The sequence below is a fragment of the Gymnogyps californianus genome, chromosome Z (genome assembly GCF_018139145.2).
Source record: "Gymnogyps californianus isolate 813 chromosome Z, ASM1813914v2, whole genome shotgun sequence".
Classification (NCBI taxonomy): Eukaryota; Metazoa; Chordata; class Aves; order Accipitriformes; family Cathartidae; genus Gymnogyps; species Gymnogyps californianus.
The window spans coordinates 42,021,521-42,165,699 of NC_059500.1; the positions used below are offsets into that span (position 1 = coordinate 42,021,521).

The 144,179-nt window shown below is 39.8% G+C and overlaps 1 protein-coding gene across 9 annotated transcripts; it reads left to right on the forward strand.

Moving 5' to 3' along the window:
• Positions 1 to 17,255: 17,255 nt before the first annotated feature.
• On the forward strand, positions 17,256 to 91,025 carry TLE1 (TLE family member 1, transcriptional corepressor). Of its 9 annotated transcripts, none has more exons than XM_050912696.1 (21): positions 17,256 to 17,321; positions 18,039 to 18,139; positions 19,797 to 19,860; positions 19,954 to 19,998; positions 39,070 to 39,132; positions 40,055 to 40,129; positions 59,477 to 59,688; positions 63,011 to 63,019; positions 68,597 to 68,711; positions 71,847 to 71,900; positions 73,415 to 73,567; positions 74,396 to 74,540; positions 75,255 to 75,456; positions 76,438 to 76,441; positions 76,855 to 76,931; positions 84,498 to 84,747; positions 86,517 to 86,764; positions 88,734 to 88,881; positions 89,275 to 89,425; positions 89,870 to 89,946; positions 90,106 to 91,025. In XM_050912696.1, exons 1-21 carry the CDS (start codon positions 17,298 to 17,300, stop codon positions 90,211 to 90,213), a joined length of 2,325 nt encoding a protein of 774 aa, XP_050768653.1. In that variant the 5' UTR covers positions 17,256 to 17,297; the 3' UTR covers positions 90,214 to 91,025. The 9 variants fall into 9 exon arrangements, with proteins under 9 accessions (XP_050768653.1, XP_050768654.1, XP_050768648.1 ...); XM_050912697.1 differs by having other exon boundaries at positions 74,396 to 74,495; XM_050912691.1 differs by lacking the exons at positions 63,011 to 63,019; positions 76,438 to 76,441 and adding an exon at positions 60,421 to 60,437 and having other exon boundaries at positions 40,055 to 40,159; positions 59,477 to 59,681; positions 68,595 to 68,711; positions 75,255 to 75,445.
• The last annotated feature ends 53,154 nt before the right edge of the window (positions 91,026 to 144,179 follow it).

Below are 144,179 nucleotides of genomic sequence, written 5' to 3' on the forward strand. Positions count from 1 at the left end.
TTTGTTGATCGATCTACTAATTCCAGTTGAGAGTACCATAAAAATGTAGGTCTCAGTCCTGAGGAAGTATCATCCATGATTGACAGAGAGGTATTTTTTCCCATTAGAAAGAGTCAGACTTCCTTGGGGACAGACTAGCTCTTTGCTTTTCCTCACTATGCTGGATTTCAGATGTGAGAATCTAAATGAAGAAGGACACCTGGTAGAGGTTTGAAACAGTGTGTTGGTAGATAGAGAATTGTCAAATTGAAAGACAATTGAGTGTGACTTCTACCACATAACAGCAACTCACAGCCATTAGGTTTCTTTCTTATTTAAGCAAGGCTTATCAATTCCCACTAAGCTTCATGCACAGGTTTGAGAAACCTGAGTCAATGCTTGTAAAATGGATAATATGAAAAAAAAATATTCCAGAAGTTCCCTTTGTTAAATAATGCAGGACTTGAACAACAGCATAAAGAGAATCATACTCACATTAAATGAGCTTTATTATTTCAAACATACATATAAACATGTAGGAATGCCTTTGACGCTGTTTATGAGAAAGTTCAAAATATATTTGATTTAAAATGTAGACTGATTGATTTTTTCATACCTTCCATAATTTTTGTCATTTAAGTATACTTAAAAGAGAGCTTTTTAGTATACGTAAACCCAATCATGCACTCTGTATAGAAATGTCTGCTTATATTCCCCAAATTGCTATGACTTCCCACAAAAGGTTGTTTTAAAGTTCTTTTTGGCTAAAGATTGGGAGAAACTCCACCAGAAAGAAAACACGGCTTAAGACTACACATTATCAATGTAGCATGGGGTTGCTAGCATGAAATCTGCATGTCTGCTGATGTGGCTCCTTCCCTTTGCAGTTACTGCAGCTTTATTAGATCTAGACATATGAGAGCACAAAGCTGTCATCCATGATGCCTAGAGTTCTTTCTTCTCATATTGGCTTTGTTGTTGTATCACTGGGTACATTGGCTGTCTTTTACTATTTCTTCAGTTGCATCTTTTTTCTATCTTGAATTTCTGTCTAAAATCTCAACGCAAATATTTGATGAAAACAAACAAACAAACAAAAACCAAAAGGAAAGAAGTGAGGTATCTTTGTGATCATATCTGACTATGCATCCAAACTTTTTCAAGAAGTAGAAGGAAATTGTGGCAGTACAGAAGGGCCTGCACAGGACCTTTCCACATCAGAAAGCACTGTTTCACAGCTATCAAGTCCCAGTATCTGATAATAGCACACTCTGTGACACAAGGAGAAGGGAACTACAGACAGTGTTCCTTGGAAAGGAACGTAGATGCTGCTGTTTTGAAACAGCAAGCTTCTCCTCTTGCTATTGTACCTACTGGCTATCCTGATATTCTGTGGAAAGGTAAGACAAGGTCCACGATGGCTGCTGTTGCTCCTCTCCCACGTTGGCACATTATCGTGTTATGCTGGTGTCATTCCAGTAGTTTGCATTGATCAGTAAACTAGGGTTGCTGTTCCTGTATGTCAGCAACTGTAAATGCCAAACAAAAAATTCAATGTTTTGACTGTTGTTTTTTCCAGTGGAGGCCTGAGTGTGGCCTTTGGAAATGATTTTAATATATAACATTAGCACCCAGTCACATTTCTTCAGTTCTTCAGAGTTGTTTTGTGGTTATTCCAGCTAGTTCCCCATTGCAATGGGTTGAACTACCTCACCCTTACTCCACAAGGTAAGTCAGCATACTGCAAAGCTGCATCCCATCAAAAAAGCTTTTTTCCTCGCAGAAAAGCTCCATGGACTAGTTTCCACCAAACTACCCAGCACATGGTTGATAACGAGCTCTAAATGAGGTAGCGTGGACATTGGAAGTGATCTAGCTGTGACCACTAATTGCAAAGCAGGTTCTGAACTGCACCTCTTTACTGTATTTTAGCATGCTTCCTGTTCCATTTCAAATCTTCTTTTCCACAGCTGCTATGAGCATAGACCTATATATTTTGAAGCAGAATCTTAAACAGGGTTTGTGAAGAACCGTTTGGTCACACGAATCTTTGTTTCTGCCCCTTAAAAGCTCACCTCTGATGACATGAAAGAAAAAATTGAACAAGCATTGCTTATTTTTTAGTGTTCTTAATCCTATCCTCAGTTCCTACAAAGACGGCACAATAATCAGATTGGTGAAGCTAAAACCTAGGCAATTTGCAAAATACTCCAAAGCAGTTATTAAAAAATACTTTAAAAGAAGTCCTTACTTTTTTAGCCAACATTTTTAATGTATTCTAGTTGTCAAAGATACAGCCCTAAATTTAAATTCTATGTGATTTCTTTTTGGTAAAAAGAAAAATCAAAAGGGATAAAACCCAATCTTGCTTATGTGATTGCTTCCCTTTAACACCTTCAACACCTACAGCTGTTCTAACTAGAACCCTGGTACTTGATTTCCAAACTACAGACTTCTTCCTTTTGAACTAAAAGGAGAGGTCTTTTAGCAGTGAGCTGTAGCTGGACATGTAAGTCCTTACTGTACTGAAAACAATCACTAGACACATAACCAGCCCTATCCTCAGCGACAGAAACCTCAGTCCTTCACATACCCATGGATAAAAGGCTAGGTTTACAAGAAGCAGCGAAATGACTGGGCCCAACCTACTTGCAACAAAATGATTAATAGCTCCACTTGACTAAATCATCTTTCTTAAATACCTCTGGCACATGAATATTCAACAGATTTAAGTAAAAGATAGGTTTCAAGTGGTAACACAACAACAGACTCTTTGATCTAGACTGACAAAACCAAAATTTTGAATTAGAATATTTCTAATATAATGAAAAAAATGATTTGACTAATTTTGTTCTTGTTTCACAGAAACATTCTCACTTCCCTTTAAAGTAAATGGGTTAGACACCAAGCCAAACATTTTTCCAATCTGGAATTACAAGACTGGATGGAACAGGGTTTCATAATTGCAGCTGTTTTTACCCTGAAACCTGGGGGTGTTACTTGGCATGTTAAAAAAAAAAAAAAAAAGCCACCTAGTGGTGCTTTTGTGGGACCAAACCAACACGACTACATACATGAAGTAGCGCAGGAATCTCTGAATTGACTGGCTTTAGTGTTCTTTCATAAAACCAGAGGAGTACACCACAGTGGAAGTTGCTGGATTCCCCTAACAAACCACTGACTCGTTCATTTTATTGTGCAGCAGCTGGAGAGCAAGACGTAACTTTTGAGCACGTCCCATTGTAATGCTCTGCAGCCTTGGAAGACACGTCTTTTCTCCCTCCCACCAGCAGGCAGCAGGAATAATGCAAACGGGAAATGAGGGAATGGTGTGTGGAACAGAAAAAGTGTCATCTCAGAAAAGGCATCATGTATTCTAAAAACAGTATCTGAGAGTTTTAAATTAACAGAGGAAATCTAGACATATCACCATCCCATATGAGCTCTAATATGCCATTCTTCACTATACTAAAATCTCAGTCTGGTACTGAGTACAGCAGACAGTCACTTCGCTCTTGCCTACCAGACCCAGTGTGAACCATACATAAGCTAGCTACATGGTCTCACAGTTTACCCTTTGTATGCAGACGAAAGGTACATCTATTCTCACGCTCTCCTTTAATCAGACTGAAGGATGAAGATAAGTTCACAGCTTGTTTGCTCTCTATCTGTAAATGTAAAATGTCAGCCTCCATCTAATAAGTTAAAGGACCAAGTATATATATCAGCCAGAATATCCTTTCCACCAGTACACAATCAAATACTTCTTATAATTTCTTCTATTCTGCATACATTGATCACAAATCCCAGTGGCTTTCCATCTCCACAATCACGAAACATCTTTTGATTAGCATTGTATTTGCTCGTGTGAATATATGAATGCGTGTGAGCGTGCACACGTGTGCATATGGAGGGAGAGAAAAAGTTGAACAACACATTCTCATATTTAAAAATGTGAATGTTAAATCCCATCTGAATAAAGCACATTGCCCCAGAAAAGGACAGACTGGCTTGAAAGGAAAGTGCAACAACAAAGCAAAACAGTCTAAAGCACAACTTCGAATCAGTCATATGGTGGAACTTTTACAGCTGAGTGTGCATTTAATAAAATCAGATTCTACTGAAAAGGGAGAAATATACTTTATCTTATTTTTGTATCAAACTTTGCGGAAAAAAAAAGAAACAGGAACTCTTACACTGCAAGAAGAATGTTTCACAATTTTTTATCATGTGATAAAAAGTTAAGGTCTTTTGGACTCTTAATTACAGAACTATCTTAAGGGTTTTTTTTTATTCTTAAGCTATCAACAGATATTTATGATTTCATTTAAATTATTCTCCAAGTATTGATTTGGTGGAAAAAGCTACATTAATATGTCTGTTTTCACAGATATACATATTTGAAAACAGATGATCTAAATGAAGGTGGTATTCCTTCAGGCAGGCTGTTTGCATTTATCAACATCACTCCAATACTTCCAGCGTGTTTTAACACTTTCTCAGGTGCCAGTTGCGGTTTGACATTTATACCGAGGAACAGAAGGTATAAAATGGTGAAAGCAGAAGACAACAGCATTCCCTGGCATCTGATGCTCTAAAAGGGACATTTTTAAGCATTCCGTATTCATTCTGAATAATCATTTGGAACAGGAATAGGGAAAAAAAAGTGAGGTTGCTTTGGTTAGACTTTCAATTAATCACGGCATGAACTGAAAGTTTTACACCTCTGGATCAGGTTCTGTCTTCCCAATCCTTCGGATTCACTGAATGCCCTGCCTGGGAATTGAACGGATCAGTTGCTACCTCAGGCTGTTGTATATGTATACATGTATGTGTACATGTATGTGTATTACCAATATATATGTATGTATGCATAAATAACTTCCTGATTTACTGAAGAACATCTCTCTTTTTTTTTTCAAAACAATCAAGAAACACCAAATTATACCCTGTCTCATGCAAACCTTTGTATCATATCCATCATTTAGTATATACCACATTTAGTGCCCTAAACAGTGCCTGTGAGTCTCCCTTTCTTCTTAGCTGATGTAAGCAAAAGATGGGAATAACATTTATACATTTTTGCTATATTTTATCTGTACAGGATGCTTATAAAATTGTGCTTGTCCAGAAAATTTGGGAAAGCATAACACTCACTTTTTCATTCAAGTAACACTTCAAAAGTGAAACATCTTATTCACGAGTGGGCAACTAATAGTCACATACTAGATAGAAAATGGAGTTCTATCAGAGGCTTAAGGTAATACAGTCTATCTTCTATAAAAGAATAATCTTTCTGGCTTGAACCAGATGCTAGTAGTCTAGCTTTTTTGTAATAGTCTTCCACTCATTAAGAAAATATCTAATTAGGCCCAAGACTTCACGTAATGGTTTCTCAAATGTTTTCAATGAAAAAAATAATAATCCAGCAAAGCAAATATCTAAAGTAGCAGTTAAAAATAAATTAAACTTTATTTTCCACTCTCTTATGCTTTTCAAATACTTATTATCCAGATAAATGTGTTCTTCGCTTTTACTGGAGATTTACTGCAGAGTTTCAACTTCTTGCAATGACACAACAATGTTCCAGGGGACTGCCAACATAATAAGCTGATTGATTTGAAGATTTCTATTTTTAAAGTTCCACTATATTCCCATTAGAAGTTAAAAATCCTGTGGAATAAAAAAAAAAAAAAAAAAAAAAAAGTGATAGAAGACTATCTAGAGAAAGACGTATATTGTTCTGAACTCAACAGCTGCTGACTAAATATTTTCTCGTACTGTATTCCAGATAAACTATATTCTAGCACTTCTCTGTGGAAGTAACAAGTCCCAGATGTCCTTTGCAGGCAAAAGAAGGCGGCATTCATGCACGGCAGCAAAATTATGAAAGACCTTAAAATAAGAAAGAGTGGACAAAGAGGGACAAATACTCCTTACAGTAAAATTCTGCAACCTACACCCAGCGACTTTTCTGCAGTTGCACAGGTTTCTTGAGAAGAAAGCTATGCTTGACAACTAGGTTAAGATAGGTGATTCCAGGTGGTTGCTTTTCTCTCTCCTTACATATCCCAAGCAGGAAAACACTCAGTATATTTTAGGACATTCAGTGTATTTTACTAGACATGTCAAGTACCTGGGATGAAATCCTACCCCAGCTGAAGTGAATGGGACCTGTTGAATGCATAGAGCAAGATACATACACAGTTGGTATTCCTATAGTTAGCCCTGTACCTCATACATTGAGAGTCTCTCACGCTTTATGACCCAGGGAACAGGGATGCACATCAGCTTGATTTATGATATTAAACAAGGTAGGGTGATGTGTGGGGCAGAGAAAAGGAGACCAGGTTCATGGCTGTGCTGCAACTGGCAGCCCACATTCAAGGGAAACCATTAGAAGACAACCAACCCGGTGCTATACCCCTTCTTCTGTACATGACCTGTTCCCCTCCTGGGGCCTTCTGCGAGGTGTCTCACAGCTTGAGATAGAAGTAAGTCGGGAAATATGCTTCCCGTTCCTATTGTTTTCAAACACAGGGGCAAAATATGCCAGGCTTTGTTGAGCAATTTGCTTGTGGGAGTTTTGCTCAACTGAGGATTCAGAAGTTGTCTTGTGGTTTGGCTGGCTAGTTCAGAGAGAACCAACCAATATTCAAAAATTATTTCAAAACATGTGTGACCTTGTCTGCACCATCTGTCCAGTTCAGCAGGAGCCCTGTGTGAACCACTTAAAGAAAACTGGTTTAGAACACAGCCTTTTCTCTTTCCGTAGTATATCAGCATAGGACAGACCTAAAGTTGAACAATGACCTGTGATTTGTTTTTTCTCCCCACATTTATTTGCTTTTTTTTCAGTGGTATGATAGTATAAGAAAAGAAACTGTACAATCCTCTAATTCAAACTAGAGTATGTGATTTCAAAATAAAAATATCTACTTACTTAAATGACAAATTGTGATAGATGTTCAGTTGTCTCTCTATGTTCAGACATACCACAATTTATAAGAAACACAGGCAAAATCAAGCTCCTAAGAAAAGGATGTAAATAAAAACAAAATGGACAAAGCTTTACCAGATTAATTAAATGAATGAAATATCTCCGCTCTTTTAGAGGAGTTGCATTGGCATTGAAGTAACTGCCCTTCACTGCAGGTAGTACATTTCTCTCAAAAATTAAATGCCATATTCTGAATTGTTCTGCAAGACTACAGAATTTGCCATGTAAAATGCATGTAGAGAATATCCCTAAATTCTTACCTACCTCTTCCTTTTGTTAGACAAATATTCTCCATCTTTGTTGAGCTAAAAGCAAAATCTGGAAAGAAAGAAGGAAAGGAAAGGGAAAAGGAAAGGGAAAGGGAGAAGGGAGAAGGGAGAAGGGAGAAGGGAGAAGGGAGAAGGGAAGGGAAGGGAAGGGAAGGGAAGGGAAGGGAAGGGAAGGGAAGGGAAGGGAAGGGAAGGGAAGGGAAGGGAAGGGAAGGGAAGGGAAGGGAAGGGAAGGGAAGGGAGAAGAGAAGAGAAGAGAAGAGAAGAGAAGAGAAGAGAAGAGAAGAGAAGAGAAGAGAAGAGAAGAGAAGAGAAGAGAAGAGAAGAAAGGAAAAGAAAGGAAAAGGAAAGGAAAAGGAAAAGGAAAGGAAAGGAAAAGGAAAGGAAAAAGGAAAGGAAAGGAAAGGAAAGGAAAGGAAAGGAAAGGAAAGGAAAGGAAAGGAAAGGAAAGGAAAGGAAAGGAAAGGAAAGGAAAGGAAAGGAAAGGAAAGGAAAGGAAAGGAAAGGAAAGGAAAAGGAAAGGAAAGGAAAGGAAAGGAAAGGAAAGGAAAGGAAAGGAAAGGAAAGGAAAGGAAAGGAAAGGAAAGGAAAGGAAAGGTATTGTTGGTATGTTATGATGCAATAGAGTGTTTTCAGAAAAAATGTCTGACTTCATGGGACCTCATCAATAATGGTCTACGCAACCAGTGGCTTTCTACAAATCCCCAAATACTGTTCTTGTCTTTCAAGGAAATCTCACTTGCAGACGTGAAGAGCACTGGTAGAAGTGCTCTTGTATTGAACCACGTTCAGAAGACTAATCATGTATCTCTTCCATTTAAGTGAAAGACCTTAATTCAAAAGCAAAATACTGACACTTAACTGTTATCTGTCCATATGGGCAATATGACTACATTTAATCCAATGTATAATTATGCTAAATGGTTTATGTGCACATCTGTATGCCTTGTGCTTCTTACTCCCTGCTTTCCATGGTTTGCATTGGTGAGATTTGCAAACTATTTTATTGCAAAATTAATGAAGATTTAATGATTTCACTTATGTGATCCAGTCTGTTCCCAAAGTACAACGTACTGCCAGTTCTAGGGCATAGACATTCTCCTGAGCTATGCTCTGGGGTCATGTATCATCGAGATTTTCTCCTGCATGGTTGCTACTTAACGCAGACAGCTGAGCACCTGAGTATGCATAAGCACACTAACAGACAGTAAAGCTACAGCAGAAAATGTGAGAGGCTGGATAGAAAGTATCTTACTACCAACTGTTGAAGTTATAGCGGTAAATTATGGATATGTGCATACTTTTCATTGCTTTTGAGCACAGGTGGATAGATGGCAAATCATTCTTGTGCAAACCACAAAAAAAAAAAAAAAAGAAAAAGAAAAAAAACCCCACGCAACCATCCCCTCCCTACCTAAGCGATTCAGCGTACAACACCCCATCTATACTGTACTCATTAGGCCTCTCTTTTCAAAAAAATGTCCTTTCAGTGACTTTGGCTGCTCTTTCCTCAACAACCAGTATTAATCTGAACTCTTCATCGTGCTTTCTAACTGCTAAATATTCAGATATTTGGATTTCTGGTGCATGGCTACTCTACTGTCTGTGTAATCATGTCATGTGGTTTTCTGCGGTAGAAGGTTTATTGGTATTTTAGAGGCAGTAATATGTAAGTGGAATTGCATGGGGTGGATCTATTTTTCCTCTTCTTTATATCAATTTTATACTGGGTGGTGCCACTGATTACAAGCATATCAGTGTATCAGAAAAGATCAACAGTTGCAAGGCATGTCTTTTTGATGGGATGCTTCATTTGAGCATTCACTTGAGGGCTGAGTAGATGATCCGTATTAGCGATAGCTCTACATCTATGTCAAACTATGGAATTTATCATTTCATATTTTTAAGGATGGATAAGCTCTATTAATAATTACAGTTGTCATTACATACTAGCCCTTCAGGATATAAACTCAGCCACCTGCATTGAAAGTAGTGGAAGGGCAGTAAGTTCAGAGCGAGAAGGAAAACAGAGAAGTGGACGGTGCTGGATGACCGAGACATTTCATTATTTTCTTTTTATACTGTGAGCAACTGTAACTATTTACAATCTTGTCTGAAGTTCAATGGTGTTTTTCTAAGGAAATTTCCACATTTGTTAAGAATTGCATCACGTTGGTACTGAAATGTTCCCTGCCCATATAATTCCTTTCCCTCTCCCTAGTTCTCCTTCCCATCACTATCCCTGTCCAGCAACTTCTTTCTCATAATCTCTCCACTTCCCATTGGATCCTAAAAGACATATTGGTAAACCCATTCCCTCAAGAATATGGGAGCCCAGAGCTTTTACAGCATGGGGAAAGTTGGAAACCGACCTAGTGCCTCTGTGCCACCAGTGCTGGAAGAGCATCTCCGCAGATGTTGCAGCCGTAGCATGCCAGCGCATTACAGCATCCGCATTATGAAGAGACAGCAGGACAGCACAATCTGCTCTCATCTAGACTCCACCAGACTGAAATCTGAGGTCTGGAGTAGAAGGTTGCTATGAGAGCAGCTCATATGGGGTTTATAACCTCAGTGTAGGCAGGAACTCAAATTCTGAAGAATTGAGAGGCAGAAGTATTAGAGAAACAGCTGCCAAACTCCAGCCATCTTCCAGCTGAACCTAATTCCTATTGGCTGACAGAGAGTCATGATTTTGCACACAATGTTTCTGTATCACATCTGTACTTAAAAGATTCCTCAAGGCTGTTGCTTTCACACACGGAGAACAGATACTAGGGTAAAGGACAGGGCTTCATGTACCTTTGCAGCAGCAAGCAGTTGTTGTTCCTAACCCTGACATGCCAGCACACTTGGAGCCATCTCTCCCTCTCAGATAATCCCTTTCTTTCTAAAATGAAACTTCCTTCACTCCTTTCAACAAATGTTGTGGAAGAAACATTTCCACAAGACCATTTGTCTCAATGCTATTTCCCCTGTGGTTTTAAGTCTAAGGATCTTTGGTGATCTGTAGACTCTTTCTAAGATGTTATTGACTGCTTAGGAAAAAAAAAAAATTAAAAGTTCTACTATTTGTGTCAAAAGACAATATATAGGGAACCAAAACAGGCTAGAAAAGATTTAGGATTTTGCAAGTCAAGGAAAAATAGTGTACCACGACTAGACCAGTGAAGTGAAATGGTTAACTGTACTTCTGTGACACCCTTCCCTTTTAGGTAACTCCCAAAAAAGGGGATAAACCCCAGACTTCTACACTTGTGTAGCCTCATTGGTAAAAACACATGTGTTTTGCATATGTACGTCACACACAACCTACTCATGGTGGCCCTGATCTGGTGAAGTCTGACACAGAGATACCCTTTTTCATGCAAGTATTGTCACTGACTTCAAAGGGACTATTTCCAGCAGTAAACTTAGTCATGTGTGCGACAACAGGATCAGGGAGCTGGTATGAGCATGTGTCCCCGTTTACTGTACAAAACAGACACACATTGCTCCTTTTGCTGTCGTCTCCTGTGGTGGAGATCTCATTCTGCAACAGACTGAAGTGTGATATACTGGCAGGTGGTCTTTATTAGAAAGGTCATTGACATTGTCAAGCATCTTTTGAAAGGTGGCATCGCACCTAGAAGGTTATCAGGCCAGAGCCATGAAGTCTACAACAATTTCTCTGACAATATTGTAAACAGGTAGTATCTCTGACCCCTTTTTAGACTTAACAAAACACAGGCGATTAAAGTTCTTCTGCGCCTCTTTCACCCCTCCGTCATCCATGTATACACTTCCCCTAAGCTTTGTCTTGAAGTACCCTGCAGAAGTAGTGAAGTTGTGAAAGAGCTACTTTAATTATAAGTACCACAGTAATGAATTCAAGTACACTCATTTATCATAAAGGGCTTCCCCATCTGTCTCTAAAGTATGCTCAAAAATGCTGTGTATTTGATAACATGAAGGTTGAGAATTTAACACATTTTGTTTTGAACACTCCATTTTGGTTAGCTTTTTGTAAGATTGTACAACTGAATTTTGACTGAACGAGCAGATTGGGAGGGGTGTGTGTGCACGCGCGCGTGTGTGTGTGTGGTCTCTTCCTAATTTATTTGCACTTCAACCCACTGGGATCAAGCTGCAATCCCTGTAGGCAAAAGAAGATTAGGGAAAGCGACTGACTGTTTTTTCCCAGACACAGAAGGGAAAGCAACTTCTCAAGTACCACAAGTTTTTCTGGCCACTGTACAAATTGTTCCTGAGTATGGAGAGTTTCCAAAAGACCTAATTAGCAACTCGCTACAAACATTTCTTTGCATTAGCTAATGATCCGGCTACACTTGTAAGCAAACAGTACCAACATATCTAATCAATGCAGAAAAACCAACAGAATGCCTATTAAACATCTGGATGTAATTTTCTAGTTAGACTTAGAACAAAACGAAAACAGATGCAGGTTTCTTTGATCTATGCCTCAACAAAGAAATTGTCGATAAAAAAACACACTGGCCAGTCAATGTGTCATTTTCATAAAGCCTGGTCATTTCTCTTCAAATGTTCCCAGTTTAATTTTGTTGGTTTCCTGCAATCTCTAATTTTACCATATTGTGTGAAACCACAAGAGATTCTTTGGATCTGATTTTATTTGAGGTTTTACTGCTGCACGATCTGCTACTGACTTCTTTTTTTTTAATTCAACTCGGGGAGTTTTTAAGGGTGAAAGAATGGGGGAAGGGAATACAGTCATGATGGTAAAATGACCTAGTGCAACTTTTTGAACATTCTTGCCTACAAGGAAAGCTACTAATTAAAAAGAAATCAAATTACAAAGAGAGTATGCAATGGCTATTAGCCAAAAGATAGCGAATAATTAGAAATGTAATTGCTTTACCCTGCTCACATCATTTGCACTTCATAAATAAAGAAATATTTTAAAAGTGATATTGTTTTGCATGCCCTCATAATAATTACTATTCTTGCAGCTGTATAGGTAGTCACTACTATACCACGTGCACTGTATGACTCAGACACTATTTTTTTCTCTATTCCACCTGTGCCTTCCTGCCATTAAAAAAAAAAATAGAACAACCCCCTCCTCCCATGCACATATACATGATTTTTAAACGCACTGTTTCTCTTTCAGTTGAAAATCCAATGAGCTCTCAATCTAAAACTTTGAAAGCATAAAATCTATTGAATTCTATAATTGCTTCCTCCACTGATTTGCTCTCACTACATAGGTAGTAGAACAGTGGGATAAATCACAAATTTGCTAAATTGTTTTCCGCCCACCTGCAGCAAACTCGTAGTGATTAACATCATCAACATTTTTATTATATGTGCCATTTTGTGGGAAGTTAAAAAATATTGCTTGTAAATAGTACTGTTAACAGTAAAGGAAAAAAATATAAACAGTATGGTAAACAGAACATCGTACGATACATCATTTCCCTAAAGAACGGATGCTACATCTGAAACTCCTTCAGTATACTCAAACTACATTTTGGACCCAATATTGCTTTTTTTGACTCAAAGCTCCAACTGCTTCCAGTGTGAGTTTTCAGTACGTAGTCAATGCAGGATTAGGCCCTTTGCTATACGAGGTAGGAACACCACATTAAAATGCTTACAGTGAAAAACAATTGATTTCAAACAGCAGAGTTGAATGGATGATTAAACAGAATGGTTTGGGGGGGTTAATACTGAAGGCAATCCTTTTATTGCATTTTTAAAACACAAAGGTTTAAACACAATTATTTTTCATCCAGTTTGAGAATTGTGTAGAGTATGTACAGTATTTTGGCATAACGATCTGGTATAAAATACTACCTTTAGTTGAATACAGCTCTTTACAACATGCTTAGCCATACTTTGGCCTGTCTTTCAGTGGTGTAAACAGTGACTATTGCCACGGAATGAGGATGTTCAGTTTTCTGGAATTAATCCAGATTTATACCCATCTAACAAAAAGGTCAATTTTTATGCTCTAATCAGCCAGTGATGATGCATTATAAATTAGTTAAATATCAGATCATGTGGCTGTCATTTGAAAAAATAAAAAATCATCACACTTGATTCTACTACTGCTTTTACACCTCTTCTATCTCAATTATAATGGAGAAGATTCAAAATGCCCTTAAGTGTCTGATTCCAGAATTTAAGTAGGTTAAAAGCACTTGTTAAAAAAAATCAGGAAAACAGAGCTTTTCTGTCTCTGTTAAAACATGCCTTGGACGTTTTCATGATGACAAATAAAGGTTACGAGATATTTCAACTTTCATGTAGGTGAGCAATTAAAAAAACCGCCTTTTGTTTATGTTTCAAAACATAGTGTTTTTTTAATGTCATATTTGTTAGTATCTCATTAACAACTTGTGCCAGCAGGTTAAGCAAAGTACAACCAAAGTTAGGTAAGTGTTACGTTATTACAGACTCCATAGCTACTAGGTACACACACAAAGTACATAATAATAGCTTGCATTTTTATAGCATCTTTCATCTGAAGATCTAAGTACTTTATAAGCATTAATTAATTAAGCTTTCCAATGCCATGAACAGAGGAGTGAGTTGGCTTGTCCAAGACTACAAGGGAAGAGCTGGGAACAGAATGCAAGATTTTTAGCTTTACTTATGCATGCGGAACACCAAACAAGTTTACATTCCTGTCTTGGGAACCACAATCTATCAAAGGTCACTATCAAGGGTATTTTGCCTCATCTCTTAAAAAACATTAAAAGGCCTCACATTTATTTATGTATTCACAAAGATGTATGCACATAAATATTATATATGTAAATACGAACACACATACATATGTATAGGTCCAGACACCTATAGGTACAGACACTATTACATGTACACATACACATGCACACAGACACATGCACAGAGATATACATGCATCTGTTTTCAGTGTCAAAACTCTGTAGTCCCAGAATGAAGTCCAAACTTCACTGCAGAAGACTGAGAGAGTTTCATTTTCTTTTCCTTTGGTCGTTTCTATGTAAAACTGGGAATAATGTAGTATGGAAATTACCACTCTGAAGGAGTAAAGCTGTATCTTGATATTGCAACATATCAAATTTCATCTCAGATTTTAAACATAGACTGCTCTTTCTTTAGGGTACAAGATGAAGCATAATACAATTCTAAATAAGTGTATCTAGAAAACATTAATGGGGAATTGTAAGAAAATGCAAATTATAAAATTACCCTTACTGTGTTTAAATGATGTGATACAATGTTTTAAGGCCTCTTTTTAGATAGTATACAGGTATACTAACAGCATAAATATGTCTTGAAGCATTGTTTTAAGTCTGAAGGTACCAGTATGTCACACTTTATCGCGTAATTCTGCTATGAATAAGGTGGTTGTTAATAGAGGATATGTTTTGAAGTTTACTTCCTTCTGCAAGCTGTGTCACCATGTCATCTCAGTAGTCACACACAGTCTGTGGAATTTGTTTGACCCTCATCTACCTCAAGTGGGCCTATAAACCATTTACAACAGCAAAGTTCTTGACAGCTTTCCTCTAGCAGACCCCTCTTATAAAAAAGCCAATTTTCCCCAAAGGACAACTTCCATCTGATCAGAGGGTCACTCTAACCAATATTTCAGTTGGTACATTGGAGCGATGCAAACAAGCGTGAGGTTTTACCCTTCTTTTAAGGTATCTTCTGTATAGCTGAGAGCATTGCCAGCAGGTGCTACAGCACACACCGGCATCGTTATACAAGTGAGACGGGGAAAGGTGCCGCATCTGCCCGACTTACAAAGCAGATTCTCGGGACAGGAAAGTTCAGCCTCTTCCCTGAGCGCTCTGGGCCAGGTTCCGCGTGGGCACCGGCCCGGGCGCGGGGCCGACTCCCTCACACGGCCGCAGCCGCGGCCGGGTTGCGCATCCGCGCAGTCAATCGCAAGAGATGGCGGACGCAGACCCGCGCGCGGTGAATACCCGTCAGCAGATGCACGCAACGCACAGAGAAGCTCCCCCGCGGCCTGGGAAGCCGCCCCTCTCCACGCAGCCCCCTTGAAAAGAAACCTCTCGCGGGCTGAAGGCGCAGAGCCCGGCCGCTCCGCTCCGCACCGCCGGCGCGGCCCGGTCTGGGGCAAGTTCTAACAACGCGCCGCGCGTCAGCAGCCGCGCTAGACAGCGAACGGGAAAAAAACACGGCGCGCGTGGGGAAGCGGACTGGGCTGCGGGGGCCGCCGGGCTGCGGGGCCGCCCCGCTCCGCTGCGGAGCCGCCGGCCCAGGCGGGAGGCGCGCGCAGGCTCCGCACGCAGGGCTCGCCGGCAGCCCCGCCGCCCCGCCCCACCCCGCCCCTCCCCTCCACTCCACGCCCGCCCGCGAGCCCCACGTTACTTTGATTGACAGCTCAGCCTCTCCACTCTCCTTCCCACCGACCTTCCCCTCCTCCCCGCGGCTCTGCGCGCTCCGCGCCCTCCTATTGGCCAGGCCGCAGCGCTCCTGCCGCTCCGCCAGAAACGGTTCCCAGCGAAAGGCTGAGAGGCGGCGGGACTCGCTCTCTCGCCATTGGTCCGCAGGGCCGGGGCGCATCACGGCCCCACGTTGGCGCCGGGGCCGGCGATTGGGCGGCGGCGGCGGCGGCCTCCCCCCCTCCGCCCCCCCCGCGCGGCGGCGTGGGCGGGGCCGGGCGGCTGGTTAGCTGGCGGAGTGTGAAACCGCGTGCTAATGTAAGCGGCGCGGGCGAGCACGGCGCGTCCCGCTCGGCCGCGGCCGCGCACCCGTCCCGCCGAGTGCCTCCCGCGGGGCCGCCCGAGCTTCCCCTTGCCCTCGGCCGGCGCGGCGCGGAGGGGAGGGGGGGAAAGGAGGCCGGTAGCGTTTCCGCCCGCTCGGGTCCGGATTTTTCAGCCGGGGAGAACTTTATCCCGGCTCGGCGAGGAGCGGTGGGGCAGCGCGGAGGAGGGGGAGGATGATGATGATGAGGATGCTGCTGCTGCTGCTGCTGGTGCCGCCGGTGCCGCCGCGATGTGCCGCGCTCGGGGGGCTCTGGTGAGACGCGCAGCTCCCCGATGCGCGCCCGCCCGGAGGAGGCTGCAGTGGTGCCGTTGCACGAAGGAGCTTCCCGTCTGATTTAGCCCCGATACGGACGCTTTTATCTTTTTTCCCCCCCCCCCTCTTCCCCCCCCCACCCCCCGCCTCCCCGACGGGGCGGGCGGCTTGGCCGGTCGGGCCAGTGGGCATTTTGAGGGGTTTTGTTTTTCTTTTGTCCGAGGGACCTCTCTGCAACTAACGGAAGAGTCTCCGCTGCGTGTGTGGTTCCCCCTCCTCTGCCCTCCTGCGTTTCGTGCATGTGCTACTGGAGCTGCTCCGATCGGGGCCGGCTGTGCAGAGCCCCCCCCGCCCCCTTCCTCCTCCTCCCGCCTTCCTCCCTTGTTCGTCGCTCCGTGTCTTGCCGATGACCTGGCCCCTCCGCCGACGCCCGGGAGCAGCGCGGCCCTCCCTGGAGACTTTCTCTCGCCCCCTCGGCTTGCGACGGTCCCGCCGCTGACACCGCGTCCCGCTTCCTCCGGCTGGATTTTCCCCTCTTGGCAAGAGGCAGAAGTGGGGAGAGGAGTCGCCTCCGCCCGGGGTTTCCGGCCTTACAATTGCATCGGCAACTTGCGAGCCCGGGAGGGGGATTATTCGCTCGAGCGGCGGGGCGGCCGCGAGCCCCCCCACCCCCTTACGCCCCCCGCCCCGTCGGGTCGGGTCCCGTCCCGCCGCGCCCGGGCGCCGTGGGCGCCGCCCGCCGGCCGGAGCGCCGCCGAAGGAGCGGGGAGCTGCGGTGACTGTCCCGAGCGCGGCCCGTCCGCCTCCCCCGGGCACCCCCAGCCCTCCCCGGAACGACAGCAACAAAGGACGCCGCGGCCGGAGGATGTCCCCGCGGCGCGGGCACTGAGCGGCGCCTCGCCCCGCTCCTGCCCGCGGCGGCGGAGGGAAGGCGGCCGGCGGGTGTCGCCGCTCCTGCCCCCTCCCTCGGCGCCCCGGCTGTGAAGCCGGGGCAGGGCGGGGGGCTCGCCGCGAGAACCGCGCTGCGAGAGAGCCCCGCCGCAGCCATGTTCCCCCAGAGCCGGCACCCCGTAAGTACGGCCCGGGCCGCCGCTCCGCGGGGGTGGGGCGCGGGGTCGGCCGGGGAGCGGGGCGGGGGCTGGGCGGCCCGGGCGGCGCCCCGCTGCCGGCGCTGCCCGGCGGGGCGCACCCCCGGTTCCCCGCCCGGCTGAGGGGGGGGGGGCGGGCGCCCTCCCAAGGTTGTTCCCTCCTGGGAGGAGAGGCGCATCCTGCCGGCGCGGCCGGGGAGGGGACGCGCCCCCTCCCTCCGCTCCGCTCTCCCGACCCCTTTTGTTTGGTGGGCAACTTATGTGCCTTGGGAGTGACGGCGGGGGGGGTCGCCGCCAGGCCGGGCAGCGTCCCCCTCCTCGCCGATCGCGGCGCCCGGGCCGGGGCCGGCCGTGCCCCCGCGGCGGGGGTCGGCGGGGAGGAGCCGGCACGCCCCGCTTTCGTGTAGACGGCGGCGGCAGGAGCGGGTGGGTCGGGGCCGGAGCGGCTGCGGGAGCGCGGTTAGCCTCGCCCCCCGCAGATGAGGGACGGGAAGGTGGGTAACAAGTGCGCAGCGCCCCGGGGCGGTGGCGGGCGGGGCGGCCCGGGCTCTCCCTCCTTCCCTGCGTCCCTCCATCCCTCCGGCCCGGCCGCGGCGGGCAGTGCCGCCCACCCCCCCCCCCCCACCCCCCCCTCCCGCGGGGCGGCCGCGCCGTGTCTGAACGTGCCTCTCTCTCCCGTGCCGGCCGCCGCCGCGCCAGACCCCGCACCAGGCTGCGGGCCAGCCTTTCAAATTCACCATCCCGGAGTCGCTGGACCGCATCAAGGAGGAGTTCCAGTTCCTCCAGGCGCAGTACCACAGGTGAGCGCCGGCGGGCCGCCTCGGGGCCGGGGGCCGTTGCCCCGTCCCCGGCCGGGCGCGGGGGACTGCACTGAACGGCCGCGTCCAGGCGGTGGCGTGCGGCGTCGCGGCTGAGCCCCGCCGCGGGAGCCGGCACCGCGGGCCTTCGCCGGGCGGTGTGGTGAGGGGCGGCGCGGGGAGCCCCGGTCCCCAGCGGTGGCGGGGGGTGCCCGGAGGACGGGGCGCTGAGGAGGAGGCAGCCCTGCCCTGCGCGGGTCCTCCTGCCGGTGTGCTGCCCGGGCAGCTGCGAAAGGGTGGCAAGGTCGAAGCTGGAGCGGTTCGGCGCTTGTATGCATTTTAAAAAAAAAAAAAAAAAAAAAAAAATTTTTAGGGATCCTTATGTGGAGGATTTTTTTAAGTATATCGAGAGAAGACCTGCGCTGATTCTGTGGCACAGAGCATTAAGGAGGCTAATTCTCATGTTTGCTCACTTGTGTGCGGTGTTAATGCAAAGATTAATAAAATGCCGACGTGCGGTGCCTAAAAAGCCAAGAAGGATTGTTAAAGCACACAAGGACTGGAGTACTAACACAAAGTTGATGTGAATCTACCGAAGCCGTGGCATGCGTTTCTGATTGCTGTGCTGTCCTTCAGACGTTCTTGCGTTCGTGCTTGCTGCTGAGGTCCCTACAGAGACGTAGCGTATGGGTTCTTGTGTACACAGGGCAATTGGTGTTAAGGGGCATTAATCTTCCTTAATTTTGTACTTATGTGCACCTGCAAGATCTGGATAGCAGTAAAAGCTTTGCAGGTTTCCTAGTTAGAAATCGCTTGGTTTTGATTAGGCTTCGCCTTTCTTACCTATGATACTGTAGTCTTGGTCTTACCTAAAATAGTGAACTTGTTTAAACCATTTATTACTTTAGAAATGCAATGTAAACCATAAACATTTGGTATTGCAGCTGTAACTGAAAAATGCTGGCTTATGCACTAACTGTTACCTAGGATGCTTACTAGTGTCGTTAAAAAAAAAAAGCAAAATCAGTTTGCCAGAGAACAAAGGGAATGTTGAGGCATTTGTCCTCAGTGAAAGTAGTTAGAATTATACCATTGTTAGTGACGAGATATGCAAGTGCCAAATGCAATGTCTTTTCATTTATGAAAACAGAAATAGAAAACAAACTTACTAGTAAATGATAGTCACAGTTACTGCTTTTCAAGCTGTGGGCAAGATAACATTAGCTAGAGCGTACTTAAGGTTAAGAATTATACTCAAGTTGTAATTGTAAACGTGAGTGGTGTTACTTGGCAGCAATTTACTAAATGTTGTATTCAAAGAAATACCTCTATTTTACTGCTGAGAAGTACTTCAGAGAAATTCAGATCCTGTTATAGCTTGAAAGTTGTAGCATTTCATAGCAGCTCCTTGTCAAAGCATGAAGATTGGATATGTTTGGGTTCTGGAGACAGTTTGGATCTCATACAGCACCCATGAAATACCTTTTAAATTTTGTGTTCAGCCTTTGTATTTAAAGTATGAATTAAGTCTTTCTCTCTGTATTTGTGTGTTAGTTTATGAGGTTTTTTAATTAGCTGCTTCTGTCAAAATACAAATAAAGTGGGTAGATGTCAAAACAAATGACATAACAGTTACATTAAAGTGTGATCTATTTTGTAGCCTTAAATTGGAATGTGAGAAACTGGCAAGCGAAAAGACAGAAATGCAGAGGCACTATGTGATGGTAAGTATGTTTGTGTTTTCTTTATTTCAGTAAATATCTCCTAATACAATGTAAGCCAGCATAAGAAAATAATGTATGCTCCTTTATTTGCAGTATTATGAGATGTCGTATGGATTAAACATTGAAATGCACAAACAGGTAAGGCATTTTGTTTTCTAAACCACAAAATCTGCAGTCTGTCTAGTGCATTTAAAGGTAGCCGTTCTGTTTATGTTCGGATGACTGTATCGTGTCTGAATCAATAGGCTGATTTGTAGCCGTGATTAGTAAACCTTTGCCTACCTGCTGTCAAATGAGGTATAGATTAGGTTGAACGACAAGGCTTTCTTGGTATTGGTCCTGAAAGATGTTGCCAAAAATGGGGAAGGTCTTGTGCCTGTGGTTTCAAAAATACGATTCAGTGCTTTATGTGGTTTTATTCTGTTAGTGGCAGAGCCTTTGATATGTAGAACTGGTCTTATGTGTGGGTAGCATATGTAGTGATAGTTGCTCAAATCCTTGCCGTTTAAAGGTATGAAAAGATCAGTGACTTGGAAAGGTCTAGCTATGACTATGAGTTTGCAAGTTCCCATAAAATTCACACTTATGGCCACTATAATGGTGAATAAAAAGAGTATTGAACTGGAACAAGACACTAAGGACCTCATAAGAGAAGAAAAGCTAAATGATTGCTCAGCCCAGAGGACCCTCAATTGAGTAGTCATTGTCTGCCAAATAAAGCATTAATGGCAGGGTGTAAGTATTCTGTAGATATGCTGACATTCACTTTTTCATCAAGATGCTGGTACAATAAGTCTTTCAGAAATCGATGGCCTCTTAAAAAAAATTATCATTAGATGAAGTTGCACAGTTGGACACATTTCAAAGTGCAACAATACAATTCTTTCTTGATGTGTATGTGCTATTTCATCTAAAACTCCTGTTTCATTAAATTAAAGAGCATGGCTGACCGGCTAGGGCACAGCGAAGAAATTGATTAGTTCAGGCTTCGGATCTTCAGTATATTCAAAGACTTTCATTAAGCAAGTGAATTGAAGAGTTGAATTTTGCTTTTGCAACTCTGAACACTCTGATTTTTTTTTGTTTCGTTTTCACCTAAAATGTTATATTCGATAAGGTGGGATTGTAATTCCATGGTAACTTTCTGTCTGCAAAGCTGGGTAGATACCCTCTTGGTTTTTAGAGGTACACTTGTTTGAATCCAAAATGCCGGTAAAAGAAGAAATATTATGACAACCTCATTTTTTTAAAGTAATGCACCAAATAGGTAGACAGAACCACTAGAGTAGAGTTTGACTTGGTGCTGTACTGTAGCTGCATTAGTCTTCTTGTGTCTTGTATTTTAGAAGAACATAAGTTTTTCTGTGAGGTGACTTTTCTAGGCTTTGTGATTTGGAGATTTCTTTCTTGCATTTTTTTTTCCTTCTCCTAAACAACTTTTTGGCATGCTGTAACCGTGAGGAGGCCAACATCTGTGTAGGAGCCTCATCTGGTGTGAAATAGATGTTGTTTTCAGAAAATCTTTGAAGAGAATGTGTGACTTCAGTAAATGTACTAGGAATTAACTTTAGATAAAATCAATTAAGTCCACAAGATTAAAGAGTGTTAGAACTGAGGTTTCCACTTTGACCTTAACATCTGTGTATTGCAAGGGTTTAATGTTCTGTATGTATGGCAACTATAATTACATGCCCAGTAGGCAGTGATACTTCGGAAGCTTTTAAGATTTATGACAGAGCATTATACCTGTGTTGGTTCTAGGTGGGGAGAGTAGAGCACACTTGCTCTGTGTATGCTGTTAAGAAAAGAATAAGCTTTTGAAGGCATAAATACATTTCCCTGGATATGAGTCTCCGATACTATGCTTTTACATGTTAAGTAATTCTAATTTCCGATAAAAGTAGCACCTTCATGTTAAAGACTCTTGATTTAGATGCCTGCAATGAGGATGACAAATGGTGTTACAGTTCAGTATGTAGGTGGTCTTAGATTACAGGAAACAAAAAAAATCTGCCAATGACATTCTTCTGAATTTCCACCACTAACGATAAGTTCTGAGGAGGCTTTTGGCAGATAGTAATCATAATTCTTATTAAAACTGGTGACGTCTAGCCCCAAGGGTGTAGCCAGGCTCAAATTGATGCTTTTTGCTGGCTGATCACCAGCATGGCCTAAGTGCTCATTATGTTGTAGAGAGGGCCTTTGGAGCTCTCATTACGTTTGACAGGAGTTCTCTCTAGGGGGAAACTGGGCATTAGCTAGACTCCTGACAGGCTGAAATTATTCCTGCTTTATGGCTTATAACCAAATGCTAGCAAGGCATCATCAGGGGACGCGAAAAATTGTCATTTCTGACAACATCTTTGTTACTGAAAAATGCAGTGATGGGGAAACTTCCCACTGAACAAGCTTTAACGTTTTTAAGGCCTGCCTCCTATGTGGATGCTGCACTCGCTCTGTGTGAAGCCCTTCAGAGTGCTTAGGCTGCTGATTGAAAAACAAAAAATTACACTGCAGCAGTGTTTCTTTATGCAGTGTGGTGCGTACATCACTCTTAAGGTAGAGTCACTTCGATAAAACAAAGTAGTTGCAGTTTGCCTGTGTATGAAAGGGTTGACTTCTTGTACTGATACAGTTGCATTAGCAGTTCCCTCTTCATTTAATCTGGTAATCTATTATAATTTGACTAAAACTAAATTAGTCAGGACTTCAGTGTTGCTATAAAGAGACTTAACTGAGGTCAACTTTCCATACACAAACAGCTGTACTGCAGAGCTTTCCACTTGAATATGTTGCATTTGAGTCCAGAAATGGCCACGGTAAGGCTTCCTTCACAGCTTTAGCTTTGGCACTTTGCAGTGTTTAATTGCATAACTGTGTGCTTAAATTGAGGTGCTGCTGCATTTCAACCTGCTGGCTGAACAGTGGTCGGGAAATAATCTTTTTGGCATATTTGTGGCTGGTTTGTGGGTTTGGGTTTTTTTTGTCTTGTTTCTGTGTGGGGGTTTTTTTTAAGAATTTCAAAGGCTAGTTCTTAAGAGGATGTTGTGTGTGGATTCTTATACAGTTTTCAGAGAAATTATTTTAAGGTGACTAGTTACTAAGTTTTGTGTACCTGAAACAGAAACAAGAACCTGAGGATTCGTTTGGGATAGATGCACTTGATTCAGATATTGTTTTCATATGTGTCAAGAAGACAGAATGAATGAGGATGTTTTGTGTGGTCTTAAGTTTCTCTTCTGTGTTATACTGTCCAAGTCAGATTTTCCCCACTGTGACATCCATGGCTGGCAAAGCAGATGCATCAACTGCTAGTGCCAAGATGTAGAGTTGGCTGGGTGTTAAAAATCCCACTGTACTTAAAGGGTTGCTGCCCTTGGCTATTAGGGCAGTGCCTCTTTATTTTCACCAGCTCTGTCTGTCATCTTATGTCGTAGGTCAGAAGATAAGGCTTCCTGTGCGTTTAATGCCTAGATTGTTTAGGTGCAAGATTAGCTTTTGTTCAGTGGCAGGCAGCCAAAGAAAGAAAAATTCATCACTGCTGAACCAACTGACAGACTATATAGACTACTACAGTATGTGGGTTTCTGCTATCCCAATCATGACAGCTAGGTTTCCTTCTCTTTGGGTGGGTTATTGTGATCTCTGTGACCTGCCTGGAGGCAGACCTGTCACTCAGTACCTTGCCTCTTGTGGAAGAGTACACAAACTCCCAAACTGCATTATGTTAACCAGTTGTACAAGAGTTAAATGTCTGTTCTAGCCTGGACTGTTTTGTGGAATCATTTCTAATGCTCTGTGGCAAGGAACAGAATCTTCTACAGATATGTCATTAGAACAGCAGTCTTCAGGAGTGGGTTAAATAGAAGGGAATTAAGGAGCTTAGTTAGCTGTCTACAGCTCCTGAGTAGGATGGCTGTGCTGTTGAAAGGGATTTAAAGATAAATTAATTTTTTTCTTTTTTCCTACTTGCATTTTAATTATTGGTATGAAAAACTTCATGAATCCTTAAGGTTTTGGTGCTGTGCAGTGAGTGTTTCAAGAGCATTTTACAGTTGGCCCTGCCACATAAGACATGCAAAACCTGTTTTTATTTAAAAGAAAATGGTAAGGTTGATTGGGACATAATATTTTTCACTCAAAAAATTGTACTTATTTTACAAATATTGGGTTTCTAAATGAGTACAGTTGTATCACCAGTGCAGCCATTTTAACAACAACTAGAGTTGCCAGTTTGAACGGGGAGGAAAGACTAGAGTAATGACCTCAACTTTCTTGACTTTTGAACCGCATTCAGGCTTGAGGCTAGCATTATTGTGAAGGAGTTATCTGACAGATTCAGGGCACTGTGTGAAATACATCTCCATGCAGCTTTTAGATAACCATATTGTCAGATACAGTCTATTATGTCAACGCTATACACAACTTAACCCAAAAGTATGTCACAGTGTAAACACTGTACATATGTTAAATACTGCCCAATCATCTCGCATTTCAGACTTGGTCTACCGGATTTGAGGTTCCTCACAGAACCGTGGAGGGAGAGACAAAATGCGTTCCTACCGCCTGTGTTGTTAAACTTCCCTTGTATTGCTGGAACTTACGTTGCCAAATGTCTGTTGATGTACTTTACGGATTGGTTCAAGTGGGCAAAAAAAAATGTCCTGCTTTTTTTGGGGCAGGGAGAAGATTAAGAGGGAAGATGCTTTGTGAATGTGCAGTACCCTTCTGTCACAACAGATTCCGGGGGAAAAGCTTAGTGCTTTTCCTCCTTCTGCTGGTTGTTATACCAAATCAAGCTGAGCATTTGAATTGCCTTTCCTCTCACCCTACTCCAGAACTTAAGCGTTTGTAGCAAAGCAGTAAAATTGCATTGTATCTCCTGGGCAAAAAGGAAGATAGGTTCTTCTAGGTTTGATGGTGGGTCACCATTGGCATACAGTAAAAGCCTTTAGAAACAATTTTAGGTTGACTGATGCTTATCAGAAGACTGCACAGTACTGTTATTTTTAAAATGATAACAGCTTTGAGTAGAACTAATGAGGTTATCTTTCCACCTGAGGTAAGATTTACGGATATCTAATGGCAATTATGTCGAACACTACTATTTTTGTCTTTTGCATCAGACTTCTTAGTTGGACTCTGAATGTAGCTATTTAAGCAATAGTAGTTGCTCACAGTTCCTTTCAGAAAGGGGAAAAACAACAGCTGACAGGGAGAATTCCCGATTTTTCAGCATGGATTTGTCAAAACAGCTAGTTTAACAGATCAGTCCTATGATTACTCGTAGGCCATGGCTTTTGAAGTACTTGCAAGTTGGTCCCATGTTCAACCTGAGCTTGCAACCTGTGCTTTTGGAAGTATCAAATTTCAATCTTAAGTATTTTGTGGAAGTAATCTTGTGTGACATCTCTGGGCAATGCTTTCCAGTGTTTGACCCACCCTCATTGTGAAGAATTTTTTCCTTCACTAACTAGGACTTTGCCTTTCTGTGCTGGTGACCATTGCCTGCCTTCTGTTCTTCTGCTGTGCACCTCTAAGTCTGGCTTAGTCTTCTCCATAATCACCTCTTTGTCAGCAATCAGCTCTCCTCTCCCATTAATCCTCCTCTTCTTGAAACTAAACAAATCTAACTTCTTCCTGGTATGTTGCGTGCTCTGATTTCCTGATCATCTTACTGGTGTTACTTAGTGACTTGCTCCAGTTTGACAACATCTTCCTTCTTGCCAAACAAGGGGTAAAGAAAGGGGAACAATTCATTTTAATCAGCCAGCTGGTTACAGTCATACTGTTGCATCCTAGTATGAGGTGTAGCCTTCATCAACACAAGGGTGTGGGGCTGATGTGTATTCAACTTGTCCTCCAGGACACCTGTGCCCTGTTCTTGAAAACTGCTTTCTAGTGTGTTTTCTCCCTGGCTATCATGTTGTGGGGAGGAGGTTGTCCCAGGGTAGGACAAAAACCAACCTTTGTTTGCTTTGAACCTGGTTTCCACTATCTTGTTTTGATGGCCCCTAGTTCTCAGAATAGACAAGTGGTTGATGCCTATCTGCTTTTTCAGTGCACTCAAAATTTTATATCTCTGTCGTAACCCATCTGTGTTGACTCCTTTTCAGGTTGGGCAGTGCCAGCCTACACAGTTGTGTAGCTTTCTTTGATCATCTTCCTTGCTTTTCCCTCAACCTTTTTCATTTTTAATTTAGTCTTTTGAAATGAGGGGACTAGAACTACATACAGTTCTCAGGGTGCAGGTGAACCAGAGATTTATATTATCACATAATTCTGTTTTCTGGATGCTTTTCTTTTTTTCTTTTTCTTTTTTTTTTCTTCTTTAGTAAATTTCCCAATATCTGATTTCTCTTCTGGCTGCCATGAAATGCTGAACTGCTGGAGTCACCTTTCACACTTGAGTTCTTGCTCATGGATGATGATTGTAAGCTCACAAGCCATCATTTTACATTGAGGCTAGGGATGGCTACTCCCAATATGTGTAGATTTTGTTTGTATACAATTCTTTTCATTGCCCACTTAGACTTGTAAGGTCTCTTTGCAGTTCTTCAGCCATTGTTTTTCCTTTGAATGAATGCTCTTATGGAGCAAGCTTTCTTACTCACTGCTTGCTGTCTTTTCCAGGCTGCACTGCTGAACATACTCATAAAACAGATTGCAGTAAAGGCCTCTGTGAAACTCCACTGGTGACCTGTTTATGGCATAGTGCTGGAGATGATTGAAGAGTAAATTAGAGCTTGCTGAAATTGAGTTTATTCTTAACTGAACTCTAGTTTAAATCTGACTAGGTTTAAAAATCAGTTATTTCCTGAGGTTGTCTCTTTTAAAAGAAGGCCTAGTGATGCACTTTTTTTGGTGCTTAGAAAACCAGCCAGCCCTGTTGCTGTGTCAAGATTCATATAAACAAATGGAAACAATGTTGAATTCTCTCACTTGGAACCATGATCACAGTATGTTTAAGTGAAATTGGCATAGGAAAAGGTTTATAGCATTGTTTCATAGGGTAGTAGTATTTTAAGTTTGTAAGTGTTGGGTATTATTTTAGTTGTTAGCAAGCCTAGTTGTTATAAAATATACTTTCTAGTATGGGGAAAACAGTTCAGGAAATTAATCAGTTTGGTAGGTTTCACTGAACTTTTTATAATGATAATACTATTCTGTGGCTAATAATAAATTTCACAGTGTTTAAGAGTCTAATCTCTAATTGGGGATTGGCTGGGTTGCTCTCACCTTTACGTTCTTTAGACATGTGAACAAATTAGCACAGATGATTAAATTACAAATTAAAGTTCTCTGAGGGGTGTTGGGTAAGCTTTGTGTCACGGCTGCTTATCTGGAAATAGTTTGAACTACTTAGGTGATCTGAAGAGCTAACTAGCCTTTTTGGTTATGTGATAACAAAACAGAAAACTGAGGTTAATTTGTGTTTTGGTGTAGGGTTTTTTGGTTGTTTCTGGGTTTTGTTTTTTGTTTTTTTGTTTGTTTGTTTTGTTTTTGTCCCCCTCCCCCAGCAACATGGATGTTCTTCTTTTCTGTTCAGTCTTTTTTTTATTCCTCTTGAGGCTTTTTGATGTTTGTGTAAACAGTCAGTCAAAGCAACTTACTTGTAAGGTGACCAGTCAGTGTATTGACAAGAACAGACACAATAGAAAACTGCATTAGGAGGCAAGCCGTTGGGATTTGCAGTAAATATATTACAGAACACAAGTGAATTGCCGATACTGCTTGTTTAGCAGTTTGCAAGGGCAATGGTAGTATGGATTTTTGAATTAGAAGGGAAGGACTGTTCTTTCTCTGTGCTGGAACATCTAGTTGATGGCTGAGGATAAAATTGATTTAGAGAACAAAATGCTACCGCCTCTATTTGTGCCATTTTAAAGGCTTCTATGGATTAGCAAGCAAAAACAAAAAGATAGCTTTCAGTTCTGGAGAAGAGGAGCAAGAATGGGTATGCTTGTTCAGCTGCATTTTAATTAGGTATTAAGTCTATGAGGAAACCTGCTTTTGTTAGGTCAAGAAAAGGAAAGAACATCTGAAATGGGGTGGGTTTTATGATCTGTGGAAATCTGCCTATTTATGAAATTGGTTTTAAGTGTTCTAAAACCCCCGAATTGCTGTGCTCTCTGCTTCATGGTATGATGATCTCAACTTTTTTAAATGTAGAAGTTTGAATTAAATCCCTGGGAGGAGGGGATTAAAAATCCGCAATTTCTTGGGAAAAATAAGTAGTAGAAAGATCATTCTTCTGCTGTGTTGCCACAACAGTTTCCATTTACAACAAAGTTTTTTGTTTTGTTTGGAAAAAAAAAAAGCTGAAATGTTTATTGCTCTTCTTCATATGTGAGTTTGGGTGTAAGGTCATTCTGAATTTCTATTTTTGTAACTGGTTATAAAGTTTCCAGCCATTACTTTGCAGATAGCTAGCTGCCTGTGGCCTCAAATGATGGACATAAATTGCCAGTTAAGCAAACACGAAATCTTTAATTAACAAGACCTGTGGGAAGCTCTTAAGTTGTTTCTTTAAACTGAAATATGAACTGTAGAATCACAGCACTAGAAAGGACCTAGTGCCTCCCTGTGTCCTAGCAGGACTGGCTATACCAGTGTCATTGCTGATAGGGTGCTTGTCCCATCTGTTAGCAGAGACTTAACAGTAGTGCCGACTTGCAAGCTCTCTAGGTAGCAGAGTGCTTTTATGTCCTTGCTGTTGAAGTGCTTCTTCAGTTGCAACTTCAGTCTTTTCTCTTGCAGCTTCAGCTCTTTACTATGCATTTTCTTCACCCTGGATAGGGAGAGCAGATCATTCCCCTGCCTTCCAGAACCATTTCGTATACCTCTACAGTTTAATGTTCATTCTCTGAATGTTGTTGCCCAGCTGAAGTACAGTGCCTGAAATTAAGTGCAGTACTCCAGGGGAGGAAATGCCATGCTGAGTAGCATAGAAGGTTTACTTAGTGTACGGCTTACTGTGGTGGCAGCCTTTTTTGCAACAGCACGCTATTGACTTATGTTCAACTTCTGATCCGCTGTGACCGAGAGATTCCTTCCTGGCCCCATTATTTCCTTTCCTTTATGTTCCTGTCTAGGCATGCTATGGTCCTTTATCCCTATTTATCCCTATCCTTCTTTTTCCTTTGTAGTCCATTTTTCTATTCACTGCAAAGTGAGTTCTGAAGCTATTCTCCAGCATATTCTGTCTTTCTCAGCTTGAAGCTCTCTGCAAATTAAGGATTAGGGCAAATGAAGAGATCTTTATGCTTGTTAGTGGGAAATACTGAAAAATACTGGACCTATCATGCATGCAGAACTTCTTAATTTGCAGAAGAGAAGGATGGATTCATACATGGTTTAATCATCAAGCAGTTTTGTACTTGTTCACATGAAGTTTTAGCTGTGCTGTTTGTGTTGCTCCTAATAGTGCTATGAATGTCAAATTCTTAACGAAGACGTTAACACCATCTGCCTTAGCCATTATTACTTGACCTTTGTGGACATGGCATAATTCTGATGTTGTTTACTGCTGAAAAATAACTTCTGAGTTGTGATTTATATCCCTGTTTCACCTAGATGTTTATGGATAAGAGGCTTTTTAGTGCCCTAAACTTAAGGAATAGTTATTAAGCTGGGGTGTCTTTGCTCCTTCATTTGCTGTTTTCTGTCTGTTAGGCATTGTCCTTTCATAGTTTCCTACCCACTTGACATTTGCAGGTTCTGCAAGGTGTCCACTAGCTGCTCAGTCTTTACTAATGTGCTCTCTTTATTTCATCAGGCCTAGTCAATTTGAAGATGTTTTACTTGGAAAGCTCTGATCTGTTCCTTTCCTGCTTAAGCTACAGTGTTGACCTTACGTAACTAGTAATTTATATTAATTATGTAGTTGGTAATGATTCTTGTGTAGTTAAGACGGATGCAAAAAAGTATAGACTTTTTGGCCTTCTCGATGTCCCTTGACCATATCTTTCCTTTTCTAATTGAGGGGATTGAACCATTTTTTTGTTCTCTTCCAACTATTCCAACCTGTAGAGCAGTAGCTTTACTTTAGCTGTCACTACTGGCACATAGTTACAAAAATATGTGCTAGTGCTGTATATGTTCATAGTGCCTCACCTGACATAGTTTCCACCTCCTGTACATTTTGCTGTTTGTATGAAGTCAATTAAGAATTTGGGATTTAGTCTCTTGGCACAATTCCATCCCTCCCCTTTTTCCTCTGTCCCTTCCTCTTCCATTTGCAGATATATTAACTGTCATCTATGTCCTTAATATTGTTTCATAAAGAAAGTGTCAGCTGTCCATAATGCCATTTTATCTTCCTCCTCAATAACAGGTCCTGTAAAGCTGATCTTACCAGTTGGCATTTGCTTTCCTGAAGTCTTACTGGCTTTTTCATTCTTCCTTCCTGTCCCGATGATTGTAAACTCTGTAGTGATTGTTGGTCTCAATCAAATTAGTTTCCATTTGGATAGTTTCAATCAGTTCTTCTCTATTAGAATGTAATCTAGATGGTATCTTTACTGGTTTTTTTCTATTCTGTGAGCAACAGAATATATATGGAAAAAAAAAAAAGGGAAAGAAACTTACTGACATGTTCCCAAAGTTTTGCTGAAAGATTTCCAAACCTTTTTCCCCACGTAGTGAAAATCTCCATTATTTTCACCTTCCTTCCAAATCCTGTGTGGTGAATAATTCTGCTAGTTGCTAACAAGAATTGTCAATCTTCTTAACTTCTTATTCATTAGTGAGTCACTTGGTGGCATCTGAAGCATTGGTATGAACACCTTTAAGGCCTTATATTGTTTCTTTGACTTGACAGTTTTTTGAAACTGAGCTGTGAATATACTAAGTATTGTAAAATGGTGAAATTACATTTAAGATACAAAAGTGCATGTGACTTGGTACATTTAATTTGGTAGTTATTTCTAAAGTCCTGGTGAATGTAGCATATTGATTTTTTTCCCCTCACGTTTCAGGCCCTTGTCTTAATGTGTTGTCTTTTTTGTCAGATGGCATGCTCATTGTTCTAGTCAAGTCCAGATTCTACTGCTAGTATAGTCTTACTTGAATCTTGATAAGGACTGAATCCTGACTGGGAGTTTTGTTATTGATTTGCTTACTGTAAACGTATATGCTTGGTTTGAGGAACTTTATGCTGTAGTTTTTAGAAGCGACATGGTTCTAGGCACTTCTCCAGCTATGCAAGAGCTCTGACTTTCTACTGCCATACCAATAAAATGGCTCAGTGTGGCAAGTGCTGCAAGGATGTATACAGAAATTTGGATGTGGCTTGTGGGAGTGAGAGTGAAATAGGAAGTAGTTTTAAAATAATGTCCTAAACTAAAAGAAAAGCCAATAGGGTTCTTCTCTGGGGGTGTAGCAGTTATAGATATACTGCTTTTTTATGCCTCCTTTCTTTTTCTCTTCTCTTTGTCTCATCCTTGTTCCTGTATAGGGTAGTGTTGCTGAGTTGTCCAGAGTAAATTAAGTTCTTAATGTCCTTAAGGGTAAGAATGCAAAGCATGCTGGGTAATTCTGGAGACTGTGCTGCTTCTAGAGCACCATAAGAGCACATGAGTGCAGTCCTGTGGGAGAGGGGAGCTCATCCCATAGCTTATTTTTTCCCCCCAAAACCACTGCTCCCATCTTGGTTCTCCTGGTATTTGGGCTGCTCTGCTACCTGCTGGATGCCTCCTGTGAGCCTATTTAACTCACTGATGTGGTGGTCTACTAAGTTGGCCCTTTCCCTCCTTCTATAGTAATGTTTTCTGCTTGATTAGTTAGTTGAGATGTTGGACAAGTCCAAATGTCTCCAGCACGGTTTGAAGAAAGTGTGCCTCTGGAAGCAAGGGTGGCAAGACCTCTTCTGGATTGGAGGCAGCCTCCAACTTGCCTAGCATCTCATGGAGTCTAAATAAAAGTGGGAGTTGTGTGTGCTGGAAGGCAACTTGAAAGTAAAATAAAGCTGTGTGCTCACTTCAGAGATTTAAATACTTCTGTGTGTATTGAAGGTTAGCTTAGGCATGGAAACTTAAGCTGTGGAACTAAAATTTGGATAAACACACCTTTTGTAGTTGCGAGTGCTTGAGCAAGATGGGCTAAAGTTGGATTAAAGGAGAAATGTGATAACTGTCCTGTTTAGCCAAGTTTAAGAAGAGTCTTGACATAGTGAAGATGTGTGAAAGGAGTACTTCAACATCCTGACAACAGCTGCTTTGTTGCCAGGTGGCTTGGATTCAACAGGATTTACAGCTGCAAATGGGATGGGCAGTTGTGTACAGTGGTTCATTGAGAGCTACACAGCAGCCTCTCTCTATTATTATAGAAAGCATTGAAATTAGACATCTGAAATATATCCAGTCATTTCACTTTACAGTTGAATGAAGTCCAAACCTGTAGTAGATGTTTGGCAAGTGTAGCTGTTGACTTGTGCATCATATGTAGCTTATGTTTAAATTAACATGAGCTTTCTGTAATTTAAATGGACATCTAAGAGGATTCAGATAAATGTAGTTTAGGTACTGAATTAAAAAAAAATTCACTTTGGAAACTGTCTAGCATTCTGTGGCTTTATCATTCTGAGTTTTTATTCTGTTAATGTTTCTGTTACTTCTTCCTCTCCCTACTCCCACTTGCAATATGGTGGTGTTTTGGTTTTTTTCACAGCTAAAGATTTTTCATGCCAGTCTTCTGGGGTTTTAATATCATCATCTTGTGGGTGGCTGACCTTGCAATTAAAATGAGTAGTACCAATGTAGGGCAGAGGGAAAGCTGTATTTGTTAATGATATGTCATGTTAAACTGACAGTTTATGCCCAAAATACAGAGATTGTTCCTGCCGCTGAAATGAACGCTACCCATTGCCGCTTGTCAGATTGAATTTCAAGTATCTGTTGAGAATAAACCTTCCCACCCCCTCCTATTGGTGGGAATATTAGTAATGACAGTGTTTATAATTTAAAATAGAGTTTGAAGGCCAGCTTCCACAGTTTGTCGCAGGGTGGTTAATACGGCGGTAAAGGGGAGATGAATGTGGCTACTTGTGAGAGTCTATTACTCAGGAGGCCTGTAAATTTGATTGGCTGCTGCAGTTCTAGCAGAATCATTCGATTTGAGAGCAATAGAAAGATAAGATATCCAATTACCCAAATGATTTGCAGGGTTAGCCAACGTTGTCATGGAGATGTGAGTTGGAACAAATTAAATTTTAAGCAATAAAATAATCTTAAAGCACATCTGGGAACAAGAAAATTTGGCAGTGGCACTTACCTGAATTGAATCTTAGCTTGACACGCTGTTGTTTGACATTGATATACTATGGGGGCCTAAACTTTTAAATGGTATGTTGCCTTTATTTTTTTTTTCCTTTTGCAGCCATTGCCAAAACAGATTGTAGTGTATTATTTTAAATAAAAGGGCATTAATAATATATGCATATCTCAGTGCTCAACGTGGATTCAATAACTCATGAACAGCAAAGTTCATAGAATGCTGGCCTTAATAATTTGAGGCTTCTGAGTATTTAAGTTTTGAGATTTAATTATACCTCCAACATGCCCTCACCCCCTGAATTCTTAGCAACAAATTTTTGGAAGTGGTTGAGTCTTTCTGTAGCAAAGTTCTAACAAAGCATGCAGAGAGCTAAGCCCAGTGAAATGTTTCTTTTTTGTAATTGCTGTGTGAATATGTTTGCTTTTTGTTGTCTTCGAATATCTCAGACACAAAAAGGATAAAGGCTACATTGTTTAACTGCATTGCTTGTTTCAATGATTCTTCTGGAAAAATGAAAATACTAAATGGGTACTAAACTTCAGCTCAAGACTAAAGTATACATGTGCAGTTTCTTACCCAAGGACTTTTGAAATGTAGTATTTAACTGATTTCTGGCTTGCAACAGGGATTAAAAAAATGGTCAAGCATGTCCCGTAAAGAGGGCTTTTATCCAAGTCTGTTAGACAGATGGAGATGAAAATTGGTCTGAGGTCAAGCCATTTGCAGCATTCTCGTAGCCTCGATTTTCTTCTCATCCGCACCACAAATAATCTGAAATGATTCAGTAATGACCAAAAGTGCAACATTGACCTTTACTCCCTAGTGGATTACTGTGTTACATGCTGTAAATGGCAGGAAGTCCATTTTGTTCCTCCAGACTGAGTTCAGTGTTGTACTTGGCTTTCTACGTGTTGAAAGTGTAAGTGGAGGCAGAGTACTTAAGAATTACTTTCTAAAGCTTTTGTGAATGTGATTTAACAGTATATTCTTTTCTGTGCATTAAAGGCTGATTCTCTGGTTCTTTTGCTTTAAAGGAATGGATTAGGACTTGCTTTTTTTGATATCACCAGAACTTTGGGTTTTCTTGCTTTGCTTTTAATCACGTTGTTCCTAGACTGTATTCTCCCCAATCTAATGACAAATGTGATTCTCAAAACTAGGTTGAAATAACTAAAGTAAATAAAAATGTAATAAATGAGAATATGTAAGACCATCCTTAAGTGGTGATAGAGTGCTTTCAAATACTAATCTAACTCTGTGGTATAGGAAGTGCAGTTTGCAAGAAAGAATAAGAAGCATAACAATGGACATTTTTAGCTAGGCATCGTATTGTAAAGGTAGGTCTGGACAGCTTTGAGGAGTCTCAGCACTAATAATAGAGCAGTTGTCACAATACAACTGATGGTTAAAAATAACGTGTTATAAGATTTAATTTTTGCTTTAGATCACCATGGATGCTATAGCTAAACTCACTACTGGGACATATGTGGTAGACACTGATTGGAGCAAAACCAAATTTATTATTGTTGAAACCTCTGAAGCTGAAAGGTGATTAACTAATTCTCCTCAGAGGAAGGTTGCATTCTTGACTCAGAAATGAGAGTGGTGGCTCCCGTAGGCAAGGGCTTCCAGCATTAGTGATAAAATACACGTGGGTGTTAGGTGTGGTGAGAAATACGGTTAGAGTTTGGATAATTGTATTATACTTCCTTCTTTTCATTCCAGTGCAAAAATCTGTAGTTGATTAAGAAATCATGTTGATTTAAGTATGATATCTTACATGGTGCTTTGGAAAGTACAGGCTGTCAAAATGCAAAATGATCTGGAATAGACTACTGCAGAAGAAAGCACTTCAATACTTTTTTTAACAATGCAGAAGGAAAAAAAATTACAATTGTACATACAAGCTCTTTCTTAACTGCTTAGTAAAATGACTTAATTTAAATGAATATTATATTTAGTAACTAGTCTGGCTGCTTTGTTCTTTGTCATTATGTTAAGAATTCACTTTAGCAAGAGACAAACTTAAGTACAAACACTTGAGTATGGCAATGGTTAGGTCAAAACATTTAAGTCCTTAATTAGATGGAACGGAGGCAAAAAAATTATGAGTGAAGAAAAAAAATCCATTGGCTCAACTTAATTTTACAAAATACAGCTGAATTCCTTCATGTTAATTTTTAATGATACTTCAGAAAGGAGGGTAGCACTTCAGTTAGGGGTCTGACAAGCTTGTCATTTGCAAATAAATCAAAAGACAGTCATTACTACAGCAAGAACCAGTGAATGATGTAGTTTTGTCATTCTTTGATGGGCCCCACACTCAAGTCCTCTATTAAAAATGAATGTATTCAAGAGGCTCTGCATTAAGAACACAAACAATTAAAGGCACTTCACATGCTTTGCTAAGAGCTGCTATAGAGCTAGGAGGGCTTTCATGAGAGATGCAGGCTTCTACAGTCTGCTTTACCAAGGAGCCAAAGAACATGGGCAATTAGTCATGTTTGTCTATGCTTGAGCAGCTTTCTGCGAAATTGTCTTTGTTTACTCATTCTTCTGATTGCCCTACGTGTCTCAAGATCAGCAGTTACATAATAGCTATGTTATATTGGGAGGCCTCTAGAAGTAACTGCTAAATACCTTTCTTTTAAAACTTTCAAATGCATGAGCCCCAAATCTGGAATATATAGCTTACTCTAATGGCACCATTTACTGATGTCTGGTCTTGATTAACAAAGCTCTCCTAGACTCCTTCAGAAAAGGTTTTTGCTTTCAAGAATGAATATATATATACACACACGTGCACTTATATACTCAAAGATATTTCACCTTGAAAGGTGAATGTACATTGCCTTTTGAACAGCTAGATTTATATTTAAAGTAATGAAAGTTCCTTTTTCTCAATTCTGAAAACAACCTCTTGCAACTCCTGATGGGCAAGATCAGGTGAATTGTGCATTAAAACCTAACTTTCACAACTCATTAGAGAACAAAAATATTTTTTAACATGTTTGTGAATAAGAATAGTTTTTACTAAACATTTGAGGGAAGCAAACAGGAGATGTATGAAATCTCATAGTGGATAAATAAGTACTTTATTTAATTGTGTGTGGGAAATAGCACTAGCAGGCAAACTGCCTTTTAAATGTAAGCAGACTTTTGTTATGAAGTATAGTCTTTTCAGTTTCCTTTCAGTGTAAATGTCCCTTAACTGGCACTTGTAACAGCAGCAAGAAATCTCAAAATAAACTTATTTATGGCATGTGCATTGAAGTTTACCTAGCACTGTGGATGAATATTATGATTATCAACAATGCCCTGCTTTGGTAAAGACAAACTCAGAAGGATACATTTTTTCACTTCTGATATTAAATCAGGTATGATAGTTCTGAGACAATAACTTTAAAGTAAGATTGACTGGGAAAGGGGAAAGTTGATTATGCCCCCCCCTTTTTTTTTTTTTAGAAAAAATAATTTTTTTAAAAAAATCTAATTGACCTGTGCTGGCCCTGGTAATTATCACACAATGTTGCGTTCTCTTGTCTTACTGTGTGCCGTCCTGTATGCTGTGTTATTACAGTGAAGCTCAGATTTTGGACCTGTGCAGGAAAACCCAATAACGTGGACAACTTGCACGTTTTATAGACTCTACTAAAAGATTTTTTTTCCCTCTTACTGCTACAATAAGAATACTTATCTCAGTATTACAGAATAGGGAGACTTGTGTAGGCCATTCAGGCCAAAGAACTTTTCAGTAGAAACCAAATTAGTTTCTTATTTTACTTTTTTCTTTCCCCTCTTATCATCTGCTATGATTCATCCTGGCTTCTGTCCTGAAAACAAAGGTAATCCCATTGGTCTAGGGCAATTAACTTCTTGAACTCTAAACATCTTAGCTAAACATCAGCCAACCAGATTGCTATGTAACAGACTTTCTTTCCATAGCTGACGTACCTTGCTTTCTGGAGACACATACCAAGTATGTGGAAAAATGCCCTTTAGTACATAGATTCTCACAATTGTGTGGGTGGTTTTTTTTCCCTTGTTAACAGACACTGAAAGTACCAACAGTTTTGGTAATAGTTAAGTCTGATAACTCATAATAGTTAAGCTGGTAACTTCGTTGTATTGCCTTTGCTGGTATGTATGTCGTACCAGCACTGAAGGCCACATGCATAATGATGGATATTTTATGGTCGTGGCCCAAACAAAACAGAAACAGACTGCTGTGGTACTGTGTGAAATGGTAGCTGTTTCTATTGAGAATAGAGATCTGTTCCCCTTGTTGCGGGGGGAGAAAGGTTTGCTGTAAAGCAACTATCACTTCATTGCCCTTATTTAAGGGGAACCTTTTTGTCCTAGGAAGAAACCATTGCAGAACTGCTTTGGAGACTTGTCTCCGCAGAACTTTAGAGTGGATGTGTCAAATGCTAGACTTTGGTCAGGTGGAGTACTTCAGCTTAAATCAGAGACACATGGTGTTTTACAAGTCTCAAAGCTATCAAGTATTTTACCTGTGTATGTCAGAGGTGGGGAAAGAGGTGTTGAAGCTTGCCAGTTGTATTTAGATTCCAAATCACCTGTCTGCTGAGACATAAAAGCAGATGGTGGCTTTTGTATCCTCATTACTGCTTGACTGATGTATAAGGATCAGCACATTGCAGTGTCTTCCTAAAAAAACTCAGGATGATGGGAAGGCTCAGGGAAAGGCTCGGCAGATGAGTTAGCAATGTTTTCATCTGATTTCTTTGAAAGAGTTTATCTTTGCTCAGGTTTATGCGTGTCATTTCATGGAAGGCCTAATGATTCTCAGCAGGGATCTCTTGTTTCCTGTGTCTTAAAACAAAACAAAAAACCCAAGAAATATCTATATGGATTAATGATATGACAGACTAACAAGAGCTGTTCAGAGTATCTTGTATGTAGGCTGTGTTCACATCTGGATGCTAATTTTGGTTTGGTGCAACTGTGCTACATACAGTGACTGCAGGAGATGTTTTTAAGGAAAACTGTAAGAGTTGTGCAGGTACCTTGAGGGTTAATTATAATGGTGGTTCTGAATGGCAGGCAGATGTATAGGTCTCAAAAGCTGTAAGCACAGGTAAGACTGAGTAATGAGAGAAAAAGATCCCTCCAGCCCCCCAGAAATCCTGTCTTCAAGTTGACATGCCAAAAGTGGGAGGTATAAAAATGGGAGATACATAAAGCTGTCAAAGTGGGACTCAAACACTTCGTCCTTCTGTCTTCTCTGCTGCTTTCAGTGAAGGATTGTTCTGTTCTCTGCTAGTTCTTAGCCTTATTGTTCTCTTGTTACTCATGGTTTCACTAAATTGCTGTTATTGACTATCACGTTTTCTGATCTGATTCTTTTTCTTGTCCGCATTATTTTAATTCTCTCTCAATATGGATGTTTTAGGAGTCTGCACCTTTTGTCTCCATTCTGCCTCTCTTCTGTTTTGGTATTTCTTTTGTACTCCTGATGGTGTGTTTCTGTCAGCAAAACTAATTTTACCTTCTAATAGGCAGATAAAATTGATCATGAAAGAAACATTTTTCTTCCATGCCTGTCACCTTCATGTTATGCTGCTTGATAATTTGAGTAATAATAAATCTACCTTTTAAAAGGCTTTATCTTGGACTTAATGGATTTCAAAAATGCTTTACTTGTTAATGAGCTATGTACAAGGACCAGATTTGTGCCTCAATGTGTATACAGATTAGGTGCTTTAGACATGGCAGATGTCCTAGAGTAGCTAACTAAATCTCTATTCTCGTCTGGGCTTATATATTAACTACTTATATTTGCAGTAGTATGAAGATGTGGATTTTTTGTTACTTTCTTCGCTGTGTGAACTTAATATAATCTTGTACTCTAGTTAATATATGGCAACAAACCTAAAACACAGTTTTAATCAAAATACTTTTCCTCTATAGACAGAAATCGCCAAGAGGTTGAATACAATTTGTGCACAAGTCATCCCATTTTTGTCTCAGGAAGTAAGTAAAACTGTTCAGCTGTTAAAGTGCAATTATGTTGCTTTTCTGTTTGCAAATTAGCTAGTTTTAAGATGTTAATTTTATCACAATACACAAGTGTAAGGAACATCTGTTACAGCTGAAGTGTGCAAACCCCCTGCTAATTTGGTCTAACAAATCTGAGTTCAAACTAGTGACAATGGCTCAGCCTCATTCATTGCCTGAGGAGAGTGGGAGTCTAAAATATTACCAATGCAACAAAATGCTTTCATTTCTAATCATGGGGATTGCTTATTTGATACTCAGTTGTCAAATGTGAATCTAGTGAAATAAGCATGCTTATCTTGTCTACGTAATTTGTATCAAATTTTAGTGTAAAAGGTGAGTAGTTAGCTCAGATGCAAAACACTGTTTAATGTTACAAACCTGCATCTGGTCTGAATGACTGCGATTGTAGCATATTGTGGGCAGCTGCTGCTACATTTTGAAGCCTGTGATTTTGGATATGCCTTTCAAACTCTACAGTTTACAGAGGGTATTTGTTGTTCTTGTTGGGTTCAGTGAAGCACTTTTCCCTGTTTGAAATTTCAGTAGGTTTTGCTGTGTGGGCATAGAGTATATAAATGTCAGCTTCACACTACTGTCAATTTTAACATTATCGTCCTGTCAAGTCAATTAGAAACTGATTATTCATTTGCCAGAAAATTAATATTGAAATAGCATGGGGGAAGAGGTGAGCTGGCTGCCTTCAGGGCTCTTGTTTGCATTTGAACAAGTGAGAAATAGGGCACTGTTACCTTTTACCTGCATAAGATGTCTTGCAATAGGTAGCCTGGGCTTCTGCACACAAACCGGTTATTCAGATGTTTGTGATCCTGGTTTCATTTGGTGTGGTCAATACCTTAACACAAATTCCTCCCCATACCCCTTCTTCTTTTAATAGCATCAGCAGCAAGTGGCCCAAGCTGTAGAACGTGCCAAACAAGTGACCATGGCTGAACTGAATGCCATCATCGGGGTACGTGGCCTTCCAGGTCTACCTCCTACAGTGTGTATAACTTGCTTTCATATCTTACTGCTTTGCTATTTTAAAAATAAGCTTAATGTTTTGATATCTAACACTGTTTTGATGCCCAGTGTTGCTGAAGTGTTTGCCTTGCTTCACATAGATTTTAGCAGGGATAAAGTTAATAGTTTACTTTGTCAGAATATCATTTTGTGTAGCAATGCTGTGTGTAACAAAACTTTTGCTGCAAGAAATATGATTAGGAGAGTTGCTTGTTTATTTGTAGATATTGTATGTCAGTTGATCTAGTTGCCTTTGCCTCCTGCTTTTTGTGACACTTGAATTCTTGGAGCCTGCACAACTATTCATTCTTCTTTCTTTCCCTTTCTTGTGTATCTTTCATGAATTTTAAATTAGCAAGCTACTGAAAAGAAACTTCACTTGCTTTTGAAGTAGTAGTAATTGTCTGACACAGTGTTCTAATAGCCTTTCACCAAGTATGTGCTTCTAAATATGCTGAAATAAGTTAATACTACTTGCTTGTGACTGGTTGTCAATCACAAGTCATTTGCTTTGTATTAATGAACTTTCTGAACCATACATTCCTTCCACTGCATGAGTTCATTTCCCCCGCCACTAAATCTAGAATATTTCTCATGTTTTCTGCCCTTCCAGAGTAAGTGAAAGAAGTAGCCGAAACAAGAACCCGTCCTTTCTGATTTTATTCATATGTGAGCGCCTTGAGCGGATTCAAATTACTCATTTATCAATTTATGTTAATTGCTTGTGAGAAGATGCCCTGCTGGTCTTTATAGTTCCCTCAGACACTTTGTAATGATAATTAGACATGCTGCTGTACGGATTAACAGTGCCATAGTCCAATGACGTCTACAGACAATGGAACCAGTTAATCCATCTGTGCTTAAAATTACATCCCAACTGGAGATGGAAAAAAAAAAATAGGAGTGAGGGAGGATTAAAAGAATGAGCCTCAGCTTGAAAACTCTCCTTTCATCAGTTTCTCAATTGCAGATCTGCAGTTGGTTTGCCTGTGGTAAGCTATTGGCAGTCAATTAGGTGAAATAAACTGGGAGGGTGACCTTCATTTCCTTTTAATAGCTTTTCCTCCCTGAAATGGGGAGCTTCAGTGGATTTTCAGCTTAAATTTTATTCAAGCTGCTTTATTACACTTGACAGATTAGCTTTGCATAAACATACCCCCCTTCAAATCTGCGCTGTTTTTTCCCTTCGTATCAAATTTTGACTGTTACTTAGTTGATTTGCTAATCACATCTTAGAAACCCACACAATTACATCTGTATTTGTCACAATCTCCTCTATGCTTTGCTTGTGTAATGAATTACTTTATGAATACCTGATTTGATCTTTGAAATACAGCACATGTATGTTTGTGGTATTTGATTAGCAAAGATTAGAGAACTGTACTTTCTTGCATTTTTTAAAATTTATTACTTCAGGATGAAAATGGAATGGAAAACACTTTTTAATGAACTAGTTTTAAAAAATATTTTATGCAGTAAATGGAAATTTGTATTAAAATATATTTAAAAACATTCTTGCTGGACTTAGGGTAGTGCTACTTAGCCAAACCGAATTTTGCTATCTGAAGCATGTAATGGACCTCTTCTTAAAGTCTGCACAATATAGTCTTCTAAACGCAACAGGATCTACAAGTACCACATGCAATTAAGAACTTTTTTTGGGTGGGAAGCTCTTGGGAAGCAGGAATAGAAGCCTCCATCTTTTTCATTTTTAAGTTACTTAAGATTCGCCGGAAGAGATACTTTCCTGTGTCTTCTGAAAGACTTCTGAATGATGCCATACAAATCTAAAACTGTGAATGAGGAAATGAACATGTTGGGCACAAAACTTCTTTGAGCATGTAGATGCATGCATGTATATAATGCTAAAATTAGATGTATGTCACTGATCTTTTACAGTCTTATGTGATCAATAATTATCTTCTGCTGCACAGTAAGTTTCATGCTCCGATATATGCTTGATTTTGTTTGAAAGGGACGGTGTGCATCCTGGAGAATCTGAATAGCATAAAATTGGGTTGACAATTCAGTGGACCTTTGCTCCCCCTCACTGAGCATGCAGTGTGTCAAGCCCTCTCCCCAGAGGGGAGGAGACATCAGAAGCCTGTCTGTTCCTACAAGCAGCAGCTGCACTGAGAGTGAGCACAGACCAGTTTGATAGCAGCTGTCAGTATTGTTCAGGGACCCGACTTAGTGTAAAGAACAATGGAAGGGCCATGCTGTTAAAAGTGCAGTGTCTTTCAAGATAAGAAAAGAAATAGTAATTTAACGGTTTAGACATCTATTATGAATGTGAAAGATCATGAAACTTCTTTTCAGAATGCAAATAGGCTGGAGCAATCTGTAACAGTAGAAGATGCAGCCGAGTAGCCTCTGGTGTCATACTACCAAGGATACCTACGTACAATAAATTTTGAGGATAGGAGGAAAGTTTGATCCCGCCCCCCCTGCCCCCAGCTGATGTTCACTTGTACAGTTTCTCTTGATTAGATAAAATCTGCATTTTTGTTGGGGTTTGACTTTTTTCCCCTTTCTCTCTTCCTTTCTCTCTTTACGGGCCATTGTTTCCTGACACTAGGTGATTCAAGAGTTTCCCAATTGGCTTGCCTGAGTTAGAGCAATTCCTGTTGCTGCTGGGCCATATGTGAATTCTGGAAGGAAACAAAGCCTTTAATTAGTGGGAACAACTTTTTGAAATACAGGATGATTTTGAACTATCTTTATACTTTTTATTTCCAGTTGAAAAACTGGAACCCTATTAGAGGACAGACTGTGAGGACAGAGACTTGCAGTCTCATGGGACTGAGATTTTTCAGAGAATTTACCTACAAATTCAAAAGCCAGGCTTTGGAATCAGTGTATATTAAGCATGTACAAAACAGAATGAATGGACACATTTAAAAAAAGAGTAATATAGTTGGACTCAGTGAGCTTGTAAGCAGTGCTAATCCTCTGTCTTGATTAAAAATTGTTACTTCAGCAAAGAACTGTGGATGATATTTGGTTATTAACAGTCATACCTCTGGCCTTATGCTTTTCCTGCATGTTCTTGAAGTCTTTAACTTCCAGCCATGGGGTAGCAGTGTGGCAAAACTACCTCCTTGCCAATTTTTTTAAATGGCACCATTTAATATTTGATATATTAAAGTTGAATGAAGTAGTAATTTTGCTAGATAAATAATAAACACAACAGAAACCTTTGACTTAAAAGATAAGTACACCTGTTAACTCCTTGGCTCTGCTGCAGCTGCAGGCAGTTTCCACATTTGGGATTAAGGGAGAATCCAGATCATAGTGTGAAAGAATTCGGTAGATTATCATGATTTAACTTGAAGGGTGGGTTGGTTTTTTTTGAGAGATATCATCTGGCTGGAAAATTAAAGGTACTCAAAGTTCATGCTAAGAAGTATAAGGGACAGTTAAATTGGTCTATCTAGATGTAAACAGTGCAAAATCTTCTAGATTTACTTTCAAATTAATAAACTAGGTAGTTTTATGAGTAGACTATGCAAATATCTGAGTGGGAAATATAAGCAGCAAACTAGAATCTTCTTTAGCGTTGCGTTTTAGATGCATGATTTCAGTGTACTACTGAGTAGCCAAGTATGTCTTATTTTGCCTTTTGAGGTGGGTTGCTAATGGTTCTATGAAATATGTATCTTTTGGATTGACAATACTCTTGAGACAGATTGAGTTGTAGGCCTCCAAGAGGCCTCTCCACTGTTGCATGAGGTGACTGGCTAAAGGATTAGCAAGATGTGGGATTATTTTTTCTCTCCTGGCTGTGGTTGCCAGCTATCTCTGGGATTGTAGTGTGTGAAGCTTAAGAGGATGAGGTTAACCTCTTGAGGGTTATTCTTATGAGTGTGTAGTTAATCCTTAGAAAGCCTATAAATAACTAGGCTGTATGTTTCATTATAAAATAGAAATACAGACTAGAGCAGAAATGAATGCAGAACTTAGTGCAGGGAAAGAGCTAAGCAGCTGTAGCATTAATGCAGATCATGGCTGAGGAGGATCTGAAGTATGTGCTGAGGGAGGGGAAATTGCCTGGTTATTTTAAATTAAATAAAATGAGATCTAGTGAGCACAAGATACTATGTCCTCACTTTTAACATAGACTAGCTAATCCCAAATCTAAATTACTAAACTCTGGCAAGAGGAACTCTATTGTGTGGGAATATCCTGGGTTATTCTTCATGTTTTGCTTTTTTAAAATACGTAGAAACCTTAATTACATGCTAGGATTCTGTCATGGTAGGTGCTTTTAGAATACAAAGGCTCCAGACTTGTAAACTAAGTTTAAAATAGGTAGGAAAAGAAGAAGGTATTTGTCAGCATGACAATTGGTATTCTCAAAATACCAGTCCCCAAACAATGGTTGGTTTTTTATTGTTAGTGCCACTAAGTTTTGAGGAAAAATAAGGAAGTGTTATTGATGTGTATTGGTAGTTTGTCCTACTCAAAACAGAAAACCTGGGAGAAGGTGTAAAATGTGAATGAATAGATAGTGTTAACCAAACTTGGTTTCCACTTGACACCCCACCCGCCCCGCCACTCCGTGCACTCTGGACTGATGAGGAAACGGAGGACCTTGGAGCAGCAATATAGAGGAGGGTAGTGTCTAAATGAGGCAATAATTTCCTGGAGAAGATATTTTCAGTCATTCTGAAGAGGGGAAAATTGCATCCAGAAGTCAAATGTAGTTGAGTTGCAGGCCAAACCTCCCTTGTATCGCAAGGTTTCATATGTGGGTGGATAGAAAAAGCTGCATCTTGGATCTTGTCCAAAAAGAAAAACAAAAGATCTTTAGGTGGCTCTCTATCTAGATCTAATATCTAAGCTACAAGGCAAAGGTGAGACCAAATATATGGTTACAAATTTCTGAAGCTAAACAGCTTTCAAGAAAGGAGTGAAAGGGAGATGTTTGGGGAAAAAATGTGGTTAGCTAGAGCTCAAACCTGAAGATAGGCAGCTGCAACTGCGAATGCAGAGAGAAGATAGATTCTGATGAGATGAGCATGTGAGGTACCAATAGTGAGTTGGTACCACTTGCTAGATTACTGTCTAATTGAGCAGATGTTGGGGATATGGGATGTACATGTTGACTGGTGTAGAGCTGTAAGTTGGTCTGTTTTGCAGTAGGAGAGAGGTGCAGGGGGGACTGGTAACATTAGAAAAACCTGTGTATGTGGCAATAGTAAACAGAAGACCAGAAAAGTCAATGGAGGATGTGGTTTCAGAAAGGATTAGGTAGATGGAAGCAGAGGAGATTGATATGCTAGAAGAGATGATTCCTTCTTTTTGTGAACTTGGCTCCAAATGGTTCTGCTAAACAGACTGGTTTGGAAAGAATAGTTTTTGTGGAATGGAAAGAACTAAAGTTGGGTCAAAATGCTGGAATAGTACAGTTCAAGGCAAGGATTTATAGAAAGTGTGTTCAGTGAGCTTTAATAAAGAGAATATGGAAGGGCTACCAGATAAACAAAATGGAGGTTAGGGATGGGTTTGGTTTTGAAGGTGGTTGAGGCAGAGAAGCGCCAAAAAAACCCCAAACAACCCATAAGTCATTGGCACAGAGGAAAGCATTACTTCCTCTAGAGAGTGATTCAAAGCACCTCTCTTGATTTAAGCATATGCAGGCAGAATAGCTTTCCATGTTTGAAGATAGTTTTTGTGACTGTTATCCACTTTTCCCTAAGTTATCAAGGAAGTAAAAGGAGACAAACTGAAGAGATGAGCATACCTTCTTCTCTCTTATGAATGTCTGCTTTGCATTCATACTTGAAGGGAGACAAGTGGGGGAATTGGAGTAGGTGAAGAGTCAGTAGGCTGAGATGAAAATGTGATGTGACCTTCAGTGCTTCTCTTGCAAGAAGTATGAGATATGGTGGGTTTGGAGGAGGAAGGAGTTGGATGGGAAGAATGAATTGGTTGGCCCAGACAAAAGAGAAAAGTCCCCATCAGCTGGGACTGCACATGAGGTGAAATCAAATGCAAAGAAGTTAGTTGAGTGACGATGAAGCAAAGCATGGTCATGGAGTTGTCCTGCAACATGAGTAGGAATAGAGAAAGGTGTTGGGTGTTTACATGTTGAATGATGTAGGACTCTAAGTTGGACTCCTTTGCGGTAGGAGAGAGGTGCAAAGAATGAAGCGTATAGATCTGAAAGGAAGTAAGGTCTAGTTTTGAGAAGCAAACACTGGTACACTGAGGTGAACTAACTGTCAGTGTGCTGATGGGAGTGGCGTGGACCGCACACGCAAAATATACCTGTAACTGGGTGACTGTGACAAAGATGGAGTCAGGGGGACTAGGAAAGTGCAGAGAGGTGCAGAGGGGCTGGAGGAAGATACAGGAGGAAGAGCAAGGCAAACTCAAGATAGGGGAGTACTGGAAGAGCACAGAGCAAGACTAGCATAGGCATTTAGGATAACTTTAGGAAATATTAAAGGCAGGGCAAAGACTCAACTTGTACAGCAGTTTGCAGGATTCCTGGTATCTGGTAACTGCATTATTTTTCTTTTTTCAGAGTAGTTGCTGAGCTACCAAGGTTCGTGTCTTGTATAACACTTAATTGCCTGAGAACGTCCAGTACTGTTTTTAAAGGTGCTGGCTAACTGTAGCTCTTTAAATTGAATACTTACAAGCAGTAGTATTGAGCTAGTAAAAGCAAGGATTAGCAAAAGTGGAGTGCTCAAATGCATGTTCAGAAGTGATTGTCATTTGGTAGGTGGAAGTCATTATAGAATGTATAGGAAGTTTCCAAGAATCTGGTCTGTGGCTTGGAAGAGTAAATAAAAATCAATGTAATGCTTTTCTCATGACTGTCATATTTTTCATTCTTTCATATCTGTGAAATGTTTTTGTAGTTAGTAGTAGCTGGGACAAAAGGGTGATGAGCATAGTTTAAACTACTATATTTAACTTCTGGATTTTAATTTACCAAAAAGCCTTTCTACTCCATCATTACTAACTTCATGTTCAGCAAGATTTACATTTCTGGAGATTAAAAGATCCTGGAAGGAAAATAAATACTTTTTAAGATAATCATACGTCAGTAATAAAACCCCCTAGAGTAATATTTTAAGTAATTTCCAAATTGGTGCATGCTTGAACTAGTTGTTTTTGGCTGCTGTGGCAGCAGGAACATGCTTTTTAAGTGTTGTTGGATGGTAGCGGCATGCTAACAGTAGCTAAAAAGGCAAATACGTAGATTTGAGGTTAGAAGGTGAGTAATAGCAGGAATTTATGGTTGCCCCAGAAAAAAATGTGCTGGCAGTTTCTGCAAACCAGATGCAATGTGTGCTGACAGCTTCATTCTAGAGACTTAAGGCTTGCATCTGTGTCTTCAGAGAAAGCAATATGTACTTGTCTAAAATTAAAGAAAAGCTTTGTTCTTGAACTGACTTACACTGACAGTGATCAGAAGAATGTAACTGCTTTCAGAAAACCAGCCTTTGTCTTGTCTGGACCAAGAGAATTTAAGGTCGTCTTCTGTGGTTTTTAGAGTGTGGTTTTGAATTTGTTACTTTCCTTTAGAGTCTGGGAGTCCTTTGGTGAAGACATGTTTTCCTGCACAAGGATCACTTTTTCCGTTTTTTTACTCTGACTCTACCCCTCTACTCCCTCCTGCTCTGTGGCATCTGTCCTTTATAAAGGCTTCTCTAGTTCCTCCATTGTTGCAGTCTTTTTCCTCCAATGAGACTTCAGCTTTGCTGTTTTTCCCTTGTTTCTTCAGAATTTAGCCTAAGGAAAAAAAACTTCAATGTTACTTAACCTAAGGAAAAAAAAAAAACCATTATTAGTACAAGGACTCTTAGAACTTGCTCTTCTGACTTGTTTCTATTTCCTTTTTTTGCTATAAACTGTTTGAGACAGGAACTGTTCTTAAGCCAGCCTTGTAATACGTATTTTTAGAAGAATAGCTATCAATGAAAAAGCTATATATACAAACACACAGAAGAACTTTATATTTTTATATAAAAGTATAAACAATCTATATATGTAATATATACAGAATAGTATGTATAATGTATAACATATGTAGTATATTACAATATATTAATGATATATTAAGCTATAAAAGATATCATTGTGTGTATATGGTATATAAAATGTTATATGTGTGTATACATACAAAGTTATGCTAGCAAAAGGGCTTCTTTAGTTTGTGGGCTGCTTGTTGTGTTGCCACCGTAGCTGCTGGTACAAGCGCCAGCCATGCTTCAATGGGTCTGCACTTGGTACAAGCTACTAGGTTTTAAGTTGACGTACAGTGCCTAAAAGCATGGAGGAGGGAAGAAAACCCTTCTTTTCTGTTGGCAAAAGCCCTTATGTGGATGCAGCTACACCAGTGGAGTGCTAATGCACCCTGGGGAGAAGGTGTCGCTGAACTGGAAGAATTCCATCTGCTAGCAGTATCCTGCATCCTCGCTGCAGGGCTCTGCCGGCGTGGGACGATCCGCAGAGGCCCTACAGCGTAGCTAGGCTGCTAGTGCAGATCTACTCTTGTGAAAGTGCCAGTCATGCTGGCAGTACTATATAATTATTCCCTCTGTGTCAATGGGATGTTAAAAATCTTGCCATTTAACAATTATCGCTAAACTTTTGTTAAATAGTTAATTGCTGATCACTTTAGTGGAAAAACAGCTGATGTGCTCATTCACTGGGTGTGGTGACAAATCATTTGGGTGGGGTCACCCACATCTGTCATTCCTGTTTACAAGAGTGATCTTTTTGAAGAGCCCTGAAGTGTAATATGTCTTTATCTTTCTAATTCTGGTGCCTAGGCTTGCCCACCAAAATGCCAGAAGGAAGGGCAGAGAAACCTGGCTGTTTAAAGTGAGACAGAAAGGCACAGCAAAGATGAGAGTTGCTGCTCAGCATAGTGCTAAGGAAAAGAGTGCTGCTTTCTCCCTTGCAGTCTATATGTCTGCCATCTATAATGGTGATGTGGGAACTAATCAATGGTTAATAAGCTACCCTTGGAAATTATTTTTATATTTGCTATTTGCATTATATTGGGGAGCATTGAAGAACTTTTTTGCCGTTCTGTAGGTGTAAAGCTAACTACAGTATTAAAATTTAAAAATGGGATCTTGTGATTCAACAAAAGTACTGTGTGTGTACTTGTAGGTAGGCTGGTATTGGCTATGTAATTCAAATTGATAGCAACCCAAGCCATTCTCATCTTTGAGAGACTTCATTTTCCTTGTTTAAAAAAAAAAAAACCCTCATGAAATACAGAACATGTTCTAAAATACAAGCTAAAGAATACATTTAGTATTTATATGTCTTATATAAGGCTTTAAGGAACTCTCAAAAATTTTCCTGTTGTAGTAATGAAAAATTGAATTTAGAGTTTTGCTAGGTAGATGCAGGCTTCGGTATAACTGCTTTGACCCTTGTTGGCTGTCTCAGTTGCCTTCTGTGGGCTCTTTGGAGGTGATCCACATACACCAGTGGTTTGCTGGCCCCACATTAGAATCTGTGTTCTATTCCTGTGTTGCAGTTTTTCAAGAGAAAAATTATTCCATAGAATTACACTGCCAATCAATAAATATATATTTTTGTTTCAGAGAAGTTAGCGTGGCAGCTTCATGACTGCAACTGGTTTTTATTTTCTTTCTTTAGATAGAGAAGATTTTTTAGCCTTATAGAGAAAGTATATGGGGAATTATGCTTGTAAGTGTTTATGCTAACTTTCCTTTAGCAAGATTAAAGAATGTAGTTTAATCTCAAATGCAAGGAGGAAAAAACCCAGACTCTAGAGCTGGCCAGGTTTAGTATTCTATGGAAAAACTGTGTAGCATAAATCTGTAGAAGAAACACATTTTACAGTGAAACAGGTATGCATCAGTGTAAGAGTGTAGTGAGAGCACCAGAGCATGAAGAGGTCTTTTTAATCTTCATAAGCCAGTTGGAATCAGCATTGCTTTTCCTATTTTGAGTTTTCTGAAGAACAAAGAGAAGGAAAGACTTGATTCCTAAAGGAGGATCCCATAGCAGGGGACTGAAAGTGAATTCTGAAAAGGAGGGAAATAACACAGGGAGGAAGAAATCAAGTGACCAAGGAGAAAAGGAGTTAAAGGAAAAGAGAAAAAGACTAATTGAGAACCATAAACTTCATGTTGTTTTGCAGTAGCTTCATGGAGTACTTCGGACATGCTGAGGGTCTTGTATCTCTTTTTTTTTTTTAATAGATAAGGTGGCAGAAGGGCCTAGTTTGTTAGTGTTGTTATAATCGCTGTAGCAGCAGAGCAGTGAAATACAACTTCTCAGCCTTATTTCAGTTACCTTAGAGATTAAGTTAATTTGTGAGAAAAGGACTGCTTGGGGAGTATGTGTGTGGGGGAAGCTGCCTTTATCCCAGTATAGCATTAGTTTTCTGGTTTATGTGAGACAACTTATGCAACCCCTTACTGCTTCAAAAAAGTTGATGTGCAATTAAGACTTGTTAGTGTGGTTTGTGTTGTTTGAACAAGTGGAAACAGGAATTGTGAAAAACTTCGAAGAGCCTTCTGTTCAGAAATTTAACGTTAGTTTGAAGTAGATTCCCATAGTATAAAATAATATCAAAGAACAAATTTAAGACAACCCCTTCATCTTCTTTCTGACTTCGATATTTGCTTTCTGACATCAATTCTTACACAGTAAAAAGTTTGATATTTTTGTGGGAGTGGAAAATAAATGGTAAGGCCCAAAGATGCTTTCCTATGCATCTTCTGTAATAAAGCATGAAAAAGCAACAGGATTTTTCCTATGAGATAGTTGGGTCTTTAAATAATCATGCCACTGCCACACATTTTATATGTATGAAATACATGGCTTTAGATAGCTTTTGCCAATGCTGTCCTTTTGTGGACTTAAATCTCTGTAGTACAGTGACATTTCACGTGGTTTAAAGATGGAAGAGGCTTGCTGAAGGCACTGTTTCTTTGTTCTGAAGGGACATTTTCTTCCCACACCCAAGACACTGTGACTTGTTCACATAATGGATAGTTTTCAAATAACTTCTACAAAACTACAAAAGCTCCGTTCTCGGCTCACTGGCTAGAGATGCAGTGGTGGGCACTTTCAAGTTTGTTTACTGTGGTATAGTGTAGCTTCCTATCTGTCAGAATAAAATCTGAGCATTTAGAAGAGGAGGAAGTAAGAAAACCAAATGAAGCAAAATAAACACAGATGTTTCAAAGGAATTAGGCAGAAAATTAAGCAATGATAGTAGTAGCTGACTCTCATTTTTCTAAAACATGTTTAAAAAGGGAGAAAACAGTAAGCATTAAGAATTGCAGAATCACAGAATGCCTGACATTAGAAGGGGTCCCTGGAGGTCATCTGGTCCACCTCCCCTGCTCAAGCAAGACCACCTAGAGCCAGTTGTACAGGACCATGTCCGTATGGCTTTTGAGTATCTCCAAGGATGGAGACTCCACAACCTCCCTGGGCAACCTGTGCCATTGCTGAGTCACCATCACAGTAAAAAGAAAGCTTTCTGATGTTCAGAAGGAACCTTCCATGTCTTAGTTTGTGGCCATTGCCTCTTGCCCTGTCACTGGGCCATCCAACAATGGGCCACAAAGATGATTAAGGGACTGGAGCATCTCGCATATGAGGACAGGCTGTGAGAGCTGGGACTGTTTAGCCTTTTCTAGCCCCATCACTGGATGCTCTCCAGTATGTCCATGTCTCTCTTGTCCAATTCTGGGCTTCCCAGTACACAGTATTCCAGGTGTGGCCTCAACAGTGATGAGTAGAGGGGAAGGATCACCTCCCTTGACCTGCTGGCAGTACTTTGTCGAATGCAGCCCAGGATGCCATTCACCTCCTTTGCCACAAGGGCATATTGCTGGCTGATGTTCAACTTGGTGTCTGACAGGTCCTTTTCTTTAAAGCTGCTTTCCAGCTGGGTGGCCCCAAGCATATATTGGTGCATGGGATTGTTCGTCCCGGTGCAGGACTTTGCACTTCCCCTTGCTGAACTTTATCATATTCCTGTCAGCCCATTTTTCCAGCCTGTTGAGGTCCCTGTGAATGGTAACACAGCCATCTGGTGTATCAGCTGCTCCTCCCAGTTTTGTGTCATCAGCAAAAGAAAGCAAACTCAGAGCTTAGTTTTGCAGATTGCTGCTATGGTACTGAAGATTAGGGTTCATACAGATCAGAAGGAAGTGTCTTTCAGGGACTGCTAATACACTTTGTGATTAGTTAGTCCAATGGTGATATTATCAAGGAAAAAGAAACATCCAAAAGCAATGAAGAGGAAACACAGCTTCTGCTGCTGAAGGAAAGTTAGAAAATGGAGTAGTAAGCAATCCATATTGGGTAGGTCATATATCAGTCTTTTCACCTATCATAGAATGGTTTGGATTGGAAGAGACCTTCAAAGATCAAGTCCAACCCCCCTGCCATGGGTAGGGACATCTTTCACTAGATCAGGTTGCACAAAGCCCTGTCCAACCTGACCTTGAACACTTCCAACGATGGGGCATCCACAACTTCTCTGGACAACCTGTCCAGTGTCTCACTGCCCGCATTGTAAAAAATTTCTTCATTATGTCCAATCTAAACTTACACTCTTTTCAGTTTAAAACCATTGCCCCTTTTCCTGTCACTACAGGCCCTGGTAAGAAGTGTCTCTTTATCTTTCTTATAGGCCCACTTTATATAATGAAAGGCTGCAGTAAGGTGTCTCTGGAGCTTTCTCTTCTCCAGGCTGAACAACTCTCTCAGCCTTTCTTCATAGGAGAGATGTCCCAGCCCTCTCTGATCGTTTTTGTGGCCCTCTTCTGGACCTGCTCCAACAGGTCTGTGTCTTTCTTGCACTGTGAACCCCTGAACTGGATGCAGTACTCCAGGTGGGGGGTCTTGTGACAGCAGAGTAGAGGGGGAGAATCACCTCCCTCTGCCTGCTGGCCACCATTGTTTTGATGCAGCCCAGGATACGGTTGGCTTTCTGGGTTGCAAGTGCACACTGCTGGTGCATGTCCAATTTTTATCCACTAGTATTCTCAAGTCCTTCTCTGCAGAGCTGCTCTCAATCCATTCATCCTCCAGTCTGCCCTGATACTGGGGATTGCCTGGACCCAGGTGCAGGACCTCGCACTTGGCCTTGTTGAACCTCATGAGGTTCACATGGGCCCACTCCTCAGGCCTGTCAAAGTCCCTCTGGATGGCATCCCTTCCCTCAAGTGACTCACCTGCGCGACTCAGCTTGCTGTCGTCTGCAAATTTGCTGAGGGTGCACTCAATCCCATTAGCTATGTCATTGATGAAGATGTTGAATAGTGTTGGTCCCATTATGGACCCTTGAGGGACACCACTAGTTACTGGTTTCCACAGGGACATTGAGCCATTGTTTCTTTGGATTGAGTCTCATTGACTCTTTGGATGCGGTCATCCAGCCAGTTCTTCAACCATCTAACAATCCATCCGTCAACACCATATCTCTCCAATTGAGTGGCAAGAATGTTGTGAGGGACTGTATCAAAGGCCTTCCAGAAGTCTAGGTAGATGATATCTGTAGCTCTTCCGTTGTCCACTGATACAGTCACTCCATTGTAGAAGAACGTGGATATATTCTTAAGGGAGGTTGTTTGTCATCCTGCAATATGTTCTTCCTGTAGCTGAAATACTCTTGAAAGTACCTACAGAAACTTAAATGCAAGTATTAATTAATGGCTTAAACTGTCTAATGAGTTTACTCCTGCTAGATTTGACTGTTGGTAGTGTGGGTGGTGTGTGCAGGGTTTTGGGGTTTTTTAGAATCAGGGAGAAGACTGGATCTGACAGGAGCATAATCTTGAGTTGCTTCCTTTTTTGGAAGGTTACATTTGCAATGTTGGTTTTAAGAATATTTCTAAACAGTAAGGGTGAAGGTTATCGCTTGGTTGGCTAGCTGTATGTGCTCAGATAGTGGCCCTCATGTTCATTGGCCATAGACATTTGATGCAGGCTCTCACTTCCTTCTGCTGCTTAAGCAAGCAAATAAAAACCATGAAGACTTCCCTTTGGGAAGGGAGAGAATATAGCAATGAAATTGAGTGCAGTAATACATGTTTTTCTCTCATGTCTTCCTGCCTGCTTGAGTTTAACAAAATCAGTTTTACAGCAGTTGACATGAAATAGTGCCCTTTACTGGTGAATTGAATTGTTAAAAGTATGCCCAATAGTGACTTTTGTGCTTGCCAGATATCTTTTCAGAACACCTCTATGGAGCTTGGGGGAATATGTTAATAGTATTACTGGTGCTAGTGCTGATAAGGTTTTTGAAAACTTTTTCTCCTCTCAAGTGTTTATTTAGAAGGGTACAAGAGAAGACAGCTATTATAGTTTGGGACCAGATATAACCTTTTTTCCACTGTTCATGTACAATCATATCTGAATTTTTAATTCAGTGCTTTTCAACAGGTACTGAATGGTACGTCACACATTTGTTTAAGAACAGAAGAATGAGCTGTCTAATGGTGGGAATTCAAAACTAGATTTTTAAGTAAGCCATAGGTGTTTGTGACCTCAACAGAACCTACTTTAAGGTGGAAAGTGGGATTGTAGGAGCTCATGCTCTATCTTGATAAGCAAGGAGCCTAAAGGAGATGTGTCATTGTTTATGTATAGGAAATATGTTTCACAAAGACTTACTAACTCTGTCTCTGGAAGTCTCTGGCAGAGACTGAAAGTTAATTCTAAATTTTAAGTCCTAGTTAAAGAGCTCTTTATAGCTGGAAGTTGCCTAGGAGGTTGGAGGTGAAAAACTGTACTGCCTCTAAAATTGTTAGGAGGTGCTTGCTCAGAGAAACAAGTGCTGTGTTTTTCATATGTTAATTTTTGGGTCTTTGCGGTCTGGTTAGGGGGATACTGGGGAAAAAAAATCGAGGCAATAAAACCTACATCTAGACAGTACAGTAAGCTGAATTTGCCATGCCTTTTCTCCCTTTGCAAATATGAAGAACTTCTGTTTTTGCAATAAAATGGTGGGTGAACTACTGATGCTTTTAAAATCACTGCTATGGCTAATTATCTCAGTGCAGTCACTTATGTATGCATCATTGCACTCTTCTCTACCTTCCCACTTCCTGCTGAAAGTGGACACAGCCCTTGCTCTGCAAGTAATGATGATAATTGGTAGTAAGACAGACCTGTTACTCATCCTTTTTTGAGCACATTTCTTATGGCAGGTGTCTAGTTTTTAATTAACTGCTAATGAACATGCCTAGTAGACCATGATACTGCTGCCAACTTATTCCGTTTTATATCTCACTGCTGCTAAGCTCTTAAAAGGTGACAGAGCAGGCATTAGTGTCTTTGAAGTGATGGGAAAATGATTATATGCATAACATAATTGTTTCTAGGATCTACTATGGCAAATGTCTAGTTACTAAATACATCTGGTGAGCGCTGCTGTTATCCATCTTCCTGCTCTTTAGTTTCTTCTTTAGTGTGCAGCACATTCCATTTTCCCCTTCTAGAAAGAGAATACAACATACTTTTAACAATTCAAGTTTTTTAAATAAAAAGAGCATGAACTTCTGGAAAGGATCATCTTTATGTGTTAGGGAGAACTTTAAACCTATTATGAATAGGTAATACATAAACAATAAATCAATGTACTTCAGTCTTAAACAGCAGTGAGCCTCAGATAATAAACATTAAATCACAGTATACCTTTGTTGGCTTGAAAGACCATGATCAGGTTTTCAGTCTTAAGTCGGTTTAACATAGTTGGATATTTAAGCATCTGTGTGTACCATTTTCCTCTGCTACCCTCAGTAACCATTTTGCAAAGCTGCGAAGATGTTATGCAGAGTGATGCATTTCCACTTACAGCTCTCATATTTCGTTCTACACCTTAGGCCAGGCATTGCTCCCCAACGTTCGTATGCAGTCCTGTCAGAGAAACAGGACATAGCCCTTCTCGTCACGTGCTTCCAGCTTCAAAACTTTTTATTGGGGATTAATCTGTTCCTCATTTCTGGGACTTTCGAAATACCCTGTGTGTAGGCTACAAAGCAGAGCCAGGGAAATTGTAGGTAACGTCTCCCTAACAGTTCGATTTCTAAAGACCTTAAGCTATGCTTCATGAAATCATGCAGGTTAACTTGTTTGCTAATTAAACCAAACAAGAGAGGCATGAATAAAGGGACTCTTTACAGACTTCCTGAAGGGATAGGAACAAGAATGGAAACAATTTAACTTCATTTTCCTGTTTTGACCTTCCCATGCCCACACTGCAAAAAAAGCTAATTTGAGCTCACTGTTGGAGAAGAGAGGAGGTTTTTCTCCACAAAACCAATTTGGAAGGGATAAATCACTTTTTGTTCTTAGCCAATTGCACATGACAACTAGGTAATCCAATGTGATAGTGCAGCTGGGGACAAGTAAGACCAATGCCATGAATACAGTACAGTACTGCTGATGCATGTTGTTTTATGGCTAGAGTGCAGATGACTGACCTGGCTTAAGTGGTCAACAAGGAAGGGAATGACTAAGATACCATCTCTCTGAGAGAGCCTGCCAAAACATCAGGTTATCTCCTGATCTGAGGAAACATGCTGGAAACTACTGAAGTCTTGATAAAGTCTGTGAGAAGAGAGGTGTTCTCTCATTCTTTAGAGGCTGGATCAAAACCCCAAAAAACCCCAAACCCCTGTGGTCCTGTCAGACTTTACAGTGCTCTTTACTGATACTTCTTCAGTTAAATGAAGTTTCACTAGCAATAACTGCTTGATTTTGTAGAAGGTGTCTACTGCTTTAACTACTTCAGATAAAAATAATTCTTAGTACTTCATTCAAAATGTTACTTTTTGGGTTGTTGTAAACACATTAAAATAGAAGAATAACAACTACCTCTCTCTTACCTTGCTTTTTAAACATACTGAAAAGTTGTCAAGGATAGCGATCAGATGTACGTATTACAGTGAAGACTAGTGAGGCTTTTTATGCAGCACGTGAAAAGAAATTCCTGATACATGGTGTGAGAAAGATTTGGTAAACTTGTGGCTTTATAGAATTGACTAAAGAGATTGTGGTAAATTTAAGATTTGTCTGGTATATCAAAAGTAAGTAAATGATGGCTGCATTGCAGTTGGGACAGCAGAAAAGTGAAAGATTAGCAGGTCCAGTTCAGACTTCTTCAGTGTCAGTCAGTTGTGTCTACATAAACTTATAAACAGCTGAAGGCATGTCTTGGGATGGGGTTATGAGACATAAAAGTGTAGGGGCACAGTAGTTATCTAAATAGTAATAAATTAAGTCATTCATATGCCAGCAGATGTTATGCAGGTATTGCTGACAGTTTGTCTTGAAGAGTCTTGGGACTTATGGAAGCAGATAAAATATTTTTGGATTATTTTGAGTTGAGTTACTTTGGAGTAACTTGTGAAGTATTGTGAGCTTTAGTCTAGGTATGATTTCAGTAGCTGTCAGCAGTACTGTAACAATTTTGCCTGCTCTTACAGGACCACTAACATTCACCAGGTCAAACTCTCATGTCTAGCTGAGCTCATCCTGTTCAGACATTTGCTTATCTGTCTTCTCTTTGATCCCATGAATTGGGTGGTACTCCAGCTTTTTTCATGGTATCTACCTTCAGCAGAGGGATGGTGGAGCGTGGCCAAGGTGGAGAGGTTTGTTCTGTCTTCTGTTCGTATGCCCAGGCACAAGGAAGCACGAAAAAGGCAGAAAATCTGTTTACCTGCAGCAGACTAAAGGGGAGCTATGACTAAACTAAAGATGGTTTTTGAAGCTTAATTTTCTAAATAAATCTGTGCTGAGCACTTTGGACAAAAAAAATAGTCAACTGAACTTGGAAAATATTAATAAAACCATAACAACTTTTAACTAGAAAATATCTTAATATTTAAACTATGGGGAAGTCATTGCATTAAAAGGACTCTGTTTCGAAAATTGTTTACAGGTTATTTTGCCAGATTGGTTACAGGGTTGTATGTCCACTCATTATGATACTGATCTTGCAAGCTGCTTTTGAAACAGATGGAGGTATTTTAATTCATTAATACCATGTTTCTTGTTGGGAATTCCATGATCTTAATGATGCTATCTGGAATACCTGGATTTTAAGCTCAAAGTTGGCTCCTGTCGTGGTTTAACCCCAGCCAGCAACTAAGCACCACGCAGCCACTTCCCCCTTCCCCCTCCCAGTGGGGTGAGGAGGAGGAAAGGAAAAAAAAAAAAAAAGTAACTCGTGGGTTGAGATAAGAACAGTTTAATAACTGAAGTAAAATATAATACTAACAATAGTAATAATGAAATAGAATAATAGTAATGAAAAGGAATATAACAAAAAAAAGGAAGGGGGGGGAAAGAAAAAAAGTGATGCACAATGCAATTGCTCACCACCCGCTGACCGATGCCCAGTTAGTTCCCGAGCCGTGATCCGCGCCTCCCGGCCAACTCCCCCCTGTTTATATACTGGGCATGATGTTCCATGGTATGGAATACCCCTTTGGCTAGTTCAGGTCAGCTGTCCTGGCTGTGCTTCCTCCCAGCTTCTTGCACACCTGCTTGCTGGCAGAGCATGGGAAACTGAAAAGCCCTTGGCTTAAGATAAGTGCTACTTAGCAGCAACTAAAACAGCAGAGTGTTATCAACATCATTCTCGCACTAAATCCAAAACCCAGCACTGTACCAGCTACTAAGAAGAGAGTTAACTCTGTCCCAGCCGAAACCAGGACAGCTCCTAAACACAGTGTTAGTTCATGAATAATTTTTTTTTTCCCCGAAAGCTTGGCTAGAATAAAGTATAAATTTAACTACACTAAATATGAAATTGAGCAGTGTCTGTTAGGTTTTTTAATATTCAAAATAGAAACCTACTTACTGTTTCCAAATCGGGGGAAGAGAGGGGGATGAGTTTAAATGAGTTGTGCCAGTGAAACTTGTGTTTTTTTTTCCCAGAGCAGTGATACTCCTTTCTATAGAAAGGGAAGGGTATTCGGGCCTTCAGCTGCTGCTGGCTGTTTGTCACTGGTGACGCTGTGGCAGGCAGTAGCTGCCCAAAACAACCTGCAGTAGTTGAACCTATTCCTTAGGCTGCAGAACAAGTATCCAGCTAGCTGGTTTTGTTTTATGGGACATGAGCGGAGCTATCCACAGACAGCATGATATAATGCAGTATGTATAATGTGGTGGGACAAAGAGGAGAGGCTAGATTTAAAACAAACAAATGAAAAAATCCACTGTTGATTCTCAATAATTAACCAAACTTCTCCCTTCTCCTTCCCAAACTATGTGCTACATGTTGTTCTTCTGGGGATGATGACACCGCTGGGAACAGCAGCAGCAGTTGCAGGCTCAACATCTCTCCCATGGCCATGGACCTCCAGTGCCTCTAACACCGCATCCATCAGGACTTCAGCCTCCAGGAATCCCTCCACTCGGAAGCAGTGCTGGCCTTCTTGCCCTTTCTAGTGCTTTGGGTGGGCAGTCTCACTTGGCAATAAAAGATGACAAGAAGCATCACGATGCAGAACACCACAGAGGTGAGAGGCATGGCAGGCCTGATTAGGACATTGTCAAATTTGCGCATTGCTGCAAATTATGTGCATCTCTAAAGAATTCAAGTTATATAGAATGAGAAAAAACTGTTGGCAAACTTAAAAATGTCTGCATATATACCACTGAAGCAAAATTCAGCTTTGAAGTTTTCAGTATTTTAAAAGGGGATCGCTAGGTGTCACCTGCTCTATAGTCCACAGGGCATTTTGACATCCTGGTAAATGCTTAGTTGTACACCAGTGGCCTGCACCATATTGTGGAAAGCTGTTAAACCGCATAATGGGTAATTTTTTTCAAAGAAAGTAATGTTGTTAAATGGGTGGGTGGGAAGGTAGGGGGAACGAGAAGTTAAATTTTGAAGTGAATGTGTTCAAAGATTTAGATAACTGCGTCTGTTACTTTAGTTTCATAGGCTTAAATTCTAGTACGCAATTAAATATGGGGCAAAATTGCACTTGACTAATTTTTGAAAAGAAAATAATTTATTCTGTCATGAAATAAAACTAGGCTTTGTGTATGGTTAAACTGTAAATCATGTTTACAAAATACTGTAATTTTCAGGAAATCACTGTATTAGGAATGTGCAATGACTTATATAAATAAAAGCCATTTTAAAACTGTTCACGGCTTGTGTTCTAATTTTTTTCCCCCTTTTTTATTTCTGTTCTTGCCTCTGTGTCTGAACGGGCATGTCTGTGCATTTCTTGGTTACTGCGGGAGCAGACAGAGAGCCGGGCACAGTAAGTACCAACATTCCTGCTCATGTTTCCACTTCTACATAATGTAATAATCAGACGTTGCACTGTTTGTCTGTTTTGTCTTCCTTTTAGTCAGTTTCATGATACTAGGCATGTGTGTTTTCTGTTAAGATATCTCTTGGTTTATGCAGAACACCAAGTCATTTGTTTGGATGACTGTATGAATCAGGTTTGTTTCTGAGCAGAATGATGTTGGGGAAGCTTGAACTTCAGTTTGCTTATTGGGGGTGGGGGGGAAGCTGCAAATCAAACAGAACGTTGACTGCAAGTTAAGATTTTTCCTGTAGGATTTTCAGGAATTAGAATTGCAGAATGGGTTAGAAATTTAAAATTCATATGTCATGATGGTGTTTGGCCCTAGGATTTTCTTTAGCTGAATCTGTTTAAGCTGTACTAATGTCTTTACTGCTTAATTTGTGCTTCAGGTATAACTTCCATAGCGCTACTTTTTTCCATTTAGACATAGGCTGTAATAGAATTGGTCTAAGACAATCTTATCTGAAAACCAGCCAACGAACTACTTTGTTACAGCTTTTTATACTGTTGTGTTTTGAGTGATACTGCTATATTAATCTGTTGGAGATGGGCGTGTGCAACTTTCATGTCATTTCAAGTAACAAAGCTAATTCTGCTTGTTGATGTCATAGGTGAATTTGGGCTCTATTTTGTTTGTTTTTTCTCAATTAGAAAAGACAAGAACTAGGAAAAATTATTTGACAAATATCTTTACAGTACTAAACTTCTGATTTTTATTGCTGCCTTTTTTTTTAATACTAGGGCTTGACAATTATTTACTGGAAGCTACCTGCATATCTTTTGTGGCAATCTGTTTTGATTCTAGATTACTAAGCAAGAAGCATTCGTTTCAGCTTGTTTAATGTTATTAATGATAGTGTAACTGTGGAAATAATTTTAAGCTGGGTTTTCCCGAAGCCTTAGACTTAAGGACATATTTCTTTGAGTGATGTTAGTCAAGTGCAGGATTCTCAACAACTTTTAAGAGCTAAGGAAGGAGGTTTGCAGTGTGTGTCTGTGTCCATGTGCACACACATGTGGACAGGTGGGAGTGATGACTTTGTGTTTCACTTTAGTTGTTGTGTTTCCTGTCCTTGCTCTCTTCCCATCCTCCCCTGCCCTGTCCATCATGTACTTTGCTAAAGGGTTTTCGAGTTTAAAATCAGATGCTTGACAGTGTTGTGAAATTCGGACTCTGAATTCATCTTGTAGCTGAGAGTCGTTCTTGCCTATGGAATTTTTGACAACTGTCAAAAATTAAACCCGGCTTTTGTGTTGTGGGAGGTTTGCAATATCACTTGCTTAGTTTACTCTACATGTCAATTGTATTTAATTAAAGTACATAAAATTGTCACTGAAGTTAATTCTGTCTCCATATGTGTAACTCGTGATTGCTTGGTTAATATCTGCAGTAAGCTTTTTTATGCTGGGTTTACCACTAAGTAACCTTTAAACAATCTGAGGCTTATTTCATAAAACAACTTTGCTGTATGGATATACTGAGTTCAGGTTATTACACTATGGTGGCCATAGTTTCTTTTTGGTCCTGGTGGAGAATAATACTTCATAATTTAAATTTTGATAGCTGAATACAGGTGAACTTAAACTTGAACTTAGAATTGTTTAAATACAGTGTTGCATTAGAATCTTGGCTTAACAGTAAATGATATCTTCAGTGAAAGAATCATAATTCAACTGATAGTCAGGTTCAAATCTGTGGCTAAAATGATTAACTGGGAAGGATTTGCTCTTTGAACTTCTCTAATTCTCTTGTATTTTTAATGAATTTCTTTTTAATTTAAAATATATTTTTAATTATAATATAAAATTGGTCACAAGTACACAAGGCCTACCAGCAGGTCTGTTTAATTATTACACGTGGTTCCAACTGAGCAGTAGGCTCTTATTTTACAAATTACTTTATAACATCTGGGTCACCAAGATAAGATCAATTTGGTTTTCAGAGTAACATTTGGTTTTAAATTGAGTTTTTTTGACATAACTTTGAGTTAAAGTATATTGTGGCATATTATGTGAGCATATCCATTTATAAATGAGATCTGGTTTTATTTTTTTAAAGTCTCCTTAGGCAAATAAGCAGTCATGAGCTTTTATGTATTGTATGTTTAGAAATACTTCATAATGCAGTGAGATTCATGTATTTATAAAGGAATATAAAGATGTAGTGATTTCATTATTCTTGATTGTGATCAGTGTTCGTTTTACCTACTTTTGCTATATTTAAATGGCAAGGCCTACATTTTTCTTTTTATATTACTTAAAGTTTCAGGAAGTAAAATGAATGGAAGTTCTTTGTAAATGCACGTTTGTGAAATATGTAATAGTTAAGTTAGTAATAATAGTATGTTTCATATATGAACTGCTAAAATTATTTGGTCAAAATTAAATTATAGGACTACATGGATTACGGCAGGTGGGTTTTGGCTGATATAGCTCTAACTATCCAAAACTGGGTCATATTATTGTGGGAATGCTGGCATCCCTGCTATTGTGACACAGTCTGGCTGCAGGTAATGAAGCCAGGCAAAGTAAGCAAGTTTTGCAACTGAAGCTGAATAAAGTTTTGGGAGACATCAATACAAAAGAACTTTGATGTCACATTTTTTTCTGTAGGGAAAATACTGGCAACATTTTTCAAACTCATCTTGTTTCATTTGTCACGTGTCTTCCCACTATTCTAGCATCCTGTTTGGACAGCATAGAAATGCAAATGTTCTGAAGCGCTCTATTGTATCAGTAATAATTTGTAGACAGTGAAATCTGACTTCATTATGTGCTTGGGATTTACATTAAGGTTCGTGTTTATCTTTTGTCCTCATGAAAAACATTGAGCTTGTTTTCTAAGACTTAGGAAGTACTCATAAATTTTCCAAGAAACTTTTTTGCCTTCATTGTTAAGCATAAATGTTGCTATTGTTTTGTGAAGCAAATGCTCTTTTCTTACAGCAGAAAAATATTCTGTGTCCTTAGTGCTCTGTCCTACTCTTCCCCTCCCAGTCTTGGAGGAAGGGGGCATGCACACTTGAATGCTGCTTTTTGGTTGATACTATATGCAAGCTGGTTTTGGTTCGTGTTTTAATTCTTTTAAATGGGGGGGAAAAATCATAAAAAGAATTATATGAAAATGTAGGGTACTCTTCAGTGTAGCACACGTATGCTTCTTGGCCTTTGTGAAGAAAGTAGTATTTTCCATTATATAGCTTGTAATCGAAAAACTTGAATTTCTTTAATCAGTTATATCTTCTTTTTATTGGCTCTGTCAACTTAAAAATGTCAAATCTTACAGTCTTTATGGATGCAAACCACAAATTAGCTTCAGCCGGAGTTGCTCGCACAGAAGAGCTGTAGGATGCTGTGTTGCAGTTTAGTTTGTAGCTGATACAAAGCAGCGTGAGGCTGATGACGAAGGACAAGAAGATTGGGGTGGTCTCGTATAAATTTTTATGGATACTGATTCTGATAAACATTAGCTAGAAAATACTGAAATCAACAGAAGCCTTATTCTCTGTTAATATCTCCCGATTATTGAAACGTGGAAAGTGAGTCAAATCCATTTAGGGTTCTAGATTTCCTTGTTCCCAATATGAACATACTAGTTTAAATGTAACTTAAAATGATGGGTGGAAAGAGGGCAAAGTCAGTAGCTTTCCATGACTGGTAATTTAAAACAAAACCTACTGACTTTATAAGTCAACTTTTGGGTTGTTCATATGTGTGTCTGCAAGAAGCATATTCAACAAATGGAAGTTAATGATTCTTGAGTTAAATAACTTTGAGTGCAATCTTCTTGTGCCTTGCTGGGGGATGGTTAAGTGCTAGTCCCTCTTAGAATGCCCACTATATTCCTATCAGTGAGTCCTGACAATGAGCAGAGCAGCAGGACTGCTGAGCTGTTTTGGTTGTAGATGTTAGACTTGATGCTGTTTTGCCTGCTCAACAAAGGATTGCATTTGTTCCTGTCTACATACGAATAGCTGTAGATAGCACTTGTGTGTGGTGCAGCAGCAGCACAGGTCCAGTGTAGTGATTAAATCAACACAGCGGCCCTGCTTGGTGACACGGGTGAGTGCAAGTTGTTAGCTGTAATAACTGGCTGTAATGGCAGGTGGGTGCAGTTGGTTCGGATGTACAGCAAGTCAGTGAATGGCCAAGCACAGAGCAAGTGTGTGCATGTATCTTTGGGGGAAGAGGGGAGCGAGAGGGATAAGGAGCCCAGCACTAGAGGAGATCTTAATTGGGACCAGGTGTAGTTGAACCATGAGCACAGATGTGATGTAAATACTGTTATTTAATTGCTGTAATGATCAGCATGAAGTTAATTGTCAGTTCTGTATGTTCTAGTGAGTTGTCTGTGCTGTATTGTAACTGGGGCTAAATGAGATACTGTGGGCTCTCAGCCTGTACCTCTGGCACACATACTTGTGGTTTGGAAGTAGTTCCTGTGGGGAATGGCATGGCAGTCGAAGAAGTGCATTTGAATAATGTGCATTATATTCCTAATAGGGAACCTGCCTTCTCTCTGTGCATCATGACTAGGTTTTTGTTTCACACTTGCTGCTGGTGGTTTCAGTGTTTAACTTCTGCTGGCAGCAAAGTTGCTTTAGGATCCCAAGTTGCCTGTTACACAGCCCTTACGCAGTCTGGTAACTCTGACAGGAAGTGGTGCTACATCAGGCTTTTTTTCTTCTTTCGGGGCTTACTTGAAGAAAAGGGGTTCATGTGAATAAATTTTGAATTTTCAGAAGAAAAAGAAAACATTTACATAAAATTGATTTTGACTATTTGTTCTGATCTGAGATTCATGATTTACAGATTTTGCATTGGTAATCCCTAATAAATTGAACTGCCAGTTTGAAAGCAAGGATTATCCTCAATTATGCGTCTAGTCTGTTGAAATTAAGACAAAATGCAAACTGGTGTCATGCAGTTTCTCTTTAGGAAATCAACTATGCATACATGTATCTTTTTGCCCTCTTTGTACAAACTGATTATCACTGAAGATCAATCCCAACTGAAAATTTCTGTAGCATTATTAAAAAATGCATATAAGTATTATAGGTAAAATAATAATGCTTGTCCTACTTTTGAAAATAAGTCAGATGTTAGTAGGCCTGGTAGAAGAACTAAACAGATTATTTATTTTTAAAAAGAAGATAAGGAGAACTCTATCATTGTGAAGCTGTTGCTACTGTTTCCTCGCTGGCCCTATGCTTGATAGTGAACATACGGCGAATATAAACTCTACCAGAGCTGAAATGAGGAAAGGTGGCTTTTAGTAGGCTGTCCTCGCTGTTCCCTGAACCTTAACATTACGTCAGTAAGAGATCTCAGCAGCCCAAGGCTTATATGATCATCTGTTTTCCCAGTTCTTGTTTGTATTTTCATTTATTTCCTTTGTTACTTTAGTGTTCTGTATCCACCATATGCACTACTTAAAAACATGCATATTTTCATATTGTTGAATGAGATCTTACACAATTGGTGGTTTGAATTATGGTAGTAGGTTACAGTAGCAAGCTATTTTTTCATCAAAAGTTATACTTTACCTGATTTTTAGTCACAAGTGTTAGAACTTGCTTGGACTCCTAAGGGAAACAAAACAGTAACTTTTTAATTATTGAGTTTACTGGTAAATTTTGCCGGAGTAACAGCACGATCTTATTTGCAGCTGCCAGTGTAGCTATTGTGGAATAAGCTGCTCTACAACAGCTTCTAGCATGGATGCTCTGATTTCAGAGAACAGTGCTTTAAATTAATGTGGTAAGTTAGAGAAAGGCAGTGTAAATATGACCATAGAGGAGATGTTTTGCAGAAAAGGCTTGTGAGGACTGCAGATTATTATTACATGTTTATGTGATAAGTAAGCCATCAGTCTTTTGAGGAAAAATCAAATCTAATAATCTTGTTTGGCATTTAGGACACAGTGGGAGCTAGGTATACCTAGGAGTTCCTAGGTAAGTTTCACAGTATTGAAACTCTACAAGGCAAACTGTACAGAATATTGTCAGCATTGTCTAAGTAGACTTTACATTAAACCAGAAGAAAAATCAGTCGTTGTAGTTACATGTATTTGATGCCAAAATTTGCAAGCTGTTCCCTACACTTCTGTGTAGTAAGTTCAAATAGCAGGGTTGCTAAATTTTTCCCAGCTGCTGCGCCTTTACCACCTTTCTGTTATTCACTCTTAATTTTGGCAATTTAAAATATGAAACTGGGTTTACTCACTTTACTACATTTGCCTTCATTGTTTTATTCTAGCCCTTCAATAGTAAAATAGATTTTTTTAATGATTTTTGTTAAGGGAAGTATCTTAATGAAAAGACTTTCCTCCTTCTTAAGAAAAGACATTTGCAGTACTCAAATCTGTGGTCAAGTTTGAATTGACAGCTTGCTTCTTAAGTTGTTTTTACTGCTACAGACATGATGGATTCAATATTTAAATGTTGAAGATGGATTTTAATGTTTTTCAAGCTAGTGAATCCCTGAGTTTGTGTGCATCTGGGAGGGGAGGAAGGGGTTAAATTCTGACTGTATTTGTCAAGGCAATTAGTTCAGTGATCCAACAAGCCCACCTTTTAGCCACAAAACATTGTGGTAAAGACATTATTTTGAGCTTCTTTATACTGAATTTCGTTAGACGCTCCTATATGCTTTATGTAAGCCCCTTGGCATTTGTTTAGCTTGAATAGTCATGAATAAAAGAGCTTAGAGTTGGCTTTAAAGTGCAGCTTCTGAAGTAGGAAAAAGAGGATTCAGATTGCCTTATGTACCCTATTTTGTTTTCCTTCTCCTTGGGACTAAACATTAATGTCTTAGCAAAACTACCGTGGTGTCCTCAGGCTTTAAACAGGAAGCCATTCAGTGCATAGTTCACTGGCTATTAGTATATGTTTATGATACATTAAGAGTAAATATCTCTGGCTCTTGGGTAGGTCTAAGTATTTCCTTTAAGAGCTTACACTTATAGTATATATGTCGGTATTAAGCTTTTCTCGTGTGAGAGATACGTGTGTGCGTGTAAACACGTATTTACTTATATATTTATGTGAGCATATATTTATTTATGTAAGCATGTACTTGGCTTTTAGGAACTAGGCTTAGGAGGTCTTTGTGAAAGGAGATTTTTTTCTCAAGTCATTCAGTATTGTTCACAGCATTAACACATCACTGAACAAATTGCCCTCTTGCATATGCTAATCCTGCACTTAAAAGAACTCATTGTAACACGTTTTAATGCCTTAGCTGGAATGGAGATGGAGATGGGAATCGCAGGCATGTCAAATTGTCATGTGACTGAAAAATGTCTAAAATACCTTTCTCTTTGGGTCAACAGTTTGTACTTAGCATAACTTAGCATGAATGAAGGCAGTCCGTGTAGTTTGAGGAAAAGATTAGTCTTTGCTTTTGTCTTTTGTGTGTGTGTTGGCCTCAGTTTTTCAGATCAAGTCTGATTAAACAACGCTTTAGCCTTAATTTCACACTAGTAGTGAATGTTATGCTGGAAGTAAAAATATTTGATCTTTGTTTGCAGTACATTTGTTGAAGGCATCCAATTGGAGTTTACCGCAGCTAACAAATGATTACTGCATAACATTATTTGGTAAATACTTGTTATTTTAAGAGTTAAAGGCAAGTTGCTGTGTATCTGTCCATGCCTGCAGGTGTAGACGTACCAAAGCCTCATCTATTTATGATGGTCTAGAAGGGAGCAATCAATCAGATTATATTTAGTAAGTCTCTTCTATTATATGAGATCTGTATATTAAAAAGGAAAAAAAAAAATCATTGTTACCTGCTCATGAATAAACAGCAAGCCTGCTTCTCCTAAACAATAAATTCAGTTGAATTAATTAGTTAAATAGATGGTGACTGACAAGTGAACTAAACTTTTGGTAAGTTCAACAATGAAAAGCCAAGCGTTTTAGAATGCATGAAGCTGTACATGTTTGCCTGGAGGCATGCCTTGAGTTGAATTAAATGGAATGAAGGACTATGTAGGTATCATGTTTTTAAAGCATCTATCGCATCCAATTTGAGTTTTTAAGCATATATGAAGGAATCGTGAAAGGAATTTTTGATTGACCTTGTTTTTTGTATTTACAGAGTAATTCTCTGTTGGTCCCGGACAGTCTGCGAAGCACAGATAAACGCAGGAATGGCCCTGAATATACCAATGACATCAAAAAGAGAAAGGTGGATGATAAGGATTCCAGCCACTATGTAAGCAAATCTGTGTCAAAGGAATGATTAATTTATTTGCACATACTGTGCTTGTATGAGGAGTAAAAGAGCTGTGAAGAACAAGGCAATGTGTTTCCTATGGCTGATGTAGTACATGAATATATATGTCAGAGAGACCATTATTCATGTTGTGGGAAGAGTAGTGACTCAATAGTTTGGGCTATTGTCAGGTAATACTCCTCAACAGGAAATAATGAGCCAGGAGTAACCATTTGGGATTCACAAGTGTTGTGGGACATTTCTCAGAGTTTGAGCAAGAGATCCTTTCTGGACTGCTCTAAAACCTGCAGGTTTGTTTGAAATGGAGGATTTTGTTGATTTGGGGGGTTTTAGTACATTTTTCTGAGACTAGCTGTTACCGTGTTGAGTAATAATTACCATTGCAAATTGCATATGTTATGAGGCTGCACCAACTTCCTAAAGTTTGCTTTTGGTTGATATGGCAGTTTCAGCAGAAAGCAAATTGAAATATAAAAAGTTCACTGCTTCTTTTCTGCATTTTTGACTAGCTTGCTTGTTGCTTGGTTTTGAAGAGACTCTTCAGTACAACAGTGTGGCGTACATGAACCTCAAAAGGTTCACGCAGGCTTTCAACTTCAAGTCTAAATGCTCAGCCAATCACAGGGTGATAGCTGAACAGGCTTTAGAGACTAGGACTGGTGTGAAAGAGTACTGAAAAGCACAACTTTCACAGGAGACACTATTCTTTGACATAGCAATAATGTGACAGATTGTCTGGTTTATATGAATCTAATCACTAAGTACTTCCTGGTTACTGAAACCCAAGAGAAGATCAGGTGCCACAATTTCCTCAGTATTTGGTAGGGTAATTACTCTCCACTTGGACCCAGAGTATGTCTGAGTAGCTATTGGATATCCCTGGAGCTACTGACAGTGGATGGGGTTACTTTCCCCTTTCTGTACATTGTGGTGTTGTAGTACTGTTAATGGTTTTGCAAGTTGTATTTCCACCACTTTCTAATAATCTTGTTTTGATTAGAGAAGGGTTTGGCAAACTTCCCCATGCTACTCCCTCAACTTTGAGGGTTTGATATTCTATGGTCATTTTTCATTTTAAATATTTGAAGATTAAGCATTCTTAAGCTACATTTGATATTTAAAAAAAAAAGGAAGAAAAAGCTTAACTTGCTTGGTTTTCTTGTATTTCTGCTGGAAAGAAGTAGAAAGGATATTATTGCACTGTAGAAGCAGTTTGTTTTAATCCACACTTTAAATGTGTGGTTCTGTTTGCTTGAAATGGATTTTACAGATAAAGGCAGCATCAAAATAAAGAATTGAGCAAAATAAGGATATTTGAAAGTTCCAGATTTATTCTAGCCTGGAAGAAGATCTTCCTTTTTAAAGGTTCCCCGATTCTGCAAACACAGTGCTGCTGATTTCGAGCTCATTTTAGATGAGGCCCTTGTAGGGACAAGGAAGTACCCCTTTTGTCGGAAGGGAGATAAACAAGTTGTAGGAATTGCTGCTTTTGGAAATAAGATGCAAAATGCAATTTTTTTTTCTCTTTGACTTCTGACTAATTTTCATGTTAGCACCTGTATTGTTTCAACCTGTGGGTTTGTTAGTGAGGAGAATCTTCTGATATTAATAGTACCTATAGGAGATGCTTGTGATAGTCCCAGTAAATTTCTGTTTCTCAAGATGACAAAGTCAGTGGAGTACACGTAATCATTGCTTGGCAGCTATTTTTGCCCTCCTCAGGGGCGGTATTTCTGGTGAACAAGTGTCCCACCTACTGTGCTCCCACATGCTCAAATGTGTTCTAACCTGTTCTTGCCTTCCGGGTGCTTCATACTTCTCAAGAGGTGGCAGATAACTGGGGCTGAAGCTTTCCTGTTCCTTCTTCTTTTGCACCCTTTGGTTGGACAGCTTCCTGAGTGGCAAATAGAGCCACCATTCTGTCTTCAATAGCACTCTTGGGTCCCTAATATGTTTACGATATTTCTTGGAGCAATATTCAGCTGCTAAAGCAGAAGGGAAGGGTTGAAACTACCTGTTGGGGTGTTCGGGGTTTTGGTTTTTTGGGGTTTTTTTAAACATTTATGGCCTGAAGTGAGAGGAAGGAACTGGTGTTTTACTTTCTGTCTGCCAGTGTTAAGTGTGATTGCCCAGACACTTTGAAAGCAAGAGATAGGGGATAGTTTGAGCAATCTTGTATGTCTGATTTGTTTGCCTAGAAACTTTTTAACTAGAAGTATTGTTATTGGAAATGTCAAACTTGCCCACATGAAAATTTTAAGTTTTGTCATTCACTTGATTTTTTTTTTTTTGTCTGTTTGTTTTTGAGTTAGGACTCACCTTCTGGTTGAACCACCATGGTGCACTGCAGAAATCACTAGACCACTGTGTATCATAGAATGTGTCTACTGGGGCATCCCAGCCCATTTTGGAGATAGGGACCAAGAGGCACTTGAGTAACAGCTATTGTGAGGCACTAGAGCAGCTCAGGTGAACACAGATTTATGTGAAACAGTCAAAATGCAGCTTGACAAGCCACAATAAAACATTTCCGTTTAGGAATGTCAAAGTATTTTAGTTTTGTTAGGCAGAAATGTTGAAGTGCCTTGGCATTCACTTCTGAAGCTTTTTCTTCCCCAGAATTTTCCATTTCAAAACTTTCCTTTCTGGAAAAGGAGAGAAATTGTCCTATCACTTTGAGGAAGTTGATTCGTCAAACAAATGCCAAAAAGCTCCAGTTTTCTGAGATCTGTTGTTTTTTTAGGTATGCACAAGCAGTAATTTCCGTAAGATTAACATGTAAGATTAGCATATGAACGCAATGAGTTTCTCTTTTTAGGAGCAGTGATAACACTGTTTATGATGGTAATAAGAAGGGGTTTTGGACCATCTTGCACTGATGGTGAGACCACCACCTTTCAACTAGTTCTACCTTATTTGGGTTTTATTATTGAAGCAGAAATAAGGTGTTGTGTTCCTGTTTTCATTGTTTTCCCTATTGCTAATGAGTTAATGAAAGGCTGTTTGTTTTTTGTTTAGGAAAAACAAAAAATGTCTGAGTAGATGCGTAGTCTTTCTCTCTGGGCTCTTAATGTACTAATTGAAATGAACACTATATTTATTTATTTTTAATAGGACAGTGATGGGGACAAGAGTGACGATAACTTGGTTGTAGATGTATCCAATGAGGTAACTTTTTTCATTTTTGTAGTCTTGACGTTTGCCCAAAGGTTAAAGGAAAAGTGCATTAGATGTTAGAAGAAAAAGAATCCTCTGTGTGGATATGTTAAAATATTCACAGCTTCTCCTTTTTGTTAGTACTGCAGTTACTATGTCTTCCGCTGAGCTTTATCTGGTTGCCCTCTCGGCTTTTCCTTCTGCTGCTTTGTCCAGGTCTGTTCCCTCTGCAGTTATGTTCTGACGCTTCACAGCTACTCCGTCATGGAGAGAGTTGTGGTGAGATGCAGGTGGAGGTCTGAGGTTTTCAAACTCCTGTCTTCAAATGAAAAAGGAAGACAATACCTAACCTTGTATTTAATAGTAGGAGTATTATTAAAAACATTTTTGGTACCTTAAAAATTACTAGTATTTTAACGTCCTATGTTAAAGACAGCTTTTTCCAGAAATGTTTGGTTTTTAGAATGAAGTCAGCTGAAGTCAGAATGAAGTCAGTCAGTTCACAAAATTTTCCAGATGTTGTAGCCACTTTTTTTCTCCTGGGCAGAGATTTGGCAGTGGCATCAAGGTGAAGGGATGGGCCTTCCCTTTTCTTCATCTTTTATTTCATACAACAAAGAGATTTAGGAAGCCTGAATATGATAGCGAGGTTCTTCTGCTCTGTGAAAAGCACAGGGAGAGAAGCTGACAGAGAAGTGTCTTCATGTCAGCCAAGTAGAAAAATGGTATCCAGCTAGGGATTTTAGTAATCCTTTCAGAAGCCCTACTTACAATGAAACTGCTCGATTATCAATCAGTAGACTTAGTGCCCTCTTGTGAGGACTGCTTCCTCCTTGCTGCTATTCTCATGAGTCAAAGGAGCATGGAGAACCTGCAGAGCTCTGGTGGCGTTGTAGCTTGCTGGGCTGGCTATTCTAGGTTAAAGTGAGTGCAGAGAGTGCCTCTGGAAAAGAGAAAGAATCACCTGAGAGGTGATTTCAGTTTTTCCTGTAGATTTAAGTAGCGAGGCAATTGCTGATGGTATTTAGAAAGAAGTGACAGATATTTTGGCATATAAAGCATACGTCTTTATCTCTTCTTCTGAAGATAGAGATGAGCAAGGTTTGTATGGCCTAAAAGAGATTATTGAAATGTTTGTTGTCACTAGCAGCGCGTGGAGAACATACATGGAAAAAACAGTGTAAACTTACTGCAGTTACTGTTGGTCTTTCTTGCTCTTATCACGTCGTGTGTGCTTGCCTTAGTTTGTACTTAGGTATACTTAGATTGCAAGCTCTATGCTTGGAAGCAATTTGTGATTACATGTACTGTAAAATAAAACCAGATTGCTTACTATATGAACTTATTTATGTCTCTAAATTGATGAAGGGATTTCAGCTTTTTTTCTATAGATATAACAAAATGTCTTGTCATTTGAACTTACTGCTTAAATTCTTCTAGTTTTTTTTCCAATAGACTCCTTAGTGGTGTTTGTGTACCAACCCATGACACGGTTCTGTGCTGTTCTTCCCCTTCCTTTGTTTTAGGATCCTTCTTCCCCAAGGGCAAGTCCCACTCATTCACCACGTGAAAACGGTATAGATAAAACCCGCCTGCTGAAGAAAGATGCCTCTAGCAGTCCAGCATCTACAGCCTCTTCAGGAAGTTCCACTTCCCTCAAATCCAAAGAAATGAGTCTGGTGAGTAGCAGTCTGTTGTCCAGATAAATGTTCTTCTTTCTTGTAAAGTCTAACTCTCCATTGTCCTGCACCTACATGTGGCAGAAGTACAAGGCTTTGAATATTTGAACCTGAAATAGACTACTTTTTTCCAGACCTTTGTAGTATTATTCAGCTTTCCTTGTCAGCAATATTTTCTACTTCATTTTGATTTCTTGTATTTCCTACATTTCCGTCAAATGAGTTGCAAATTTATTACAAAGTACAAGAGTTGTTTAAGCATTGTTTATTCTTTCTTGAGCAATAGCTTATGGTTTAACATAGTCTGTATATAGTCACTAAGAAGTTCTCCAGGCTTTTGTTAAACTCTTCTAAATAAGCTGTTACTCTCTGAAAACTTTTCCTGCAGTGTCACTAATAATTTGGTCAGATTCTCTGTAGCTTTTGTGTCACAATTTTTTGATACTATCAACTATGGTGGTATTTTGTTTTTGTACTTAGATTTGCTGTGTCCAATAATAATTGAGACAGTAATGATTTCAAGCTGAAGTAATTTGGTGATGCATACTGTATTGTCCTGAAAAAAAATTAGCTCAGGCATTTTTTTAATGCCAATGGAAGAAGGAAAAATAACTTTCTACGCTTCTTTTCTTATTTTAATTTTGGCAGCAATGAAAAAGGTCATCATTTCTCTCTCACAAGTTAATGTTGTCAGCATTGTGTGGATTTATGAACATTGGCTGAGGGACTAGGTAGTAGGTGCCCAGCATCCCAGCTGCTGTTGTGATAAATTGTATAATGTGGCCTGGATTAAAAATAATACTCATTTAATTTGTTTAATGATACTAGCATGAAAAAGCCAGCACGCCTGTTCTGAAATCCAGCACACCAACTCCTCGAAGTGATGTGCCAACCCCAGGCACTAGTGCAACTCCAGGACTTCGTCCAGGCCTTGGCAAGCCTCCAACAATGGACCCTCTGGTTAACCAAGCTGGTAATGCATTACCTCACGTGTTTTTATGGTTCCAAAATTAATCTTTTTTTACATATGTAGTTCTGTGTGAATGTTAACTGAATGTATTGCTTTGTTCTTGATATCGAGAGAGGGCTTGATGAGAAGCAGATGTTTGGATTATCAAGAGTTTGAATATCTTTCTGTCTCTTATCCTTCTTTGTTTACTTTTGTCTTTATCTTTTTTACAAATAATACAGACACTGAATGCAATATCAAAAGACTTCTCAGAAGTTTCTGGTACTTACTCTGAATGCAATCTCTTCTCCAGCTTTTTGTCTGAGTACTAATATTTGCTGCAGTGTAAATCTTGACAAATGCAGGGGGAAGTTTACTTTTGCTGTTCAGGCTGGTACAGCACAGTTTCTTCAGGCATGAGCTGTGTAAACCATGTCTGTCAGCTTTACTGCTTAATTTGGCAAAGGAGAGATTAATGTAAACAGGGAAATACTACAGAAATGGAAACAGGTAATGCTAGAAGAGATTGTTAGAAGTAATCAGCAAGTTCAGACTTCAGTAGATCTTGTTTACACTGAGTGAAAAGAGGTGGTAGTACTGATAAATTATGACAATGTTTCTTGGCAGTGTGTGCATGTGAGAGGGGAAGGTTAGGTATTGTAGGGGAAAAAAAGGGCTGTTTTCTTCCCTGTATGCAGGAATATATAAATAAAACTACTTGATTTCTTTATTCCGTAGCCGCAGGTTTGCGGACACCGTTGGCAGTACCAGGACCGTACCCTGCTCCATTTGGAATGGTACCTCATGCTGGCATGAATGGAGAGTTAACCAGTCCAGGGGCAGCCTATGCCAGTCTGCACAATATGTCACCCCAGATGAGTGCTGCTGCTGCTGCAGCTGCTGTGGTTGCCTATGGAAGATCTCCTATGGTAGGCCATACGTTGCGTGCAATCTCAGTCATGTGAATTGTGGTTCACTGAGAAGAGCTACATGCTTCATTTAGCACTGTGGAATTCCCAAGTTAGAACAGTGCCAGAGGCTTGATAGCCTCACTGTGTCTTTCACTTTGCTGCGTGGCTGGAGAAACAAATTTACACCTTGAAAACAGAGAATCTCAGTGTATTTATGTATGTTTCCTTTTTTCTTCACTTTCATCAGTGCTTTGACTGATTAATAAATGCCAAAAAATTATTCTATGCTTTAAATGAAAAGGTAGTTTTGGTAGCTACAAAGTTCATTGGTGCTGTGGACATCTGCTGTTCTCTTGCTGAACCAGATTTGTGTTCCATACAGACATACCAAATTAATCTTGAAGCATGTAGAAGTCTTTTTATCTACATCTGTGTCCTTGTATTTTGTTTTTTTGTGGAAATCAACATGAGAAGTCGGTCGGTACATATCTTGGAGCTCTGTGATAAGGTGTGTTAAGAATAGTTGCTGTTGTGGGTGTAGTAAGTAAATGGAGCATAGTAGTTATAGCTGCTGTCGAGCAGAATAACCTAGGGGCCTGATTCTGCAAACATGAGCTTGATGGCAGCTGTATGCATAGACAAGCTTACCTACTTGTAAATTTGCAAGATTGGACTTAAGCTTGTCATCTTCTCATTATTGTAGAAGTGGGCACTTTTTTCAAACTGATAAACAGGGCTTTTATGTGAAAATGTGGAAATTCTAAATAGCATATGTGCTCCTTAAAGCAATAAGAATTTTAACTCAGGTATAGTGTTCAGAAGAAAAACTAAGTCTGTTTGGTCCAGAATTTCTGTTTGGATTATTTGATGTACATATTTATTCAGGGTACAAAAGTTTAGTGGAGTTGCAGTATGTAAAGAGAGCATAGTATATTTAAGCTGTAGACAAATTTGTGTGCACCCTGCAGTATAGCTCTGTGAGAGAGACCTCAGCTGATGTGCCCACACAGTGCAGTGTGGTGCCATGCAGAGATTCTAGCTGGGGCCTGAAGCTGCTTTGCAGCACCGAGCTGTGCCTGCATGGGTACGCGCTAGCTGTCGCAGAGCTGAAGGGTGCTGGCGTGGCTACGTGCCAACGCACCACGGACCCTAATTCCGGGGCTATTCAGTTCAGTTCTGTGCTGACACAGGGGTATTTGTGTTACGCTCAGTGGTGTGAATGCATGATATACATTATTGGTTTTCTATTTGCATATGAGTACTTCTAGCAGAAGCATGCTTAGGGAAAACGTCTTGTTTTTCCCCCCCTATGAAGGGACTTGCAAAAGCCACATTTTGGTTAAATGCATAATATCTTGGGGGTGAAGAAAAGGGGCTTGCTGAATGAGAAATTGCAAGTGTGAGATTAATTCATTTTTCATTGTCAGGTTGGGTTTGATCCTCCTCCTCACATGAGAGTACCTGGAATCCCTCCAAATCTAGCAGGGATTCCTGGGGGAAAACCGTAAGTAACTTTTAACATTTTGGTAACATCTGCAATATCTGGAGAGAATAAAGTTGTCTTGTGTCAGTGAACAAGAATTCCAAAGCGGGTAGTGTCTGGGTGTTCCCAAGAGATTGTTTTAGATTTCTCCTGATAAGAGGTGCAGCATATAAATTCTCAAATGGTAGTTGTCATATCCCCAAACAGGTGTGCATATACCTGTTTCCAAGGAAAAGCTGTTGAAGGTATACTTTAAGGTTTTTTATTTCCTCCTTTCTGGGGGAAGTTAAGGGGACTACAAACTGGTAGACAGTGGTAAAATGTGTAAGGTAAAAACATATTGAAACTAAACTTCGTACTATACTGAGCACAAACGTGTAGTGCAAACTCGCAGACTCCTTGTCTGGCACCTGTTGTATCAGGCGTGAGAGTCTGCAACTGTTGATCACAGCAAGTATTTGAAGCAGTTACTTTAGCAACTGATGCACACCTTGTGTAATGGAGCAAGGTCTTGAAAACGTTTGTGTAAGTGTTGTAACTGGGGAGCAAAAGGATGATGAAGCAGTTGTGCAGCAGGTGTTGCATAGATGTAGGATAACTTTCACAACAGGTTCTTTTTATTTAAAAGTTTTAGTTATTGATGAAGAGGTGGTTAAATAAAATACTTCTGTGATGCTGTGGCTTATAGTTGTTACAATAAAATAAATTCACCAAAACAACATACATCAAATTTTTCACTAATTTGGCTTTGGTGTAGACTGTTGAGACTGAACTCATCCATGTGCAGTAGAGTCATGAGCATGTATGACCTCTTAAAAAATGTGATTATTTTTTAAGTATTTCTGAACAACTAGTCTATGCAGGTACAAACAGAGCATAGACTGCAAATTTGACTAATCTGTTTTCTTGAAGGCAGTGGGGCAGAGAGAACTATAACAGGCTTTTCAACACTGTTAGAACCTACTCTTTGTCCCTTCACACTCGGCATTCAGTCCTGTCTTCTCTTTCAGTAGGAAGTTGCAGTTAGAGTAGTTTATGTATTTACATAATTTTGAAAACTCATGTAACACTTCGCACTCCCTATGCTGGGTGTTCCTGTTACATACTATCTTCTTTACCAATCTGTCACAGTTTAATTTTTCCTTTTGCAGTTTCCAGAAAAATTCAGAAACTATTACTTTTAGGATACTGTCTAAGTTACAGGACACACTGTGGTGGAAGTTATATACACACATATTTCTGTTTGCTTTCACTTTGAACTCCTGTTAATAGCTAGTGATACATTGTAAAGTCAGTCATGCAAACATCCTTAAAAGTACACCAGATTACAGGCAAAAAAGTGTGTATTTTCTTCTACTCTTTTTCAATAACAGTAGGAAAGCAGCAGACTTAGATTAGGAAAACCATCCTGAATGTGTTTTCATTGCTATCCACCATGCTTCTGAGAACAGACTTAGCTATCTGTTGGCAGTGTGAGAAACCTGTTAAATCTTGGATTTACTTAAAGAAAAGTTGGTGATATGTTGACAAGGTTACTGAAGTGAGGGCTCAGTGAGTTGGTGTTATGTATCAGGTGGTGGTGTATTTAAATTTAGTACAGTAAGGAACAGGCTTTGTTCTCAAAACATTCTTTTATGAAGGGTCAGACTCATTCTTGCTGACTTTAGTAGAATTTGGCATACTTACATACAATATTTTTGGAGATCGCATAATCCAGTGGCTGTTTTTACTTTTAAACAAGTACATTCATAAGCTTTGGATAACTTATTCCATTAGTAAAGCCTGGCAATATTTTATATTATAAGCTATGAAAACCTATTTTTGTTCAGTCAGAAATTTTCTGTGGCTGAGTTCTAGTTGTTGCACTATTCAAGGCACAAAAGCAGTCTAGTTGTTGCACTATTCAAGGCACAAAAGCAGTGCATGTATGCTGCTATACTTTGTATCCCAGTATTTCATAGCTAAATTACAGTCTGTGTGGGTTTTTTAAATTTTTTTATTTAGTGTTTTCAGCACTTTATTCACACTGCTTTGTAGGTTGTCTGCTTTGATACATAATTCCTACTCTCCGCTTGACTTGATGTGTTCTGTAGGGTTTTTTGTGGTTGTGTTACTTTGACTGAGTCAGTCATTTCCTCTAAAGTGACTACTTTGCTTATCTTTATTGTAAGTGAGGCAAACCTAAAATTTCATGAACTGATCTGTTATCTTTCCATTGATAGCTTTAGAACAATCTCTTGGTTTAGTCTTGATTGGCTACAGCTAGCTAGATGCCGTCTGCTACATGCAGCATCTTTGAGTATCTCTTACCTACATTAGACAAATCTCCTATATTTTCTGTACAAAGTATGTGTGTTATATAATAATGCAGATTAGTAGAGTACTCCTGGTTTATTTTCAAAATCTGCCTTTTCCTAGAGTGCAATTAAGGTGCCACATTGAATTTATTTTGAGATGTGGAGTTTTGGTCTGGGTCTTGTTGCAAGTGGCACAGAGAATTTTCAAATTGAACTATTGAATCCCCAGCCATATCAATGGTTATGCTGGGACTGTTTTTTTCACCCAGCCCTGCTTCCAAGAGAAAATTAAGTTCCTGTCTTTCCAAAGGAATGACATTTCCGATAGCACCCAGTTTTCTTTGTGAGATCTGTTAATGACTAGCTTGCTAGAAAAGTTAGTAGCCTCTTAAGAACCCCCTCCTACTTGTCTATCTGCTTTTATCAAGGGACTGTTGTCTGGAAAGCTTGTCTTTTGCTTGCCTTGTTTTGTAACTTGATTAAATGTAAGTCTTTACTACCATCTTTTTATGTTCCTTAATGTGAATCTTTCAGTTTTGCTCTTTGCAGAGTCTAACCTTGTTAGCAGTGCTACAGATGTACTTGGGAAATTGGGTAGCAATCCATAAAGTCGAAGTGTCTTCAGCAATTTCTTGATTATACAAATGAGCTACTCTTTGCATTTGGTAGCAGGTTTTGGTTTTGGTTTTTTTTTTTTAAATTACTTCCTATGAGGCTTTTCAGCTTTTTCATATGACTTTGATATTTTGGTGTACACACATGTGATCTCATATTAGTTGTTTTCTCTCTTCAGCTGTTTGTAGTTCAGTAAGTAATTTTATGGACAAGGACTTGATATCTATATGTGTATATGAATGTGCATAAAATAAGTTTTCATATTCTTGGTTTCCAAGTTGATTCCTATCAGTAGATTATTCTTTTCTTAGCAGCTCTCCTGGTTTGGGGTTGGTTTTTTGGAGGGGTTGTGTGTTTTTTCCTTTCAGATTGCCTTGAGCCATCACCTAATGAATAATTATCTTTGTCTTAGGTTGGGGATGGGAAATCAGTACTAGTTTTGGACATGGATATGTGGTGTCTGAGTCTTGCACTCTGTCGTTTTGATACGTTTAACTATGCCCTGGACTATAAGTTCTTGGTGTGTTGCTGTAATCATGTTTTTTGCTTTGCATAGCCTTTCTAGCAAGGTACTTATTTAGCTTTTACTCTTCTATAGCTGCTAAATTAATATCCTTGTGGATTTCTCCTTGATGTGAACCACACCTTCTAATAGTTGGATTGTGCACTGAACAGATTTTCAAGCTCAGTGGTAAGATTTATGTCCACAGTGTTGCTTCCCTGGTGTCTGAAATTGTGAATTAATGGTAGCAATGAGGACAAATGCGTTTCTCAGTATTTTTTTCAAATGTGGTTTTAATTGAAGCATGAGGTGTTAGACACCAGAAAGAGCTGAAAATACAAGTTTCTCATTTTAGTAGGAAAGGGAAATTTCATGTGGTAAATGTTAACTCTTTCAACTTCTAGTTATAAGCTGACTTTTCTTTGTGTTTTTGGAAAGGAATAATATACTGTTCTGGAATTGCTCAAGGCAAAAATTAAAAAGATTTCAATTCTCCTGAGCTTCACACTTGTTCAGTGAATGTACAATGAAGAATATTTTAAAGGAAGGCTAATTTTATTATATTCTAGAGTGACAGGTTGGTTTTTTTCCTCCCTTGTATCTGTGGATAGAATTATTTGATGACATGTATGAAGTTAAAGATTTTGTTATTTCTGTAAAAATACCTTTATTTCTTGGCATTTTGTCCCATATAATGAAACACCATGCTGTGCGTGAGACAGAAATCTGTGATTGTCGTGAAGCTGAGCAGCAGTTTCTGGCATACACTGTCAGTTCTAAAAGATCATTGTAAAAGGACAAAAATGCACATTGCCTTTTTGCAGTGTTATGGAATTCAGATGTCAATAGCAATTTGTCGAGGAGAAGGATGAGTGGGCAAGGGGTGCCTGTCAAGAAATACCTTGAGCTTTACAGAACTCAAGAATTTACCAAATTTTACTAAATGCTGACTCTTGTAAGGCTGGACAACCAAAATGCTTGTCAGTTTTGAGAACCTAGGCCTGTGAATTTATCTAGTGCATTAAAAATTGAGTCATTTCTTAATTGTATGTAAGTACACCTGCAGCTTTGTAGGTGTAGCACTGGAAGTACAGTCCTCTCCAGAAGTAGCAGAGTAGGCCCTCTGGCATGGTGACCTGATGAAGAGGTAGCCAAGGACAACAGTGGTTGAGCTGCAAATAGTCGTTTATACTGCTATCTCCAGTACTGTGTTCTTCTGGAGATAGAAGCTTTCCTTGTCTAGGGAGCGTCAGTCTTGCAAATGATGTAAGTTTTATAAAAGTAAAAGGTATGTGTATTGAAAAGTTGTATCTACTAGGTATTATGGTATAAGTTACAAGACCGCATAAGTATGCTGACAGTGGTGATGTTAGCATGACATGCCACACATCTTCAGGCAAATGGGAACATTTACTTTTTTGTGTGCTTGTCTTGGCAGGGTCAGAGGGATTTGGCAATCTGTAGCCATTTCTTTACACAGTGGATTGCTGATAACTTGCATTGTAGAAAAAGCTGTCTTGGCTTGTAAGAAACTATTGCTGGTCTGTTTGTTAGGCCCTCAAACTCAGTCGTCCTGAGTCCTGACCAACCAGTCTTGGAAGCAAATGCCTGCTCATGATGATAAGAGAGACTACTCTTATGATCTGTATAACTGCACTTTAAACACGGGCATACTGTTAAAATTTGACATGATTAAAAGTACACTGGGTAAGTCTCTGGTGTTTCAGAGCAGAAGAGTTATCATAATTCTACAGTATGCATGAAGCGCTTGAAAAATGTTCCTATTGTCTTCCTCCCACCCTATCTCAGCAAGCACTGAGAAGCTGTGTGTATGCACAGAAGCATTTCAAAACACCAATTATTTAGCTATTTTGAATTGAACAGAACACTTATGCTGTAACCTTCCATTAAAAAAAAAAATCATGTCAAGTGGATTATTCATCTTAAACATGCTGGAAAAAATTGCTTAATACTTGTTTAATTGTTTTTCTTCTGTCCATGATAAAAGCAAGGGCAGGCTGAGACTTCAAAGTCGTGTAGTTCTGTGTACTCTTACTGCTAACAAATATTCTGCAACTGACTTTGATCTGGAGCCCAGGATGGGGCCCAGCTTTTCAGCCTCTTAAGTGCTATGACTCTTTAGTTGGATTCTGTACCTGAACCTGAGCAGTTGTTCAGCCTCGAGCAGTCTTGTTGCCACTCTTCTGCTTCCTCTCCCATCCTGTGTCTTGTCTGTTTAGTGAATAACTACTTTGGGACGGTTCTGGCTCTACTCCTCTTCACAGAAATGATACAGATTTCTAATAAGCCTTTATCATTACTGTAATTCTTCATATGAAAGAAGAGAAAGGGTCCCATGGGAAGAAATACATTTGATATACTGTGCATCTTGTATACATGTAAGGGGGTGAACTTTGCACTTCCTTTCTTATCTTACATTTCCCATTCCTGATGTTTCCATGACAAAAAAGATTTGTCATCTTTTGCACTCGCTTATCCTCCATTTGTATGTATTCTCTAAGCAGGCTTTCAACTCACATGTCCAACCATGAAACATGAATTAGGTACAGAAATTGCATGTATATGCACTATTAATTTCTTCTTTGTTTAATAGAAGTTACTTTTAGCTAGTTTTTACCCTTCCCTTGTGAGAAAACTGTGATATTGCATGGGGTGACTGTTTCCACTGTTACCTTCTGTATGAAAGAACTGTAGAGTTCTTTCACCTCTCCACTTCTCGCTCTTTTTAAAAGAAGTATTTTCTGCTGTGCTCCTGGGCATATTCGGTTGCTTTGTGATGCTTGTTACAGATCCAGGCATCTTGCTTGTTCCTTCCTTTCAAACTGTTCAATACTTGGAAACATGCAATGAAATACTTTGAAAATACTAGCTCAGAACAGAAGATTAAATTGAATTATCTATTGTTGGGCCCTTGGAAGAGGGATGCAATACTAGTACTTGAGCTACAGCGACTGAAGACTTCTGAGGAAGAAGGTACATTTGGAAAAGAAAGGACAATTGTGAACACAAGAATATATTAGAAAAATAAAGGTGTCACTAGGGAGATGATAGCTCATTAGTAAAAAAAAGGATACTCATCACCATTTTTTATCCACTTTGGGCTCTTGAAAAATGCTGTTAATGTAACAGCAGCATCAAAAATGCGAGCTATGGATGTGCTTAAAACAGAAGAAGCAAAAAAGGAGCTCACCAGTATAACAAAAAGCAGCCTTTTGCACTGGTATTTTCATTATTATTTAAAACACACACACAAAGAAAACCCCCTGCACCTGAAACCTTTATTAGCTGCTATTTGTGCCCTGGTTCTTGGGTAGAGCTGACTTTAAACATTACAGTGAACATGAAGAAATAATTTTGTGTACTTTCCCCAAGGAGGAGTGTTTTTATTCAGTGCTGGGATTTACTTCCTCAACCCTCAGTTTCCATATACTTGAAGTCATGCACTGAATACAAATAAAAGGTGTTACAGAAGTGCCAAAACTACCTGGGAAACTGAGCCTTTCAGCTTTTCCAAAGTACTTATTCAAGAAAACATAATTACGAGAAGATGGTATCAGCTTTCTGATGAAAGGTGTGTGCAACCACTCTGCATGTTTCTATTTTCTGTTTAAAGCACTTGTTACCAGCTGGAAAGAGAGGCGTGTGAGCACAGCTGTTGTTGATGTTAAAGGTGAGGTGCAGAAAAGGAGCAAAAGTTGAACTTTGGCTAGTGGTGCTGCAAGGCAACAAGTGCAAGCCTCATGGAAGAAGGCTGAAAGAGTAGTGCCTGGTGAGGGATTGCTGCTGCAGGACTTGTGGTGCTGAGACTTGGAACTGCTGGCTAGAAACCAGGGGGTGAAAGATCTTTTGATTATCCAGGTGGCTGAGGGATAGCAGCCATGACCTTGGTCTGTAGAGTTAAGGGTAGAACTTAACATGCTTCCCCACTGCACGAATACTTTAGGTGAGGCAAGCTGAAGATATCTATTGTGAAACCTTGTCTCTCTCTGAGGTTTCATGTGCCTGTATTACTTAGCACTGTAGCTCTGATTTTCATGAGAAAAAGATTGGCAAAGAAATAAAATAAAAAAAATACTGTGTTTTTCTTGTGTTATAGCACTATAATCGGCTGATTTTTTGTTTGTCTTCTCTCTTCTTTCCCTTCCCCAAAAGAGCCTACTCCTTTCACGTTACTGCAGATGGTCAGATGCAGCCAGTTCCTTTCCCTCCTGATGCCCTCATCGGTCCAGGAATCCCTCGCCATGCCCGTCAGATCAACACTCTGAACCACGGGGAAGTTGTGTGTGCAGTTACCATCAGCAACCCCACGAGACACGTGTACACGGGTGGGAAGGGGTGCGTCAAGGTCTGGGACATCAGCCAGCCTGGCAACAAGAGCCCTGTCTCTCAGCTGGACTGCCTGGTAGGTGAACAGGAACTTGTGCACAAGGGTAGCTTCTCCTTGGAGACTCAGTAAGGAAATAGCTGTCCTTGTCTGGATTTTGTTCATGTTACAAGGAAATAGCAGGCAGTTCTGTTTCCTGCTTTACATATTTAGCTGTCTTTTTTTTTAACACATAACAGGTGGAGTTAGAGAAGAGTGCTGGTTTATTTAGGGATAAATATCATCACTGAGGGTCAAATAACAGATAAGATTTATGAGTAGAGAGTGTGCCTGATTCCACCCCCCGCCCTCCCCCCGCCCCAGTCATGCTGATGATTTTTGTGCATGAGTTTAAAAGGAATGTAGCCTGGCTTATGCAGGGCTGCACAGAACCTTCCTAGGTGTTTCACTCACACCAGGAGTGACAACCTCTTTTTTTTGTAAGAGGATAGCAACCAAATAATGAAATAATGTGACAAGGTACCAAGGTCACTTTAAGACTTGCTATGCTTTTGTTGGTGATCCACAAGTTATACATTTTGGTTGGTTGTTTTCACATCTGCAGGATACAAAAGGGCCTGAGTACGGTAGTATAGGTAGCTGAAAAGCTAACTGAAAAAAGTTAACAGCTCAGTAAAAGGTGCTTCTCAGAAGCAGCATAGATGTTTGTGAAATGTTAACTGAGAAGACTTAATGTCATAAAGCACAGTAATACATATTCTAAATGAAAATAATCCTAGCTTCAGTGTTGATCCAATTAAATATGGTGGGTTTTTTGTTTTGTTTTGGGTTTTGTAGCCTTTACCCTTTATTTACTGCTACCCTTATGTTAGTTGTCTAGTAGTAAAAGTATGGTTGAATATGTATTCTGTTCTGTGGCAGGTATGTGTTTGGATGCACAGTCCTAGCTGCCTTCACTTTAGTTACGGAGCAGTACTGGCTGACTAACTAAACCAACATTTCCACTGCACTACTTACTGCTCCTTTGCTGTGAATAAGAAAAAAAAAGCAGTAGTAGGAATGCTGTTGACTACTTCTTGCAGTGGTTTTTTTTATATGTTTTGAGTTACAGATCTTAACCCTCCATTTCCTAAAGGACTGTTACCATGTTAATTTGGCAGCTGTTACGGAGAAATGGACATCCAATATGCTTAAGGAGTCAAGCTTGTAATAAGTGAAGGTTGAAATGTTTTCCACCTCTAAGTCCAGTGTAGTACCTCTCAATCAGCAATAGTATCACAAATGTGAAACTAATAATATAAGTACAATAAGAATCATGTTGAACAACAAAGGACCAACGTAAATCCAGGACCAGTATGGGAATACTTAATATATTAACTTTAAAATGGTAAATGCAAAATAGTATTTGAAAGAAAACTCCAAAACCTGAAGGGCATGAGACTTGAATTGCATTTTCATATAGGGTTGCCTAAATGCCAAATGAAAGGTCATTTGCTTTAATATTTCTGTTGTTGGTGACCTTAGCTGATGGAGTGCACTTGCAGAAATGCAAGCTTACTTTGGCTCTGCTTTTGTGTAATGAGACAGAAGACTTGCCATTCATCAGGTTTAAAACAGAGTAGACTGTGGCAACAGGAGTCTGCAGTTTAATTTCTGCAGCTGCAGTCTCTGGGTAGTGATGAGAAGTAGGTGTTTGAAACCTTTTAGGATCTGCTGGTTCCTCTTTGGTACTTTGGTAGTGGAAAAAAATAGCATACTGTTTAGAACTTGGATGCAGTCCGACTCATATTAGTGGTCATTATTTGCAGGCATGTATTAACATAACTGAGGTGATTTTTGTCGTGCAGAACAGAGATAACTACATCCGCTCTTGTAAATTGCTGCCTGATGGATGCACCCTAATAGTTGGTGGGGAAGCCAGCACATTATCCATATGGGACCTGGCAGCACCAACTCCTCGTATAAAAGCAGAGCTGACATCCTCAGCCCCTGCCTGCTATGCGCTGGCTATCAGCCCTGATTCCAAGGTGTGCTTTTCCTGCTGCAGTGATGGGAACATCGCAGTGTGGGATCTGCACAATCAGACGTTGGTCAGGTGAGTCATTACTTGTTTACAGAAAACTTTAATAGAAGTTACTCTTTGGACAACTACATAAATATTTATCTCCCTGAAGAGTGGTTCATGACAGCAAAGTAAATAGTATTTCTTATCCAAAGAATGCAGTTTGCACCCGAGTTGGGCAGAAACTAGTTTTGGTAGCTTCACCCTAGTCTTGGAAGATGCACTTTCAGGCCTAAAGGGTTAGTCCATAAACTACTGCAGTCAGTGTAAAAGTTCCTGTTGGTTTTGGTTAGTTGGGATTTGTCTGCAGGTTTCTACAAGCAGCATTTCTGCTGGTTTGTGATTGATGTAGACTGAACATGCCTTTTAGGGAACTCTTTGAGGTTTGTTCTCTTCCTTTGTCTTAAGCCCTGTTAAGTAATAAAGAGAATTTTCAGTTCTTATTTAGTGATGATAAGTAATAGAAGTAATTTTTCAAGAGTGGGTGTAAAGTGTGGGTCCTCTCAGTTCTTTAGGAAAACATAAAGGACTGATGTTTGGTCATTCATGAGAGAAAGGTATTTGAGGTTTTGGGGGGAATTTGATCTCTAAAACTTCTAGAATGGGTTGCAAAGAGTATAATAAGTGGATTGCCATGTAAATTACTTTTGAAATCTTTTGTTAGACCTTTGATTAATGATTATGTTAGTAGAAGATTGTCTAGCAGGTCAATATTCAGCATTAGTGCTATGACAGAGAAAGAAAGATAGGGCCATGTGTGAAATGGCTCTTAGCAACTAGCTATGTGGTTTACTAGAAGAAAAATTTTGGTTTATGCTTACCAAAGTAGTGGTGGCTTACAATATTATGAGACGAGAGAGACTAAATTGGGAAAAGCTGTGATATTTTAAAAGTTCCGAACACAAATGCTGAAGAATCTGCTTAGTCTGCTGTGTTTCAATTAAATTTCCTGTATATCAATAATTAGCCTAAACATATGTGCAGAGTCATATTAATGTGCATGCAAATCTTACTTTCTCTTGAATTTTTAGGTCAACAAAGAAAATTTTAGTTATACAAAAGCTTCAGTTTGCCCTATGCATGCTTAGTCTCTGTGAAGGTGCACTCTCTCCATCCATGACTCTCTTGCCTTTTGAATGTTTGCTGTCAATGTTCCCACCACTTGCTGGCTGATCTTGCTAATTGATAGCACGTGGAATTTTGAGACCAGAGCTACAAAACGAAATGTGCTGCGTGACCTTTCTGTGGCAGCTCTTAGTGATTCATACCCTTCATTCCCAAGCTAGTTGTCTTTCCCCCCGCCGCCCTCCACCTTTCACGTTGAGGCATAGGACTTTCCTAAAGCTAATTGCTGATGAAAAATGCAGGAGCCTCAGATGGTTTTTCCAAAGGATTAAGGAAAACTTGAGATGACCTTCTGGTTGCTGAAAGCTGAGAATTACTAATGAGGAGATTTTAAAACAAACTGCACCATTTAGATTTTTGTGATCTCCTGGCACAGAGAATGCAACTTTGCTGACTCAGCAATGCTTGTGTTTAACTATCTGGATCTCTATCTGGATCCCTTCCTATTAATATCTCTGCTTATTATTTATCACCTTGACTTGCGGCCAAAGAAAAATACAGAAGCTGTTTTCTGAAACTGGAGGAGTTTTGTTCCCTCAGCACTTGTTTTAATCTGAGTTGTCCTTAGTGCTTTTAACTATAGTTACTGTACTTTAATGTTCTCACAAGCTTTTTTCTTTTTTGGCTTTTCAAAACCTGGTAGGAAATATTTGACTTTGTTCAGCTAGCCATGATGCAATTCATTTCTCTAGCACCTGGAAAATGTTTTTGTAATACTGTTATATTTCATGGTCAGTAAGAGGGAGGAGCTGATTTTTGCCCATCAGCAGACACAGAAGAGGTGACACACACATACAGAGTCCAAAACTAACACCACAACAGTGTTTACCTTGAGCTCTGGCAGGAAATCATTATTCAATCTGGTTTGTTTTATCAGGCAATTCCAGGGCCACACAGACGGAGCCAGCTGTATTGACATTTCTAATGATGGTACCAAGCTCTGGACAGGAGGTTTGGATAACACTGTTAGATCCTGGGACTTGAGAGAGGGGAGACAGCTACAACAGCATGACTTCACGTCACAGGTAACTGGATTTTCCTACAGCTTGTGGGAGGGTGCGTTGGGAGGGAAACATTTAGGATGAAAGCTGAGATTGAGCCCAGTGCAGCTGGCAGATTGCTCCCTCTCTTCCTTTTGGCTGCTCACAACACAATATTTTGGAGCTTTCATATGTTTAGCTTGCAGAACAAAATGATAGCCTGACACTACTCTCTTTTCCTATTTTTCTATGTTAATAGGTAAGAACAGGGGTTGTTTAGTCACTTGAATTTTGAACAGCAGTCTTGCTACTGAACTATGTGAATTTTATTTGGCCCTTCTCTCTGTCTCCCTCTCCAATTAATTTAACCACTGTATTAAAAATAAAAAGTGTATCTGTAGGAAAAAATAAAAAGTGTAAATGTGGTTTAATTTTCAGATATTTTCCCTTGGTTATTGTCCTACTGGTGAATGGCTAGCTGTGGGAATGGAGAGCAGCAATGTAGAAGTGCTACATGTAAATAAACCAGACAAATATCAACTGCACCTTCATGAGAGTTGTGTATTGTCACTCAAGTTTGCTTACTGTGGTAAGTTGCCCTGAACACGGAACTGGACATCAGGGCTCTAATTCATGCTTTGCTGATCAGTTATTACATAGTCACAGCTCATTTGATAATCCAAACTTGTTTAGTATCTCAGTTTCTTAAGTTATGAATAAGTATCTCTGCTTTATGAATTCAAACCTACTTATCTACAAACAACCATCCGTTGGTCTAAAGGCTGCTGTGAGGGTTGATTTGTGTGTAAAAAAGCTATTTCTACTTACAGAGTCTAGGGATTTCCTAGTATGTAACACACTGCAAAAGCATGAGTGTCCACACTGATTGTAAGCAAAAGTACTATGTTGATTAGTGGTGACAGCCTTTATAATGGTAATTAGTTAACAGATTTCATAGATGGGAGTTGAAAACGCAAAATCTGTCGGATGTCTGTTTTGTATGTTTTCATAGTCCTTCTGTTTTATATTCTAGGTAAATGGTTTGTGAGTACTGGGAAAGATAACCTTCTTAATGCATGGAGAACTCCTTATGGAGCCAGTATCTTCCAGGTGAGGATGATGATGCTTTTAAAGAAAAACCTACAACACACAGAGTCCCAAGAGTGGACTCATATCGTCACCTATGTGATTTACCCAAAATGGGATGCTGAGATGAGGGTAACAGACTTTTTTTTTTAATGATGTAATATATTTCTATTTTTCTTCTAGTCCAAAGAATCTTCGTCAGTGCTTAGCTGTGACATCTCTGTGGATGATAAGTACATAGTCACTGGCTCTGGAGACAAAAAGGCTACAGTCTATGAAGTTATCTACTGAAAAATATGATGGGGATATAACTTTTAGAAGTTGAACTGGGCCAAAATTGTTCTTAATTGTAGAAGTAGAAAGGTTTTGCCTTTTAAAAAGGAACAAAAGTATTGAGGTTCCAGACCTTGCCATGAAACTACTCCGATTTTTCAAAATAGAAGGCAACGTCCAGCAACTAAATATTGGCTACGTGGACCAAACGGAACACAGAGGCAAGATGGACAGATGTAGCCTAGGTTTTTGACATAGTTTTTAAAAGCCGAGGCTACTGAAGAATGTTGGAGCCTTTTATTTTTTTCTTTCTTTGTGACCTCATGCAAATTGTTCTCATTGCCTGAATATGGGGGATAAATACCTTTCTGTTCCTTGCAGTTCAAGTTGCATTCTGTCCTGTGTAGAGCAGTGGTGTCTCAGATGAACTTGTTTCCCGGTTTTGCATCTTGTGATATGTTTTTGTATTTTTGTTGAAGGTCAAACATTTGTATAAATTGTAAATATATTTAGTTTATTACAGTAAAGGCTTTAGTACCAACAACCAGTCTTCCCCCCTCCCCCCTCCCTTCCTGCCCTGCTTATTTAAAATTAAAAACCTTTTGGGGATATAAGTACCTTTTTAGAAGCAAAAGCAAACACTATGTATAGTTTGAAAATGGTGTCTTATTCTTTATAACTCTTCCTAGATTCCTTTATCATACTTCAAAGTAGTTGTTTTGACATTAGGGTATCAAGTCCGGTAGATACTGTCTTGTGCTACAGAAAAATTAAAAGGCAATTTTGTACTAATCATAGTGTAAATATAAAAATTGAACATTTCATAAAGATGTGCAGTTTAAGTTTATTCTGATGTCCCATGTATATGTTCTTTGGCAGATACAGTAATATGTGCCTGATCATAAGTCATTTGGTCATTTCTCTAGAAGAAGAGGTGACTTCCCTCTCCTTTCTCCCCCAGCTGAACAGAATTCATGCGAGACTACACTTCAACTAAGTACATCAGAGCCTTTATTCATTAACTGAGGATGTCTATGATTAAACAAAGCTAGATAAGTTGCATCCTTCGTATTTTACAGAGAAGTGGTAGTTAATGACCATTTCCTTTTTAATGTCTTGTCTATACTTAGATACTCAGGTAAATTTAATTAAATTACCAAAAGTGTGAGTTTTACAGGGGATCACTTAAACAATGTTAAATACTTGCAGGGCTGCAAGTGAAGTGAATTAACCTAAACTAAGTTAAACTTGCTTCTTAATTTCTTGTGAGAATATTGACAAAGGAATATTTTGATTTTTAACTAATCCACTGTATAAATTAATTAGAATTAATTTTCCTGAGTGTCCCATGTTACGCAGGCCTATAGGCTCTATGTATTCATACTAAGCAATCTTTGAGTCCTTTCCAGTGTCGTATCAGTGTGACATCTGTGAAGAGCCATGCTAAGCAGCCAGTTACCAAAGCTATGCATCTTCAAATCAAGTTTTCTTGGTGTACTCAAGAGAAATGGATGAGGAGAGAATGTGTACATTTTATTCTAACTATGTTTTTTCAGATTAATGAGTTCTACCACTGTGTGCTAGTCAGACCTAGCTATTGCACCAGTAAGGGCCATACATTTCCTACATTCTGTAATTTAATTAGAATTTCTGTTGCTAATGGAGAGTACAGATGAACAGAAGGATATCTTTGAACAAATAATTCAGATACACAAACTGGCAGAGAGGTTAAGACTCATCTGTGAAGAGCTGCTTTCTCATTTTGCTAGCATTTGACAATGACCTATATCCCTGCTCTTTCAAAGACATGTAACAAGGAAGAAACAAGTTTGACTGACAGATGCATTGACTGGATAGGGAATTTCTCACCTGAGGGCAAATTTTCTCTCAAGTTCCAGTCTGAAGAGACATCAGTTTTCTTTCCAATTTACATGACCATTCTGCTGAAACCATTTTATAGCATCTAGAATGGTAATAGCCTTAATGCATTAACTTTGCATTTGGAATGTAAAATGTTAACCATTCAGGATAATCTGGTCTCCTAGACATTTAAAATTAGTGTTCTATCCATATGTATCTGTATCTTTGTCTATTGCTGTGTTGTGAATATCTATCTGCATGAAAATGACAGACCAGCTTAGGTGGTGGTCATGTTCCTTTCACACATAGTGAGGCAAAAAGCAGAATCATCAGGCTTTTCAAAGAAATAATTACATTTGCTACATTGAAATACTGTGAAGTGCTATGCCATTTTAAAAAGGGAAAGTTTAAAAAAAGAGTATGTACTAGGTTACTTGATTTTCACGCTGACCCTTTTTTCACATTGAGGTTTTCCTGAACATCTGACTCTGTCAATGATCATTGACTTGGTTTAGCAGCACTGGCAAATTTGCTGTAGTTAAGAACATTTGGATTTCTTCCAAAGTACTGTCACCTTGGCTTTTACTTTATAGGTGTTCTTTTGCCTTTCTTAAAAGTTGATATCAGAGGAACCAAGAATGCAAGTATTCTAACACATTCATGTAACTTTTAAAAAAATATACACATGTATATAGTGGATCTGCTATAAGTTGCAACGTAGCAGTTGTTAGACCACATTCTTGGCGATCAGGAGATTCGAAATCATAGTGTCAGGAAAATCATGAAATACCTTGTCTTTTCTTGTTAGCTTCTAGAATGCACAGTGAATCAGAGCAGTTATGGAATTGGACATTATTTATGCATGTGAATGAATTTAATCATATTTGTACCGTAAGTTGTAATTAAGAAATTATTTCTGTTTTTTCCCCAATCAGATCTACTTTAAGCCTTGGGTCTGAAAACTTGGGGACACATCATACAATAGTCCTCAATTTTTTTGTTTCAGGTTTCACTTACAGTTTATGAAACTTTTTTTCATTTGTCAAATAGTAAAGCCTATTCCACCAGCAGATGTAATTTTTAATGAAAAGATACATTTGGTGAAATCTTGGCATGTCTGTCTACGCTATTACCTACAAGAGTTAAAACTTGTAGAGCTTAAAACTTCTGTAAGTTCTTATAGCCCTGTGTAAAGTAGTGGGTGGAAATAATTGCATATTGAATGAAGAAACAGACCAACCCAGACCAGCAGTAACAGAAAAGGCACTGGGAAAAGCACATGGAAGAAAAGAGGTACAGCAGTAACTATGGTGTAGGTAATTAATATTTTTTTGTCAATTTAATTACAGTCCTAAAAGATTCCTTTGATTAGGCCCTTTCTGGGACAGTCTTTGTTTGCTGGGTGGCCCTTAGTATTCAGAGGTGTCTGAATGCCACTCTGGCAAACACTAGTGCCAGATAGAAGCAGGGAGTCCCTACAAATGGCATATTGGATGTCAGTGCAAACAGTAACTGATGAAGAGGAGATTTGTGGTAATATCAATTCAACTGAACAAAATCCTTTGCCAGCTCTAATATGTATATTTTGTATATGTGCACTAGGCATAACCTTTTATAAATCAGTTGTGCAGAAAATCATATTATTCCACACAATGCATTTGTCAGTGTGTCAGAGTACCTCTTTTTGATTATAGTTCCAAGCAAAGATAGTTCCCCACATCAGCCCACAAGCTGCTGGTCCTTGAGAGAGAATTTTCATCCACAGTAATTCTTTTAAACTCGTTTGGCATTTCAAAAGCTTTTGTTCCTTTAAAGGGAAGAGGGAGCACCAAATGAATAGGAAGTTCATAGACTGTTAAAATAAGTGTTATTTTTTAATATAAACTTCAAAGTAGAATCTATCATCTAGTCACATGCCTACTTTTGTGTATAAACGATTGACCATAATTTTTCTGTCACATCTTTGCATTGGTGATGCAGGTAGAATTTTCAGAAGCACCAAGTTACTTAAGTAACTTAAACCCAGACTGACAAATTGGTTTGTTTGTTTTTTGTTTGTGTGTGTGTTTTTTGTGGAAAGACTGCCCCACTTATAAGCCTACGGGATCATGTAATCTAGTTAGAGTAGTCCTTCATATTTTCTATTATATTGGTGCAATTTTGAGTCAATGGGGAAGTTCCACCATTCTAGTGATTAAGAAAGGTGGATTTTAATGTTTTCAGGCTAAGGAAGAGTACTGAATTCAGATTTCGCACTACTGATAAAGTGTTTATCCCTTAAGCCACTTCACTGGAGAACCTGGACTGGCTCCAACTGTGCTGTCTCTTTGAAGGATTTTAATTTTTTTCCTACCACAAGTGCATAGAAAGAATGTCAGAATGTAGGTCTATACAAGACTTGAGTCAAGGTGTCCTGCCAGAGAGAGGTCTTTTATTATGGAGTGGGAAAGATGAAGCAGCTCAGAGTAGGACCTGATGAACACTAGAATGAAAGAAAGAGTTCATGGCAGGGAATACATGGAGGGATGAGGGAGAATGGGACATAGACACACATACATTTTAGTGGTAGTCTAACATGTAATCTACAAAATTGACCTAGAATGAGATTCCAGTATGCAATTTCACTGACTTCTATTTCTCCATAAAGTTGTTCAGATGTTTCTGCATATTAATTCAAGGACACCTGAGCTGTGTATTGGAACTGGAAGGGGGCATTTCTTTGACATCCATAAGCAATCGTCTAATCCTAAGAGGAAAGAGTTGAATCACAGCCAGTTCTCAACATTTCCCATTACCTAATATTTTTGTAGCTCAAGAGCAGCTTTCCAGCAATTGATAATCCCATTTTCAGCAACATGCTCCCAGATGTCCCATTGCAGCTTAAGTGCTTAGTGCAGCATGGTAGATTTTGCTGAGGAAACCAGACATGTAGGAACTGGGTGCTTTAAAAATCTGCCCTGTGGGTCTAGCTTACTGACATTTCTGAGAAGTTTACTCAGAATTTTTGTTCAACTAGATAGGAGAGCTCGAACACTCACTTAAACATTTTCTAAACCAGCAAAAACTGTGCTTTGAACCCACTTTAAGTACATGGGTGTGGGGTTTGGTTTTTTGCTTTTTTTGTGTTGATTTATTTCATTTTTTCCTTCTTACATAACTTTAAAAAAATCTATAAATTGAATACAACAAGAAAACATGAAGGGGAATAAGAAGAATGAATGAATAATTGTTTTCAGAGGGCAGAATATTCTTAAAGATGCTATATGTCAAAACAAAAGAACCTATTGCTTCTATGATATATCCAGCTCTCTCAAGAATTACTATGTGTTTCCTTGGAGCTAAAGTGCTATTCTCAGAAAACTGAATACCAAAAAATTGGTGGTGTGGGGACCAATATTAGTTATCATTTTCAAATCCGAGCAGAGTCTTGCTTCCCCCCCCCCATGTTCCTTATTGACGCATCCCACAGTTGACTCCTAGAAGCTGAACAACAGGCTGTGCCCTTTCTGGCTCATGCATTAGTAAGAATTTTGTTGCTGACAAGTCTGTTGGAGATACGTAGACTACAGGAAAATCTGATTGAATCTTTTAGTGGATAGCTGCATGGATAATACCAGCCAGTGTATGTTGTAATAATTTCCCTTACTAAAGCAAGCACCCAGAGATAAGATATCATCATTGTTCCATACTCATACTTTTATTGTTTGTGGAATTGCTAGTCAGTGTAGTTGACTCGCCATAGAAAAATTCTGTGGTGGCTTCTGAGGTAAAACTTAAACTTTGAGATCTGTCCTCTCCTAAAATTTCACATGTGATTTTGCCCACAGTAAGGTTTTGTTGATTCATAGAAGAGATGCTGCAAGGAGCACTAGACAGTTGCTATTGCGTAGAGCTTGGCAAGGATTGCCTTTGCTATGTTCACAGTACAAAGGTATAGTATCTCTTGAACCTCGTTTCTATCTTGGTTTTCTGCCAAGAATGAGTTAGAGGCGAAGATAACGCATAGTTTGGAGATTAAGTAATCAAACATACTGTTATCATTATCCCTTTTGTATACTCTGTCATTAGCACAGAAAATGGAGATGATAGCTTGTAACTGCAAATAATAAATGCTGGTTTTCATTCAAGGACTGATTTTAATGGCAGTTTAACAAAGTTAACAAGCAGAATGAAAGGGTCATAAATGGAAGTTAACCCATAGCATTGGGAAACTTAGAAATCGCTTGTTACTTTCCTGGTAGTGAGCCTAATTTGTTTAAAATAAAATCCATCTGTTCATTTCACAGTCTTTGTCCCACTTCCTTACAGCAATCCACAGTGGATTACCCCATTACTTTAAAAATTGGCTGCAATTATGATAAGCTAATAATTCTTATTTTGTGGTTTGCTGTAGCAAGATATTTTGGAAAGCAATGGAGCTTCCCTTTATTCTTAAAAAATAATCAGCTATTGTTATTTTTTGCAGTTGGACCTGAGTATTTTCTTAATTAGGTTTCAAGTAAATATACAATCTGATGGCTTTGCAAATTCAAGGTATTTTGATTGTTGATGAGTCAGCCAAACACTGCTGTTAAGTATGTAAATGACCTTAATGTCAGTTTGGTATTTGCTTAGCATGCCATGCATGCAACAAAACTTTGGAGTGATTCAACTTTCGTGGCCACATTAAATTTACTTCCTGGAATAAGTTTCCTTTTCATACAGGGACCAGTTTACTACTGTGCTCCCCTGTGTTTCCTCCTGAATATGTATTAGTCCTCTAGAGATGTTTTAATGCGTTATACATACATAATGCTTCTACCTTTCTCTGTCTTTCTGATTGTTAATTATGTGAGATGTGTATTTCTGACAGCAGTTGAGTGAATATTCTCTAATTATGATATAATTGAGTTTTTTGAATGTGTACTTCAAGAAGTTTATAGACTTGTATAGAGAAATCATTAATTTTCATTTGTTAAATTTGAGATTCTCAAGTCCTAATACTCTTGTGTTTTTATCAGTGAATCTGTTTAAGGATGTACTTCTGGTTTTTGAATGGTTTTCATAGCTTTTTTATTTGTTTATGTAGACACTCTTCTTTGTTGAGTGCAAGTTATTGACCTGGTACTCTATTTATAATTCTGCCTGGTTCTTCAGTATTTTATCTAGCTGTAACTTATTAAAAACCACAAATATGAAATGGGGATATTAATGACAAGTGGTTTAAATGTGAGAGTTTCAAAATGCATGTTAGAATATTTCAATACTTTGTTCACTGTAATTTTACATTTTTTCATTACTTAAGTAATTAAAAAAATCCTTAGGGTTGAATTATAGTAAAATTTTATACATCTCAGTACTAATTTTGTCTCGCAGTGGACAGCAATAATTTAGATGGGATTGTTTTTACCTAATTTATTCTTATTGGGGGGGAGGGGAAAATATTAACCTTGCAAATTTTGCTAATTATAATAATTTCATGAATATTGTTGGTTGCTTTTAATAATCTCCATGCCTTCAGAAACTTGTTCTTCTATATTTTGAAGAAAAACATACAGATATACAGGGTTCTGTAATAGAATGTGTTTACAGTATTTATCCCCTGGGTTTGCTGTAATAGTAAGGGGAAGTACAGTGACAGATATAACTTGCAATAGTTGCTAGTGTTATGTGCCTTTGAATCATTTTCTTTAATTCATTAATTTTTTTTATATCTTAGGTGAGGGTTAGCAGCTTTAAATCTGTTTCATTTCTATTAAAGTGGGTATGGTGATACATTCTTAGAGCTTTACTAGTTTTACTAACTTTAAATAATTTTAAATCTGTAAGGTAAATGGTTGTATGGATGGTTTTGAACTGATCGTAGACTGTTCAGTTTAACTTTTCAGGTTTCACGCACTGCTAGAGTAGAGGGAGAACTTACTGGTCATATTTGGCTTTTTTTAATGCTTTCATTTTGTACTGTGTGTGATCAGTGGGACTTTCTTACTACAATAGGTGTGCTCACTGTAGTGGCTTTTTAAAATGTTCCCATAGTTTGCACTATGTGATTCGTTTGAATTTAGCTTACAAATCAGTCCCTTTCTGTAGGCATCTGCTTTGTACCTTGACAAGTATGAAAATAATCAAAAATATCACTGTGTTTGACAGTGAGACTGTATATTTCTCTGTTTCTGAGTGTGAATAGCATTTAGCAAGGCTTGTCTAGTTAAAAGGCAGTTAAACTAGTAATGATACATGATCTGTGTTTAACTGTCGTTTGTAGAAAAAGTGCTACAAAGTGATATGTGGTGATAACAAATTCAGAAGGAAAAGAATATGAAATTCAGATAGCAGCTTGAATGATTTGCTGTTAGCATGGGGCCCAATAACACTACAAAGCTATAAACTCTGTCTTTCTAGATTGCCCAGTTAGGTGGCAGAGATGCAATTTGTCTTTTCTGAAGCCGCCTGCTGCTTGCTAGCTCCATCTCCTGTCACAGCCTATTAGCTCCCCAAGAAAATTGGTGGGAAATTGCCTGCAGATTGTAGGAAATTGCATCTCCAGGCCCTGGAAAAAATGTAGGATAGCACAACACTGATCCTCCCAGAGCAGCTATTAATACAGCAAAAGCTGACCTTTGGCATGGTGTGAAACGACTTTGCTATTTGCTGAATAAAGACTGTATTATGTGTGGTTGAAGGAGGGTACGAATTATTATCCTAGCTATGCTTGTAGCCAGCCTGCACCAGGAAGCTTAAGCATTAGTGATAGGTTTTGCTACCCCCCGCTCCTTCCTACTGGAAGATGGGGGATGAGGTGTTAGAGCCTTATCCAGAGATTTCATTGTACAGATGGGCAAAAGCCACCATGTATTTAAATTATGTTAGTACATATGAAATTCAAAGGTTTAGTGACAAAACTGAAAGATAATTTATGAAGCTAATCTCAAAAAAATGGATAATTGCCTCTGCTTGATCTAGCCTTGGTCAGAATAGGAACAACTTTTTGGCTATTTCATTCTATGTGTATATCCATAATAAACATTTGATTTTGGAGCAGTTACGGTGAAATGGAGCTGACTTATACTGTAACTGCTGAGTGTAAAAGTCATGGGACACACATTAGTTCTGATAGATTTTAGCATTAAATTCCTTGCCACTAGGAAATTCACCTCTGTCTTGTTTAAACAAATTCCCATGTGTTCTTTATGGTGTGATATGCAATGAGTTTCATCCTCTGTCATTTCTACTAGAGTTACCTTTCTAATCTTGTACTTTACCTCAGTTTTATAGGGCCTTTCAATAAAAGAGTTGACTTTTCCATGAATCCTGAGAGAGGGGATATGTAGAATTAGTTTGCAACATAAAAAATAAATGCCAACATTTTCTTTGAGACTGCAATTGTACTTAGTTGGTTCAAAGCCTCCTGAGGAAGATGTGTGTGAGATCAGAATGATGTATTGATCAGAAGTGAGTGTGGGGAGGGCAGCAGCAGGGAAAAAGTCATTTTGCAATCAAGAGCATTGCTGTTTTCAAACTCAGCTGAGATCTGTTGGTAACTGGCGGCTGCCCAGGGATCTGAGTGAAATCAATATGTTCATTTCCTATTGCATTAGTGTCCACTGATGTAAATGAGCTGACATGGCTTACTAACACTCACACAACTGATTAGAGAAAATTAGTGGTCTGCCTTATGGAGCTGAGGCAGAGGAGCTGGGCATAGGGCAGCTCCTACAGGTACTGCTCGTAGTTCAAAGCACAGCTGAAGGGGATCAAGAGCACTTCACGTTACAGGGCTCTCATGGCCCCTGTTTTGAATTCTTATGATCATGCATGCACACGTATGTTGATCTGAAATGCTGATTTGTTGAGGCATTGTCTTTCTAAATTAGTTATAGCACCTTTTATGGAAGTTATGCAGTTTAGTGCTGTGTGTCTTTTCTTGTAAAACACAAATACAGGAACAGAAGCGCTATGGTGCTTGAGCCTTTATTCTGTATTTACAATAGCTGTTCATCTTCCAAGGTATTACATACTAATTGCATTCTCAAAATAAACCTTGCCATTTAGTAACAAACATGGGTTTTTTGTATAGTGCAATACCTATATTGGAATGAGCAAAGAACATTTAGAAGACGCACAAAATCTGCCCCGTTTAGAGGACACAGAAAATCTGCCCTGGCTAATCAGTGAATTTGCCTTCTCTTGTAACAAACAAACAAACAAAATTGAGTGGTACAGTATCCAGAAATTAATTTCTCCTGGCTGATGGGATTATGAACACTGTTACCTGCATGCCTACTCTGGTTTTAATGAGGCCAAGCCCATTATTCTACACACAGCAAGGAGGTAACAAATCATTCTTGTACGAAAAGCAGAAGCTTCTTGTCATAAATTCAAAGTTGCAAGCTCTTGCTTTGTTATGGAAAGAACAAAAATTCAGGCTGGGCTGTGAGGGATTTGGAGTGCACCAAATGCTGCTCTTGAGTAGTTGGATGGTTTAGGAGAGGGTTGGTGGGGAAAAAACAACTTGGACAAACCAGATCTCAGCAACACTTAATGACTGGAAAAGATGTGCAAGCCGTAAGTAGCACCCTTCATCCTGTAACAGCTTATGAGCTCCAGCAAAAGACAGGACACTAAACGGTGCTTGCTTTCTTTTTCTGTAATTAGTTCAAAGAGAGTTTGTTGTCAATCTAAGCTCTGGTCAGTCTGAGTTTGGTCAGGCTGTGTTTTTCATATTGCATAAATACAGCCAATGACGCATCAGAAAAACAAAATCAGTTCTTTAATCAGCCTGACTTGATTTTTTTTTTTTAATGATGCCTTCCTGTGTAACACTTTTCACTTGCCACACTAGGAAAATGCAGCTTTTTTTGCCTGTCTTTGTTCAAATTTCCAGTATTCCAAATGTCATAATATGTTTCTGATTTACTGCAGTATCCTGTTGAATATCAAATGTTTTGCTGGTGTCATTTTTCCTAGCCCCAGCAAAAAATTTTTAACTATGAATAGTTCATTGTGCCCAGAATCATATTCATGGTCATTCATTGAAACATTTCACAATTTTTTTCAAGTTCTCCATCAATGGCTTCCACTGGGTGTTTAATTTTTATGAAATAGTTGATCTGAGCATTCCTGGGCTCTACCAAAATATCCTTTCCCCTGCACCATACCTTTCTGATATTCCAGCTGAGAGTAAACCAACCTAGTCCCCACCATTTGCTCTTAAGAACCCAACACTAGGAGACAAAATCCAATAGCGCTTGGTCCAGTTAGTCAAAGAGCTTATTTTTATATGAAATATCCCAAAGCTTTTCTTTATACTGTAATAAAGATTCATCTTTCTGCTTATGAAAAGGCACTAGGCAGGCATATAGCATGACCACAGCCCTTCTTAAGGCTTTTGGTGCCGGGATGGGGAGGAGGACAGGTTGAAATAGGGAGGAAGATGAAGAGCAAAGCCTTCCTTTTGACCAGATTTTTCTCATTAGCGCTCAGCTGTGAGGTGGGAGAGGCTGGTGAAGTGCGTGGCCTCAAGGACAGGGCCAGCAAGGGTTTGGAGGGGCCCAGGTGCCATGTTCTGGTGGACCCCCAGTCATGTCGGGGGGGAAGGGAGCAACGGTGTGCGCACAAGGTGGTGGGGTATAGTATGGCTTCCAGCTTGCCCAACCAGCCTCAGTGCTGCTGGGAAAGGGGATGGGAACAGGGCTGGGGTGCGGGGCAAAGAGCTGAGGGAGGGGGAGCTGAGGGAGGGGGACTGGCATTTAGGGCCTGCTAGGAGAAGAGTCGCCAGGGGAAATTTAGGGGAGGAGGGTGTGGGCAGTGGGAAATTGGGGTCAAAAGATGCAGTATAAATAAATCGCTTGTGGATGAGGATGAGCTAACGAATTTATGAACAAATCGTTTATGGCCCCATCACTAATTGTTGTTTGGGGTTCTGGGCTTGTCCAAGATGGTCAAGGGGCAAGTGAAGAAAAAGACCTGGAAGAAAGGGGTTTGTGGGGTGGCATCAAGTGTTTGGCTTGTTGTGGCTGCTTCCACTTGTGGGGTTTCTGCTAAATTAACAGTGAACTTGTCATCTCCCTCACCTCCCTGCAGCAAGCTGCTCTGCAGCAGATTTGAAGCACCTGAGGGGAAGGAATTGCACACCCTGGCTCTGCTGCCTCTCTCCAGCCAGGGCGAAGAACTGCGTTATCTGGGGCTTGTTTACTGGAAAGAAAGGTGACTGTGGATTGGATTGGAAAGGAACATTACTTTTCTGCCAGCAGGGAAGACTTTTCCATTTACAGAGGAAATGGAGATACATTAGAAATAGCACACTCAAGCAGCAATGAAGATGTAACACCAGAAAGGTAAGCCAAGACTTTATACTTGATTAAAGAGATCTGGGTGGAATATTACATTTGTGTTATTGAACCAAATACAGCGAAGCCAGGACATGCTGTTGATTGTTCTGGTTTTTTCTTAGTACCCTCAGGAAAGAAGGCAGTGGAAGAGCAAATATCCAAGCAAATGTTTATCTGCATGTTTGATAAGTTCCTGAGAAATTGTCTTATCCAACCAGGCGATGGCTAACCACTGTGGTTAAAGTGTAATGTGCTTTTGGCAGAGATCTCAATGTTCTGGTTTGAGCCAGCTTGCTTGGAATTGTTCTAATGAAAATAGGCTTTACATAGGAACCGTCAGAGGTCCTCCTCTCTGTTCTCAGGAAAGCATCTTACTTGTAAGGAGTTTCATCTTCCTGTTCAGGAACACAGTATCTAGAAAAGACTGAAAATTCCCGGTGCAAGTATGTTGATAATTAACTCTCGATCAGTCATGCTGGAGACTTTGGAACCTGGATATAGGGCAGGAAACGGATGAGGTATTGGCCCAGGTAAAGACTCTGCCTTTTGCAGCATGGGCAACTACGATGTGACATTAATAGCTCCTGTTTCGGAACTAATACAGGCCAGTGTCACAAAGTGCTGAACATTACGTGGCACTTACCTCCCCAAAAAACAGAAAATCCTTTGGCAATCCTACTGAAAATTCTTTGTTCTCTAATCTTTTCAAACTGGCAAATAATACGGAAAATTGCAGGTATTGTTCAAAATCACTGTTGCTTTTCTAGGGCTGGTACTATAGAAAACCTTAGAAGTGGGTTTTATATTTGTGTGGGTTCTGTTAATATCATATATAGTGACAGAATCTTCTTCTGTAAGGAACAGAATAGTGTTCTGCCGTGTTGTTTTGAAATGTTCCACAACGTGTGCTGTAGCAAAGTGTCTTCCCCACTACACTACTACTTTAAAGTCTGAGGCTTATCATAGCAATTTCCCATGCTTTCATCCAAAGCCTGAAAATATGCCTCAAGCAAGACACTCAATCAAAAGTAAAACATTGCCAGTTATTGACTGTCTCTCCAGCTCCTTGGGAGGTAGCTTGCTGCTACGCCAATGTGAAGAAATTCATGTTACAAAAGCAAAATGAAAGAAAACAGAAATTAAACAGCAAGAACAGCTTCAGCTCTGAGCAATTGTCTGAGTATCCCACAGCAATCAAGTTTCCCCTTCTAGAAGAAGAACTTTAATTTGATCTTACTCTCACTTATTTATTTTCTGTTGCAGTTTTGAGGTTTTTAAAGGAAGAATTTCCTTTTTGAATGTCTCTAATCAGAGATGGGGAGGATTTGAAAGGCCTGCCTAACATCTGTAACTCCTCTACTCTTTTTTTTTCCTCTTGATTTTTGTTTGTCTTGCGATTGCACACAAGCAAAATATCCATTTTCCTCTTATCCAGTCCTGAGGAACCAGTGTGATGAGTCGGTTGGGCTGCTGGACTATTCTGCGAGAATTGCTAAATCAGGACTAACTTCTTTAGATGAAACTACTTAGAAATGGTATTAAATCCCAATCTGCTGGGCTTTGGCAGTTTAGGAGGCTACAGTGTTTAGTATCTTGTTGTACTGGAAGAAGGAGCTGTTTTGTTATTGCTGTTAGCTTTGCAATGAATGTCATGTTGTGCAATCAATATGTGCTTGATTTCCTGCTGTGGGTGGAGGGAAGTCGTCTCATAACTACCAATTCAGGCATCCAGCAGGAAATCTATTGGAAAACAAAACAAAAAACAACAACCAACTAGAAAAAAGCATTTGTCTTAGGGTAGTAGACCTACTTGCTCTGTCAAAGGGAGCATGACAGGTGCACATCCACCATAGGTCTCCTCAGTTATACATCTATGCCAGCCTTTGCTAAAATCCAGTTATTTTTCAGCCAATTCTCTTGTATTCGTCCCATGTGACTACCACATTTATTTAGTGTAGGCCTCTGGCTTCGTATCTTCTTGTTCTTGCTTCCTTGTCTCTATTCATGACCACTTCAGTAAAACTAAGGAGGAAACATAATCCTTATGTTGATGTTTATCATAAAGGCTTCTGACCTCCTGCTAGCTCCTTTTCCCACAAAGCCAGTTCTTACCAAAGTTACTGATTTAGCTTGGAAAGTCTCAGGCAATCTGTCTGTCATAGGATCGTTGAATAAAATTTAGGTCAGAAGGGATATCTGTACGTCTTGCGCAACATCTGCTCAGACAGGGCAAGGTTCAAAGTTAAGTTGGATTGCTTAGGACCTGTCCAGTTGAGTTTTGCATAACTCCAAGAATGGAGATACCACAGGTTTTCTGGACAACACGTTTCAGTGCTTAACCATTCTCATTATGACTTTTTTTTAAATCCAGTCGGAATAAGGACTGCTGCCTCTTCTCCTTTGGCTGTGCAGTCCAGAGAGCTGCACACTGTTCTGACAGGCAGAAATCGTTTGATGGGGCAGAATGATTTGTGGGCTGTTCTTTCTCCCTAGGACTCTTTCAGAGAAGAGAGCCTGTCTTCCTCCTCTTCATTGTTCCACTTGTAGTCCTTGCTCAATTTTTATTATGTATTTCTCATCTGCTGGAGTGGGACAAGTGGTAACTTGCATTCACTAATGACAGCAAGGTGTATCACCTGCCATCATTGAGTGGTGGGAGACAAATGGGATGAAGTAGAAGAGGAGAAGATTAGATGGGCATGGGGAAACAGCAGTGAAGGTGGTAACCAGCTGGGATGAGAGGAGCTGGAAAAGACAACCTTATGTAGGGAAAAAAGAAATGATAATTTTCATTCCTCCATGGGTATGACTCAGTCTTGAGTGGGCTGTAAAATCCTGTCATGTTTTTTTCCCCTTTCGTTATATGAAGAAGGAATTTATACCTTAAAAATACCGTTGTGGTTTCCTTCCTTGAGAACTGTTAAAGCTCTTCTGTATATAAATCACTCCCTCCCATGCAGTAGCTGAGATGACTTCTCCTTAACTGCAAGCACAGCACTTGCATGCAGCACTGACTTTATGGAGGGCTTATTCTTGGGTGAACTGCAGAAGCACTAGAAAGCTGTTATGTGCTCTTATTGTATCCGAGTTGTCCTAAAAGCTCTTTGTATAACCTGAGCAGTCACAGGAACATTGTATGCACTGGAATGAGCTTGGCTAGTGATAATAATACAAAACATGGATTCAAAAGGATAGTAATCTTTTCATGACCACCTTCCTCTGGCCATACTTATTGGGGAAGACCTGGGAGTACTCAGCTCTACTGTTGGTGCTGTCTGATACGTGCGTGTGTCCAGATGCAGTGTGATGGACCAGAGGAGATCCTGAGAGAGCTACTCTCCTCCTACTCCTTATTCAGCTACTTGTAGCTTCAGCTATTGTAAAAGCCTCACTGTGTTCTTGTCCGATTAGACACCGTGTACTCTGCCATGGCATTGAGATACACAGATTATATTTGCTAGTTATTAATTGTAAGGCAAAGTTCCTGTGAGGCAGAAACACTGTTTTTCCAGTGTAATGACCATAGATCAAAAACTATGTGTGGATATTGACAGTAAGATAAAATGTGGCCTACCAGATGAAATGTGGTGCATAATGTGGCTTGTAGACACAGCTGAACAAATTGCTCCAGGAGCTTCAGGGGTCATTGCAGTGTAAACAGAAAGCAAGGGTGACCTGTGCTGTGTTCTCAAGACATAATAAATACATTCTTCGTGCTGCTGCTTACCTTCTGCTGAATCGGGTATTTTAAAACACTGTGGGATTCCTTCTCTGGGCAAAACTTTGAGTCTCAACTTCCTGTATTTCAAACAGGATTTCTTTTTGTTATCCTTGAAAAGTTACATTTAAATGTGTTTGAATCTTCAAAGTCTTCATGTAGTACTGTGTAAGGTACTGCTGTAAAATTCCTGCTTTTGGCAGCTGGCAAATCCATCTGCCAGTTCCAGGAAGGAAAATTAAAGGGTTTTTAGAGAGATGAGCCTGATCTGGCTGTAAGTTGTACGTAATTTTGTTGAGTTTGGTGAAGAGCAAGTACCTTGTGCTGAATGAAGAACTGAGCTACTTCAGTAGTTGTTGAACCTTTTTTTCCCCACTCAGCACTTCTTATGTGCTGTCTGGGTGCTTTTATTTGTTGGTTTCTGTGTTGTTGTTTGTTAATTCTAATATAAAAAATATAGCTTGTCTGTTCCTCCTTTCAGCTGAGTAGGGATAAAAACTGGAACACTCATCTATCTTGAGGAGAGTGGAGAAAGTGTGATGAATTCAGATAAGTTTTTCTGAACTACGCATATTTTGCACTCCTAGGAGCTCATGAATAACAGGGGTCTTATGGGCAGGTACTCATTTTGTCTTGTTTTTTTCTTGGTGTAAAGCACTTATTTTAGACACTAACTGGTCTGATATACTGACTTGGCTGTCTGTAGATGCTACTTGCTTAGTATATGTTATGGCATCAAGAAAAGAAAGAGCAATAGTAGTGGCTATCTTAAGCAAAAGAAAATATAAAATGAGGCTTTCCTTGACTGTCATTTATCATGATGATTACCATTCGACTTCCCAAGTTTGGAGCAGGTACCAGCAGGCTTTCAAAAGAGCCATGGAGCCTATCACAGGTTACTGCTGTGCCAAATATGATGTTGCTAGACATATACGTGGGACTGAAGGAAGAAAAATACTCAGCAATCTGCCGTAACTTAATCCAGATGGTCAAGTTTATGTTTTCTTTAAAATGCAAACTGTCTCCAGTGAATTCATTAGAACCATATTGTAGCTTTCTTTTCTAGTGTAATTTTAGTGGCTAGGTTAAAAAGCCTGGGACTGCCAAACTAATCTCAAGTGCCTGATTATTTTCTTTCTGAAGGATTTAAACTGTTCAACAATTCTTTCTCTTTTTCTTTCATGCGCACTCTTTCTTTCCCTCCTTCCCTTTCCTTTTTTTTTTTTTTAATTAAACCAGTGTACAACCCTGTGTATCATTGGCTTAGGGTATCTAGAAATAGCTAATACATTGGTTTTGTCTGGGATTAATCTAGATATTTGAATAACAGGGAGCTGTAGTTGTAATGTATTCTGCCAGGGTATCTGCCTTGTTCTTATCATGGATGGGCCACTTATTGAATAGAAACATTGGTCCTAGATATGCTAGATGTCTTTGTCTACCCATGTTTCCAGACTGTTTCTTCCCATAGCTTTTTGTTGTTTTGAATTTTCTTTTTAATTTGTTCTAAGGATTTGCCAAAAGTACCCAAAATTTGGGACAGATGTTCTTATTTAGTTGTTTAATCAATGTAGGCTAAAGCTGAAGCAATTCTGAGAGCCTAAATAAAATGTTTTTATACAAATTAATTCTGATAGAATTAGATCCTTAAAGAAACTCTAATACCTACTACTAGTGATGTAAAAAAAATCCATCTGAGTAAAAAACCAAGAAAACACAAAATCATCAGTGCTCTGCACCCAAATTCTCATGGAAGAGCACTAGGTGTTGTTTACTGATCTTTCCTGATAGTGACTTTACTGAGAAACGAGGAAAACAAGTTTCTAATGAAACAGAACAAGCATATATTGGGACAATAATAGGATACTCACTAACTCATCTGTTAAGGGGCAGTGTCTTTTTTAAACTTGGGAAAGAACAGGGTAGAAAAGATAGTTCTGGGTGCCACTACTTTGTAGGGTTTCTTTTTTTTGTCACTTTTAAAATAAAACTAGCTTTCATCCCTCTATTTCATCCCTCCTAAAAGACGAAGGAGCTGAACTCTGTCCATTTACAATGAGAAGAGCTCCTACAGTGGGCAGTTCTCAGTATGCAAATGGTATCATACACCTTCCTTAATTTCTTTTAGGAACTTATTGTCTAAGTTGCTTGCAGTAAATAGTATGACTATTCCCTGGATGTGTGGGAGAAGTACTGACATGAATAAGTCAACTGATGCCTAATGCAGCATAACAAGGAACTGAAGGGAATAGATTGTATGGGTTTTTTTCTTCCTGATCTTTGTTTAGTTATAAGGAAGTAATTCTGGAGATGAGTATGACATTTAAATTGATCATGTCCTCTGAACTACCCAATTTGAATTAATTAATTCATTGACAAAACATCAAATAAATATATATAAATGGAAAGTCATAGGATGAAGTTTCCATTTGCTTACTTAAGTAGATCAGATTCTAACAGAAGCTGTTTGGTGCTGGAAACAGAGTAGCTTTCCCCCTCTCAAAACAAGTGCAGCAGCTGTGTAACATGTCCTCTTTGAAGGTGTTTGTCAGTCCAGTTCAGACTCTGGCTATTGGCCACTGTCTGCAATTTTTTCACACTGAATGCCCTTGAATATACCAGGTGCAAAGTTGTGGTGCCCCATATGCATCATAATAGTCATGCAGCAGAGCATCATCTCAAGACTGTTCACAGCCCAGTAATAGGCCAAAATCTGATCTATTTCTGTTGCAGAATTGCATTGTGTTGTGGTAGCAACACAGCTGGAAAATAAAGTATGATAGTACCCAGGACCACATAAACCATCTGCCATGTACATTGTACCACAACAGCGAGTCAAAGATTAAAGGAGGAACAGATTATGAGCGGGGTAGAAGCACTGTGGTAATATGAAATGTATTAGAAAAGTGAGTATGCTTGGTTTTGTTATCATATATATTTGGTGATTATTAAGCAAAACCATCTCTGTTTTCTAAAATGCTTCAATTTCTACAGTGAATTTGAACTTAAATATGCAGAGACTAGTGTTTGCACATGAGACAGTGAGATGCAATCAACCATAGTAATGTTTGGACAGTGTTTACTCTATCTGGTACAATGGGCTTGCTTATTTTTCTGAGGTGTTGCTTTCAGTATTACAGTAGTGTCCAGTAGGGATCAGCACTCCATTAGCCTCCACTTGTTGAAACAAACAAACAAACAGAAAGGCATCCTATGCTAAAGATCACAGGATCTGCTTTAGAAAGAGTAAATTAAACAAACTGGGAGAAAGGTGGAGAGGTGGCCTAGGTTAAGCATACTTTAGCGCTGTTAGTGCTTCTTTTTGGAAAAAAAAGATATTTGAAAGAGTAGCTTCTCTGTAACACAAGGGAAGTAGGCACTGAGGTATGCAAAATGTTTGTTCTTATTTGTGAAGTAGCACAACACCCAAGGGAACATGCCAATGTTGGTCCAAGAGAGTGCTGCAGGACAAGGGGTTGTGTAATGATATCCATATCTAGCCTGCTTCTGACAAATCCTGTCTTGTGTGAGAAATGTAGCAAGAGTTAGAGGTTAGAAACAAGATGCTTAGAAAATTGTCACTTGTCCCAAAATCCTTACAAGTGCATTTCAGGTGTCATGGGATGGAAGGCTCTGAGATGCTGTGTAACTTATCTCTGCCAGGAGATCTAGGAGCACAAGATAGGCACATGCTATAGGTTGCTGGAATTATTACAGTAAGACACATTCCCAGAAGCATATGGGATTCAAACTTTGGACATCCGATGGAAAGATGTTTTTTGTAAGCTTATGAAAACATGCATACATAGAAACTTGAGGAAATGTTGCCATTGACTTCAGTGAACCTGGAATTTTACCACATTTTCTATGCCATGTTCCTAAAAGCCAGGTCTGCCTGACAAAACAGCTGTATTCAATGTCTCTTCAAAGTCTCTTCAGGGCTTTCTTGCAGACCTGCCTGAAATATTCAGGATTGCATCTTAGAAGTTTATAAAAAGACATGAGAAACTTTCTTCTTTTGTTGGGATTTTTTGGTTTGTCAAAAAAGGAAATGCTTCATCATGATGCATTACCTGAGATGGTTTAAACCTGTTGGAGCTCTTGTCAGCTCGCCCATCTAAACTTTCAGTAGCCCTTTTTGCTGGGAATACCAGTGTTTCCCAGGTCTCATGGGAAACATGAGTCATAGAACAAGCTCTTTTCCCACTGAGTGCTACTTCTAATATCAACAGATCATGCTTTAACCAAAATCTTGTTGGACTCAACTTCCAAAAAGGAGTATCTCTTTTGGTGAAGGATTTTTCTGGCAAAACTCAAGGAGTCTTCCTCTAGGAAAGCTGCTGCTTTCAGAGGGACTGTCACTAAGAAGAAGCCGAGTAAAGACTAGGTTTACTATGTGCCAGGGGATGGCTCTTGGCAGCATGAATGCTTTTCCCCACTTAATGGTCTTGAGTTTTCTCTCTGGCTCGATAGCCTGCAGCTCTTTTGTGAAACAACAGTATAACAAAGACCATGACAGCGCAGCTAGGGCTTTTAACTTACAACTGTACCCCATACAACTTCATCCTTCTGCCTTTTTTCTCTTCTGCCAAGAAAAAAACTGAATAGCCAGAATTAGTGCTCCTTGAGTACCAGTTCACTTGCCTAGCGATTTTATTCAGAAAACAGATGGTTCAGTATGTGAAAGAGGGCTGATAGGGACCTCTGTGTGAGGTCCTTGGCAGGGTAATCTCATTCCAAAGATCTAGGTGGCTGGAATTCCCTCCCCCTCCCCTTTAATGCAAATCCTTAAGTGTTAAGTCAGGCAGAAAATGAGTCTAGTCTACATTTATCTTACTGAATGGCAGTCAACTCCCGCCTAATCTTTCAACATATATTTGTTCAATGGATCAACAGATTGTGTAAGCACCATGACGGACGGGTTTAAAAATGTGTCTGCTTATGTTTGGTTTGTACTGAACCATTGACCATTTCGTTTGTGAATCCATCATAAATTACATCTCCAGGTTACTCAGTATGAGTGAGGAGGGGAAATACTTGTTCTCACTGTGTTGAAAGGCATCTTACACAGCTGTCAGCCTCGAGAAGGGAAGCTAAATCACATCAGTACTACTTTAGCTTTGTTTTTCAAAAGCTGGATGGATATGGCTCGGCTTTCACAAGTCTTTTGCTAATTGCAACCGTACTTCTCATTGAAGATAACATAAGGCAAAAGGCAAGAACTGTTATTGTCAAATAAATACGTAATAATTTGGGAACAAGGATATGATAGTGATTGTGTATGTTGTTTTAGCTACATTTGACAAAACCAAGGCTAAGTAACACCAGAAATATATGCGACATTTTTAATAATGGAAATACATATTAAAATTTCATTGTTACAACCAATGCAAAAATTACCTGATGAGTTGTATTTAATGATATCTGAAAGCAAGCTAGGAAGGTGGCACTCCCAGCATCAACAAGTGTGGACTGTGTAAATGCTTCAATTAACTCTTCCTAATCTGAAAATTGTTTTTAATGTAGTTGTTATGTGACTGCTGCTGCCTCATGTGGGAGATGAAGGAACAGGAGAAAGTTCCAGGGCCTAGAAACTGCTCTTCTGCAAATGGGAAGAGCTTGCCTGGAAGCAGGTGAGGAGCAGGGGACGTGGAGGCAACCAGAGTCCTGCTGAACACTCCTTCCCAGAGGCCAGAAAGCTGAAATTCAGTGTCTGCCACTTTTGGTGATTGCGTTGGCTTTGAGCTGCTGCCTACCCAAGGAGCACAGGCATGTGCCACACAGCTTCCTTCCCCATATGCATCCCTTCAAAAGGAAGAAGATAAATAAAGGGTCACCCTTATCATTGCCACCTGTCCTCATTTCCAGCTAAAAGTTAAAGCTTTGAAAATAATTCTAAACAAGAAAGAGGCTCATCTTGTCCTAGCTACGTATCTGAAGGCAGTGAGCCTCAGGTGTGACTCCCTGCAGCCTACCCCAAGCTTTGTTTAAATGAGTTTGAGCTGGAACTAAACCTCTCTGGAAAAGAAAGGAGAGAGCTGGAGAAGAAGAAAGGGTGCTTGGCAAAGGACTAGGTTTCTTTATGCAGTCAGAAGGAAGAAACTGCAGGAGGGTGATTGCTGTTGGCTACTGGGTTGTTTTAGATGGTTACGTTCTCATGAAGGCAAGTTTTTGGATTAATGTTTTTTTGTGGGATTTGTGTTAGCCTTTTTTTAGTCTCTTATGCATTGAGACTTTCTGAGATTGGCAGGAACTGATTTAATTTTTTGTTTGAAAGCTTAACCTTCAGTGGAAAGTATGTACTGAACTTTTTTTATTTTAAAGAAAGCACAGGAAAAAAGCTGTTTTTGGCAATGTGTACATAATTATGTTTGAATTTCCTCTTTTTTTTTTTCCTTTTGTGGTGGAGAGTAAATTTGTCATTTCTCTATGAAAAAATGCTTCCAACTTTTAGTTCAGCTGAGAAAAATAATTTCTTCCTAACCATCTCTAATAGGATTTGAAGAAACTGGTAAGGAAAAAAGATGAGAAGGAGGAAAGCAGCCTTGAGAGTATGAAGAAGAAACTAGGAAAGAAAAGTTGATCATTTCTATAGAACTGGATTTGGGGAATAGAAAGGAAAATGGAGCTTGTAACATTCATGCTACTCTCTGAGTTATCCTGTGAGCCTGGAACCACTTTTTCTTAACCCTCGTCCTCTAAGTAAAAATCCAACATCTATTCAGTATAGTAATCCCTGGAGTATCATTTTAGTAATTTTACTTACTGTATTTCTTTTTTATGGGTTGTGATGCTGACTGAGATTTCCCTTTCTTCCTCCTCCTCTGTCTTAAGAAGCTGTAGAGGGCTTTAGGAATTGCCTGTAGAATACAGTGTTTTCCAAATATTAGCTCAGGGAATAAGATGGCTGTGAGCTCCCATGTTTGCTGGAATAGATAATCCTACACTGTCCTTGTCAATACTTTTGTTGTTTTTTCCATTCTCTTTTTTTTATAAAGTTAAGGGTGGGATGGTTTGAGTACCATCTTATGTGCCATTAAAACCTTTGACTATCACAGTCTTACTTTTATCTTTTATTTTCAGCTCTTCCTCTAGACAATATGGAGAGTTCCTTTCTTAGCCAAAAATGATAGCATTATTGCCAGTTTCTCAAAGTTTTGAAAAAAATAAATTACATGATATAAATCACAACAAAAATCCCTTCACCTAGCAGCAAATGCATAAGCTTACCAATGCACAGACACAAATATCGATAAATATCTTCACCATTTCTTTGACAGCTAGTGCTTAATGTGAAATACTGGATACTCTGGCTATGAAGCTTAAGTGTGATTTACTGAATGATTCCACTTCTTCCATGCACTTGTGTGTATATACAGTAAATATCAAGGGGGGGACAGAATTAGACACCAAAATACATAATTTTCTCTGTGTGCATTATCTGTCAGGCTGGCAAATTAAAAATTATAGTACAAGAAATATATTAACCTGCTCATTTGCAAAGTAATTCCCTTAGAAGTATATATTACTTCCATATCAGTATCTAACTAGATTATTTGTTGTTTGTTGTTATAATGATTAATTACAGAAATTTGGTTAGAATAGCTGCTGGCCCTCTATCAATAAAAAGGGGTTTGCTGGTTGTAACTAAGGCTAAATGAAAATCTGAATTTTTGCCAAGAAGCATGTTGTCTTCTCCACAGCAAATCTATTTTTGTTGTTGAAAATGTAATTCTTTTTATTCTCAGATGCTGCAGTCTTCTGGGTCCTCAGGTTCCTCTTCTTCCTAGTGCTCACAAGTCCTGACTGGGCTTCACTGGGGCGAGTGGGGAGGGGAACACAACCACTGTGAGCTACAAGTGATGCATCACAGGAGAACTTGTGCTAACCGGGAAGACTGATCTACACAAGAGAATAAGAGCATGAAATCTTCAAACTAGAAGACCCATGTAATATCATTATGAAATATATTTTTAAAACTTTTTTTGACCTTTAAAAGATTATCTCCTTCTTGCTCCTTTCTTCCTAAAGTACTGAGTAATTTCACGGGGGAAACATGAGTTCTGTTTTGAACTCTGCCATTGCCATGCAAGTCCAACAATTCAAAAGTAGATCTTAGAGTGTTTTTCACTCTATCTTTTGAGTGCTATACTGTGGGTATGCAAATTAGCCTTTTAATTCTCACTCCAGCTACTTTTAAACCATGTTTTATGGCCGAAGCAGTATGAATCAGCTCTTCAAAGTGTGCAAAAGACTTAGAAAAATAGACAACAGAAAGCCTATGCTGTGTCACACCAATCCCTTCTCCAACCTTAGCAAATGTTTAGGTGTTGCTGAGACAGAAGATGTGGTAGTGAGGCATGCACACGTGTAAAGACGTTAGATAGTGCTGTGCTCCTCTCTGAGATGCCTTTCAAGTATTCTTCAAATATGTCAGTTGTATAGGGATTCAAAGCTGCTTAAGCATGGTCCTCTATGCATGCTATGCATTTGCATCCTAGTATAAGTAGCCAAGAATTTCAGCTCTGGATATCCAGTTCTGCTTCACGGATTTCTCCTTCTTGAAAACTGTAGTTGGAATTTCGTTTGTTCAAGCCACAGCCTTCTCACCAGGATGTTTTGAAATAAGCATTTTTAAAAGGTGTTGACTTTTGACAACTAGGGTCCTGCTATTTTTGCCACGTGACCTCTAAACTGGCATAAACTACCTTTGTATTCTATAAAAAGGATGTTTAAGTATGCTTTGTGGTTTTTTTTTTTTTTTGGTCTGCTGCTTAACCTGTCTTTTATCAGTGCTATAGACTGCATGATTAGTAAAAAAATCTTAGTTTAAAAAGGCTACTGGCATTTTCATATAGGAGCACATTTTGGTTAGAGTCTTACTTTGGTTTGCAGGTATAAATTGGGAAGGTTTCTAGTGGTTTCAGCAGTAGGATTGGGTTTGAATGGAGTCTCAAAATATGGCACTGGAGCATGCTAGAAAGGAGAAGCACTCCTGGTAAAAAATCAACTGAAAAAACATTTTAGGAGAAGGCCAATCTGTGGAAATGGATTCCTATAGGGAGCCTTGTGCCTTGCCTTTTCTCTTTTGCAGCAACAAGAGCTTGACATCCATAACACGGCATGGAAACCCTGCTCTTCGGACACATGGCTGCAAGGTGTTTCTGAAGGTTTGCCGGCAGGCAGGCAGGTAACACTCTTGTTCAGGATGTTAGCGACCCCAGTTTCGGTGGCCAGGAACTGCTTTCCTGAGCAGCCTCTGGCAGGCTGTTTCACCACACTGTCTCTCACTCTTTCTGTCTGCTAAATGGCATGTTGCTTACCATCTTCTGTAGCATGCTTTGAGATTCACAGCTAAAATGCCATGTAAAAGCTAGGTAGTACTAATCTATGCTGGCAGCTTGTTAAAGTGTCATGGTTTCAGTGATGCATTTGTAACCACTCTAACATAAGATAAATGTGACAAGTGCTAATTCCAAACACCCACGTTATTGAAACTGAGAACAGCTTAGCTAAAGCACTTTGAATTTCCTGAGGACATCTGAGGTCTATAGTTACAGCATCTCAGGCTGCTTTTATCTGAAAAATGAAAATGTTACGTTAAAGATCCAAGACTAAAAGAAAAATGGTTGTTTTAAAAGGGATTTGGGGAGAAATGCATATGCATGTGTTTGAGACCTGCAAACACTTCTCATTCTCTGGAGGAAGTGAAGGAAACCGTAGGGTAAGAATATGTTGATCTCCCTATGGGAAAAGAAACAAGCTAATGCCCAAGCACCAAGACCTGTGCATTAGCACAACTTCATTTGTGAGTGTGCCTTGCCATGACATTTTCCTGATGAGTCTGTGTCATGGACAAGAGAAGTGCACATGTGAGAAGGAGGCCAGTCGGAGGGAGGAAGAGAAAACTATTCTTCAGTTGGTGTGTTGCCGAAATGAAGTAAGTGATGCCCTTTTCTGGCTTGAGTGGGAAGTTCTTTACACGACAGTGCTGAAAGGTGGCCCCATCAGTGTCCATTGTAAGCAGTAGCATTTGTCGGGATTTGTAAATTCTGATTTAAAAAAAAAAAAAAAAGAGATAGAGAGAAACTGCATCATTTTCAACTGACTTTTACCTATGGGTTTCCTGTGTGGAAGATGGGAAAATACTGAAATGCATGATATCAAATTACAAGAAAGTGCAAGGTGTCAACCAAGTACTGAAGAATCATTGAGCAAACAAGTACCTTGCTAGTGCTTGTGATTCCAAGGTGGTGAAAGTCCCCTGTATGACAGACAGCAGAAGGTGTTTGGGGTGGTGGTAATACTGTGCAGCTGCAGAGCAAGCATGGGACAGTGAGAGAAAAGCGAAAGACCACAGGTGAGTGAGTGGTCTGCAAATCACAAGGCAGGCTCTCAGCTATACTATGAAGGGTTTGCAGATTACAATATGGTTTGGGCATAACTGCCGGAAAAGAGCGCAGAGAAAACTATTTCACACAGGAAAAGAAGGAAGCTTATACTGGGGATGTGTAAGTCACACCATCTGGGGCATGTATTTCTGCAGATACTGCAGAACCTCCTTCTGAACAGTGGAACTGTGCAGAAAGTGGGATTCCTTTCCCATCATAAATCTCATACCCTGATATTTTTCATCCCCAAACAAGAATGATATAAAAAGCCTCACTAAAAGGACAGTGATTATGGTGTCTTTTCCATTGTCCTTTCTAGGCTATTCTATTGTGAAGTTGTTTTCCAGAAATTGTTGCTCTCTGTGGATATTTAGACATAAACAAAGGTTTCTCGATTCCAGTTCATAAACAGTTCAAAGTTGTCTACCTAGAGAAAAACTGCAAAGAAGCAGGGAGAGGGATAATGAACCTTTATCCTATTTGCCAAAATTTTCACTTAGCCTTGAAATGTAGTTTATGCAGTATTTATCTATCTAATCCTTCTGCTTTTTTCCTCTTCCTCGTAACCCATGAAGATATCCTAAAAGGAGTGTTTCTTTTGGTAGAGAACTGTATTTTTGCTTTGCTGTCGTCTTGTTCTTCTAAAGAATGTAATGCAGTTATTCTGTATTCTTATAGCATTTTTTCCTGACACTCCAGTTAAATCTTCCTTTGTTTTTTGTTCCTTCATGTGATATACAGTTTCCTTATTGAAGTTATAATGAGCTTATCTCTGTGAATCACTAGAGATCAGCCAGGCTAAACTGTCAACATTAAAGTCTACCCAACAGTGACACTATTCACTGTAACACAGTGTTTAACTGAACATATCGCCTTATACAACCCAAGTGCAATAATAACTACCTTAAATGACAGATCTATCAAAATAATTTACTTATTTTTATGGCAGAAAGAATCTATAAATGGTCAGATGATGATATTTTTCTCTCATGTAGCTATTTTACAATTAAAAAAATTGGTTCAAATTACAATTAAAAAATTATGGTTCAAACTTTTAGTATGTTTCTGAAGTACTAGTAATATTAAAACAAAACAAAAGGTTAGCCCCCTAAAAATACAAGGAAAAATTATTTGGATCAAAAAAATCTGAGAAACACATCTGGATACAGCATAAGGAAGGAAAGGAGCATTGAAACTCTTCTGCTTACATTATAGCTACTTTGAAATTGTGTGGTTCATGTGTAACTCATTCTCATCTCGTGGTTTCTAATTGTAAAGTGAACAGAAGGAAGAGAAGTTTTTTCCTTGGACATGGTACAACAGCGGGAGTCTTCAAGTTAGATCCTGTATATCTGGAAAATGATCCCTCTAGCCCACTTTTAATGCATTTCTCTGTAGAAAATAACTTCTTTAGGGTTAAGATTCTGTTTGGCAACTAGGTCCTGTCTGGGTGCTTAAACTTGCTCTTTTGAGATGACATACAGTGAGTTGGCATCTTGTTCTTCTGAACTGGGAGAAGTCTTACAGAAAGAAGTATACTGTCAAGGGTAGGAGTGAGAGATGGAGGAATCTGAAGCGATGGGAATACACTCAAAGGCCTCACCCTTCTTAAATTCCTGCTCAGGACTACTTTTAAAGGCTAGAGGAGTATGGAAATTCCCCTAAAAGGATATCTCCAGGGTGATCAAAATCTCTTAGTAAGATTTCCGATAAATACCTTTAAATAAATTTATTTGTAGTTCTTTGGCCATAGCTGTACTTCTGAAGTATTTTTCCTTTGTACACCAACTATTTTCCTTTCTGCTTCAATGTATACAATGTGGTATTAGTTTGTATAATCCCCCGAGGTTTTGTTGTGTAATTAGTCTGCAGTTTTTTCTTAAGCTTAAAGATAAACTTGTTGTATAATATTTCCCTTCTCTTGTTCTACTGTTTGCAAATCTGGGAAACGGTCATTGAGGTCAGAGAGAAGCAGTGGAACATGACCATCCCTGGAAACTCTCCCATGTAGCATTAGAGTTATCAAGGACACAGACGATGGATGACTCTGTATTTTTCAAGTTGTGGGATTTTAGGTTTTATGACTTTGGCTGTGGACTCTGCTGCTGACTCTGAGCAAACAGCTTAATCACTCTGTGCCTCTATAAAATGGTTATAATAATTCCTTGTTGCATCAACGTTGTAATGAAAATGAAGCAGTGTTTCTAAGTGGCCGGGTAGTGTGGCCGTGAGGTCAGGCAGTGAAAGCTAATCCAACTGCATCCTGATTAGCAGACAAAAAGTTATTTAACAGTAGCGTAATGGTTGTCCTTGAATTATTATGCACAATATGCCCAGCTGTGTGCAGGGAAAGTGATGTAGCTTTAAAGCTGTGGCTCGATGTGGTTTGTAAGTGAACAGGGGAGAGGCCGGAGGGGGAGCAAGGGAAGCGCTGGGGCAGCTCCTCGGGCTGCATGGAGAGGAGAGTACTGATGAGTCATGTCTAGGCAAGGATGAAATGTGTGCATCTCCCTCCCCAAACTTGGATATATTTTTATTGTTTTGGGCTTCGCAATAATCTTGATCTCTCTCCTTTTGGCACTGCTTGTACCTCTGAGTAATGCCCATCACAGACATATGGTCATAAACACCAAAATTATCTTATGACTAAATCTAGCTAGCCCTGGATCTTCTCATCTCCCCAGATGGCCACCGCTGGCTGTAAGTCAGCTTAGTGCCAGCTGGCAGCTCTCTGATCTCCTCTGGGCTGCGCAATGGACAGCAGCAGTGGAGCAGTGTAAAGACCTTTTGCAGAAAATAGACTGGGAGCAGAATATCTCTGTGCCCCATAGTGAGGTGACCCCATCCATGAGGTGACTGCCACCCAAAACGACCCTTCTCAAGGTGAGCATACTGGTTACATCAGCTTGGTGTGAGCAGCTATGGGAGGCCTTGAGGAGGGGTGCCACCTTTCCTCCAAAGGAGCTGGGGGGAATTGGCAGTGCAGCTGGATGAGCTAGATGTTGCCTTCTGCTGAGCTGAGCTGCGTAAGTGGTCTGTGGGTCCCCCCTGGTTATGATGATGATAGTGGCACATCCAGTGCTGGCTGCCTGACCTGCAGCTGGTGCTGCTGCTGGCCTGCCTTGGGTCAGGTTGCCTGGGCAAAATCTGCCTCTTCCCTCACACTCAGACAGGGTGGCAGATGAACAGGTCCCGAGTCCCCCTTGCATCAGACACCTGCTCAGGTCTTAACTGCCTTTACCAATCAGGTAGCCTTTAGAAGGAAGTAAAGAAGATCACAAAGGTTTGGTCTGACCCCTATGTTAAAATTCTTATACTGAGAACATCAAATGGACCCATGTGAGAATACAGGAAGGTGGTTTGCACAGCAGGTGCTCTCCCTTTTCCATGGTGCTTCTTTTCTTATGATGATGATTTGTCTACTTTAATAGAAAACAAGATGATAGAGCTGGTCCAAAAGTCAAAAGTTCTGGCTTTCTGGAACCAGAAGTAGAAATGCCAAAATTTCCCACAGAAAAAAAAGTGAAGATCTTAGAAAACAACTAACAACTTTACTTGGAAAAATTCAGGATGAAATGGAGTGAGGGCATCCAACCTCTAAGTTATCCTCTTGGCCACAGTTCTTGCATGCCTTCAGTTCCTGCAAAGTCATAAAGTGCTTATGGTCCTGGCTGGACGGTTTACATGGACCTCTCTATCTGCAGCAAGTGGTAAGGGATGCCCTCGGTCACTACAGACTGTGCAGACCCGCCATGCAATCTGCAAAATGGCTCACTGGCAGTTTTGGTCAGTAGCTGTGAGAATTCAGCGGGCTTGAAGACTGGGAGCTCCATGCTCCAGCTCTGCTTCATGGCAGGACTACACTAGAGGAGTGAAATCCTGAGGCCTAAGCTCACCGGCAGGCTTTGGATGGATATTGAGGATTCAGATGTGGCCATCAGTTTTAACAAAGTATCAGGAAAACTTTTAGGTCTTTTGCTGGTTTATGAAAGTGGTTTATGGAATAGACAAGTAATCAGGAAATTTCTGAACTAGCTCTACCGTGTGGTGTTTGACTTGTTCAGAAATGACCCCAAACAGTGCAGATACTCCGGAAGAAGAATAATGTACATGAATGTGATGAGTGCTAGAGTGACCAACAGATATATGGCATGTTACATTTTTCCAGAGTAGATTAGGCCTGTTCCTGAGACGCAAATTCTGAGCAGGATTAGAATTAGAATTAATTACACTTATTTTAAATGGTGATAATGCACCTTTGGGGAGCATTAATGTCAGAGAATTAAACTCACTGCTTATCTCAGCTTCATTAGCCATCCTTATTTATGCTTGTTTACTTCAGTTGAAGTACTAGAAAATAATTCAGGTGGTGAGGTGGAGTCTTTGTGTTTGGTAGTAGTGCAGGGATTTCAGCTTTTCTACAATATGTCATGTAGAAATGCCATGCTGACATAGTGACAAAGGATGAGGAAAAGGCTGAGGTACTTATTGCCTTCTTTGCCTCAGTCTTTAGTAGTAAGACCAGTTGTTCTCGGGGTAGCCAGCCCCCTGAGCTGGAACACAGGGATGGGGAGCAGAATGAAGCCCCCATAATCCAAGGGGAAATGGTTAGCAACCTGCTACACCACTTAGACACACACAAGTCTATGGGGCCAGACGGGATCCACCCAAGGGTACGGAGGGAGCTGGTGGAAGCGCTCACCAAGCCACTTTCAATCATTTATCAGCAGTCCTGGATAACCGGGGAGGTCCCAGTTGACTGGGAGTTAGCAAAAGTGACACCCATCTACAAGAAGGGCCAGAAGGAGGATCTGGGGAACTACACTCCTGTCAGTCTGACCTCGGTGCCAGGGAAGGTTATGGAGCAGATCATCTTGAGTGCCATCATGTGGCACATACAGGGCAACCAGGTGATCAGACCCAGCCAGCGTGGGTTTATGAAAGGCAGGTCCTGCTGGACTAACCTGATCTCCTTCTATGACAAGGTGACCCACTTAGTGAATGAGGGAAAGGCTGTGGATGTTGTCTACCTAGACTTAAGTAAAGCCTTTGACGCCGTTTCCCACAGCATTCTCCTGGAGAAACTGGCTGCTCATGGCTTGGATGGGCATACCATTTGCTGGGTAAAAAACCGGCTGGATGGCCGGGCCCAAAGAGCTGTGGTGAATGGAGTTAAATCCAGTTGGCGGCCGGGCACAAGTGGTGTTCCCCAGGGCTCAGTATTGGGGCCAGTTCTGTTTAATATCTTTATCAATGACCTGCATGAGGGGATCAAGTGCACCCTCAGTAAGTTTGCAGATGACACCAAGTTGGTCAGGAGTGTTGATCTGCTTGAGGGTAGGAAGGCTCTACAGAGGGATCTGGACAGGCTGGATTGATGGGCCAAGGTCAGTTGTATGAGGTTCAACAAGGCTACGTGTCTGGTCCTGCACTTGGGTCACAACAACTCCATGCAGCGCTACAGGCTTGGGGAAGAGTGGCTGGAAAGCTGGCTGGCAGTAAAGGACCTGAGGATGTTGGTCGACAGCCAGCTGAATAGGAGCCAGCAGTGTGACCAGGTGGCCAAGAAGCCCATAGCATCCTGCCTTGTATCAGAAGTAGTGTGGCCAGCAGGACCAGGGAAGTGATCGTCTCCCTGTACTCAGCACTGGTGAGGCCATACCTTGAATACTGTGTTCAGTTTTGGGCCCCTCACTACAAGAAAGTCATTGAGGTGCTGGAGTGTGTCCAAAGAAGGGCAATGAAGCTGGTGAAGGGTCTAGAGCACAAGTCTTATGAGGAGTGGCTGAGGAAACTGGAGTTGTTTAGCCTGGAGAAAAGGAGGCTGAGGAGAGACCTTATCGCTCTCTACAACTACCTGAAAGGAGGCTGTAGCGAGGTGGGTGTTGGTCTTTTCTCCCAAGTAACAAGCGATAGAACAAGAGGAAACATCCCCTGGCACAACTTGAGGAGGTTTAGGTTGGATATTAGGAAAAATGTCTTCACCGAAAGGGTTGTCAAGCATTGGAACAGGCTGCCCAGGGAAGTGGTTGAGTCACCATCCCTGGAGGTATTTAAAAGACGTGTAGATGTGGCACTTAGGGACATGGTTTAGTGGTGGACTTGGCAGTGTTAGGTTAACAGTTGAACTTGATGATCTTAAGGATCTTTTCCAACCTAAATGATTCTATGGTTCTATGATTCTATGTATGTACTGCAATCCCCTGGTGGAGGTTTGTGAGTTACACAAGGAGGGTCAGGGCTTGGAGTATTGCTGAATCATCTGAAGCACCAAGAATAAATTATACAATTAAAACTATATTTACATGTTGCTGAGGGCATTCTGAGAAAAGAAAATATTTGTAAATATTTGATCATCCCACTATGAAAGTTAGAGATAGATAAAGTAGTAAGAATATACATTGTCCACATTTCTGCTGCTTCAGAATTGCCTCCTTCCTTTGGCAGATGTGGCTGACTAGCCCCTCTATTTTCCCAAAGCCTACTAAGTGTTACTATTCAGCCAGCATATGGGGGCTAAACCAAGGAATAAAAAGATAAGTGTTGTATTTTCCTGTACACTATAATTATAATATTGCATGTTTCAAGAGCGGTATGTTTACGTGATGATGTATATGTAGGTTATTGTGTCTGTGCTCAGAGAAAACAGTGAAATGAAGCCCACTCTTCTGCTCTTGGTTAAATGGTGTACTTTGAGTCCAAAGGTGAATTGGATAAGTATGTAAATTGGAGGAGGGTATAATGAAATGAGATCTTTTTCAGCATGGTAGATATTTGGACTTCAAAATTTTCTATACAAGATCAACTGTCAGCAAAGTTGTTGTAATTTATAAGCTCATTTGGGGAAATGTTTTTGAGCTTATTTTGCACATATAGATATTAGAACTAAGTTAAGTGTCCCTACCTTACCCACCATACACAAGTGTGCATAACAATTTATATTGCGATGCATTGTCTCTGCATTATATGTGCATATATAATTCTATAATTCTGTGATATAATGGGTTTATTGTAAATGGTAATTGGATTTATAATCTGGTAGATTTTTAGGTAACGGACTATAGTTATCTGAGATGACAGCTTTCTTTAGTTAGGGCTACCGGTATTTGTGTGTTTACTGCATACCTGTTTAATCTGAAGAAACAATCAAGTAAACTGAAGTACAATATACATTATGGATTAAAAAAACACACAGAAAACAAGAGCGAGTCTGAGTGACACTGATATCAATGTTTTTCTGGGTAAAAAAGAAGCCTGAAGAATAATGGAGGAGAAAAGAACACCGTCAGACGTCTAATGAGTTCATTCACACTTGCAGATATTTGTTGTTAAATCCTATAAAGGGCATCAGGTGTCATTTCGCTGGAGGCAGCAGAGCTGCCTGAGCATATTCCAATTTTAAGAATCAGATTTTGAATTTTTTTTCAGTGACTAAGATGTGAATTATTTTGTACCTGAGGTTATCATTTTGAATGAGCAAGAGGTACAAGAATTACATGCGTGTTGCTGACGTTGTAAGAATAGTTATTTTTTAAGATGCACAGTTCTAGATATCCTCTATTTACACACAATTATTTAATCTGCAAAAAATAATAAACACAAAACCATAGTCAAGTATGCAGTCATGTAGAAAAAACAAAATAGCAACCTCCACCTCCCGCCCAACAGTGCATCTATAATGCCCACTATGAGTAGGTATTTAACATTGCAGAAGGATATTTCTGGCTTGGCAGATGTTTTTACCTGATCACCTCTCTAGTCACCACCATTGCACTCCCATTGTGGATAGCCTGAAGACGAAAGATCCCTTAATACAAAGGTTAACGCCTAGAATCCAGTTTTGACCAGGCCTTGTGACACACTGTTGTTCTGTTTGATCTCTCTTCCCTGTCTCTCATCCTAGGGCAGCTCTCAGCTGTGCAAACTATCATAGTCTACTGGAGCCAGAGAAGTTTCTGCAGTTTACAACAACAGATAATCTGTTCCTCCCATCCTTTGCTGTTCTGTCTTGAATTCCCTCAAGTGTTTCGCACCCATACGTGCTCTACTCTCCCAGTATTTCTACTTGCATCCAGTTCAGAAGAACCATTTGTCTGCTTCTGCAGTTTAACTTTACACAGGAAAGGAGTACACATGCATAAGAACTTAGGACCTATTTAAATTGCAGTGAAAAAAAGAATATTATATAGGCATTAAATCTTTAACAATTTCTATGACTAGTTTTCTATTTTTTGAGGATAAGTAGAAACTGTCCTTTGTGTAGGGCAAAAGCAAATTTAATTTTGAAAGTGGAGCCATAGAAGTTTTTTGGAAAGAACAGGGTTCCCATACTTACCCTCCTAGTGAAGTTCGTTATCTCGCCTGCAAAAGACTGGCAGAGGGCTGTCGCACATTAGATGTGAAGGCATGATAGTTTAAGCTATTTCTTATCCCTCGCGTCCTTCAGCAGAGCATAATGTACTCTGAATGTATGTGGGCACAAAGTCTTTGTGCACTGAGGACTGTTAATAAGGTGGCAGCATTACCTACAGCTGATTCTGTCATTTCTTTTCACTTCTTCCTTCCCACTAACAGGTATAGGAACCAGTGCTGGTTTTACTGCCTTCTGAATCTAGATTTGTCTTCTGATGTGTGATATAACATTTTACAGGTGAAAAAACCTAATTGTTATGGGATTTGATGACTAGTGGACATAGGAAAACCAATCAGAGTATCCTCTAGAGAAAAAGCGAAAATCCTTCAGCATAGAGCTTGTAACAGGTCTTTACTGCTCATTGAGCATTGAATAATCTTGTTATTTTTCCACCCACTTGGATTTTTACCATGCAGTATAGTAGACTTTGCTGGAACGTTACATAGGCTGGATAATGCCTTGTGATACGACAATAGCTGTAGAGTAGGAGAAAATGAGGTCTTGAAGCTTGAAGGTAAGATATTGCATGTTTTTCCTCTTCTCTGTAAACTTGGCTGTTTAGCAGATGCTTACTGTATATAGCAAACATGTATCAGACCTCCCTGACCTGAGGAACAGTGAGGATGGTCACAAGAAAAGCGTGCTTTTATCTGTGTATCTCATTCTGCACAGAGGACTTCCTTAAACATAAGAAAGCCTCGAACCTTGAGCATGTTCTCCAACTGAGCAGTGAACTGATTGTGGGAGCATGCTTAGTACCCCTCTGATTTAAGGCAGATGGAAGAGTCATCGCTTTTACATCTCCAGGATGGCCTGTAAATTTCCTCTGGCAATGAATCAAGTGGATGTGTCTGAAAGAATGGACATTTTTCTCACTTAAGAGGCTTTAAGGAAGTCTACTGACATGGTGGTATCAGCAGGCATGTGCTGTCATTCAGATCTGTGCCATGCAAAACAGGCTTCCCTGGGAAAGTCTGTTCTCAAGAAGCACATCAGAAACCTGTTGATAAAAAGAGCACTGAACTTTCTTACAGTACAAATGATTGCTGGTTAATTAATTTCAGTTATACTGCGCCAGATCAACTAGCAGAGAGTTTGGCCTGAGAGAGATACTGTGTTGTATGCAAGGTGACTTTTTGCTATGACTTATTGCAGCAGCTGTTGGAGGGTGGAGAGGACTCTTCTTTCTCGCTTTCACTGTGATGAACATCCTACATTTTATATGACCAGATTTGCGTAGGACAGAGGTTGAAATGTGTTATCGCTTTTTTGTTATTGTTGCCAGAAAGTAAGATGACTCACAAAATGAAATTATTTTTTGTTAGAAGAATCAGCTGAATATGTGAAACTGCTCCTTCTAATCCCTTTCCAGATATGCTTTGCATTTGATAGATGGCCAGTAATGCACTGGCAGGGGTCTTTGGTAATTTGTATGAAGGAATAAAAAGCTGTAGCTTATCCAGTAATGTTAGGACTTGTAATGCTTTGTAATATCTAGAGTGGCTGACTACATACAGTATGTACTGTATGAGTTACTTCTAGTCTCAAAACTGAATTTCATACCAAAATTTAAATGTAAAAGTTCATAGGTTTTTAAAGAAAGAAGGGACTTAGATATGTATTTTAATACCCGCCCAATGGGACACTGGTGTTTTCAACTTTTTCTATGCTGTTCATTTTGTACTTAAATGTTCTAGATATTTAGAAGGGAAAAAATCTAAGCAGTTGTCCTGGTTTTGGCTGGGATAGAGTTAATTTTCTTCTTAGTAGCTGGTACAGTGCTGTGTTTTGGATTTAGTGTAAGAATAGTGTTGATAACACTGATGTTTTAGTTGTTGCTAAGTAGCGCTTATCTTAAGCCAAGGGCTTTTCAGTTTCCCATGCTCTGCCAGCAAGCAGGTGTGCAAGAAGCTGGGAGGGAGCATAGCTGGGGCAGCTGACCCAAACTAGCCAAAGGGATATTCCATACCATAAAATGTCATGCCCAGTATATAAACAGGGGGGAGCTGGCCAGGAGGGACGGATCGCTGCTCTGGCATCAGTCAGCGGGTGGTGAGCAATTGCATTGTGCATCACCAGGGTTTTTTTTCTTCTTTTTGCCCCCCTTCTTTTTTTTTTTGCTACATTCCTTTTCATTACTATTTTTTATTATTATTATTATATTTCATTGTTATTATTATTGTTAGTATTATATTTTACTTGAGTTATTAAACCGTTCTTATCTCAACCCACGAGTTTTACCTTCTTTCCCGATTCTCCTCCCCATCCCACTGGGAGCTGGGGGGGAGTGAGGGAGCGGCTGCGTGGTGCTTAGCTGCTAGCTGGGGTTAAACCACAACAACGATCATACTAGTTTTTTATAATAGCGGAACAGCGATCTTTTGCTTGAAGGGATACTACTAACATTTAAGCCTGTTCTTAGCCCTAAATGGATGTGAATTTAAGTTGACTGTAAAAAAATGTTAGCAGAATTAGGACCTACAGAGACAGCTTGATATTATTCTGTAAATTATCGTACATATAAGTTGTCTGATATGGCAGTTAAAACAGGTGCAACATCAAATCATATCCTTAAGAGTTCTCTAAATACCTTAATATTTAAATGACTAAAAATGTACTGTTGATTTTATTTCTTTACTACGGGAGTGTCTTTATGTTGATTACAGTTGTTCTAATTGTCACGCAAATGTAGGAATATAAGTTTCAAATGGAGCTGTGTGGCAGAACAGAAGTTAGATATACTGCGCAATGTTGTACAGAGATGACAGTGGAATTTGTTGCTTATCTATAAAAAATCAACACGTTATGCTGTGTGATGTGAAGATACTTGCTGCAGAAAATATCTTCTGTAGTGCAAGTACTTAGCAAAATTTCTGGTTTTGTTAACTTACAATGCATCTAGTTTTAGTGCCAATATTATCTGTTAAGTTACAAGTTAAGGTAGATAGCAGTTCCCAATCCCCTGTGCTCCCTCCTGTTTTAAAATCATAGCTACCGAAGTGGGATCTGACTGTGCTTTATGCAAACATATGTTGCATTTCTGTTTTTCCTGCTGTATTTAATAGAAAACAACCCGCACTTTAATTCTGGCAGTTGGTTTGATTCTGATCTTACATTAGTGTGTCTGATAATTTCACTAGTGTTAACATGGTTACCCTGTAGTGGGTGGACGAGAATCCATGCACGTCTGTTGCTATATTGCTCTTGAGAAGATGAGGTGCCTGATAAATGCCTCACAACAAACCTTCACTCTCAGAAGTGTTATAATGCTCTAAATGGACAACCTATGCAATGCAGAGCATGTCCTGGAATTTATGAATGGCACTATAAGTTAGGATATAAGACACTCTGGTCCTCTTCCAGCTATGGTGATGGCTAAGTAAAATACAGACCTTTTCCTCCACACCATAAACTACAAACACAGCTGCATAATATACACAGTCAAATGCCAAGGACCTAATAAGATTTTGCTTTCCAGAAATATAAATAATTTAATCAGATTAATGACATTGTTCTACCTGAGGGATTCTATAATTAGTAGATTATTGAAGCAGCACACAAGTTATCTACCATTAGCACCTGGAGGAATTCCTGTTGTCTTAAACAGTGGAATCAAATGATATGAATATTCCTGTCATGCAATCTGTAAAGATAATAAGCCTCTGGCATTTTGTAAGCTATATAAATCCATGGATTTCACATTAAATATTTAAAGCACAGGAGGTGTTATTTGTTAGAATACTGATAAAGAGAGTTCAGCCATTACAGCTGCCTTTTCCATTTGGTAAATCCCTCTTTGTTTGAGTTGCTTTCAAGCCTTTTTAATTTGTTTTTTTCTTTTAGTTGTATATTTTTCCAGTTCCTCTGGAGGTGTTTTTTGGACCTTCTATGATAAACACTCAAAATATTTTTACAGAAGTTTTATCCTTTTGATACAGAGAGGATATTCAAACCAGGGGTATAAACAGATGTGAAGCAGGCAGGTCTTTTTTGAACACCAAAGAGATCTTGCTTGAAATGCTTGGAAAAGGATGCCTTTCTTCTGAATACATTTACAAAGCAGAAGGTTCTTCCCTGATGTGTGCTCCCTTCTAAGAATTTGTTTGGGATAATACTGGGGATGGAACTCATCAAGGTCAAATATACATTAGCATATTATAATGAGGATATTGTATAATTCTTGAAAAATACAGACCATGAGAAAGATGGCTGATGTCTTAATAGACTGCAGAGTTGAACAGAAGCTTTTAAAGATGATAAAAACACGATGGCTATTTGTCTGAGAGTGATGGCTTAACAGCTGCAGTCATGTGGCAATTTGAAGTGAAAAACTTTGTTGGGAAAAGTCTCTCTGTTTCTAATGGTTTGCCACATCAGGCTGGAGCTGCAGCCAGGATAACTGATGACCTTTGAAGTCCTTAGAATAAATTATGGTTTGTGTGCAAGAGATGATAATGTAGTTAAAAAAGATTTATGTAATAGTTCTTCAAAGAGCTTGAGGCATTAACGCAGGGTCATAAATTAGTAGGATTTACAAGTAAGAAATTACTTTACTGGGAGAGTCCTTTTCATCCCATATGGTTTTGCCTCCAGGCACTTGCTGACGTTTAGGTGAAGAGATACCTGATGAACCCTCCAGGCAGCTGTGAAATTACAGGGGCACCTGGGTTGTTAACAACCCATCCAGCTTTAATAGCAGCCAGGTACTTCCCCTGTAGAGAAGTGAGCTTCTACTTGTAGGTCATATGTCAAAAACTTGTCACGAAGTATTTTTAGACCTCAGGCTAAATAACAGACCAAAAGCTATTTTTACTCTTCTCTGCTTTAGAGGTGGTCTAAGTAAATGGTTTATAGCTGTCCTAAAGCATATTAGCAACTCCAGATGACTTGTCCCTATCAATGCATAGATATTTCTTTAGTCTCCAAAAATCCCATATTAAGTTTTAACAATCTTGTTTGGGAGATGCTTGACACCTATGTAACAAATGCATTATGAATTATTATATTACCGCTACTGATAGATATTTTCCAGTATTCGACTAGAAAGATTTAGACCTTCAAGGAAGGAAAAGAAAGGGACTTCAGTAATGGTATCTGAGCAGTGGCAAGAAATATTACATCAGTCTTCTCAGCACAGTTCCCACAGAAATTAGAGAAGGGATTGCTCTCATTTTTTTTTTCCTTCTCTTTTTTTTTTTCCCCTCAGGCTTTTAGCTGGAAACCTCTCTGCTATCATTTCACAGCCTCTTTCACTGAAGAAAGCTTGTCTTAGAGTATGTGCTGATTTCCTCGTGAGGACAGCCACATGAAAGCCTAAAGCTTTAAATGTCCTGAAGCCTGAGTATTGGTTTCTTTAACAGACTAGAGAAACAGCCATTATTTGAGAGGTTTGGATTGATATGCCCTATCACTTGCACTTGTTAATATACTTTAAAGCATTTAGAAACCATGTATCATACTTTTTTTTTCCCTTATCCTACCTCTTTAAAAATAATATTGTGGTAAACTTAAACTCAGTAAAATGGGGCAATCTCTAAGCTCATTGAAGTCTATTATTTCTTGATCTCACTGTGTCAACAATGAGATTTTCCTAGATCAATCTATACATCTGTGTTATTTTGGTTTCCCTTTCTTTTAGTCTGCAACTTCAATATGCAGTTCATTGAGATCACGGACTCATGTTCCACTCTCCCAGTCCAAGGGAAATTCAGTTGAGCTCAAATACCAAGGTGCAGATTTTGTAATCCCATGGGAATGCTGATGCTTTCCAAAAATAGCTTTTTCTTTAAAAAATAATGTTCAATCTTTGGAATTTAACTAGGAGTAGATGCACCTACAGAGATTCTGGCAAAGGGAAATATTAGTATCACAAACCGTTATTTCATCTAGAAAGTAAGCTCATCTATGTTTTGGCAGTGTGGTTCTTTACAAGCAAAGCTGAACAAAATGTCTTTCTTCTGCATTTTTGCCCTCCTCTTTTTCCTTTCCACCACCAAAACCACTCTCACACACTCTTAAAAGAATGTCTGTGGATGAGTTTGAATTTGATGACATCATATGACAACATAGGGACCTCATGTGTATTGTCTAGGACAAAGAAGGGCCATGTCAAATAACCAAGATGAATATAGGTTTGCTGGACTTGCCTTTGTTATGAATCCCAGTGCACAACCCTACCACTCACCTTCCTACCTAGGGAGCCCTTTCCTGTCCTCCACCTCTTACAGCTTTTCACATGCATATACATACATGTTTATAATGAGCGCAAAGATTAGAAGCTACTATAAACTCTAAACCAACTTAATTCACCTTTCCATGCATTTACAAACTCTTTGTAAAGACAATGGAGTAAAAACATCACCTTTTTACTTCATAAGCAGGCATTTACCTGACCTGGGTCAGCAGGTTGTAAAATGCAAACGTGGAAGAGAATGAACACCATGACTTTTGATGATTTTGGAGGCTGATAATGTAAAATTTGTTTCTTGCTATGCAGCCTGTGATTTGGCATCTGCAGAAATAAAAACTGAAGACTATTTTAAAGGAAAAATATACGCATCTCACTAAAACTTGTTTCAAACATGATACAGAGAGGATGAAGTTTTGGGAAATGCCAGGTTTTTAAATAAAGGCAAATTAGACAACTATTTTACCAGTGCTTCTAATTCTAATTGAATGAGCTTTGGATGCGTTAGTGCAGTGGGCTCTGATTATCTGTCTTGATTCATTCCTCCACCACTTGGGCTTATTAGCTTACTGGTTAGATAAGCCCTCTTGTTACATCTACAGCTTGGATGCAGTTAATGGTTTTCCTTTCCTTTGGCTAGCCAAAGATTATGATAAGATATTTCATGCTGTTCTGCTCTGATTTCTGAAACTTCTAATTCTCAGTTCAGACTTTACAAACTCTATAGAAGAGAGTGAGTTAATTATGACACTATGGCTATTTGTCTGTGGCTGCACACAAGGATGTATTTATACATTAGCTTTTCTCCTAAATTTTGTTTTAGCAAGTATGACAACCTGATTATTGATAAAGGCGACAACTTTCCAACCGGCTTTACTGGAATATCTGTTTTCACAGCCACAAGTTTGTTGATGAAACTAACCTCAAAAGTAGTTTTGTACCTGTAACTTTTCTGTGTTTCAATCTCCACTTTGGTCATCTAGGCCTCCCATTTCCTGATGCACAGTGGCAGTAAAGTATGTTGTAGCTCACCCTGCCAAAGGCACAAGAATGTAGCACCACAGGCATGTATTATGTGTAATGAACCGTGTTATCAGGCTGATTCAGGCCTATGGCAGCAAGAAAACTGTGATGCTACTTTCAGGCCTTACCTCGTGCCCCAGTACTGATACTTAGCTGTGATGCAATAGTTTGCAGCTTATTTGGGTCTAGACTGCTGGGTTTGGCCTGAGTTCAGTGCTCGCTGGGGCCTTTTAGAAATTGCTGGGTGAGGGAGGCCTGATGCTTTTCAGCAGCACAGTCACACGTGTGGCCATCCCATGCAGTTAGTTGCTGGGCGTTAAAGCAGTGTCTGCATTTGCTCTTCAGCTGTTGAACGGTTGAAGCCTGTTGTTGATCCAAGCCCCTGGCAGCTGTTCCTGACCTTTGGCTTGCATCTTGGCTCTGGCTCCCAAACCTTGGATCATATCCTGGCTCTGGTTCCTGCCTCTTGGCAGCTTGTTTGGTTCCTGTCTTTGGCTTCAGCCTCCGCTTGTATCCTGGCCCTGGCTCCAGACCCTTGGCCATTAGGTGGGTTCCAGAATTTCAGTGTTTATCCCTGTTCCAGGCTTCAGTCTGAATTGGCTGTGCCCTTGTCTCCTGCAGCGAATGGTCTGCAAACATTTAATAACACTAGGACTGTGTACAAGGGAAGAAAATGTAATTGTTGAGGAAACTTGTCTCTGGAAGGCCATGCTCCATGGTCTGTCCCTGAGATCCACCAGAGTGAGGCCATACAAAGACAGAGGTGCTATTCTTAGTAAAGTTGAAAACTGCCAAATATTTTTCCCTTGTTTTTGAAGTATGTCAGCACGCGTAGTCTAAATGCTGTTTTACTATATGTTTATAGGAAAGGGAAAAATGAGCCATTTTGGTCTCCTAGAGTGTATATTTGGACTGTAACCATTTTCTACAAAGCAGAGAAATAAGATAACAAAACCAAAACAAAACAAAAACCCAGAGACGAAAAAGTAGTGCTTTCTTGTAAGATGTGTTCTCAAATTGTCCAGGTTTCTTAGCTTTTTGATCCAGGAGAGAGAGCAAGAGAAACAGTAGAGGGAGGAAGGTTTTGAAGGAGAGGAAAACTTATGTATATCAATAATTGTAATTTTTTTTTTTTAATTAGTGTGATGTGATGTTTAACCTTAAAAGATTAAACCATGCGGACGTGGATGTTAATCTGACTTGAGTCCCAAGAAAAGATGAGCTTTGATACAATGCTGATCTTCAGGGCATATACATGCATGCTAGTGTATTTGCAGCCAGGAGCCAAGGGCATGCAATAGCATAAAAAAAAATGCTCTGGGAAAACTAACAATATTAACAAAAATCCACCTACTGGAGATTTCACAATGCCTGTCTGCAGAGCAAGGCCTGATTTTGATTTCCATTTAGATATCAGGATGACTTCAATCACATTCTGAAATCATTTAAATCAGGAATAGCCTCATCAGTCAAACTGTCCAGTTCCAGACCATTTTAGCTCTCACGTTCATGCGTGCGATATGCGGTATAACTGATTGATATGTTTTTTTCTCAAAAAAAAACCCCCAAACAAAACCCCAACAACCCAAAACATCAAAACAAAATATATAGGCTTTTGACGAGGTTGTGGATGGAACAGTACAAAGAAGAGGAGGAAAGGAAGAGTTTGAGTGGGTGATGAGAAAGGCTCTATCTTCCTGAGAGCATACTACACTTGGCAAATCTTCTAGGGTGGAGGGCAGCAGGCAAAGGGCATGGGAGATGGTGGACAGCACAAGAACAAGCTGAAGGGCTCAGAACAACAGGAGAAACTAGGCTTATAACTAAGCTTTAGAAAGAAGACAGTTTTCCTAGAAGGAAGAAATGATTGCATGGAATTAGTTACAATCCAGGAAGGCACTGAGAGTTTGAGTTGTGTTGGAAAGCAAGACTGGTGGAAAAGGTGGCTTATTTGTAGAATGGATGTTTCTTCCTCCCATGCCAAAAATCAATTCCATTAAGCTCAGACCCCTTTAGAATATGGAAACCTTATTTTCTTTCTTGTCTCCATATGGGGCCAAGCTGGAGGATTTTTTTAGCAGGATTTACTATTAAACACTTAAATCCAGACTCATTGTGTTTGTTTTCTCTGTCATACCTGTCATATTTATTGACCTTGCCATCAGTCAAGCAACTTTCAAGTCTGATTCTTGTAACAACACTCCCTACCTCCTGATTTAAATGTTTTCCAACCAGACTTTTACTGTACATGTTCTTTTTGGTTCCTTCCAGCATCTTGTCTCTGTAGATCTGCTGTAATTCTCTAGACTTCTAGGAACAGGATTTGTTGTCTCATGCTGGATGTCTTGTTGGTTTAAGTCATCTTTACTGGATTTTTGAAGAGTGATAGCCTTGTATCAGTTTACTAAGCAGAGAGTCTGGTAGATGCCTGCATATGTGTTTTGGAAAAAGCAGAGAAGGGTAAGTGCAGTACTGTGTGTCTTTCTGGATAGAGGTACTTAAGCATCTCTCTCTGTGTGAAGATCTCAGACTTCCCCTTAAGTCAAGGAGACCGCTAGTGCCAATTGCATTGTCGTGGAATTTAGTGCTTGAAGGTCTGTGAATTGTCTCTGGAAGTCTAATGCATTCAGTTAAACACCCATCCCAAAGAAGTGGTACAGCCGACAAATCTTTTTCCTCTCCTTATGTGCCTCTCCACAGGTGCTATGTAAGCCAAATTTGGGAGTTGGGACTGAAATGATGAGCTGTATGCAGTTCTTACTTGTCTAATAAAGTGGATCGCTGCTTAATTCAAAGTCACATTCCAGATTGCACAAAGTTGCGCCCTCATACAACCTCTTTCACATATCAAATGCAGCAAGTCATCTTGCACTCATCCATATGGTAGTGATGTACTGGCTTCTTCATAGCTGCAGACTCAGCCTGCCTGTCTAAGCTTCAGACCACTCTCAGTGGTTGCAGCCAACTCTTTTAGATGAAGACCCAAGGGAAAGACTAGCGGTCATGGTGGGCCTTCTTTCACTCTTGTCGGGAGTTATTTAATTGCATAGGCATAAGGCCTGGAAATCTGGCTGCACCAACCAATTAGGACTACATACACCAGCCGTCTGGCTCATTTTATGTTGAGCTGGTTTGCTTATTATTGTGGAGTGTTGCTTATGTTGATGGCCTAGGAGATAGCAGCTGAAGAATTAAAAGACTTAATCCCTTCGAATCATCAGTTGGTTTTGGAGAAACCAGTTCAGTGGCTTTATAACTGGATCTGGTGTCTTTTAGCCTTTTTCAGGTCCACAGATTCAGGCCAACTTTGTCAGCTATTTTGAGCCCCAATAACATTTCTTGGGATGCTGACAAATCTTAGTCAAATCACTCCTGTGCCCTTGTTTCTGCTTTCCCCTTCCCTCCCTGTCCCATGAATGCAGTGTATTTTGTCAAACCTATATCAAGTCTATCAGTTGCTGCTGCTTACTCATTGTTGCCTACCGTTTTCACTCTTGCTCTCAGACACCTGGTTGTTTTCTCATCAAAATCAAAGCACTTCCCTGTAATTAAACAGCCATAGGACATTGTGTTCCTGTAAGTAGGTCAGTGCCTCAAGGGCCCACGTCACAGAATAATTTAGTTTGGAAGTGATATCTGGAGATCATCTAGTTCAACCCCCTGCTCAAAGCAGTGGAGTCCTTTCCCCAACTGGGACTAATCCCGCAGATCAGTCTGTTTTCTGTGCCTGACAGGTACCAGGCTTGCCTACCTACAGGCCACTAACTTTACTCTTTTAGCCTCAACAGGTTCCTGTTTCTGAGACTAAGACCTTACTATGTGGGGCTTATCCACTAGCATTGTTATACCAAATTGTGCTGACTGTTATCAATCCTATTTATCCACGAAAATAACCTTGGCAAAATTGTTGTGCTTAACAGTATCTGTTAGCTTAGCAGAATTTTTTATGTTCCTGTTATGCCTTAGAACATTATGTTTTCTGTTCTTTCTACTTTTGTTTATTTGTTTTAAAAAGGAACCTCAAAAAGCTAATTGTTTTAACAGAAGAGCTATGCATTCAAAAACAGTTATTACTTCAGTGTTGCTGCAAATTATGGTATAATACCAAAGTTTGCAGTCCACACAACAGTAAAGTAAGTGCTTGGGAAGAGTCTGGAGTCGACCATTAGACTGTTATTTTTTCATAAAATGGTTCTCCCTGAGAGTTCAAAAACCTCTAAGGCTTCGGTTTTAGAAAATTTGCTTGAGAAGAAATGCAACCAGCATATCATCTATTTATGTGTATATTAGCACCAGCTGTCCTTGTAATCTGAACTGCCTGGATTAATCAAGCAGCTACCTGATTAAAAATTGGACTAAAAATGAGCGAATAAATACTTAGTTGTTTTGAATAAGTCAGAGTTTGGGGGGTTTGTGTCAGCACTCTTGCTGCTTTTTTGGCAGCTATATTAACGAGCAGCTTTTCTTTCGTTGTTCAAATAAAAACAAAACAGCCTTTGAATTTTGTACTCAGAAATTCCACTCATCTGCCTAATGTTCTTTTTTTAATTAGAAGGATACACATATGACTTAATTAATCAAGCCTGTCTTAGGGAATTATACATTTATTAATGGTTTCTGCACTCAAACACGTTATTAAGGGATTTGTGCTAAGTACCTGACATAAAACAGCCTAATTTTGCTTGCTTTGCTTAATGTATTGAGAAACGGCTTGTTGATCAGATTTCAAAACATTCATGCTATGAACTAATGTCCTATTTAGAATGTTTTAAAATGCAGCAATTTGGCAACCAAGTACTCCAGTGGTTTGTATTTAAAATAAAGTAAGTCAGCGCCAGGCAAAAAATGAGAAGAATGGAACTTCTTTGACCACAGTGACGATGGAAGCAAGTAAAATAAGAAAGATTGCTTTGATTCAGGCTTTTTTTTTTCTTTTTTTAACAGAAATGAAGTGGAATAAACAGATCATTTTGTCTATTGTTCAAGAACTGGAATCTGTGGGTTTTTTTTTTTCCCTTGTCATGCACCTTTGAGTTTAAGAACCACTTCTTCAGTGTTGTTCTGCTTCACATGACATTCCGCATCACCTGGAGGTGATGCCAGGTGGACAAAAATACAAAAGCACTTGTGATTTTTCCAGGGGCTAGCTTTGAGCTCACTGCCATTTGTGCCCATTGGGCCCTCACCACCCAAGTAAGTCCTTCGGAGCACGGAGGGGTAAGGAGAAAGAGTTCTCTAAAGCCCCTGCATGAAGAGTTTAGTGTCTTCAGGGAGCATGATCAAACACTTCCAAAACTCCTGCATGTGTTTGCCTTCAGTAATGTTCCTGTGTCTTATCCTATGTAGGGACCGGCTATCCTTATTTTTGTCTGTATGTACAATTGCAGTGCCTTATCTAAATAAAAATAGTCTTAAATAGTTTGTCTTTAACAAGGTTTTGCTGTTTTGAAGCTATTAAGATATTTTATGTTTATGAGAGTGATACATTCTCATATACACTCTCACACTAACCTACATGAAGGTAAACAGAAATCCTTTCTAGAAAGGAATAAGGACCTATGCTGGTGTGGTCAGGAATTAGAGATATCACTGTATTGGCAAAATTTCCATCTTTGCAGACTGTCTCTCAGCAAGACAAGCTGGCTCCTACCAGTTTGGGTCTGAGTGTGTTCAGTCCTTTTGGGCAGTATATTTTACCCTCTTTGACGTCCTGCCTGAGACAAAGGCACTGTGTTATCTCATCATGATCTTGCTGATCCAGGACAGCCACATTACTTAAACTGATCCTTTCCAGAGCTGCAGTTTTCTAGACATTGCAAGCTGCAGCCCGCCTGCCTGGGGAAATGTGAAGGATCGCTGTGAGAAGGACAATTCTTGCCCTAGGTAGCCCCATGGAGCCGTACAAAATAAAACACTTTCTAAAGCTTTAGTCTTCTCACTGTTTTTAAATATTTTCAAGTCCCATTTACGTAAGATTTGGGATCCTCTTTCTCTCTCTCTTTCTACCTGCTTTGTCTTCCTCCATTGGAACATTAATTCTTAACTCCTTTTTCCAAAAATAATTGGTGAGTGCCCTTCTTTGTAACTTTAGTCCCATTTGTCTGTTGTCAGGTGATTTGTTACTGAAAAGTTCACCTGGAACTCCCAGGCAGTGACTGCTAACATTTGTCTACTGGTATTTTGGGTGAATAGAAGCTAATCCTGACTCATTCTTCTTTGTTAGTTCAGTTAAGTCTACAGGAAAGAGGCACGGCAAGTTTGAAAGGAGTTCAAGTCCCACATGTGTACTTTGGGTCTCATAAAGCGTGCATGGGCAGTTTCTCCAAATTTTAAATGAAAGCTTGAAAAAGACATAGATAATTTTGAAGAAGCAGAAAAGTGCCTTCGTGGTGTATGGAAACAGGGGAACAGGAAAGGGAAAGAAAGAGAAAATTGAATTATTTTCTAAAGGTTAAATCAGGCATTTTGAATTAATGTTGAAGTCTAATTTCCACCCCTCTGATGGTTTGCCTGTCACTGAAGAGGATTAAAGTTATATGGGATCTGAATTCATGTAAATGTTAATGTGTTGACCTTATCCTGCTTACTTCATTTTTCTACTTCCCATGGTAGTAAGACTAACTTTCCCAGACTAACTCTTTGAAAATGGACTCCTCTTCCATGTCGTCCGGGTTCTTCAGAGAAAAATCAGAATGAGCCAGTCAAGAAAGTGGCAAGTTGTACAGCTGTTTGATGAGCTGCACTTTATTTATTTCCCATCTTGGAAAATGCTAGTTATTTGTTATTATTTTTTTCTTGCTTTTAACTAGTAGTCTATAGCTGTTTCTTTTTGCTTTCTAAAATAGTGACATGTCTTATACAAGGTCAGTGAGGAACTTGGTACGGGATTCTGGTGAGAGGCCCATGCTTAAGCCATGCTGGTCTAGAACCAAGTGCTGCTTTGTTAGTTCCGTTGTCGAAAGAATTCAGTCTTCTGATAATCCTGATAATGATGCATCTGGTAATTTGCATTCTGAGTAACAATCGGTCGCTACTTTAACAGCAAAGTCAAAGAAATATAGGATATTGCTTTTTATGTTACTTGAAAATGATAGTATTCATCTGGAGGCAATTTCAAGAGTTACCTGTCAGAGGTTGCAAAATGTTTTACAGACAGTAGGCATGGAATTTAAACTTTCATAGCTACAAAAATTATGTCAGGACTAACCAAAAAATGGGACCGTAATTCCTCTGGTTTGGATCATTAGAAATTGTATTGAACATGTCTGCTTAGAAGACTAGCAAAATTGGGGGCCGTGATACAAAAGTGGTGGTTTATAAATTATGGTTGTTTTTCCTATTATGAAAATACGTTATACTTCTAGCATAGTTGATACAATATGCTTCTAGACTATATCATATCTTCTAGTCATGGCAAAGGAGGTATATTAGTGTGTTACCAGGACATTAAATTTCTAATTAAAATGAAAGTGGCACATAAGAGACTCAGGGTTTTTTTTGGGACGGGGGTGGGGGTGGAGAGTGGAGGGTGGAATTCCAATCAGTGTGAAAACTCACACAAGTCAAATATTGATTAAATTATCAAAATTTAATGACACTGTTAAATAATCATCGGAGTTGTTTACTTCAGAGGAGAAAAATAATTAGTATTTAATAGCCCAATCAAAAGAGATATATGGTAAAGGTGAGAGAATGCTAGAGCAGTAGCATGGTCCTGTGATTCGCATCCTATGAAGCTCGACACTTTGCATTACTTGTCCTTTTTTTTCCTCCTGATCTGCTGGATGTCCTTGCAGAAATAATTTCTTGGTTGGCTATCTCCAGACTGCTCCACTTGTAATGACATCCCGATATCTTTGTTACTACTCAACCAAACCAGACACCTCGGCAGGGTGTACCATAGCTTCTTCTCAGTGTGTGTTCCTGGGTTTCCTCCCCAGGGGGTTCAGTGCTGTGTGCCATGTACTTGTGGCTGCATCTTGGCATTCTTCCCTGGGGCCACATCTGACTTAGGTGCTAGAAAGTGCTCACAGGTCCTGCATGCAGTCTGAATGCAAACTGTCTTTGCAACTGTTTCTGCTACTTAATTTTTAGTTGATTTAGGTAAGAGTGCTCTGCACAAAAGATTTTACTATGTAGTGGCAAAATGGGTCCATGTACTGTGTGGCAAATCGGAGGTCTTGTTCTTGTTACAGTTAAGTGGAGGTTTTATAGTTGAAGTTAGTAACCACAGACTGTTCACATTCAGTAGTCAGCTGCTTGTGCCTCTTCATCAAATTTTGTAACTCCAAGCGCTGCACTTGGGTGTGCTTTTAGAGTAGTTAAGAAGAACTTGAAGCAAAGTTTCTGGGTTTTGCCCACATTAGAAATACCTGAGCATTTTTTTACTTTGGCACTGGTAAATATAAGTGGTTTTTGTTGTTTTTCTCAAAGATCTGCTAAACCCTCCCATAGTTATATGTTCAGAATATGCTGGAAGACACGGTGCATGTTCCTAAACAATCTCGTGGATTGTCTTCTGGCTGTAATTGAAACTTTGGCAGGGCGTTTCTCCCACTGGAAGTGCTGATGTCTGATGCAACTTTTAACCCAGGGTGTCTCATTTTTCCCCAAGAACAGACCACATTTCTGTAGTGTGTACTGGGCCTCCCCAGCTCTGGCCACAGAGAACCCCCAGACAGAGTCTTGTGATAGTCTTGTGGCGTCTAACGCAGTTTTTTAAGTGGGGAAGCAAGACTAGGAAAGTGTTTAATTATTTTAACTGTTTCACTGGTGGCTGCAGCCTCTGAAGACAGATCCCTTGCTTTCCTCTTGCTTCCTCTTTTAACACAGCCGTGGCCTGTACTGGAGCCAATTAAGCTGGCTTCTGCTCCCCACTTCCAGCTGTTCCTGCAGGCGTCCAAGCTCATCTCTGTAATAAAGTCTGGACATCTGTGGCAGCAGTTGGGAGCATGGAAGGAGAGCCAGGGCTTTGAGGCCTGCCAGCTCTCTATCGAGTGGTCTGCAGCCTCACCATGCAGTACACACCCAGGCTCAGAGGATGGCTGCCTCCGGCTTCCTGGGCCTCCTCGGGCCAGCGCTGACCCTGGCTTGCTCGGTGCTGGTGTGGTGAGGAGCACTGCGCATGGGATGGTTCTCGCAGCCCGCTTGCATGCTCAGAGTCGGGGGGTTCAGTGCTCTTGGAGTGCAGAGGCAACGGTTTCATCAGTGCCTGATTCAGTTTGGCCTCAGGGAAAGGTATTTTCACTGGAGGATGCAGAAATACAAACGGAAGGATAAATAATACGCATGTGGCTCGTTAGGTGTGCTGGTGGTCTCGCTGGGCTGGGTGCAGGCAGAGCCTGCAGACTGGGAGGCTGCCGGGACCTGCACAGCTAACTACCCCTCTGCTCATCTCCTAAGCACACAGGAGAGATGGGGATAAAAAGAAAACCCATTTCCCTTTTGTGAAGATGCACACCGGTTACAGCGTGTCATCTGCGTGGGCTGAGTTTGTTTTATGGGCAGAGATTCAAGCACTGCTGCTCTTTCCCACAGACTAGCTGCTGAATGAGCTGTCAAGCCACCTGCTGCAAATCTTTCGTAAGTATACCCACAGGTACACCTTTCCACCAATATAAATGGGCCACAAAAATAAATATGTGGAGTATTTTTATCTTTTTTTTCTAGGCAACAATTAGGTTTTTGCACGTGTGTGTACAAATACAGTCATGCTCGTGGCTACCCTTGGGAAACACCCCTTCCTTTTCTGCTGGGAAGGGTTTGGTTGGCCCAGGTGGGAGTAACAGAGTTTCAGGAATTGCTGTGGCTGTAATTTTTCTAAATCCATATGCTTGCTTTCCTCTGCCTCTCTTTTCATCAGCAGAGAGGACTGTGAAAGATTTTAAAGGCTTCTAAGGGATTTCCTCTACATTTCAAGGCACTTGGACACAAGTTCTTGCTATTGCTACCACATACACATTGCCTGTATTAAGTGCATTAGGGAAGTACATTTTTTGTTAAAAGGACTTTAAACAAAGTGTCATCATTTTGGTAGGTAATACCAATAACCTAGGTATGGCCACATAAAGAAGATAAACAAGGGGGAACCTCAAGACAAATGAGCTTCTGAGGTATGAAAGATGGGTGTCCTGCCTCTGGACCTTTAGATGAGGTTCCTTTGGTGTAAAATGGCATGGAACTTGCGTAGGTGCATATTACTGAATCGCTAATCAGACCTGACTTATGAAAATGTCACTGAGCTCATATAACCAGTACTAGTTTTGAAGCCCTGGATTATTTTACTCTTCTCTCTCTGTGGCTTATATTTAGTGACCTGTGACTCACATTACTGTTTCTGCTTCTTTACCACTAAAACTTTTAAATAGAAGAATAGTAAAAAGCATTGTAGGAGGTAGTGCTTTCTTAGTGCACAAGTGTCCTTGCTCATATTCAGAAAATTGGTGCTCTGACTGCAGGTATTTGTGGAAATAACAAAATGATAAAGGCGGCTGCCTGAAAAATGAATGTGGCTGAATTGAGTGGTTCTGCATTTCAAAATTGATAGTTGCAAAAAAACCCGTGTGACATTCAGCTAAAGTTACTATAAAGACAACAGCACAAGATGCTGTTAATTGTTATGAAGAATTAAATTCTTTACCTCTTGAATAAAAGAAAAAGAAATTCTGTTTTGCTTTAAATCCACTTATATTATGTTCAAACTTCCCAGCCTGGTATTGCATTAAACCAGTTTTCATCTGAGAGGCCAAAGTTCAAAGCTTTTCAGTGATATTTTTAATGTACTGATTTTTGGCTAGTGTTGGAAAAATTTTGCCTGGGAATCCTTTAGGAAACTTAAAGCAGCTGCTAAGAATATTTTGTCCCCTCACATACTCAAATGGTCTCAAATTGTAATATGTGATTAAATTTATATGTCCTCTCATGCCCTTCACATGGAAAAATACCGACTTGGTGCACACGGCTTCTGCTGGAAACCTTTCGCAAAACCTAGTTTGGCTCTGTAGTGTAATGAAACAAAGTTACTGTTAGCCTTCCTTGTTGTTGCTTTCGTTGTTTAAAGAAACAATTGGTTAAATTACCAGGACTTGAGGGGGAGAAAACAGCTGTTTTTCTGTGCACTGTAAATTTCTCTCTCAACTTCCTGGTTTACTTGGCAAGGTTTTTAAATCAATGTTTAAATAGGAAAAAGTCCTGATCGGCTGAAAAACCTTGTGTTTCTGAAAGACATTTATAAAACAACTCCTGACTATTTCACAAATAAGTGCATACTGCAGTCGTTGGAAATATGTACCATATGTTTCCTTGTGGATTAAGCTTTTACCTCTAGATGCTGAAGAGCAAATAGAATTGCTTTAAATAAAAGAAAAGGCAGAGAGAAACAGAGAACCTGGACACCACGACAGCTTTCACAATAAGCAGGTTGTCTGAAAATACAGCATTGTTTACATAGCAAGTATGGGACAAGGGGTGGGAATCCTACTGAGGGCAGGATGATGACAGTGGGCTGGGGTTCAGGCTACCGCAAACTCTGAGGGTCTACATTGCTCCACTTTAAAGAGGCTTTCCAGCCACACACCTGCCAAGAACATTTCCATTTTACAGGCAAATCAATTGGTCATGGTAGGTTAATTTTCTTCTCAGGTCAGGGGCCAGCCAAACTTCCTGACTTTTGAAGCACGCCGTAGCTGCAGACCCCAGCTTCAGGTTGCCTTTGTCCTGAGTCTGCTGCCATCACACGCTGATGCATCAGCCTGCGCTTGGCAGCTGCCCTGGGGCTTGCTTGGCCATCCCTCCCACTGAAAAGCACAGCTATTTCTCCTCTCAGCCTACCTTCTGCTCTGTCCTCATTAATTTGTAGTAATAACCGAGCAAGTGGAAGTAAGTGATGATTTCACACTTGGCTGTTACGCCATGGCAAAGCTGTCGGGCAGAGGCTCTAGAACTTAAAACGTCTCCCATGCTGCTGCACACTGTACCTGCGCATGGAAAAGGGATGATGGAAGACTGTGAATAATCCTGGGATGGTATTCTGGCCCCCACCATTTCACGTTTTCACTCAACCGATCTTCCAGGCTTTCTGCCA

Coding starts and splice junctions, on each gene's coding strand:
- TLE1 (XM_050912691.1), top strand. CDS start 17,298: ATGTTCCCCCAGAGCCGGCACCCC. Junction 40,160..59,476: donor TTCCAGGTCTACCTCCTACA/GTGTGTATAACT, acceptor CGCTGGGAACAG/CAGCAGCAGTTGCAGGCTCA. Junction 76,932..84,497: donor GGGATTCCTGGGGGAAAACC/GTAAGTAACTTT, acceptor CTTCCCCAAAAG/AGCCTACTCCTTTCACGTTA.